This window comes from Patiria miniata, unplaced genomic scaffold, assembly GCF_015706575.1.
Source record: "Patiria miniata isolate m_02_andy unplaced genomic scaffold, ASM1570657v1 HiC_scaffold_26, whole genome shotgun sequence".
Classification (NCBI taxonomy): Eukaryota; Metazoa; Echinodermata; class Asteroidea; order Valvatida; family Asterinidae; genus Patiria; species Patiria miniata.
The window spans coordinates 5,032,255-5,176,433 of NW_024037065.1; the positions used below are offsets into that span (position 1 = coordinate 5,032,255).

General features: G+C 41.4%; 7 protein-coding genes and 6 long non-coding RNA genes across 14 annotated transcripts; 7 read left to right on the forward strand and 6 right to left on the reverse strand.

Moving 5' to 3' along the window:
- Positions 1-21,443: 21,443 nt before the first annotated feature.
- On the forward strand, positions 21,444-26,671 carry LOC119734054. Its single transcript, XM_038207426.1, has 2 exons — positions 21,444-21,544; positions 24,742-26,671. Exon 2 carries the CDS (start codon positions 24,961-24,963, stop codon positions 25,966-25,968), a length of 1,008 nt encoding a protein of 335 aa, XP_038063354.1. The 5' UTR covers positions 21,444-21,544; positions 24,742-24,960; the 3' UTR covers positions 25,969-26,671.
- A 2,132-nt stretch (positions 26,672-28,803) lies between these two features.
- Positions 28,804-31,972, reverse strand: LOC119733878. The gene is made up of 4 exons (XM_038207242.1): positions 31,863-31,972; positions 30,683-30,806; positions 29,969-30,174; positions 28,804-29,701 (listed from the first exon to the last, which is right to left on the reverse strand). The coding sequence occupies exons 1-4, from the start codon at positions 31,970-31,972 to the stop codon at positions 28,804-28,806; spliced, it is 1,338 nt and encodes a 445-aa protein (XP_038063170.1).
- A 9,200-nt stretch (positions 31,973-41,172) lies between these two features.
- On the forward strand, positions 41,173-42,975 carry LOC119733621. Its single transcript, XR_005271948.1, has 2 exons — positions 41,173-41,842; positions 42,377-42,975. It is a non-coding gene; the product is annotated as an uncharacterized LOC119733621 (long non-coding RNA).
- Positions 42,976-62,971: 19,996 nt separating this feature from the next.
- On the reverse strand, positions 62,972-64,554 carry LOC119734012. Its single transcript, XR_005272007.1, has 3 exons — positions 64,474-64,554; positions 63,983-64,031; positions 62,972-63,057 (listed from the first exon to the last, which is right to left on the reverse strand). It is a non-coding gene; the product is annotated as an uncharacterized LOC119734012 (long non-coding RNA).
- LOC119734011 lies at positions 63,001-68,993 on the forward strand. Its single transcript, XR_005272006.1, has 4 exons — positions 63,001-63,086; positions 68,023-68,101; positions 68,553-68,633; positions 68,776-68,993. It is a non-coding gene; the product is annotated as an uncharacterized LOC119734011 (long non-coding RNA).
- Positions 68,994-69,061: 68 nt separating this feature from the next.
- On the forward strand, positions 69,062-71,823 carry LOC119733879. Its single transcript, XM_038207243.1, has 3 exons — positions 69,062-70,023; positions 70,113-70,315; positions 70,517-71,823. Exons 1-3 carry the CDS (start codon positions 69,062-69,064, stop codon positions 71,572-71,574), a joined length of 2,223 nt encoding a protein of 740 aa, XP_038063171.1. The 3' UTR covers positions 71,575-71,823.
- Positions 71,824-84,863: 13,040 nt separating this feature from the next.
- LOC119733629 lies at positions 84,864-87,757 on the reverse strand. Of its 2 annotated transcripts, none has more exons than XR_005271950.1 (4): positions 87,490-87,757; positions 86,371-86,466; positions 85,805-85,895; positions 84,864-85,526 (listed from the first exon to the last, which is right to left on the reverse strand). It is a non-coding gene; the product is annotated as an uncharacterized LOC119733629 (long non-coding RNA). The 2 variants fall into 2 exon arrangements; XR_005271951.1 differs by having other exon boundaries at positions 86,371-86,461; positions 87,490-87,756.
- Positions 87,758-89,379: 1,622 nt separating this feature from the next.
- LOC119733881 lies at positions 89,380-91,437 on the forward strand (the record flags this gene model as incomplete). The annotated part of the gene is made up of 2 exons (XM_038207244.1): positions 89,380-89,772; positions 90,889-91,437. Coding segments are annotated over exons 1-2 (942 nt in total), but the record flags the coding sequence as incomplete, so codon positions are not given.
- LOC119734132 lies at positions 91,431-93,739 on the forward strand. The gene is made up of 3 exons (XM_038207488.1): positions 91,431-91,470; positions 91,989-92,176; positions 92,549-93,739. The coding sequence occupies exons 1-3, from the start codon at positions 91,450-91,452 to the stop codon at positions 93,294-93,296; spliced, it is 957 nt and encodes a 318-aa protein (XP_038063416.1). The 5' UTR covers positions 91,431-91,449; the 3' UTR covers positions 93,297-93,739.
- An 868-nt stretch (positions 93,740-94,607) lies between these two features.
- Positions 94,608-97,316, reverse strand: LOC119733882 (THAP domain-containing protein 11-like). Its single transcript, XM_038207245.1, has 3 exons — positions 96,914-97,316; positions 95,187-95,635; positions 94,608-94,655 (listed from the first exon to the last, which is right to left on the reverse strand). The coding sequence occupies exons 1-3, from the start codon at positions 97,092-97,094 to the stop codon at positions 94,608-94,610; spliced, it is 678 nt and encodes a 225-aa protein (XP_038063173.1). The 5' UTR covers positions 97,095-97,316.
- Positions 97,317-103,842: 6,526 nt separating this feature from the next.
- Positions 103,843-106,195, forward strand: LOC119733776. Its single transcript, XM_038207140.1, has 3 exons — positions 103,843-104,538; positions 104,627-104,828; positions 104,973-106,195. Exons 1-2 carry the CDS (start codon positions 103,868-103,870, stop codon positions 104,691-104,693), a joined length of 738 nt encoding a protein of 245 aa, XP_038063068.1. The 5' UTR covers positions 103,843-103,867; the 3' UTR covers positions 104,694-104,828; positions 104,973-106,195.
- Positions 106,196-118,227: 12,032 nt separating this feature from the next.
- Positions 118,228-118,944, reverse strand: LOC119733741. The gene is made up of 3 exons (XR_005271959.1): positions 118,888-118,944; positions 118,605-118,668; positions 118,228-118,361 (listed from the first exon to the last, which is right to left on the reverse strand). It is a non-coding gene; the product is annotated as an uncharacterized LOC119733741 (long non-coding RNA).
- A 23,579-nt stretch (positions 118,945-142,523) lies between these two features.
- Positions 142,524-143,912, reverse strand: LOC119733619. Its single transcript, XR_005271947.1, has 2 exons — positions 143,495-143,912; positions 142,524-143,307 (listed from the first exon to the last, which is right to left on the reverse strand). It is a non-coding gene; the product is annotated as an uncharacterized LOC119733619 (long non-coding RNA).
- Between the last annotated feature and the right edge of the window lie 267 nt (positions 143,913-144,179).

The following is a 144,179-nucleotide window of genomic DNA, read 5'->3' on the forward strand; positions in this document are numbered from 1 at the left end:
GTAGCTAAACGACAAGCTACCACCCCAGCGCATGTACTAGACAGTCCGTATCTCACTGGCGAACTCGAGATTACGGTCAACGCGTCTAACACGTTTTTAACCCCGTTTCCCGACTTAATCTCGGACTATAAAATATCTCGCCTCAATACCAACGATGCTGTACTTCGTTGGAAAATAGACCCCATGTCTTTTTATCAAAATCAGTTAAACTTTGCGATCTATTGCGCTACAACGGGCTGTGGTGTTGGAATCGATATTTTAAACTCGAACAACCGTTACGTTAAAGCCTTATTTAATTTTCATCTATACTTTACGGTGAGAAGGATATTAAACGACATGGCCGTAGCAATACCGGGAGAAGACTCGTTTGACGCTCTCAGCAACACCTATGATCGTGGAGCATTTACCAACATCTGTCGGACGTTTGCCATCGATCAAAATAAGTCTTTTAAACAGACGAGAGATCAAAAGACTTATGGCTTAGGTCGGCTTTTTCTTTGGAACGAAAAAACAAAATCATTTTTACTCTTGCCGTTAGACTATGATAAAAACACGACCACACTCGACGATTTTATCAACCCCACGGGTGATAAAAATTGGGGTTTAGACGATCCAAAAAAACACGATGCTTTTTTTAAGCATTGGAAGGGTTATCTCGAACAAGACGACATCGTCAAAATGGCTTGGTTAGATTTTATACCCGCCGAGAGTTCGTTTACCTCCGCGGGAATCATAAAGATCAACGAATCGATCAGATCTTACGTGTACGCTTTACTCGGTGCGCAGGCTCAAACAAAAACGAGCGTATTAGCACCGGGCACCGGATTAGACGCTCAGAGACAATTTAACGTCATCGTTGAAGATATCATCAATGCAGTAGACGACATGGAAACGAGTATCGATCAATTTCAAGACTCTTTACAGTATGCCAGAACGCCTTTAAATTTTGTCGTGAAACCGGGGTTGTATTTAATTCCATCGGATATGAACTTGAGGGTTGGAACGCACGACGGCTATAACAACAATCTTCAAATCGCTACCCAGAGTATGAAAACTGGTTTGGTGTTAGATTTAAACTCACAACCTCAGCCGGACGACTCTTTTGATGACACCGATGATGTCGCGCCACCAACACCCCTAGAGCCTATGACGAACGATGTTGTTGCACCAGCACCAACACCAGCACCTACACCCTCACCAACACCAGCACCTACACCCTCACCAACACCAGCACCTACAGTTTTAACCCAAGAACCCACGAAACTACAAACTCACCAAGACGAAAAATTATCGTTGACGGTAGGAATATTAGCTATCGTTGGCATGGGTATTTTAGCTTACGAGGCAACGCGATAAGTCACACTCTAATCTCACAAAAAAATAAGCCTTACCAACTTTGTGCTGGTAAGGCTTATTTTTTTGTTGTTGTTTTGTTTTTAAACTTGATTACAACTATTACTACCATCGTTTTTGCAGGTACGCAAACACCAAGGCTCCCACACCCAAAAACAAAGCCCACACGTGTTCGGCCAACCACGATACAGACTTACTCAGTGCGTTAAATATCCAACTGAGTACGCTGCCTATGATACCCGGCAAAGCACCCAACGCGCTCACTCCGAGTTTTTGAAGAGCAGATGCAAAATTAGCGAGTTGTTTTGAAATCCACTCTTTGATACCGCCTTTTGGTGCTGGTGTTGGTGCAGGTGGCGCGGTTGGGGCACCCACACCTCTCACGCTAGCGACGATGCTACTCACTATGGTGCTGATGGCTAAACTCAAAGCGGCTAAAATACTCACTATGGTCACACCTTGTTCTCTAAACAGAGTTCTAATCTTTTCCGCCAGAGTCGTGTCGTCGCCTAAAATTTTATTAATCGTTTCTTTGATTCTAGCGATCTGACTTTTGAGCCCTCGTTCGTTGGCTTTTGCGGCTTCTAATCTGGCGGATCTTTCAGCGTCTAAGTCGCTCAATTTATCGTTTAACTCTCGTCGTTCTTCTTCGCTGATCCTATGATCACCTAATTCATGTTCGGCATCAAATATCTCTTGGTCCAGTTCTGTGAGACGCGCTAAATTAAGTTCTAGGTTACCTCTCAACGTCTGAAGACTTTTGTCTAAACCCTGGAGTTCTCTGTAATTTAATCCTTCCGTTTGAGCGCTGGTGTCGCGTTGTAAATCGTCTATAATCTCGGTTACCTCATCGGTGGCTCTGGGTAGTTCTGTCAAGGGGATACTCTCGGGTTGTACTTTTTCGAGTTTATCTTTTAGTTTGGCAAGTAGTGTTGGTTTATAGTCAGCGATTTTGAGGGTGTCGCGAATAAATGCGGTACCATATTTATTTTGTAAGGTACTTAATTTGTAATATATTCTTTGACCACCTCGTCTATAAGATAATGGTTCTCGACCTTTATATGTTTTAACGTATAGATTTCTGTCTTTACCAATTTCAAAATCGTTGGGGTCGATAAACGCGGGGTCTATATTATTTTGTTTGTAAAATGAATCAACATCTTCTTTTATTAGTTCTATAGATAAACTGCTTATTGTACCCGTGCCCAGGACGCTTTCTGTGTCTAGCGGTGGTGTAGTAGTATCAAAGTCGTCATCTACATTGGTCTCTGCTACATCATCATCGTCATAATCATCTGTTCTTTCATAGTCTGGATCATAAAATCCTCCCTCATCCATTTATTTAATAAACCTATTTAAATTATGCCGTTTTCATTATACTACCCGGTAATATACCCTGGGTCACCAACCAATTTTGCGTGGCCAGAGCTCCACTTATAATACCCGTCAATTTAGCCGCATCTTCTACGCTTAGTTTGTTTAAATCCGGCACTTTCATTTTGAGTAGTTTAGTTCCTACCATGGCGTATCCCATCGAAAGACCCGATATGACGGCTCCGTGGTAAATCGTATTAGCTATTCCGTTGGTGTCAAAGTTACTCATCGTTTTTAATATAACAGTTTTTAAATTGCTGGTTTATTCCATATCTAGCGTTTTGGGGGCGCTGGGTGTAGTGGGTTGCGTGACTATCGGCACTGGCTGTACAACCGGCGCAGTTGCCTTACTTTTTAGTACCAGCAACCCCATTCCTATTATGGACGCTATAGCCCCCCACATCGCCCAAGAGTTGTAGTCTGGTGAGCTCGTAGCTTCGTCCGATGTTACGTCCATTTTTGCTAATTTTAATTTCATCTGTCTATTGTGCTCGGCTAACGCTTTACCCTGCTGAATTCGTTTAGGATTTTTAGTCTTGGTCACTCTCGTTACCGTCGGTGACGACGTTGTTTTTATCGGTTGGGGCGTCTCTGTTTCTGCTGGTTGAGCTGTGATCGCTGCTTGTTGATCTTCCATTTATTATATTAGGTTTATTAAATTTCAAATGTTTTGTTGTGATAATCGTAGCAACTAGGGGTGATATAAAAGTTCCGTACTTGTAACAAACGTCGCTCAACATACCAGCCATACTCGCGCTTATAATAGGATCAGAACTCAAGTCGTTGGTGAGTTCTTCTTCAGAATCTATAGTGACGTTATAGCCTAAAACTTGTACGGGTGTAACAACGGCTAACACTCTCGAAAATAGACTTAAAGTGTATTTACCAACGGTTTTAACAATTTCATTTCCAAATTTAGTTTCGTACAGATGATATAATTTGTCGAGTTCTTTACTGTCAAGAGCTTCGATTTGTTTAACGGTGTATTCCTTTCCCAAGTACTTTCTAGAGTTTCCGGCTGCTACGACACCGCACAAACGATCTTTATGTTCTGCGTTGTGATCTTGTTCGTTCGTTAAAGTCAGTTTTAGGTCCTCCATTTAATTAGAAACGAATTTAATTTTGTTGTAGCTTTTGCAACTTTGTTACAAAGGCAAAGGTACTCGTAGGTGTAAAACGATAAATTAATCGATATGACGATAATAGCCAAAAACTGCAAATACTCGAATATTGCTATCATTTACTAACAGCAAAATATAATTTTGTTGACGTTTGTTGATTAACAAATTGTAACGCTTGTGTAGTTTGTTGAATAGGTTGCTACTAAGCTAGGTCATATTTGCTGACGAGCTAGGTCATATCTGTTGACGAGCTAGGTCATATATGTTGACGAGCTAGGTCCTATCTGTTGACAAGCTAGGTCATATCTGTTGACAAGCTAGGTTATTGACCTACTCAAGTAGCTCGTAACTAACTGGAGGTTCGGTGTATACGACCAATTTACTATATTTCACATCTCTCAAACGTCGTTTTATATAATCTCGTTCTTCAATCGGTACGACGTCATTTTCGTCTAACGCTTGATCAAACGATGTTTTATCCTTGCAGTAAAATAACGCCAACCAAGCCGTGTTTTCTCTATAATCTTTTAAAACGCTATTGTACTTTTGGGTCAATAACCAACAGCTGTGATTTACGTGTCTTCCGCTAAACGCCATTTTGCTTAAAGCGCACGTCTTTTTACGATATTTAATCTCTTGATCCGAAGAGCAATCGTCCACGATAAACAGCGTGGCAACACCTTCGAATATTTTCCTGTAAAAATCGATCGCTTCGTTGAGCGTCATCTTGTACAATTCCGGATCGCAGAGGTATACCTCGGGATCTGCTTGAATCCACTTTCTTTCGATGTACGTTTTGTTTTTAAATATGGTAGGGCAAATGATGACTATCGCTTCAAATGTATTTTTATAGTCTGACTCTAACAGATCCAAAATCCATTTGGTTTTGCCCGAATTTGTTTTGCCGACGATTAAAGCGCAATGCGGTTGTGTCATTTTAACTTAACAGAGATTTAAAATTCCCGTCTTCCAAGTTCAATTGAGCATCCATGACCAAAAATACGTACATCGTGAGGTCACCTTGACTTTCGGCTTCTCTGTTAAATTGAATGTTGATACCTCCTCCGTCTCCGAGTTTCCTACCGGATCCGTGAGCGGAATTGTCGTCGAGCCACAGACCGTACTTGTCTTTTAGGTAGTCTCCGAGGTCAAAACCCGTCAAATTTAAGTCTTTAGCTACTCCGCGCCCGCTTTCGGTATCGCTGTCTCCAAAGAACTTGTTGATTTCATTCCAGTGTTGATACTGAAACATGCCTTGACTGTAGAGTTGATTGGGTTTACCTTCTACAGTCACCGATGTTTTGGTTATTTTTGGATTGTAAAATCGCTGCGGATTTTTGACCGCGGGATCTTTAAACAAAAACAAAATACCCTTGAGACTCCTGATGGGTTGATTGACGCTGACGTTCCAAAGCGTGTCCGATTTGTTGACGGATCTAACTTCTAGCGAGTGGATTTTATCAAACAGATATTGCATTAACCCCTTGTGTTTATTCCTGATGGTGATAGCTAGGTCTCTGTTGGTCACCACTTCGTATTCGAGAGACAAGTCTGAGATAGAATACATCGCCGCCGTATCTGAACTGTTGACTACTTTTTCGTGATCGTTAAACTTTATCTCGTACGTCAGAGGTTGGTTTAAACCACTGGGGTAAAAAGGGTGATGCGAAGTCAGTATGTCAATGTCTAGGGGAATACAATATCTGTTACCATAGGCATCCGCGATAGCCTGATCTTTACCGCTGTTGGCGCCTGCGTTAGCATCTCCAGCCCCCATTCTTATTTTAGACACGTTTTCTTTTTCTATGCCCGAGTACGCCATGTTTCGAGTTGCCGAGCTGTTGATCCAATTGTCTTTAAAGTTGTGATACACGTCGGCGTGACGATAACTTATAATTTCGTGACCTTGAAGTCTGACGCTGATTTCGCTGACTAAATTTCTGGCTAAATTGCCAAAAATGGTTCTATTGTCGTCGCTTCCACCGTCGAGTTCTAAACTAAAAGCTAATTTACAAGTGCCGGGTACGATCACGTCGTCTACGCCCAATTGAGGAAACTTAACTCTCAGCGTTTGCCCCGCCGATATACTACTAGGATTGTGGGTAATGACCACCTCTTTTCTCTCACCCTTGATAGATCTGGGTATTTTTAATAGCCTGCTGGGATTGAGCTTTTTTCCATACGCATTCATTTTATTTATACGAGTTTTAAATTTAAAGATATCTGTAAGCCAAGAAGCCCACCAATAGCGTTCCTCCCGCGATAAACGCCAGTTCTTTTTCTATTTGTTGGTCGCTAGGCTCGTAAAAATCTTCGAGTTTGGGTTCGCGGGGTAACTCGACGTTTTCTCCGGTCATTTCGTTGTAGTAACGCAACGCTTGGTCTACGTTGGAAAATGTTTGTTTAGAAACATTTTGTTTTCTGATACGTTCGTTGAGAAAATCGAGTCGTTTTGTTCGTTCTCGTTGCCACTGATCTCTGGCGGCTGAGAGTTGTTCTGTCGCTAAATCGTGTCTCTTACGCTCTTCGCTGCCATCATCCCTTAGACTTGAAAATAAAAAGTTTGAACCCGAAAAAGCTAAGGCGTTTATGATCGCACCTCCAACCATCATTACAACAGCTGACGCCATCTATTTAATGTATAAAGCCTTTTAAATTATTATTATAGTAAATGATGGATAAACTTCAAAAACTGTATTATAGCCCGAGTGGTTATTGGAGAGGTGAAAGCGCCGTCGACCATTTACACGATAAAACCAAATTCGATAAAAAGGTAATCAGAGATTGGCTTAAAAAACAAGCGATCTGGCAAATTTATCTACCGGGTCCCGCGTATGTACCCAGGCCTACGAGTACTTCGCAAGAGTTTGAAACACCAAACGACTTTCACCAAATGGATGTGCTATACCTACCCTGGGATAAAGTAAAACGCAAGACTTATAAATACGCTTTGACGGTTGTCGACGTTGCGAGTCGATACCACGAAGCAGAACCTTTGGTTTCTAAAACGGCGGATTCCACGCGGGATGCTATCGTCAAGATTTACACAAGATCGCCTTTGAGTTACCCTAAAACGTTGAGAGTAGATGCCGGTACCGAATTTAAAGGTGCATTTAAAAAATGGATGGCCTCAAAAAACGTCGAGATTATCGTAGGTGAACCAGTAAACCACCGATCGCAGGGTATCGTAGAAAGATTTAACCGAACGCTAGCCGAGAGACTGTTTGGTCATCAGTACGCTCAAGAAATGTTAAATCCCGAGAGTAGAAACACGCAATGGGTCGAGCGATTACCCAGCGTGGTCAAGGCAATAAATGACGAAACGACGAGATTAATAGCTAAAGCACCGTCAGAGGCGGTTAAACTTGAACAGGTCCGGCAATCGCCGGCTAACCCCGTTAAAACAAAAGAGCAACAATTACCGCAAGATGCCATGGTTAGATATTTATATTACCCGGGCGAGCAAGAGGGTGGAACCTCGAAAAGAGCCACGGATCCCATTTGGAGCGTAGACATCTTCAACGTGGAAAAAAGAACGAGTCAATTTAAAATGATTAACGGTAAAAAAGTCACGACGGGTCCTACTCTTTATTACCTTCAAAACGGCCCAAAAAGGAGTTTTGTGAGACAAGAGCTTCAAGTCGTACCCGAGGACACGCAATTACCGCCGTAGTGACCAAAAGCCAGCGTGTTTATACCGTCCGGTAAAATGTACCTCTTTGTGTCCAACGGACTCAACGATAGTTTATTTTGAGATACGGTGTAAAGGATGTGATTTTCCGACCTAATGTGAGTCATGGTTTCATAATGAGATTTCTTGTTTAAGATGCAGTCGTAATAGTGTCGGTGTTTTAATTTCTTAGAGGTGACCGATTTTGTGACACCCTTGGCTTTTTTCAGGTTGATGTCAGCGGTTAAAATGGAGTACATTTTAGGTCTTATACAAACAACTTCTTTGACTATTTTACCTCCAAACTCGTCTTTAAATTTACCGATCACTTTCTTATTGGTTGGGTCGTACAAAGGATGATCCGTCGGATAATTCGAAAGGTCGTATTGTTGCCCGTTTTGCTGCATATATTTGTATACGTCGTCAGTGTGCACTACGAGTACCAAACTGTCTGTATCTGTGTACATCAACCTGATTTTCTCTTTGTACTTGTCTTTCAAATGGTTGTAATAAAAATCGTACATCAGCGTCTTAGATAGATCCAAGATACTCACTCCGCAATAGATTGGTTTGTTTAACACGGTTTTAGTCTTGTACTTTTCGACAAATGACAATTTGCATTCTGAAAATGACGTCGTCGTTTTGTAGCTCGGTTTCTGTATAATTTTTTGGTATTTATCTCGATCGTCATCGTTATTGTCTCTGAGCAGGTAACCGTTAATCCTGTTTCTGACGTTTTCCATCGTCTTACCAAACACGCTGTTATTCATCAGTTTAAAAAAGTCTTTCTCAAAATCAGAGGTCGCTTTTGTTCGGAGTTGCGTGTTTTTGTCTATGTAAGATGCCATCCAAGGAGCTTGTTTAAATTGCAGCACTCGATGTACCTTTTTAAGTTTCAAGCCGAGTTTGAGATACAACTGCAACGTGACGTAGTGCAAAACATATTTTTGTTTAGGATTAAGGGTACACGTTAATTTTTGCACGTTGCTACTAGGCTCGGTAACCAATAACTCGTTTTGATAATCAGACATCCATTCTTTTGGTATGACGATATTTTCTGGCGCTAGGGGGTAATCGTTGTGCAGGTCGTGGAGATTGTCCGGGTAATCGAGGTCTACTTCAAAGCAGTAACCGGTGTTTGATGTTTTCCTGAGAGATAATATCTTGGACTCGGTAAACGTTTTTGTAGACGCCCATTTAAAGTCTTTGTACGGCAGGTATTGACTCATGGCCCAGCCGTACAGATTGTTTGCATCGAGGTAGGTGATGTAACTCGACGGCTCGTTTGGATTATGGTCGGGTAGGTATTTGTTGTTGGCTTTGTGGTATCTCATACCACCCACGCTTGAGATACCACCTCTTTTTGCTTTTTCAAAAAATAAATGTTTGTCTACGTCTTGCAATAGTTCGAGTTTAATTTCCGAGTGTTTTAACAAGGCATCCCACGACAATCCTGGTGCTGTATAGTAATTAGCCGGATCTAACGCGTAGTTTGTAATGCACGTTTTCCTAAAGTTTTCAAATACGCATGCCAGTAATAACGTATCGGTAGTGACGTACAAATCGTGATATTCCCCCATGTTTTTAACTTTAAACTCGTTCCACGTCAGTTTAGCTCTGTCGTAGTCCTCTCGTGTTATATTTTCGTCTTTTAGGCTGCTGTAAAATTGTTCGATGGGGGGTAGGCTGGTCTCTTGAAATCTGTCAAACGAGTCCATGTATTCGTACGGATAAACTCCTTTTTGTAACAACGAGTCGATATTTTGACGATTAAAATGTTCTCTGAGTAGTTTAAACGACTCTCTCGGACAAGCTTTAGATAATCTATCCAACGAAGACGCCATAAAATTAAACGAGTCTATAAATCGCATATTTCCGATCGAAAACGAAATATACTTTTCTGAATTTCTAGCGATAACTTGTATTTCCTTTTCATCGTACTCTGAAATACTCTGCATGATCAAGTGAGCGTCGTAATTTTGCAGATTGTGAAAGACGACCGGTATGGGGGTAAAACCTGGTTTAACTTGTAATTTTAGATTGCAGTAGGCGTGCGCGGCACCTCTATATCTACCCGTGACGTGGCAGTGATCTCTCACCTTTCTAAATTTGTTGATTTTCTTTTTGCAGTTGAGGCATTTAGACTCTGTAAATCCATTTTTGTTTTCGTACTGATGTTCTTTTATTTGTTTTTCTGTTTTTGGTTTTTTAGGTTTCTGGCACTGACAGTTGCTCGAGTAATTGGGATAAATTGGTTTCTCGCAAATCCAACACGTGTTTGTTGTATCATGATGTTCTTTAGCTCGCTCATTAAATTTCATGGGTTGGGGTTTTTTAAATATGCAATTTATGTCGCTTTGTATTTTTAACATTTTATGTACAAACGTTGATGCGGCATCTTTACCTCTATAAGTCTCTTGGTACGCATTGGTGCCGTCGCATCTAACTACTACCAACGAATAACCGCTAGCTTTGTGAATGTTTGTCTTTTGCGTGTTATTCTTTTTATCGTTCGAGTTTCTTTCTAATATCGATTCAAAGTCGGCGTAAACTACAAACGGTGCTTTTTGTTTAAACCTGTAGTTTTTAAATTCTAATATTGGCACATCGTTTTCGTCGACTATCCACTCGTTATTTACATATTTTCGCTTAGCGGTAGGAAATACAATCTTTGACGGATGTGTATCTATACCGTTACAATCGGTCATGTGTCTATCTAATTTTACTTGCGTTCTATAATGACACAGGCACCTTCGACAAAAATATTTCTTACTTTTATGTTTTGTAACGTTGTAAATCAATCTCGAAAAATTATTTATCCAGCAATAGTGATGCTTGTCGCCCTCAGAAAACAAAAACAGATCGATAGGTCGTGACTCTGGTTTATAGTTTTTAGACACGTATAACGGATATATTTCCCCCTCATAACCGTATACGTTTATCGTTAAATTATTTTGTCTTTCTATCTTTGGTATCTGGTCGATCGGTGTTGGAAAGTCTACGCCTTTAAATTTGAGTCCGTCGTCTTTGGTGTATACAACAGGTTCTTCTTTATGAATTTTATATTTAGGATCGTTTTTTATGTTATTTTTTACTTTATCCGTATACAAGCCAAGAGCAGCTCTCAAACACCATCTCAAACACTCGTCGTCTTTGTTTTTAATGTTTATCATCGCTGTTTTCTGTTTGATACATTTTGGTAGGTCAATATAAGAACTACCTCTCACGGGGTTAAACCTGTTGATGTTGATATACAACGCCATTATCTTTTTTAAAACCCAACCCGATCCTTGATTCGTATACCTTTCATCCTTTTTAAATATCTGGTCGATGTCTTCTTTTAAAACCTGTTTTATTTGACTTTGATTTAAAACGACTCTCTGATCGGTAAAATGTGTAGCTTCGATCGTTTCGATCGTACCATCCGGTTTGGTTTTTTCGTATTTTATTTTGATTGTGAGCTCCATTTTTAAACCTCTCAGCTCTCTCAATTCTGACTTGATTTTATTTACAATTTGATCTTTGTGCGTATCAAAAAACTTGACTAAATCGTCGTTAAAAAGTCTAGGAATCAGTTCCCAGTTTCTAAAGTTGTTTCTAAATCTCCTCGTCGCTCTAAACTCAGCCTCTTGAAAATACTCGGGTTGCCTAGAGTTTTGAATCGCCGAGAGTAAATCTTTTTTCAAAAATCGACCCTTATAACCCGACGGGTTATATTCTAGATCATAATCGTCTACAATCTGTTTGAGCTCATGTAGCTTCTTTTTCCTCAAGTTTCTAAATTGAGCTTCGTATTTTTTTATCCCGTTGATGTAGACTTTACGCGTAAGAGCAACATTTTGATCGTACGGTACATTATATCGCTGGACGTAATCGCGCAGCGTGGCTTTATTCCATCTAGAAAATCCCTTAACGATTGGCCTAATCATATCCATCATTTATATATATCAATATAATTTTTTTTAAATTTTTTTAAGAGGTCAGACTTTTAGATTTATAAGCAATCAGACTCACCAGCTGGACAGAGAGAGATCTTCAAGACGAGAGATATTAGTCCCCGGTTTTGGCGTGGGGCTGAGACTGAGATATTGGGAGGGAGATCATTGGGAGGGGGTGGGGGCGTGGCCAGAGGGTGGGAGAAAGGGGGAGGGATAAAGTCTGGTACCTGCCCCTCTCCCCATTGGCCCTGTACTACCCCCAGACCTATGGCAAAGTCTGGTATCCGCCCTTCTCCCCTACTCATTAGCATTTCCAATGCTTGGATGGTCATCGCATGGGTCTTCTGTCTCTTCAAACAACATTGCGTACAGAGGATCTTTATAGATCTCCACATCCTCAAACATGACATCACCCTCAAGCACACAACTGGCATCTTGGCACCATTTTTCCAGTGTTAGCTTCATGTCGGGCAAGTAGGGATTTAAGTCCAGAATACTGTCAACCTTTTCTACAGTTCTCCATTAGGGACCAATGACAACCTTGTCAATAATTATACCGAGAGCCCACAGCTCAGGTTTATAGACTTTGACTTGCAAGTCTTCAGCAACAGCAGAGAGCAACCTGGTTTGGCCATTTCGACAGAAATTACAGAATGTCGTCTGCATGGTAGTACACAGCAGCAGCATCATAGTACAAAATGTTGAATCTGTTCCCTTTAGACTGAAGTTTTATTTTCTCATTTTTGGCACTCAAAAAGGCTTGGAAGTTAGATGCTACACCTGATTCTTCACATCCTCTGGGATGAAATGCCTTAACTGCAGCGCGTACAAGCCGAGCTGCTTCTGACTCGCTCGTTTCAAAAGCATATTTTGGCTTATAATTGTCCAATGAGACGTCTTCAAAGATCGTGTGGACGTGTGCTTTGCAGTAGAAGTTAAACATCTTCACAAGACTGGTCTTGTTTGATGCTGAAAAATATCCCAGTTTTCATTTACTTTTGGGAGCAACTTTTCTCGTAGGATTTCAACTTTTTCATTGAAGGTTGCTGATGTAGGTCCTTGGTCTGACAACCTGCTGTTTAGAGAGGTGATCAGCTCCGCCACTTTCAGATCTTTTTCAGTATCGTCACTGGAAACGACGTCAGCAATATCATCTATGAGTATGACGGATTCAAAAGAACCTAAGACATCACTGGTTGTGCCTCCTGAAAGTTCTTGCATGCCGAGCGTCAATGTCCTACCACTACACAGAAAATAAATGCTGAGTCATAAGACTCATTTAGGTGAGTCATGATTTTGTCCGTGTAGTGAGACACTTTTGGACTTAAGTGAGTCATTGACTCACATGAAATGAGTCAAGTTACTCGGGCTGGAATAATATTTGGGTCTTTTGACTCATTTTGTGGTATTTAAATGAGTCACCATTTTGTCCGTGTAGTGACACACTCCCATGTGATAAACGAGTCCAATTAATCAGAATGGGATACATGTGAGTCATGTGACTTTTTTTTTTTTTTTAGCTGCGTCCTGTGCTGAAACACTGCGATGTGCATAAATCATCAAATTCGAAGACAGTTTACGCACAAGAGCATTAGTAACACAAGTAAAAAAAAAATTAGAGGGCATATATACCTTGTTGATCACAAAATGCCTTTGCTCACTGCGCCTAACACTAGGCCTAACACAATGTAGGCCTAGTACTAACGTTAAACCTAGTGTTAGTTTTAAAAATGTGGCACTCTCCTTTTAACCGAGGGGTTCCACTAAAAAATGATTTGGGTAGAGCGAATGTTTTCTGTTGTCTCACAAATATGAAATGTTTTATTTACAGTACAAATAGAGACAATATATATACAAATGATCAGGTACAGTATTTACAAAAAGAATTATATTAGGAACTTTGGTGAGTATATAAAAACAGAACTTTGTTGGGTATATAAAAACGACAGTCAAATAGGGAAAATAGTGTGGTGAACTGTCACTCCAAGGATGGTATCTGAAATGTATAAAATCGATAAATGACTAATGAATTATGGGAATAACTGGTTTCCTTATTTGTAAATCAAAGAAAACTTTTTTTTATAAATACATCAGTCAGTGAACAGAATGTTGCATAAAAAATGACTGTTGCATAAAAAGATTCAGGCATAAACAGCTTCAGGCATAAAAGAGTTAAATACGACGGCCGCAAGCCACTTTCGTAGTTTAGGCTTGGCTACACAGAGCAAACAGTGCTTGATAACAAGGAATTAAAAAACTACCGTGAATCGGGAAGATTGCATTCAATTATTAACAACACGATAGCAGCGTTTAGAACATGAAAATACCTTAAATAAGAAAGAAAATGACAAAAGCTCTGGCTCCCACTACTACGCGACAAAAACAATGGCGGATTGATGCAAACAACGGGTTTCCTGTGCTTGCCCGCACGGGCTCGGGGATGACTCGGTGCCAGCTTGGTACTGAGTCATATGTCAAACCAGACTCATTTTCAAGGGACAAGTGAGTCAACAATAAACATGCTAAGTGGATCAATGCCCTTTTGACTCGCTACGTAAATTTGAATGATTCTGATGCGATGCATATGGTGTTAAATACGAGTCAAATTTACTATGACTCACTAAAATCGTCCAAAAGTGAGTCAAGAGACACAACAATTTGTTTGTGTGTAGAGAGCGTTACCTGAAAGCCCTTGTAATGTTGTGGAACGTACTTGTTTTATCTTGGTGAAGACAATTTCTGGGACTACTTTATTGCTTCTGCAACTTGTACTGCTGCAAGGTGTTTGGCTCCACCAGCATCGTACTTTTCAAGGCATTGCTTGGTAGTCTTTCAACATCTCTATTGCAAGTTTTTTCAGAACAGTAGAAATTACAGGGTTGATGGCATTCATGCTCACATTAACAGAAAGCAAATCCATAATTACCTCGCGAACTTCATTACTATACTTCCCTTAATAGAATGTTTCAATGTTTTCGTTTTCAAAAACGTCTGACAGCTGTTGAAGCTCTGTGGTTTTTTTTCTAATTCTTTGATCCGAAGCTGAAGTTCAGTTACAACTGGAATATTATCACGGCACCTGCTTGTCTTGTAAAAACTGAGCTTGTGTTGCAGCTGCACGTTATCACGTTTCAATTGATTAATTATGGCTTTTGCGTTGGTCAGTTCATTCATTTTGCCTCCAAATTTCTTTGTGTTGCTTCTACTCCCATTTTCAAATGTTCAGCATCTTGTCTGCTGGTGTCATTTTCTTTTTGCAATATTGAAATGCAGGCACTTTTTCGCTAGAGACGTTTATTCACATTCTTTGAGTTCATTTTGCTTTGTTTAGATTTCAAGTTGATCAGTCTTGTTTGAGTTTCAGTGAGCAACTGTGATTTTACAATATACTCTTTTTGAAGACTTAACAACTTTTTCTTTAATCTTCTTCATTAAGCGATTCAATTTGAATATTTATTTTGTCCATATCATCCAACAATTTTCATTTTTAGCTTCCAGGCATCGAAGATCATTTGACAAGATGCTGTTGTCTTGAACCGCATCCTGAGGTTTACGCTTCATGCATCGATTTTCGGCTTTGGCTGCAACAAGTTTTTGAGCGTATGTCTTTTCTTTCACAGTTGTTGCGCTCTCTAGCAGTCTCTCGTGGTTTGAGGATTTGTTTTGGAATTGCAAATGTGTTTTGCATGAAGATCTCTTTTGCATCCCTTTTCCTGTTGCTATTTAGGTCCCTAATCTTATTGTACACAAAAGTACATTTATTTTATATTGTTCTTTCATCAGCGCCTTCATCTCGGATTTCAGGGTATTGTTCTCGTAGAGTCTCTGCGATACATTTTACTGTCCACTGGTTTCTTTGTTTCAACTCGACAGTGATGGAATAAATGTCGCCATTGGTGATACATGTCCATTGATCAGCCATTTCAGTGTTGGATGAATCTGAAATAAATTTAAAAGAAAAAGGCCAATTAAAATTGTAAAGTAATCTCTATGTACATAATTATGTTAATTAATATTCAAGTAATATTAAATAGGACATAATGTACAATTTTGTTGTTTTGCAGAACTTGACCAAAATGTATTGACATGGTGGGGGGGGGGGGGGTCAATATTGGCCTAAATATTGTTAATTGGGAACTTTTTATTTTTTTGTAGAATAAATTTGTACATTATTGAAAGGCCTGAAATGAAATACATTTTCTAAAAATCCATAAGAAAGTCAATACAAAAGATTAAACTCAAATAATCTTACCTGCTTAATTAGTGGAACTTCCAAAACAAACAAGGATCCAACATTACCCAAAGCTGCCTGTTTGTTTGCTTAAAATACGATATATGAACTTTTCGACAGCAAGTGAAGAATGTTGTTTACCACAAAGGGGAAACAATCAAACAATTAGGCCCAATCTTTACAAAATAATGAGCATCAAAACAAAACAAAAATATTAAAAATGTCAGAAATCACAGGTGAAAACAACACTCGTCTCAACAATAACAATTACCTGCAACAATAACAAAACCATAAAACAAACATTATGCCCTATTGAATTATTGAGAAAAAAAATATGTGTTTAAACTGTTGTTTATTTGAAAACGGAACTGGAAGACATTTTTGAATTTTTTATTTGAGAATCTGCGATTAACATCGACATACCGGCACGGCAGATCATTATCAATCAACTGATCACTTCATTGACAATTAGCAACAAATCTCGAAAATATTATTCCAAACCACATTGTCATAACTCTTCAAATAAACTGCAAAGTATTGGACAGAAAAGTTACTAAATCCTCTTCTAACCTGTCAAATCTGACTACGATTGATGACAAAGTAGCCCGGCTCCGTTTTCGACTTTGCGATCAACACATTTTTGTGTGTGCAGATCGCGATCACATCCAGTGCCCAGCGTACAGTCAGTTCCCTAATACAACGTGTATTCCTTCAGCGCGCATTGGTACTGGGAACTTGACCAAGAATTGACGAAAAGTTCCCGGATGGCAGAATTTGATGATGTCGCTTGGAACAAACTATTTTAAAAAGGGTGTACGCACGACTTTCGTTTAAAAATTCGCCTAGAATCAAAAATAAAATGGAAGAATAAATATCACTTTTCAATATCAAAACCCAAACGAGTATAAAATACAAGACAGATGTGATCAAATATGTCACTTAAATGTACTTTTTGTCGCCATTTTCGAAATCCTTGGCCGATTTTTTCGTTTGACCCTCAAAATGTAGCCCATTAACCCCCCTTTCATACCCTGTATTTTTCGAAATGGTACGACCTTCGCAACCCGTGCGCCCGCTCCGGCAAAGGCGGGCCATGCGGAACTCGCCTCGGTAAAAACCGGGGCCGTTCACCCGCGTGCGTGGAGACCCAGAATTTCGTGACTTTTTCGCTCTTTCTTACTCCGTAACTTTGTTAATATTGATTGTATTGAATTGAAAATTTCAAAAAACAAGAGATGAGATATTCAGTAAAAATATGTGAGGTATATATCGTATGTTGGTGATCAAGTTTTGTAAATAATTGTTTTTGTATATTGTTGAGAAGTGCCGAACGCGAGTCGTCCGAACAAATTTGTGACGTCACTGAACAGCCTACTCTTATACAAACATAGATATAGAATAAAAAAGACTATATCGGCAGCTCGTGCATACTCGCGGCCTTGCATAGAGGGTCACGTGCTGGAGGAAAGATACAAATTGCGCGCTAGACGTGACAAACGCAACGCTGTTGACACGCACTACGCGAGTTTATTTCTGTTACTGTACTTGAGACCTTCAAATAAAAACAAAAGAGCATAGATAAGATTACACAGTTCACATAAATTTGAAACACCAGTCTACTCTTGTTTATTTCAATCAGTATCTCTTGAACATGAATGCTTATGATTATGAGCAGGGCCTACTTAGCTTTGGTTGTCTTAAAACAGGTTTATTTTGCAGAAAATAAACTGGTTATCCAAAATGAAAAGAAACCAACGTGTAATCGTGCGTGTACGCATCGCGTAAATACTTGGTACGCATTTCTAGCTTTGCACGCGTTGAGCTTGGTCACGTGCTGGAGGAAAAATACATTTTAGCTCCATTACTTTACGTTGATTTGTTGCGCGTCCACGAGAGACAACAAAATGTCGGAGATTTATCGCACAGTGAATGGTCGCGTGTGGAAGTGTTGCCGATCTAGTCTTTTTATTCTATATCTATAAGTGCCGTATAACAATGCACACACACTGCATGTACATTGTACAACACGCGTATTACACATGTGTGTGCATGTATTGTAGAGCATGGGCATACATGTGGTGCAAAAGTTAGCAGTTCCGACTCAGATTCGACTCCAGGGGCGCGTGCGCATTCCTTACACTAACCCCTGGTCGTGATGATGACGTAAATGACGCTGATTGACTATTCACAGCGTACCGATGGAATCCTTGATTCTAGTTCTAGTGACCGGGAAAGTAAATGTTCTTGGAATAAACACAACGGTATGTACGCGACAGGAAGGATAGATGGAATTGCAATCAGCTTCATAGTCGACACCGATTCTTTATTGACGATGATCTCAACGAAAACATACAACCGGATTAACGATCGGTCGGCTGCTATAGACTTGAGCCCTTAGACTTCCCACTACACTAGCAGGTGTTGATGGGTTTGACCTTGAAGCATTAGGAAAAAACTACCAAGTCTATCAAGTTAGGAAGTATCGGAAGAAGACAGCAAATAGTTGTAGCAAACATTTTGACAGACGGTATCATTGGCATAGACTTTCTTCGACAAAATAGTTGTCAAGTATGTCTGGTACGACAAGTTTTGAAAATGGATGGCGACGAAATACTCTGTTGGTTGGGAGATGAGAGTCAGAATGTGTGCAGGGTGGAGATACAAAACAGAACCCTAGTGCCACCACATGCAAAGACACTAGTTCACTTTAAGATTACAAATCTGGACAGCTCACGGATATGGGTTTGATAGAGCAACGTGGAGACTTGATAAGATAAAGAATATAATGGCCGCTAGATGCACCACAGACACTTAAGTCCCGAATGAATGTGGTTAGCCGTTGGATGAAACTGTTGAGTTACCTCCATGATTCACAATCGGATGCTGTGAATCAGTGGATACAATCGACGACAACTACTGTGCTACCGTTAACACACAACAAGCTGCTGAAAAAAACATAGTTCGATAAGGAACTTTGTTGAGTAATGATGGTAGCCATGAATTGGCTAAGACGACTACGACGATGAGGCCAAAAAAACAAAGTCTCCGGTTTCTGGTATGCGCGCGCGTCGCCGTAGCCATGCGCGTCGGCAAAATGAAAAAGTTTTTCTTTCAATACAAGATGATGTCTCAAAACCGCCAAACTCACTGGTTTGACTGGAATCCTGCTGCTGCACAATTTTAACGTGTTTTAAGATGGGGTTATCATCGAGAATAAGCTTTATGTGGCCTCCCATATATTTGCACTAAGTTTAGTCGGGCACCATTTGCAGTCATCAGCCGACATTTGAAGCAAAAAAAAAAAAAAAAACAGGTAAAAAAAAAAAAAAAGCCGCGTCGCCGCAGCACTTTTGGGGTAAGCTCCATACCAGAACCGGAGACTTTTTTTTGGCCTTATGTAAATAACTTGAGACAGAGGTTGATAGCAGCACATGATTTTGCTAGGATAAACCTGCGCAAGAGTGCTCAGTGTCAGGAGTATCAACAACCTATTAAAGGCTGTCAAGAGGAAATTAAGTTAGGGGCAGACTGTATGGTTGTATGATCCGTCAAGGAAACGAGGTGTTAGTCCAAAACTCTTTGCTAAGTGGACAGGACCTTTTGTGAAAACGCAGAGCATAGATGATTTTGTGTAAAGTGTGCAGAATCACCCTCGGAAAACCCAACAGTGGTGCATCTGAAGAGGCTCAAGCCCTATGAACGGAAAAATTCGCCACAATGGTATAAACTACGCCATTAAATTATTTACCAGGCTGGTAAGAAACTCAGGGCATCCTGAATCGTTCTCAATTATTTGACATGAGAATAACCCCATCCATGTCACCATGCAGAGCTATGTATCACTTTAAGGACTGATCACCCCGCATGAGTGTAACATGGTTACTTTTTCATTGCGTTGAACAAGTACGAATTACTCATGATAATTACAAGCCGAAATTATGTTGGCGAAATGAGTACTTCAAAAGCCTGTCATCAGGACAGGATGAAGGTTGCCACCCAGATTTGGATTATTTTGGCGTACGTTGACGTGCTGCGGTACGCCACCAGATTGTAGTGAGGAGAGAAGGACCAGCTGCCATGAGGTTGTGCCGGAACAGTAGGGATGCAAAGTGCGTCAGACATGATGAGCATGGGAAATGCTTAAGTTCTGTAAAGTTTAAGCAGCAGCATCAGCGGTGTTGCAACAAGGGGTAACTTGCAGAGAATTCTGTGTTGGGATTGAGTGGCCTTCACGTTGGGACGGTGCCCGTTGCAGAAACGGCATATGATGAGGATGAAGAAGACAGCCCGTAATGGGCTCTGGACAGATTAATAATTGTATCGTGATACATTTATTCTTTGAAATAGTATAAATTGTTTGTTGCGGACAACATGTCAAAATGACAACAGTAGAGTGCTTTTCACATTACATGATGTGTAGGTATGGATGTGTTATTCAAAGATAATTTGAAGAAACTTGATTATCTTGATTGATTCATTCATAAATTCCTTAAAGTATGCATTAAAGTTTTTGAACCAACTCGTTGATTGATTGTATCGTAATTATTCTTTGAAATGATACACTTTGCTTGTTGCGGACAAAAGGGCAAAATGTTAATAGTTAATTGCTCTTCACATTACGTGTTGTGTATGAAATGTTGTTCAGAGATAATTTGATTCTTTGATTCATTACTTTACTTAGAGTGGAGTGACAACGTGTTTAGATGTTCAACACTAAGAAAGTAAGCTTGGTCAGAATGTACATTGTCCGTAGGATAAACATGTGTATAGCTGTGAAGTTGTAAAACTTAAACCATGTAATAATTTGTCTGGACCACGAATTGTTTGTGTTCATTTCTAGTTGTGGTGTTTAAATTAAAAGTTGAGAGTTTACATGTTACTCATATTTTCATGTTGCTTTTTTCGTTTTCATCTCTCTTTAATGAACTGAATGTTAAAGTTTCAGAAACGTGTACTTCTTTCGAACCCAGGAGGGTTTGTTTTTGTTCAGCAGGGGTAATGTGACGACTTGAATCGTCCCTGTTTATGATGTCAATATTTATAAATAGTCTTGGCATAAAGTGCCGTGAAGAGCTCCTACTGCGCATGTATTTGCCCATTTTCCACAGGTGGAAAATGAGTGCGCCCTCTAGTGACTCGACCGTGCAGTGACCACGCTATGCGGCGCTATACAATCCTATAACCTTGATTCAAGTCGCCTGAAAAATGGGTACCCTGTACTATTGTGTTAATAAAATATTCGCAGCCCCCCGTGAAGGTCAGCTAGCTCTTTACACGCGTACACGCGTGCAGTGCTACTTACTTGTGACATCACACAACTCAGTGGTGTCGTACGAGCGCGTGGTGTTGTGCCATATTGAGCACTCAAACTTTAGCTTTACATGACGTAAACAATTGAAAAGAACGGCAGTGCATAGTGTTAAATCTTAGCTATATCCGCTCCGTTCACAAGTACCCCCTCACCGGCAAAGGAAGTACAGTTTGGGGTGACCAACCGACGCCATCTTGCCTGACTGCAATGGGAGACTTTTGACTAGTTCTAATTTATCGCAAGAGGGCGTGCTTCAACGGTCCCGGAAGTAAAGAGTTCGTATTTTGTTGTCCTTGATTCGTGCACAAGCAGTGCACCTCATTCAATGAAACCTTGCACCAAATACCTGGATCTTGCTGTGCCGTGTTCGGATGTTGCCACCGCGGAGGGCAGACATTTCCCAAAGACAAAAAAATACGAAACCAGTGGAGACGGTCATCAAAAGGGATAGTTTCAAACCCATACGACCGTGGTGGCCAACGGCTAGCAGTCTTGTGTGCAAGGCGCACTTTTTGGACTCCGATTACGAAGAGAAGTCAGTGCTGGGTAAGTTTAAAACAAAAACTATTCATAATTTCCCCCGATTTTTCAGCAATATTCAATGATGATCATGGCATGGTATGAACAGGACGACAGTGTAGTACTAGTAGCAAAGACGATATTTCTCTAATGTCCGCGTCTGCAATTGTAAAGTTGCACTGTGTTTCTTTGCTGGACATGATGGATATCCATGCATAAATTTGTACTGGCAAAGACAAAGTGGCATAAATGTTGCAAATACTGCCTGGTTGATTTTCCACTAATGGTCGAAATGAATTGTGGGAAGGAAAAAGGAACACTGTCTTTTTGTTCCTGTTTCCTTCCCATGGTGCCTTTTGTCCATTGTGCAAAATCAACCAACCAGGCAGAATTTGCGATAAGTGTTAGGGAATGTTCATATTAAAAACAATAACAAAGAAACACAGAGTCTCATTGCTTGCTCAGATCTCTCTTTTGCAACATCAACAACATCTCATTCAATGGGAGACTTTGAGACGCTTGGTGGTAGCAAACATACAACATGGTCCAACACGACTGGTCCGCTATTGTTAGCATTGTTTTGAGTACCCGTACCTTTACACTGCACATGTAGTACTGTAGCGGTCGGCCCCCCTACTTGGTGTTGTTTTTATTTACTCAGGTTTCTGTATAATTCACTTAATTATCTCTTTATCAGAAATCGCTAGTTTCTTTAGTAAGATATAAATGTTGATTCTTTTGCCCATACAGATAACTTACTTGTACTTACATTGCATTACGAGCCGCGCGCCCAGTGTGTGTATAATTCAGCGATGTACATGTACTTTGTTATTGTTTTGTATAGCCTCGTCCAAACTCTTGCCAAATTAGTTATGTAGAATTCCCCTAAGAGAATGTGTTTTTGGCTGTAAAATAACTGAATTTATTTGATATGTTTCAAACAATTATTTGATATCCTTTAGTAGGGAATTATGGAAATTGTAACTTATGTAAAACTTGGTCGAGTTTTAACGTCTTTTGTACGAGACTTACTGTGCGTAGCGCGGGCCATATAAAAGTTAAAGTGTGTTACTAGGCTGGCCAGTCGCCGTCTAACAAGCCACTGTTTATATACAGGTTAGTGCCTCCGTTATTTATAAATCTAAACTCAGACTCTCTCAAGTGTTGTGAAATTCTCATGATTGTCAAAGATGCATATTTAAGAAACCTCAAGTATAGATCCACACATAATTGCTTATTTTATAATTGGACGGATTTTATTAGTTCTTCTGAATTATTTATGTCACTAAATGATTTTAGTACTCAGTTTACTCCGGCTCGGTTATACGTAATCGACTCCGGTAACACTATCTATTTTAAATAGCTGTATATAATTATTGGCGCATTGCCTTGGAGTTGAATAATAATTGACAAGATGTTATAGAAGGTCTAGTGTGCATTTATTTAAACAGAGAGTTCTAGGAAATATGTAATTTATATTTATTAGTTGTTAAAAGGCAGTCGCCGTCTAACAAGCCACTGTTTATATACAGGTCCTAGGCATAGTGCCGGCCGACGGCGACTCAGTTTACTCCGGCCACATCGGCGGAATACCCAATCCGAGTAGGCTATATGGATTAGGGAAATCTTGGGCCGACTCCGGGTTAGTTTATCGGAGCTGACTCCTGGAAGTTTCAGCGACTTATCTAGTAAATGACTAGTTAATACAGCGGAGCTAGCAGATAGCAGAGCTGACGAGTTATTAAGCAGCCAGGGGCTGACGAGATTAATAAGCTGAGGAGTCCATCCAGCAGCGCGGAGGGCTAATACCAGCGACTTATCCAGTAGATGACCAGATAAGTCAGCGGAGCTAGCAGATAGCAGAGCTGACGAGTTATTAAGCAGCCAGCGAGTTTATCCAGTAGATGACCAGTTAAGTCAGCGGAGCTAGCAGATAGCAGAGCTGACGAGTTATTAAGTAGCCAGGGGCTGACGAGATTAATAAGCTGAGGAGTCCATCCAGCAGCGCGGAGGGCTAATACCAGCGACTTATCCAGTAGATGACCAGATAAGTCAGCGGAGCTAGCAGATAGCAGAGCTGACGAGTTATTAAGCAGCCAGCGAGTTTATCCTGTAGATGACCAGATAATTCAGCGGAGCTAACAGATAGCAGAGCTGACGAGTTATTAAGCAGCCAGCGAGTTTATCCTGTAGATGACCAGTTAATTCAGCGGAGTTAGCAGATAGCAGAGCTGACGAGTTATTAAGCAGCCAGGGGCTGACGAGATTAATAAGCTGAGGAGTCCATCCAGCAGCGCGGAGGGCTAATACCAGCACAGGGTTGAAGCAGTAATGCAACTGACGAAACCTTAATGGGTCTGCAGTATAATTAAGGGGTTTTTAATCTATCAATTCATAGAGAATGATAATTCGAGGCTTCTTTAAAATATTAAGCACTGCGTAATTGCTAAGCAAGCACATTAGAGTTGATATATATTGTACATGCTTTTGAAGGAGTGTTGGTGTTTTATTAAAGAGTTTAGAAGTTAAATTGTCTTCCTCCGTTCCTCTTTTTCTGTGTAAAAACACCCCTCCCCAGTAAGAGCAATTATTACTGCCTGGTTGTACATTTCAACCAAACGAAACTAGCGATTCAACTAAAATGATTTGTAGTGCGTCCAGCTACAGGTGAACAGCTCAACCCATAGTCACCCAGAAGCGGCCGGCACGCGACAGTACGACAATACTCGGAATTGAACTTCTAAGAGGGATTGTACTTTCTGGAAGAAGAAGCGCACATTAACTCAAACATGATAAAAACAATAGTGGACAATTGACATGTACGTGGAACCATTACATGTATGTTTGCTGCCACCAAGCATCTCAAAAGTCTACCATTGAATTTGCACAGATTATTTTTAAAACTTTGCAATGTTATTACACATGTTAAGAGTCCTTAATTAATCAACACAGAATACAATAGGGCCTAATTAAACAGAGATACCTTTACACCCACTTGAAACGCTGAAAACATAAATGTACAGGGATGAGATTACCAAGCCAATTAGAACAAGAGGGCTGAAACTTAGATGAAAGATAAATTGTATTTCAGACAAAAGTCTGTAAAATCTCTTCTATGAATGTTCATGATTAGTTTGAGAGGAAGCTCTTGCCAACCAACCACTTTTGCATTAATGCAACTTATCTAAGTACTTTTATCATGATGTTTCAATTGTTAATTGCAGGTTTCAAAGTGAACAAGAAAAAAACTAAAGAAAACAGCTGTCCCAAGCCAGTTTGCATGGAGTAAAGTAGAACCCTCTTCACCAGCACTGTCAAGAGAAAAACGACTGAAGGAACGGAATGAAAAGAGAAGGCTTGAGAAAGAAGAAGTGAAACAGGATGAATGCAGAAAAGGGGAATCAGCTGAGAATGATGCCGTCGTGCAAGATCTTAATCTTGCCATGCAGGTTGACATCGAGAGTGTTCCAGTCATTCAGGAGGTACACATTCAAACTGATCCCCTGCCCAACTATTCTACGTGCACTTCCGAAACACAGACAGAGTCTAATCGTGGGTTTACGATAGAGGATTTCAAGACTGATTCAGCAGGAGTGCATTATTACACAGGTCTTCAAGATTACCTCACATTTTCTGATGTTTTAGCTTCATTGGGGCCGAGTGCATTTAAGTTGACATACTTACACGGTGTACGACCCAGCATCTGTGTACCAGATCAGTTTTTTCTAACTGTTATAAAATGCAGAAGATACACGCCAAACTTTGAACTAAGTCGTATGTTCAAAATAAGTGAGTCAGAAGTTTACTGTATCTTTGTAACCTGGATGAGATTTATGAGTCTTCAGTGGAGAGAGGTGGATATATGGCCCAGCAGAGACTGTGTTAGTTTTTATGCTCCATCAGATTTTAAGAGGAACTTCCCCACTACACGGACTATCCTTGATGGGTTTGAATTTCCTGTAAAGAAACCCAAAGCTCCCACTGCTCAGCAAGTCACCTTTTCTACATACAAAAATCGCAATACAGCAAAGTCAGTTGTTGGAGTGACCCCAGGGGGTCTTGTCAGTTATATGTCTTGTGCTTATGGAGGTTCAACTAGCGACCGACAAATAGCAGAACGCAGTGGACTGACTAGGAGAACAGATCCAGGAGACGCCATCATGGTAGACAAGGGATTTGATATCCAGGACATTTTTGCACCAGTAGATGTCACCATAAACATCCCAACATTCTTCAGGAAGAAGAATAGAATGTCAGGAAAGAGTGTTTTAAGGGATAGGAAAATTTCCAGTAAGCGAGTCCATGTTGAGAGAATTATTGGTCTTGGCAAAACGTACAAAATTCTCACACAGCCACTCAATCAGACAGAGATGACTCTAGCATCTAACATCGCATTCGTTTGTTTCATGCTGCTTAACTTCAGAAAATGCATCATTCCAAGCAGTGCCTAAGGAGGTTTTCCTCAGTAGATTTTGGTAGTCGTACCACCATGGCATCCGCATTTCTCTAATTGGGCGATTCCATGAAAAAGGGGACATGGTTGTAAAATGGAAATTTACTTATATCTTCAGAACTACAAACATCACAACAACAAGTGTGGTATTAAATTAATGGGGACAACAAGATCTTTCATTTGAGTGGCATGCCAGTGGGATGGAATGTAGTTCAGTGTGATTTTTGTCCAAACAATTGTTTTGGGGCTAAAATGGTGGATTTTTGTGGTCATTTTTGCACCTTGTTTTAACATATGAAACACGCATGTTTAATATTGTGATTTTTTTATTTTAAGTCAGAGAGAAAGCTAGTAGGTGAGTTTTACCAAGACAAATCGCAATTATTCCAACCTAATTTTCCATTGGCAGTGTAGCAAACATTGATGTTTCACAGAGTGTAACGTTTGTCACGGAAATTGTAACGTCCGTCACAGGCTTAAATGGCGGATTTCTTCTAAAACCATGTGATTTTAAAAATTTAATATTTTGTGCAGGCTACCTCAGACCAGCACACACTGATGGAAATACTAGGATTTTTCGCAAGTGTGTAAAATTCACAGGGATTTGAACTGAGTGTCAAGAGTCAAAGGTGCTTGTCTTTTAAATGTAACATCCGTCACAAAAATGTTTTGAAGTTTAATGAAGGTTGACAGAAACTCAATATCTTGCGTTCCATGTAGTTAGTGACTTGTTGTGCTATCATACTGTAACTATTAACTATGGTTAAAAATATGCAAGACAAACTGTTGGCTATTTTCAGTGCGAATGTAACATTCGTCACAATTTGAAAATGAATGTAAATTTTGAAGTGGTTTTTAAATGCTGGCTGGGAACTCATTAATTTTGTCTTGTGCAGATTTAAGCTAGACTTTGCCCAAGTCTTTGTTTTGATGCCTTCAAGTAGAAAAAAGTCAAAATTTTACATTTTTCCCAACAATTGTGTTCATCATATTCACCTTGTGATATGTGATATGTGAAACACCCCTCTAGCCTTATTATTAATGGTATGAGTCTCATGTGTACAATACTAAAATCCTCAAATGTATGGAAATTGGCATGTGTGAAATGAAATGTTGATTCTATGGAATACGGACTCATTGATTGTATTGCGCATGTCTATGTCATGTGACGATGAATACTGCCTTGTATGATTGTTAGAGTTGATAAAACAGGAGTCAAAATTTCTTATAAAATTATGAAGGTGTTTAAAACAAGTTGGTACCTTTATCATCTTTTGACCAATAGAATTGGTAAACTGTCTGAGGTATTTATGACTAGACTTTATACAAATCTGACATGCTGACAAAAAAACAAGGAGTTTCTGACTTTGAAATACATTAAAATTTATTATAATTTACTATGCACACGTTAGAAGAACATAAGTTATTGACATACCTATTTTTTCATTAAATAAAAATACTAACTTTGTATCCCAGAGCATCTAATGTACATACATGTATGTATGTATTGAACTATAATTTATTGTGCACACATGGCAGAAGAAAAAAGTTAGTGACATAGAGATATTTTTTCACCAAATAGAAACACTGTAAGTCTGTATTCCAGAGCATACATATGTATGTATTGCATTATAATTTATTTTGCACAGGTTCGAAGAAAATAAGTTATTGACATACACAATTTTTTATTAAATAAAAACACTAAGTTTGTATCTCAGAGCATCTAATGTACATATGTATACATGTATTGAATTATAGTTTATTGAGCACACGTGGCAGAAGAAAAAAGTTATTGACATACATATTTTTAAATTAAATATAAACACTGTAGGTTTGTATTCCAGAGCATACATATGTATGTATTGCATTATAATTTATTGTGCACAGGTTCGAAGAAAAAAAGGTATTGACATACATAATATTATTTTAAATAAAAACACTAAGTTTGTACCCCAGAGCATCTAATGTACATATGTATGTATTGAATTATAATTTATTGTGCACACATGGCAGGAGAAAAAGTTATCAACATAAGATATAGTTTTTCACCAAATAGAAACACTGTAAGTTTGTACCCAGAGCATCTAATGTACATGTACATGTATTGCAACAGTTTTGTGAGCTAAAACATGTCACTAGTCAAGTTGACATACATTTCGTAAATAATTTTCAATATATTTATCTTCTATTAATTTCTAGTTAATAGGGCCCTTTGCAGACGATTCATGTACATGTATCTACAGGGTTCCTGGCCATGCTGGAAATCAGGGAAAACCTGGAAAATGAGTTTCCCTTTTTCCAGATAGGGAATTTGAGAAAAAATGCCTAAAATCAGGGAAAGGTCAGGGAATTTGATTGGCCCAAAATAGAAAGTGGTCAGTTTGTTATATTATGTCTCATGTCCAAACAGCCAATCCACTGAATGATTGGCTATGGTGGCTTTTTGGTGTGGAAATAGGTCAAAATAAGTATTCTAGAATTGTGAAAATTCATCAGATAAAACACAGGGGAAAATCAGGGAATTTTGTTTTCATGAAATGCTAGGAACCCTGACTTATAACAGGCCATCAAAGGCATTTACATATATAGAATGTTTGATGCCATGCACTTTAGATAAAATATAATACTGTTACATGTACATGACAGTTATATATCAAACACTAAAAAAGGGATGGTCTCAAAAGCTTTCCATTGAATCCAAGTAAAAGAAAAACAGTTCTTGCGTTTGGTCTGGTTAACGAATTTTGTTTGTCATTAGCAGAGAATAAATGAAAGTGTGACAACTACAGTACATGTACATGTATGTCCACTCCATGACTAAAACATTTGAAGCTCAAGAAACCAGGACTTCTTTTCTGTGATGTTTTCTTTTGCCTTTGTCTTGGGAAAAGTCATACTTGTCAGTAACTCTGTACAGAAAAGTTTCAAGCAATGCTGCCTTGAAAAACTGTTCGAAGAAATCCCGGAGTCTGATTTTGAGTTCGTTTATAAACTCATCATCTCGGGGGATGTGCATGATCTTCATATCTTTCGTTGTCCACACAACAAAATCACACCATTTCCTTTTTGTACACAACAAATTCCCCTGTACCTGGTAATAATAGTTGTGACTGTGTTTTAATGCCATTTTTCCAGAGCTGTCCATAAATAAATAGGGCACACTTGTTGGAGTTACTGCACTGTCTTTACATGTGTAAGGACACTTCACTTCAATAATCCTATCATCATCAACAAGGCCATCTGGTGAACATGCCAAATATGGGATTTCCATGCACACATGGATTCCACAACTTTTCACCAAATTACCTGTCTTACTGCTGTAAGCCTCCACAGCTACAGATTCATACTTCAGCCCATGATCTGTGGGTTTACTGGAAAACTCTGAGATAGTTGTCAATGACCTAGCCATTTTTTCAAAGTCTGTTCTAACCCCTGACTTACATATTCGGCCAAAGTTGGAGGCATGAAGTCGTTTTCTTCTTTCTTCCTTCCAAAACTTGTTTGTGCTTTGTCCCCTTGTAGCTTCTTCAACCTGTTCTAGATCGTTCTCTGTGATGTTGGTAACATTAAGACTCTTAAGAAAGTATTCTTCATGAGTTAGTTCCAGGTAATCATGATCATGAGTCACTGCAAAGATATTTGCAGGTGCATATAACTGCCGAATTGGCAGATCTTTTGCTTGTGAATTTATCCACACATTTCTGAAGTGATCATGATACTCTCGTGTATTTCTATATTGAGCAGGTCTTGGGTCAAAATTATTAAGTCGTTGAAGCCCCTCAGATTTACGAAGTTTAATTTGAGACATCTGCAAAGGGGAGCCATCATATTTCTTGCTCTGATGATGGGTTTGCAGGACTTCTGTACAAGTTTGCATTGTCAAAACCCCTTCTTTTTGTTTAGTAAGGGCAAACAGAGCCAGACCGACATGCTTACAGTGAGCATTAGGGCCAATACCAACAGAACACTCACACTGAGTTTCCTGCACTACCCCATACTTGTCTAACTTTACATCTACTTTGTATACCAACTTCTTCTTCATTTCTGCTGCAACTCTAGCTGCTATGTATATATGGTCACCCTCGCTGCTGTGACGCAATGAGAGAAGAAGCCTGTCCCGATACATCGCCTCTGGCTTGCCATCTTCAGACTTCCCAAACTGTTGTATGAAGGCCTTCAGGGTGTCATTTGTTACATGTGGAATCTAAATAAAAGAAGAAAATCCTTAGTAACTTGTGAAAATGTCATCCAAACATATCCAAATTCACTGACACAGTGCTTTTGGGGGTGGGTATAATAATAGCGAGAGTCCTGTAGCCTGTTGAACAGGTACATGTATGCAAGAAAGAAAGAAAAACAAACCCTTGCAAACTCTTTTGAGCTATTCATTTATGTACATAATGATGAATGGGACCAACAATGTCTGAAAGACTCCCAGAAATGTCTCTTGCTAAAATAGTATCTTGGCTGAGTTTGAATTACCTAGACTCAATTGTATGCAAGACTCTGTGGAGACATCAGCAGACCTGAGAAAGTAATTTGATTTCATAGTGGATAGATCACTATGATAATTTCCGAAATTCAAGTGACCTACACACAAGAGCACACATACATGTACATGCACAGCAGGCAAAAACTCTGACACATGGCTACCCAGCACATTTCCTGCTGTGATTTTCATTTTTATCTGTTGATTAAATAAGTCTACTAACCTGGCTGTCTCTATTTACGTCCTTGTATGTTGACAAGTTGGGCATAGAAAAAGTATACACCTCCTCGGACTCCTCCAAATCACATCCTTGGCCGAAATTAAAATTTCTGTCGTAGCACTCAAGTCTGAAAATAAGAACAAATTTAAGAACATTTTAGAGACTCTAAATATTACTAGGCTCTAGCCTATCTAGGTCTGTGTTATAAAAAAACGCAGTGGCTATAGTTACGGTACCCATAACGCAACCCTCAACGGCTATCATTACGGAAGCTGTCTAGTTTCCCAACGTACTGGTATTCAACATCACAATGTTTGCTTTTGGGAACCAGACTATCAACCAAATGGTTCTCGGACTTTATTCCCCTTAAAAAACAAAACCGAAACCACAGAAGTTAGGGAAGAAAATTGAATCTACTTAAATAAAAATCATCATTTGATCAACAACTTACACTTATGAAATCTTTTTGAAAAAAAAAGAGGGAAAAAATTGTCAAAGGCACACCTTGGTCTTCTACCAACCGAGCTATCGACACACTCGAGCAAAATGGGGAGTTGTAGGCTAGGCCTAATTTATACGTTCGCCTTGTTTTTTTACAATGCTGTACCGATAGCATTTTTGAAGGCTGCGTTATGTTTACCGTTTACCGTAACTATAGCCACTAGGCCTACGTATAAAAAAAAATAATGGAATTGATTTTTTAAAAAAATCCAAGAGCGCTTTAACATAAAAATATTGGCAAAGTAAATACATGCATTATAAATTGCAATTGACAGGGGAACATGTAGACCGGCCGTTTATGCCATGGGCGGAGAAAATCGTACCGCTGTACTTCACACAAAGTTGCAGTGCATGGAGCGACCGACCGCCATGTTTACCGGCCACCACGCAAGCCTGAGCCTGCCGCGCCGGCGGTGGCCATTTCGGACAATCACGCTCACAAAATTGACCTTCGACTTTGACGGTCTACTCAGGACCTTCTGATGGGCCATTATTTCTTCAAAATAACTAGGGCCTAATTTTCTTTGTACGTGCGCTCGAAAGACTTTAAATGTCAAAAGAAATGGTAGGCCTAGCTGACAATAACTGTTGACAAAATAGGAAGCGCTATCTGCACTAGTAAGTAGTATAAAGCCAAGGTTAACAAAGGCTAAGCCTGGCCTAACGTTAGTCCTCGACTTACCTCTCGACGAGTTCCTTTTTTCTGCCAGATGTTTTGGCGTTTCGCCTCCTTAGTTCCTCCTTCAAGAGAGCTATTGTCATAGATCCATAGGCACGGGCTGCACCCTGCATATTTATATATTGGTACGAACCTCGTTAATAAGAGGCTAAATAAAATACTCGAGCAAGATTAGCGCAGCTGCGCCAGCGGCTGATTATTGCAATGAAACTGCAACATTTTCTTCCTCGCGCCAAAAATTGCCTGGGACCGCTATGTTTGCTGCCCTCTACGACACTGTCCGTCAAAAGTCTCCCATTCATTTGCTGCAAAGCGCGGCCACTGCGTGTACATAGAACAAACCCAGCCTCGACTCCAGGGGCGCGTGCTCGTTCCTTACACTAACCCCTGGCTGTGATGATGACGTAAATGACGCTGAATGGCTATTCACAGCGTACTGCGCGGGCATTTCGAAGATTGCACACCGGGTGCGCCCAAAATGCGCTCGCGTGCTTAGCTTTGCACGTAACGTCACGTACGAACAAAAAGTATGATTCAAAAGTCGCGATGCCTGTACGATATGGATTATGTCAGCCGCGTTTTTCGCTAAAAAAACCCCTGTATCTGTGGTTGTGAAAGGCACGAAAGGGGTACGTACATGAAATACAACGGTTAACAATTAACACAACGGCCAAACGTTGTGTTTGCAAGGATTGATTCTCCCAAATCACAACTTTTAACAATTTAAAGATGGCGTCGGCACGTAAAACGATAAACTGCAGCCCTAATTATAATATACTGTATTTTGGTATATTTAAATTACACAATTCCAGTGGTATGATCGCGCAAGGCATGATGGGAAACAACATGGCGCTGCAAGATCGTACCCACGGGGCACGAGGTTGGAACAAACCCCTGGTGTACGCGCGTCAAAAACAAGGAACGGTGCGCGTCAATAAGCGAAATGTCCCGTCCATTGGACGTCGTTGCTAGGTAAAAGGGCACGGAGCTCATACTGCCTCAGAATATACTGCTTTTTTGCAGCTTTTTCGAGAACCGCTCTTCCAAACCACTTCAAACTTGACACTGCACATTCTGTTGTCCTGAGCAACCCACCCACCGATTTTCAACTTCATATGGTGTCCGGTTCTTGAGATAATCGACGTACAGACAGACAGACGGACAGACACACACACAAAGATATATTCCTGGAATTTTAGTAAAGACTAGTGCAGTGCCTGTCTAAAATGAGCATGTTCGGGAAGCGCAAATTGCTTAGCCGCTGGTATTGGTTGCATGCTTGCGATTCAATGTTGTCGTTTTCACTGGTTGAACGCACACTAACGTCAAAGTTTGTACTAAGTTTAAAGTTGTTTGGGCGAGTGGTTCTCAAAAAAGCTGCAAAAAATGGCGAAGATATTCACCCGTACTGAACAATGGTATCACATTGCAGCTCCATCGACCGGCTACAGTGGTGAACGTGGTTGCTCAGGCGACTGCAAAATGAAAATGCCTGTGCAGTCACTGCAGTCACGTATGCTGTTTTTTTCCGGAAATCACAACAAAACATTTTTTTGGGTAAGATTCAATTATAACTTGACTGTAACTCCTTGTGGTTTGTGTTTCAGTTTAATTATTTATTGGTATCCATATATATAAATAAAAAAAAAAATGCGGGCCCCTCCCCCTCTCCGAATTGTCCCCCTGGGATGCCCCCCAGTTGCCCTGTCTGCTTCAATGCTCATATCCCTCCCTCCCTTCCCCCTCCTCGTCTGTATCTATTATCATTTCTTCACCATTCTATACACACACACAAAACATTAAATTGTTGGTTTTTGTTTTTCTGTGTGCGGCAGCAACCGTGTATGTTGGCTCAGTTTTTAGTTACAATTCGTCACCGACACCACGTAACACTCTACCGTGTTAAACGAATTTTTTTTCGATTTTCAGTTGTTCGAATTTTTAAACATTATTCATCAAGGCCTACCATTGCACGAAGTTTCAAAGCGTCAAGAACTTTACTTTAATAATTACGCTAAGTATCCAAGGCAACTTTTGCGCAAAAGTGACAATTTTCGTTTTCACGAAGAAACACTCAAGTTCCATTTACCATTGCAATGCAAGGCGCACACTCTGCTCATATTTGAGCAAAAACGTTTTCATGAAGTAACACTCTTCTTGTAATAAGTTGTATGAGCGCGCGCGCGCTGACCTGAAGTTGCACTTTCCTCGTGCTGTATACATTGAAGATTGTTACTTTGTGAAAACGAAAATTTACAGTTTAGCAGCTTTTTCGGTTCCACGAACTAACACTCATAATTTTTCTCTTATTTCTTGTTTATTTTATACACAAACGGGTGAAAAACAGCAGATTTAATAAATTCAATTCATCAAGTGTCCACAACGAGAAACCCAACTAGAAATACTCTGTCATTTTGACGCAAAGTGTTGTTTTAGAAGGCGTTCAACTTTAGACGCCGTTTTCTCCGATTGCTAGTTTTTACCGGTATGTACATGAGTGTTACTTCGTGGTGTCGGTGACGAATTGTTCATTTTTTTTTAAACTTCATAGAGACTTAATGTAAGCATAATAAACCAATGTACATGTATGTTTATTTCTAAGAGCCTTTCCATTTATCCTAATAGTGAAAAAGAAATTTGATATTAATATACGTTTCGTCATTGAAATCATTTTGTTTTACCGTGTTAAGCCATAATATATCAGTAATCACTATTCTTTACAGATAGGCTGATGTTTATTCGTACAAAGTTAATTCGATATTAAGTTTAATCCCATTGCTTAGAAAGCGTTGAAGGTTCATAAAACAAACTTAAGAAAATTAAGTCATACTTATGACTTGTATCTCATAAGTGTGACATATTATTAAGTTATTACTTATATGTTATAATAATAACTTAGTTTTAAGTCATTATTATAATGTATCCTAAGTCATAATTAGGACTTCACACTAAGTTGTAATTAAAAGATATGTCATAACCATGACTTAATAATAAGTCATAATCATGAATTTTTCTTAGTTTGTCTTATGTTTCTTTAACGCTTCCTTACATTGCTGTGTTGACTGCCAGATAAAAAAAAACACACAAACAACTTTGGAAAAGTGGGAACGTATACCTGATCTATGCAAGAAAAGTCCTTCAGGCTAGGGTAGCAATGATAACAAAATTGTACCAATTATACGTTGCAGAGCTGACATACCGACGAATCCATCATTTGGGCGATTTTTAGGGTGTATAAAGGTTGCTCTTTAAAGTATTTATGCCAAAATTCTTAATTCTTGTCTGAATTTTGAGATTTGAAGCCCCCCACCTTGTGGCGAGTCAGTCACAAAAAAATCCATAATTAGTGACATAGTGAAAAAGGCGGAATTTCGCTGTTAATCAGCTTATGAAAGGTGTGCGTCCAAAATACCAACGAATATTATTCGTCAGTTTCTCAGATTGTGCACGCGTGCACAGGCAATCCGACTGACTGACGAATAACATACAACTATTTCGCTGGTAACCACCTTATGTAAGGTGCACATCTTACATAAGCTGGTTACCAGCGAAATATTCTGTGCGTTCAGAGTACTAACGAATGTGTTTCGTCAGTTTGTCTGATCTAGGTCAAACAGGGCTCTGTGCATTACACGGCCACTGACTCATGAGAGAAGTTTGTATATCACCAACTTTGTAAAGAGAATATTAAGTGGTTTTTAAAGCTACAGTCCTTCATTTGCAGCTATCCAAAAAGTAACTGACGTAGGTATCGTTGGAAAAACATATTTTGATGAAAGATAGTAAGGGAACTAAATTCCCTATGAAATTATTATTTCTGGCGAGCTGTCATTTTGAAGAAATCAACAAACAGAAGGCCTTTTTGTAAGTAATTCGGGTTTTTTTCCCCGGCGAGAATTAGAAACACGCGCAAGCACGACACATACGACACACATTCGCGCGCGGCTGCTGCGTGGCCACTTATCAAAATTGAAAATCCCAAGATTCATCCAGTAAAAATCCAAGAAATTCCAAGGTAATGGAAAACAGTGTACAAAATTCAAAATGTATTTCAACAGAGCAAGCAATAGCCTAAAATTATATAGAAATTTGATATTTTTACCACCAAAAATTCGAAGTTCTTGGGTGAAATCCCAAGGAGTGGCAAAAAAAAATTATTATTACAAAAAAAAAAAAAAATACTGTGCCCGTAATGACGTTTACAAAGGAAATGCAGTCATGGCATGCATGCATCGTAGCGCAGAATCCGCAGATTCCAACGCCAGATTGTTTGCGGTTTACATTATTATGCCAACATTATAAATGTTACTCGCGAATTACAAAAAAAAAAATTAAATCTGGAGATATGGTGACATCTTTATAAAAATTCCCAAGTTCCCAAGGTTTTGTCCAAATCTCAAGGAGTGGTGGCCACGTCGTCGGATCGCGCGACATCGACATCGCGCAGCTGCAAGCTGAATTTAGACCCAATTGAAAACACAATTCAGCCACTTTTGATTTGAAATCGAAATCCTAGAATGTTGTTTTTCTCGGAATATACCGCTTGAAGCTGAGCTGAAACTTCATTAGGTTAGTTGTTCAGCACCCTTCTTTAGATTATGAGAACGTTTGCTTTCAACGAATAAAATGCACAACTTACAAATGTCGGACTATATCTTTGAATTGCTAAATGGTATGAATATCATCGCTCTGCAAAACCTGGATACTTCCAATTGGAAAAGTCGAGCTTTTGCCTTGCGATAATTAATACTCCACCCATACACCCTTCTTTAGATTATGAGAACGTTTGCTTCAAACGAATAAAATGAACACATTACAAATGATGGACTATATCTTTGATTTTCAAAATGGTAGGAATATCATCACTCGGCAATATCTGGATATTTCCAGTTCGAAAAGTCCAGCTTTTGCCTTGCAATAATTAATATTCCACAAATATTACTCTGATAGTTTTTGTCTACTATTTTCCTCTTCCTCCCTTCCCCGTCCTCGTCTGCTTCTATTTTGATTTGACACTCATCCCCTCATCCTCTTTCTCTTCCTCTTTAACTTCCTCCCCTTCCTCTTCCGCTTTCTCTGTCTGATTTGGCTCAATTGAAGTGTCTTCTAGCAGTTCTGTGTTTATGGAAATAGACAATAAAAAAATAGCTATTCATAAGAGTAGCAAAGGTAATTTTCGAGGCGCCTCATGTGTCGCTTCTTTTGTTTTTGCTAACCTCAATTTGTGCGATACTTTTTTCCGGAACTATCACAGCTCTCACAAAATGCAGTAATGTTGACAACAGGGCAACGCAAACAATCACACCTACACTCTTTGTAATTTAATGCATAAACGAGATTGATAGTTTTTTTTTTAATACCCAGCCTTCCGTCAATTTTGAAAGAAAGGAGGTAATTTACCAAAACATGCCATGAACATTCACATTTAATAATCTGTGAAAACTTACTTAGTTGAAAATGACGGCGTGATTATTGTTGCATCAATTTGTATTCATCATGCGAATTTAGTTGGCTCAAAGATAACACCCTGCAACGCACAAAAGACCTTGATTTACCAATGATTTGACTGACCTGCTAATTCTGCTGGGTTGTAGCCGGCTGCCATGATTAGGTCAATATCCTTTTCTTGTGCTATTAGGAAAGTTTCAGAGTGTGATGTTATTGAACAGATCATGATGAGCATTATTATGGCGTAAATCGAAGACTTTCAATTGTTTCTCTTCCCCTTTCCTATTACTTTACTCTAACATTTTTGCAACAGCTATCATTTCTCTCTTTTCTTTTAGATAAAGACTGAAATGATTGCGATCGTATAACATCATCGGATAGGTATATGTGATATAAAGCAAACAATAATTATACTAAACAACATCAGTTTTAAATGAGTTCAATTAAAATTCTAACCTCTATTATTGATGCCACGAAATAATGAGCACCGGCCCCTGGCACTGGCAACAGCCCCTGGGGAAGATCAGTTAGGGGTGGTGGCAGGATGGAGAACATCATATGGCATGGCCCTCTCTACAACAATGAAATATATTGAACGCACGCGATTATCTTTTTTTTTCATTTTGCTGTAAAAATATCACCTTTTGCTCATCACCATATTAGCGTTTATGAGCGTAAGGAAAATATTGTAATGATACAGTATGTCTTTAATACGACAGGGAAATTCAAAATCAACCAAACACCCAATCGGTAGCAGAAAAATACATGAAATAAATACAACTTAACCCGGAACTAACCTGGGGTGCGCCGGAGGTCAGCTGACATTTTGTTGAGGCCTTTGGGGAGCCCTCCCTTAACATCGTTAGTCTGCGCCGAGACTCGAGGCGGAGCGTTGGGTCTGCGCTTTCCATATGGAGCAGCGCAAACCCAACGGCTTCGCTGATGGTCTCACTGACCTCAGTCATCTATTTAAGAAGAGATGGACATAATTATTTTCCTGTTAACACATAAACAATTCGCATGAAAGAGCTCTTGAATGATTATAGTACACTCTTAAACCGCAGGTAAAAATTTTGTCGGTTAAAAAAAAGTGTTTAAAATTTTATTCACGTTGTGTAAAATAGTCCAATGTTGCCTTGAGTATTTTGTTTTTGTTTTTTTGGTTAGTTTCTATCTCGGGCGAACTGTCCGTGTGTGCTTGTTTGTGTTTCTGTTTTGTGTTTGTCCGTCCAAGGCATCTCGCCTCAAGCCTAGGCTTCAAGGAGATGCCTCCGCACATATCTATATTTTCGCTCTTTTTACCTTTTTGATAAACTCTATTTATTGATTTATGAACTTAGTGGTGCTTTCTAAGCTTTTATTTTTCATTTTGGTGTGGAAATAAATGTGAATTTCGAATTGAATTTTCAGTAGTTCAAGCAGTTGTTGCGGGAACGACAATTGGATCTGGGGGAGGCACCAACCAGGGGATAGGAAATAAAAGAGGATAGGACCTCAATTAGGTGAGGGGAGGTGCAATCGCAAAGTCGTTTAAGTAGTGGTCAGGCGGCGCGGGGTGCCAATAGTTGCCACGATAATTATTTATTATAACAAATTACAAAGTACAATCTGCGGAAACGTTCCTTTTTAGGAAAATATATCCTAATTTATAGGCCGATTGGAAGGACAAAAGTGAATAAACAATTGGATACAAGATGTGAATCAACAAGGAATAAATTCATTCCGGTCCGCAACAATTAATAAAAGGGAAACAATAACAATGAACAAAATGCAGTTAACTTTCTTTTGATCGCTCAGTTTCTGAGTTAATTAACTCAGGTTATATACCAGAGAAATAAGATTACTAGTAAAATACTAGCGCTCTCCCTCCGGAGGTGCAAGTGAATTGACCAATTGGACCTCCAGGAGGTGTCCGATTAGGCCTATCTGCAATTTAAATCAGTCACAAAGCAGGACAAATTATTGCCTAGAATCCTTCTTTCACTGACAGGTAAAAACAAAGTTCGTTTCTAGAAATAAATGTTCTTACTGGTTTAGATGAATTCCTTGTGGTAGACTAAGAAGTGGTAGACTAAAATTATTACACTGGTACTAGACCGTATGGGCTGACAATAGAAAATTCGATGTGGCACTGTCGGCAGCAACCTGGCAAGTGACCCTAAACTATAGACTGTTGGTACTTAGCAACCAAATATAACTTCGCGCCACAGCGCAGCTATAAAAAATCGCCCAAACATGCGCCATGTACACATAAGGAAATACGGACGCGCCGAAACTCCAGATAAGCGGCGCCCAATAATACACGCGCCCAATAGCGCACAATTCCGCGCTGCATGCACCAGTGAAATGGCAATGCGCCCAAAGGCCAACAAGGCGCTTCACGCGCTTGCTTTTACGCGCGGCACTTAAGTGCGAAAATCTTCAACGTGAGTAAACTAATTTTCATAAACAGTAATTAGGTTATGGATAAAAACGGGAAGCAAATGGTCTTGATATGAATGTCAATTCATGTTTATGAACACGTTTTGCCATATTGTTCGCCATACTTCCAAAATACATGTTCCCAAGCACTATCATGACTATCTGAAACTAACAATGGGATAGCATGAATCTAAACACCTGTATCTGAATCCAAATTCCTGTATAGGGCCTATATCAATTTTTTTTCCGCTTGTACATGTACTTCCTAAGTGAACCTGTTGATTTCCCTGAAGTGTTTACCATTCTTTTTATGAGAGTGTATTCTTTAATTGCAATGCGTGGGCAAATTATGTCCCCTGTATCCTACCAAATTGAAAACTGCAGCATTATGTGCGGAATATAGGCCTAAGTTACCCGAACGACACTTTTCATATTGCAATGTCAATGAAAAACGGCAGCCTATGAACGGACTTTAATTGGGAACAGTTTTGTTTATATTCTTTCTAAATAATTGCTTTCAATTTACTTCCAAAATCAGTGTTTAAATGAAATACATTTGAATCGCACAAAATATAGGCCAATATTTTTTTTCATGCTTTATATCTTTACCAATGTAAATCTTTGCTTAAAATAAACATGGCATTGCTAAAGATTAAAAAAATCAGTAACTTACCTTCATTGATGCAAGCTCAAACTGCTTATGGTATGATAGGACTGCTTGGAATGATATGAAAACAAGAATATAAACCAAGAACACAATAACAAAATGCGCATCACATTACAACAAGTACATGTACGCACGGGCGAGGTGACAAACTTAAATGAGCTCTGATATCATCATTTCATGTACTTACAGCCAATAACAGCGCTCACTGATTTGGGAAGTAATGAATACACCTTCAGAGAATACGCGGTGACCAGGGGTGCGTTTTGGCGGTCATAACCAAGAATTGGTTCGGTGGTTTCTTGTCGGTGAATTTCTTCGGCAATTTTAATTGGGTTACACATGATCATGTAGTACTCAAATCCCCAAAACAATTTACCAAAGAGAAACCACCGAACCAATTCTTGGCTATGACCGCCAAACGCACCCCTGATTTAGCCGCGTGCAAACGTTAAACACAGTAAACAAATGATCATTAGCCAATCAGCATGCAGTACCGCGCGCGCATGAAGAACAAGCTGCACGCGCGCGGTGAGTTGCACACGCGCGCGCATCCAGCGCACACACAAGCCAAGATTGGGTTATCAGCCGGTTATCACGTATCGCATTCCGCGCAATTTAGTTTGCGCACGCGCAAAATGGCGGCTGTACGCGCGCGTACACACGTGCCTCATTATCGGATTATGAATATTCATTTATCAAAATGCGAAGTTACTCACCAATTAAACTACCCCATATCAGTGACGACATCGCCCCTGGCGGTTTCTATGCATCCCAGTTGGTAAGGAGGCTTCATCAACATGATAAATATTTTTTTAATTATGAAAATATCAGCTTGCAAAATCGTTTTATGAAAGTTTGAATTTTAGTATGATTTTGCACGAAAATCGAACTTTTTTTCTGATATCTCATCAAATTTGGGTATTTTTTAAAAACCGGATTTTTTAGGGAATTCTCACTTCTTTAATGTAGTGAACGAGGGTGTATACTTCATTGTTTTCCTTACGGGAAAGCAGCTAATATTTTTTTTAATCGTCAAAATTCGTCCTTGAATATCGCATTTTCGGCGACATTTTGACTCAAAAACGCATGTGACTCGCGGTGAACATCAGGAAATGTACACTGGGAAGTGGCTGAATGAGTACGAAATGCTGAATCTTTCAGGAAATAGAGGATTTTGTGCTTCTATTATGTCTTGTGGGAGTCAAGAAACCTCGGATCTGCCATTATAAACCACGTACAACGACATGTCATGGCTTGCTTGCAAACCGATACTCGTGGGAAGAAATTTGACACCGCACGGACCACGCGGTGAAGTCGCCAGGCATCACGGGCACCGTGCAGTCTGCAACAGCGTGCCGGGAGTTGGAGCTCGCGCCCCCACAACACACATCGCTTTTGACTGGTGGTTATACCGTCGCTTTGGAGTCGAGTTTTGAGAGCTATACGGGTAAAAGGGGATTTGGTTCTGTTCAGTAATATACGAAAACTGATTCAATTGCAAGTTGCCTTTGGAAATTGGAGACTAAGAAGTAGAAGTTAACATACAATTCATGCAACACTACTGTTTTTTTTCTTTTTTATAAATTTAAAGGCCAGAAAAAAGGGGGGGGGGGGGCTCAATGAATTAAATTTTTGTTGTAGAAGTCGTGTCTTGGCCTACAATGGGCATACAAGATTTTTACCCACAACTTTACAGACAAAATATACAAATTAATTCGTGTTTTAGACCAAGTCGTTTTTCACTGGGGAAAAAAAGAAGAATAATATTGATTTTTTTAAAGGTTATAAAGAATGGAAAGAGACCAAAGCAAATAATTGTAAGTGGTCATAGTACATGAGGCCCAAAAAATATAGGCTAGGGTTCTTTCTCCATGCCAAACTCAAATCTCTATAATTGTTTCTGATATTTATGTAATATGTTGCATTTTGAAATATTTTAACATTTGCTTATTTTTCCTTATATGTGTACGGTTTTTTTTAGCTGTATGGAGATGCTTTGAGTGTCGTCCGGGGACTGTCGTTCCTTCTGATGATGATCATGCAGACTTCTACAAGGAATCTACAATGCCTGAATCTACAAGATGACATGATGAAGGACACTATGAAGAAAAGAACTATGACCAGCCTTTAACAAAATTAATTCAAGAATAACCCTTTTATATAATTGAAATATATTTTTAACTTGTTCCTATTGTAATCATAATAAAGACCTTTATAAAATAAAATGTAAATTTTAACAAACATCTTGGGTCAAGCCTCTTCAAACGCTGGCATTGGAGTTAATTTAAAGATTGTAGTAAGAGTTTAATATTAAATTCCAGTGATTTACTAATAAACAATTGATTTGTTAATTATTTGCGAATTCTGAGGGTAGGAGATTCATGAACTATGCCCAAAAAGGCAAAATACTCAAACAGGAGAGAGTTTGAAACTAAAAATTGCAATGGTGGACAAGGTTTGGCTTAATGTAAAGAAGGGGAAAATGGCAAATTTTACTTTAAAAATGGTAGCAATTAAAATAAAAAGCTTATAATCTAATAATTACTATTTGTACTTCTCAATTGGAATGGATTATCTTGTGATTTAAAATACCCCCAGCTGCAATAAACAAGATTCTCACGGAACTGGTTAAGCACTCGTCAATCTGCCTATACTTTTGCACGCAGGTAAGTTCCCTATACAATTACACGTAAACATGACATGGAGATGAACCTATCTTTCATTGCAAAAAATATTAGCTCGGTTCTCGCAAAATTGGAAGATTACAATAATTCATGGAGTATTATACTAGCCAAGGGAAAATCGCCAAAAAAATCCGGTTTTTGAGAGAGAAAGCAGAATTCTGGGGCTCGTTTTTGCGCGCGTAAAGTTCATGCGCGTTTTTGCATAGAGACGTCACAAACGCGTGCGTAATGCGTCTTCTCGCGTGGTTTCGGATTACAATTATAATAATTTATGTGCGCATGCTCAGACTAAGTTTCCGCGGGTGTCATATTTCATTAACGTACGTGTTATACAGTTGATCAACTTCAGATTGATTAATGGTTTTATGAATATTGAAAAGTACGTACATATGTTTGTGTGAATTATATTCAAATCTGGTTTGAATATTCACTAGAGTTGACAGCAACTAGCTGTGCAGTTACTTTGTGAATAAAGTTCGCGAGTGACAGGCAAATATACTGCCCCGTATTCCATCTGGCCGAGCGAATCGGCAACCTAAAACGCATGTATTGTTAATGGATGTCTGACATAGTCAGTGTGCCCGAAGTGCAATTGCTGTCGTTTTGAATTCGAAAAGTACGTACATAAAATATTTTCACAAGCAGAAATATATGGTTTCTACAGCCACTTTCATCTCCTCTACAGCCAGCCTCCTCTCTTCCAGTTGCAGTTGCTTTTACTTCAATCTTTCTTCCGCCTGCTGTTTCTTCTTAAGAATCTCTATAATTGAAAGCTGTTTGCTACTAATTGAGATCCTTTGTTCTGAAATGTAATATGAAAACACGCAACAATGTCATTTCTTCTTGATTTGATGGGATATTGTTTCACTCCAAGACACTGTGCTGTTTAAAAAATACCATGTCTGAGTATCTTCCATGTTTGCTCTTATTTCCACTGGACATATTGCTCTCTGCAAAACTGACAACACAGTCTTAAGATCCCTCGTGTTGCTAGTTCATACTAGTCCATGCACCTTCATCAAATATATTAAGCGGCCACTACATATTTTCCTAATAAAGTTGATGTTCATATGGTGGGTTGTGATTGAGGTTAATTGACAACAATTTGAGACCAAGTGTAGCCTACATAAGCCACTAACATTATTTTTGTCCATGCTTTATGTCAAAGATGCATATGAAGTGAAATGTGCCTTCATTGAGATTTGTATTCATATTTACTTAAGTCACTATTTTACACATCTGTGACATTTAACCCTGCTATAATTATCTTAGTAACGATACAAATGTATTGGTCAGTGGTCAGGAGCTAATAATAGTGTTTGACATTTTGTTAAAAAGCTATCAGGTATTCTTCGGCAACAAACCTAAATTAAGGAAATGTTATCAACCTGAGGCCTTCGAGTGTACAAAAACTTACTCTTAATTCCCTCGCTGGTCGTCCCTTCTTGATCGCCAGTGGCTGTTTCAAATAAAGAAAATAGAATTCAAAGATTACAGTATTGCCGCAAAACTTTACAGAATACAAATTGTCTTGCGAAGAAGAAATATAGAATATTATAAGTGGAACCTTAATCTTGGTCTGAACTCCTTATTAAAAAAATTATTTGAATATACACACAAAATGATCTCACCAAAACCTCTTACATGCAGCATTAGGGTTTGGTAGTGGTGGGGTGGTCAGCTATTGATGACCTTGCATTTGGTGGCTCAAACAACACAACTGACAACCTCTTTTTGGGGGAACTCAAAAATGACAAAAGCTGCCAACTCTTGGAGGGAACTCAAAAATAACAAAGCTGACGACTTTTTGGAAGAAACTCAAAAATAACAAAAACTAACAACCTCTTTCGGATGGAACTCAAAAATGACACAACTGACAACCTCTTGGAGGGAACTCAAAAATAACAAAACTGACAACCTCTTCGAGGGAACTCAAAAATAACAAAACTGACAACCTCTTGGAGGGAACTCAAAAATAACAAAACTGACAACCTCTTCGAGGGAACTCAAACCCCTGAGCCACTGACTGCCTCGGGTGCACCACTGATTTCACTACACAAAGATCTTACCATTGAGCCCCCTCATGGCAGCCAACCTGATGTCAGTGCCTCCTGGCGTGGTCAGCAGCTTTCTCTTTTCCACCTTCTTCATCTTGTCCTTCTTTTTATCTTCTCCAGTCTCTTTCAGACTTTTGATCTCTTGCAGCAGTTCTTTCTTCTATCCATATTGTTCTTCAGTGCCTGATCTGAAATTAGTTAAGTTTATAACTACTGCCTGGGTAAGTTACTTTTTATTGAATTTGAAATCTTAACTGTATTTATTATTAATTAAAAAAAAAATAAACTGGACAGTTCAAAAACTTTTTGACACCATTTATTTTGTTTTGTGTGTGGGTATCCTTTCAGTTATTCAGCGAACCAAAGCATTAAAGTATTTCAGTTCAACTACAAAATTCTTTCAAAAATGCCTACAGCCAATAGAATTATTTAACATATCTAAAAGGTCATTTACTCTGATTTGAAATTGAAATTAATTAAAGATTAGAATATTTCATTCCGTTATGCATTCCATCACCCAACTATGCAAACGCAATCTAATCACTCCTTTAAACAGTGTGGTTATTATCAATCTTTACCTTTTCAAGTTTATTTTGTCCTCTTTAATAAAGAACGACAGTTGTCGCAGACAGCGCTCTCTAGCCGAACGTGGCATTACCCTCTTGTTGAATGCTTTTGTGCATTCCTGTGCAATTTCTCCCACGCTTCATTTGGGTCATCTGAAATGAACACCAGAAAACACATATATATTCTTATAGGATACTCTGAAAATTGGAAATGTGTTACCGCTACCATCAATTAAACTTAGTAGAGTATATGCCACTTATTACATACCACAGTTGAAGGGATTTTGTGCAAAACTTCCTGACAGAGAAGTATGTCAAGTGCAGGTGTGAATCGGAGTGCACCGGTGACACTTTCCTTTACCGTTGCCTGCCAGAACAAATAAAAATCATTGATTTGAATGACACAATAGGCCTCCAATCTGAAAACTCCATCTTATCCTCACATTCGCACCTGGCCCTAGACTAAACTAGGCCTGACCCTAGACTAGGCCAGGTCTAGACTGTTTTTAGATCAACATGTGCAATATCAAGCTCAACCTTGACTTAATCGTCACAAGACATTGCCTTTTGTTATTGCCATACATGTATATTTATTGACTCTTGTCCATTTAAACTAAAGGTAGAGAGATTTGTGACTCTCTAATAATGTGAATCATTTCCAAGGATGTAATTTGGTAAAAAGATAATTTTGTTTTATTCCAGTTTCAAAAGAAAAAAATATGACGGAAAAAATAAGAAGTCCCTAATATGTAAGCAGCTGCTGGTTAATCCTATTTTTGTTCTTGGCTTTCTTGGAACGAAATCTGCGAATCATTTTCATGATCTTTGTCTATATTCCTAGTAATAATATTAATATGTTGCTAGACAGAGAGACTTGGGCTAAGGCCTATGCTGAAACAAAATCGACTTGACTCCTTCTGTATCCTCCCCGCGCTATTTTAATTGCAGTAGGCCTATATTGGTCCTCGTATTTTCTATTAGGCTACTACTAGTTTTGGACGTACGTCTCCATCAGAAATAACAAGAGAATAACAGCAACAGCAACAACAAAACAACTGGATATTCTACTCGTGTATAGACGTACACCGGTGCTCATGTAAACACGTTAGCACGACATGGTTAGGCCTGAGCTGCATAGCCTAGGGCATAGGCCTACATGCTATATCATGCTACGTGCTACATACAACGTATAGCATGCACGTGCACAGTGCTTTCCCACATGAAAACTTCACAAGCAAGGGTCTTTTTGCAAATGCATCAAAGTGGACTGAAGTTTGACCAATAAGTACGTCATTAGTGGTCTATAATCAGCGAACTTTCATTCTAAAGAGAACTATTTTCTTTGCACTGTCCAAAAACGTTTCAAAAATGTTGCAATTACTCACGCTTTGACCCAACGAGAACTTACCATTTTACACATATTGGACGTCCGTGCGAATCCCTCGTACGTAAGTAACAATACGCGGGAAGTGATGACGTCAGCAAAAATACACACACTTTTCGCGTTCGTGATGCGTGCACGTAACGTGCATCTAAACCTCCCTAATAAGTTGTATGAGCGGGCGTGCGCTGACCTGAAGTTGCACTTTCCTCGTGTTGAATACATTTAAGATTGTTACTTCGTGAAAACGAAAATTTACAGTTTCTCAGCCTTTTCGGTTTCACGAACTAACACTCATCGTAGATGCGACAGTATGCTTCAGATGCAGTAATGTATCGCCCGAGTTCATATCCTGTGACCTCATCACGTCGCAACGCCTGTAGCGTCTCCTCATCTGGCACGTCTAGTCTGACCAGGCACTGATCTGGTCCCTTTTCAAGGTATTTGTACAGGTACTTCAAACTGGTGATAGCACAAACGATCTCAAGGTTGATGTGAACATTGTAAAGGAGTAGAATATAGGGATTATATGGCACAACCCATGCGTTGTTGACTGATATGTTGACGCCGCCTCTGATTGTCTTAACGATGTGATCACCAGGTGCTGTTTCTGCAGAGAGGATAAGCTTGTCTGTTCTTGCAGGACCTTCGGATAGTGCTTTGTGCACTTCTGGTCTGCCATGCAGGGGCTGGCATTTTTCCATTCCCCGCATGGACCGTGAATCATCATAATACTGCGAACTGGTGTGGTATTGATTAATGTTACATGATTTTATTGTATCAGTTTGTAATGTGTAGTTTGTCATAACATTTCTATTTTACATTTTTAGGTTCTAAATAATTTCGTGCAATTTGCTTGCAGAGCCTGAAATGACAACTGACGTGGAAGCAGAAGATGAACCAACGTCAAAAGACTCTGATTCAGAAGGTAAGTTCTAAAGTCCTTTTGTACTTTCACTTTTGTTTTATTTTTAATATGTTCACACGCGCAAATCGGCACAAGCAATATACAATTTTAACTTTTTAGGCTTACTTTATCTTATTTCCTGTAAAGGTCCAGCTCTAAACACACTCGGAGATGATGCAGCCATTGAGTTAGCTGGTGAATATCTAGAGGGCTTTCTTATTGATGAGCCTGTTGCAGGTGATGCAGTGCCATTGTTTGAACAGTTTAACACCACTCCTCCCCAACCCTAAACCTAAAAGTCAAACAATAAGGTAGTCAAACACAACCGTAACAGAGGTTTGTCTTATTACTCTGAAAAGTCACACAAGTTCATCGAGGGTAGGAAACCCCTATCAACGAATTGATGAACGGGAAACAGGTGCAGTTACAAATTGAATTGCGCAAAGTTTGATGATCAGGCAGTCAAGGCTTGAAGAGACGAGTTCTATGAAAAAGAGAGAAATTTTATTGTCCCTTCAGAAGGAGTACATAGCTCGACACGTCAATTACAATATTATCAGTTAAAAGAGGCGTCACAAAAAAAAGAGTTAAATACAATCGTCCCAAGGGAAGTTGTACAAGTTTGTAGAACGACCTGTCTGAGCGCACTTGCAATATAGCAGACCGCCAAATCCGTACTGTACTACATAAAAAAAATAGACAAACCGGGGTGCTTGAAGGGGGGGGGGGCGGTGTGGTATGAAAAAGAAAGAGAAGTAGTATAAGAGACCCACGATTGATCCAACCAACACCTCAACCGCTTTCCTCTTGTTGAATCACATCATTGTAGATCATTTACAAATTGGAACATGCGGAACATCTCTGCAGAACTAACCAGGGGCAAAAAGTATAGGATGTGAAAAAGAGCATCCCGGCTCTGTATCATTTTCTCTGTTTAAGAATGTGATGAGAGAACGAAGCCTCAAAATTCACAGGCAAAATTTCAAAGGATAAATGCAGAATTTGCGAAATAGTTCGTGAATGTAGCGAATACGAATGTCAAAACATCTAATTGACTATACTAGGAACATGCAGGAAGGAGATTTCTGAAGTAAGAAAACTCAAAGAACAGAGTAAAGTTAAGGACAACTCCGACAATTCCTCTGTTTTTGATTTGTAGCAGAACATCTACCTCCCGGAGTCGAACAGGGCTGAAATATTCTATAAACGCCGACTTTCGTGTTATAATTTTACCATCTATTTACCATTGGTCCGAAGTCACATTGGTCCGACGTCCCATTGGTCAGACGTCCCGGTCTTACGGCCCATTGCTCTATACGTTCCATTGGTATAAAGGTCCCATTGGTCCGACGTCGTCTCATTGGTCCGTCGCCCCATAGGATTAGGGTTAGGCTTAGTCAACATGAACAAGTGGAATTACACAGTATAAAGCCCGGTTCATACTTCACGCGAAAGCATGTGCGAAGCGAAATTCCTGACAACAATGGTGGACGCGCTTTGATTATTGTTGACGTCACAAATTTCGCTTCGCTTTCGCTTTTGCGTGAAGTATGAACCGGGCTTAATGTTTCGTAGGACCAATGGGACGTCGGACCAATGGGACTTCGGACCAATGGGACTTCGGACTATCGAGACGTAACCCTATAACTTAGCCTCCCGTCAGTGAATTTTGGCATAAATACTTGAAAGAACAACCGTTATAAACCCTACAAATAACAAAATGGTAGACTCGCCGGTATGTCAGCTCTGCGACGAAATGTACCAAATGTCAGAGTAGTAGTTGGTCAAGCTTTGCAGATCAGCCCGACTTTTCTTTCCCCGATTCTTTTGTTCCAGTTGATGAACAGATATCTTGAACAGTGAACAGGCGAGCCCGAAACTTAGCAAAGCGTCTGTTGGGCAAAAATTAATCAAGGGGACAGACTGCCTTTTCTGTGTACAGAGCAGACAGTACATGTCAGCTAGCAGCCTGTGTCTGTGAAAGGTGCAAAAACATGTGCTTTATAGTATTGCCCACTCTCCCCTCCCAGAGGATTTTTTAAATGTTTGGTTGTCAGCAATAATTAAATAAATGTTTATATAGTTCTTCTGACATCAATCCCACCAAAGAAAACCCGCTTTACAACCATTCCAATACGCCGTGATAATGTCCGTATAATATTTAGTATGCCTAATAATAGTAAGTTTTGCAGAACGCCCCCATCTGCTGCGGGAGGGTCCATTAGGAAGGCGAAACTCTTCTACAATGCAGTAGATAAGCCCTTCTTTTCAATTCCCATCTCTGAGGTATTTGGAAATTTTAAATTGCTAATGAACACTCCATGTAATGTAATCAATTTGTTATTTAAGTATTCTTTGATGTAGTTCTCTTCATACATAATGCATAACTGTAACACTGTCTAATACATTATTTGCCAGGTATGCCCAGCTACTCTGCACAATCAGTTTGGGCATCTAGTTCAAACCGTATGGTTTGGTTGAGGAGGATTGCAGAAATAAGACAGGAGATAGCAGATCTGGCAATGTCAAATGGAGATGCTGCTAAGTTTGGAGAGGGCCCCTTTGCGTTGCACATCGTTTATGCTGCTAAGGTCAGAGCAAGTGAATCCAAGATGAATTGAAAGACCTTCATAAGCAACCTGCCACAATTCCCATCCTAAATGACAATATCAATGCCCCAGACGTTGTAGATGGCGCAACCGCTCAAATAAACAATCTCACTGAGGAACTTAATATCTTAATATAATAGGGATAGGCCGTAATCTGAGAACCATGTTTAAAGTACCATTTGACACAAGTCACATAGTTATAGATGTTATAGAAGTAAAAGGGCCACGAGCATCAATTAAAATATTGTAAATGGTGCTTACCCAAATGTCACATTTCTCAAGTTTTTATTACTGTAAATCTTACCTATATCCTTCAAGAGACCAGGCATTTTCGTCTTGTAAATTCCTGTTGTCTTTTTGGCATTACTTCCAAGCAGTTTTGAGTATTTTCCTGCCGAAATTGTGTGTGTGCACTCACGTGTTTGTGTACACTTGTCAGCTTTGCTATAAATAGCGTGATTGAAAATCAAACATAACTGCCATTTGAGCGGAGGTTAAAACGTTTGTGATTGGCTGAAAGTTCTGAAATTATTAGTGGAAGACTGAGACTTCTAAAAAGTAATTCATTTTTGTAGAAAGTTGAGATATCTTGCTTTTTAATATGTAAAGTTGTCTAATTTGAAGCAACTGTGGAAGTTACGAGAAATGTTGGAGAAATTTAGGAGAAATTATCGCTATACATGAATTACTTTACTGTGACTGTTTACGAATATGGGCGTGGCCTATTTACTATCGCGTACTTTTGACTTCGCGCTGGGCGCGTAGGCCGTAGGGTATAAATAGGGCTGATTTTTGCTAATTAAGTAATTTGGATTTGGATTTGGTTGATGGTGGTCTTACGAATATATTGTGCTGCTGAATAACGACGCAATTAATTGTGCTTTTGGGAGCTAGCTAGTCTGAGCTATTTAATGAAAGTGAACCAAATACTGGGGGAGCCAAGCCATATTAATTTACTGCATCACTCATGTAGTGCAGAGCCAAGATAAATAATTTACTAGATTTACCTGGACCACTGCATCATTGAATTGTGCAGTGGGGAGCACTGCATTATTTTGCGCATTGGGGAGCCAAGGTTAAGATTTGTTCGGCCATTGCATCATCGTTTGTGCATTGGGGAGCTCTGCATTGTTTTGTGTATTGGGGAGCTGTACTGAGTTAGAAGCAGACAGTAGAGACACAGTGGGTTTTTATTAGAGATTCAGTGGAATTAGGCTGACGAGTCTGTTTTCCCGAGTATTTTTGAGAAAGGCCTGGGGCCTAAGTAGTATTTCTGAGAAAGGCCTGGGGCCTTAGTAAATTCTTCTTGAAGGCAGACAGGTTTATTCGATACCTGGTCTTTGCTTTGCAAGTTGAGTAGACAGGTTTAAACGATACCTGGTCTTTGTTTTGCAAGTTGAGTAGACAGGTTTAAACGATACCTGGTCTTTCCTTTGCAAGTTAGGTGGACAGGTTTAAACGATACCTTGCTCCATAATTTTATATTATACTGTCTGCAACCTACTCTTTCCCCCACTCTCCTGGTCATTAATTCTGGATTGAAACTAAGCGAGGATTCGGCAACGCGATTTACTGGATTATAAAGAGATTTACTGTATTACTGGATTGTAAATCGTCACCGACACCACGAAGTAACACCCATCTACATACCAGTAAAAACTAGCAATCGGAGAAAACGGCAACTAAAATTGAACGCCTTCTAAAACAACACTTTGCGTCAAAACGACAGAGTATTTTCAGTTGGGTTTCTCGTTGTTGACACTTGATGAATTGAATTTATTAAATCTGCTATTTTTCGCTCGTTTGTGTATTAAATAAACAAGAAATAAGAGAAAACAGATGAGTGTTAGTTCGTGAAACCGAAAAAGCTGCGAAACTGTAAATTTTCGTTTTCACGAAGTAACACTCTTCAATGTATTTAACACGAAGAAAGTGCCACTTCAGGTCAGCGCGCGCGCGCTCATACAACTTGTTACAAGAAGAGAGTTACTTCGTGAAAACGTTTTGCTCACTTACGAGCAGAGTGCGCGTCATGCATTGCAATGGAAAATGGAACTTGAGTGTTACTTCGTGAAAACGAAAATTGTCACTTTTGCCCAAAAGTTGCCATGGATACTTAGCGTAATTATTAAAGTAAAGCTCTTGAAACTTTGAAATTTCGTGCAATGGTAGGCCTTGTTGAATAATGTTTATTTTCTCTGTTCGGTTACAGAAGATTTGCTATTGAAATAAAACACTGTGCAGGCACACGGAACATCATGTTTTGAATAAGCTTATTTATATTGTAATGACTATCATTCCAGATGAGAAGCGTGGTCTCAGTCGCTATAGAAGCGGTTTTTGTAGGCCTGATTGTCGACGACAAAAACAGTCTAAAGCAAGACGCGTTAGTATTGCGGAATTCACCGCGGACCGACGTGCATGTACTTAATTCGTACCTTCATGAGTTTTATCGATAGCCCCATTGGATCTGAGCCATAACCTGACGTTTTACAGGTATCTGCATGTGTATCTGCAGTACGTACGCACAAAAAAATATATATGTAAACTGAAGCTCACACAGAACCGGCATTCGCGCGCAAGAAAAGAATCTTCATTTATACATCATGAACACTTTGTCATTTATCGGCACATCATTCCGTGTTCCTCTCTGTCTCTGACATGATATTAAACTCATATTATACCTTTTCATTTAAGAACAAGGCAACTGCTCTCTGCAGCGGACCTCCAGCTCTTGAAGATGACCTGGGAATTTTTTGACTTCATGGAGGAGCTGGGGACCGCTGTTTTGGGGAAGCTACGGGGAAAGGAGGAGAGGAAAAGGAAAACGAACGGCCGATAGACGAGGAGGAATCCATGCCCATAGGTTGTGTGCAAAGCAATTCATTATGTGGCTGGGCATCAATAGGGAGAACCACATAATAACCACTATTGTGGTAATTGTGTGGATTGGGCAACATCTTTCTCTCATTGTGTGGATTTTCTCATTATGTGGTCATGGTTATTATGTGGCTCAAGTCAATCGGGTCAAAAATGTGCAAAGAATTCTTATTTTCGCTTAAACATTGAATATTCTATAACTTCGTTTCTACACAGCCAAAGTCTTCCATTCTTTTTTTTATGGTGCTTAATGATTTTTATTCTAAACGTTTCTGCACATAGATGATGACTATTTGGATTTTTAATTTTCTCGAAAAAAAAAAATAAATTCATTATGTGGCTTGGAAAGAATGTCTTAGAATACAGCCGGTTTTAAGTATTTTCCAAAACCGTCTCCCTTTATCACTTATAAGACATTTGGACTATTTTTGTTGGTTTGCTAAGAAATGTAAACTCATACCCTTGCAATTAATGACAAGTTCTGATAGTTTGACAACAGTTTTCATTCACTAGTGACACTCTGAAAGTCGATCCTTTTACAAAATGTTGCGCTTCAAACCCAAGTCCTATCGCGGGATCTATGCATGCAACACCCCCCATATTGCCAACTTCGGCGACGAAACATTATTAAAATGCTCGAAACATAACGGCAAGGGGAACAAATTGCTACGGCAACACTATATTTTAAATCAGCATTTGTTCCAAGGTCATTTTTTAGGACGTACAGTAGGTGATTATCGTGTAACACAGACCCTTTCACCCCCCCCCCCCGGTGCAAAAAGGCAAAATTTGTCTGTTTGTATTGAGTTGAAAATAATGTATGTTTTGACGGTGATGGTCGCAATTTCAGGACAAAATAAAATGGAATAATTTGCCGCACTGTTTTGCGGTACTTTTATGGAGTATACCGTACTGTGCATGCATTATTATTATTTTTTTTTTTTCAATTCAAGTCAAACCTGTTCTATGTGCTTTTGAAAAATTTCTGTTAAATCGCGGTTTCTTTTTTTGAATTCCGTGGAGGATGAAGGGTATCACAAGGATCTTAGGGGGCAAGGGCGTCAATCGCTTTTAAAAAGTGGGGGCATCAGAAAAAAAGGGGCAAAGCACGAAGCATCTTACCGTACGGCTTCGGGGCCAACTTATAAGGGCCCCTAAAAAGTTTCGATTCTAGACGCTCTGTGGGGCATGGTGCGGGCAATTTTTGACCTGGTATACGATCCGTCAATTGGGCGCTGTTCAAAACTGACAATGCACACTGTATGGTGATTTTCAAGACGAAATGATGCGCGCCATCTAAAACAACTTGGGCACCCGAAACAGCAGATGGCACAAAAAAGGCACGATTTTTAGGGCACTTATTTGCCAATTGTAAACAAAAAGACGGGGCACTCATTACATCATGGGGGATGGGGGGGGGGGGGGTTGGCGAGGAGTGAATCGCTGCTGGAACAGGGGCATCATGAGGGGCGGATCCAGAAATTTGTGCAGGGAAAGGGGTTATCAGCAGGTCATTGCAATGTAGACATGCAGGCTTTTTTTGCACGGACACTTGGCCTCGTAAAATCAATAGGTAGGCTAACCAACCAGTCAGTGAACTGTACAAATTTTGTGCCCAGGCGAACATTACAAAACTGTAAAACGAAAAAACGGTCAACGGTGCATTTAGTGTTTTTGTTTTTGAGGAAATCCAAAACGGTAAAACGAAATAACGGTATGTCCCGGGATTTGAGGCCCCCTCTGGCATTGGAATGGAAAAGGATTGTCTTTACAAAATAAGGGGGGGGGGGGGGGGTAAATGCCCCCTTTACCCCTACCCCTTTAACCATCTTTTCCTTGCTCTATGCTTTAACCACCCCCTCTCCGACCCCCCCCCCCCCCCTCACCCCATCGCTATTATACGCCTGTGATCGTGCACTGTATTTTTACCCCAAATTCAAGCTATATTGCGGAGCGTGTCTTGTTCTGCACCCTTTTACGGAAATACAATGTACAGCCGTATAATGTACATAAAATGGAGATCACGTGTTCAGGATTGACCCACTTCTACATCGTTCTTTAATTTTGTAAACAAAGACCGGAAATACGCCTGCAAACTTGTTACATTGATCATTGTCTGACTCGCCCACGACCGTTCATTTGACGAGCGACGTTGCGTGAGAACAACGCCAACAACATGAGGATAGGAGGCCGTGCGCGCGCGCCCGGCCACAGACCTAACTTAACACCAGCACTCCAGCAGCAGCACAGCAGCAGCGTCATTCGGTATGCATTAACTGCAAGTGTATGTTGATGAAAAGGTCAGCAGAACTCTAGCTGTGTCCGTGCCAAGATTCAAAAGGACAAAATAAATCAACAGTACCATGGAGAAATTTCTCCATGATCATACTATCTGAACATGGGGCTATACGTATGTTTTATAGCTCCGTGGCCTGAAGGAATCGTGTCGGGGTCACTATGCAAATTACCTTCGGATCAACGCATGCGTGTAAAAAGCGTTAGCGGGCCACGTGCGCTTGCTGCAGGCCGCTGGCTGCCGCGTCCCGCCAGAATGTGCAGGTCTGAAGGCCCATCGCCATAGAAGAATGTTGGGTCGCTGACACAAGACGGTGGTAGACTGTTGTTCGACTCTTGGCCGTGTCTTGCGTTACAATTCCCAACATGTGTCATGGCCATTACATACAGGACGGCAGGCAGGTAAGGCAATCATCCCCTTAAATCTGTCATTAATTAACTGTCGTTAGTTTAGAACTAGAAGTAACCAAAAAGGTGATTATATCATGCCCTTTTTCATGGACCTTTGGAGCATGGAAGGAATTGTCCAGCCATCAGTCATGTATACCATGATCAGCAAGGCAGTGTGTGTGATGTGTGTAGGTCGGTATATATACCCAAGATTGTGTACAAAGTCTATCATGTCTATGGAGAGTCAAGAAATTGTTTTAAGTATTTCTTAAAATAGGAACTATTTGTCAGTCCCAGATTTATGTCTTATCATTTTTGTAATGAACTACCTTAATTGAGATGATGTATGAAAAAAGTGGCGTCAGGTTGCAACATTCTTTCCATAATTCTTTCCCCAAAACGTCTCCTTTCCATGTTGTATCCAAGGAAATACTTGGATTGATAGTATTTGCAAACTTATCTTATTTTTTTTCTGGGACTGTCAAGGGCGGATCCGGGGGGGGGGCAAAGGGGGACATGCCCCCCCCCCAAAAAAAACGAAACCAATAAAGTCGCAATAAAGGCAGGCAATGAGTTCACCAGCATCTTTTCCTCCAAAAACATTGTTTAAAGTGGTCAGAAATTGCCTCGGATCGCACCACAGAGCACGAGAATCCACTTTTTGGGGGGTCCAAAAATTTGTTGGCCCCCCCCCCCAAAAAAATTGTGTTCTCGATCCGCCAAAGGGCACTGTATTTAGGCGAAGTAAAAAAAAAGATGTTCAGCGTCCCCACCTGCGCCCCCGCATAAAGACATCATTTCGGGCTCTTTGAAAGTTTGACTGTTACATGTGGCACAGATATAGGCCTGAAGCTGGTATGTAATTTCCCAAGTCCAATAGCGGCCATTTAAAAAAAAAAAAAATGGCAGCCATCTAGAAACATAGCCCGGCCGGCCGGCCATTTTGGAGGGGAAAAAAAATAAGGCCAAATAAAAAAAAGTCTCCGGTTTCTGGTATGTGCGCCCGTTGCCGTAGCCATGCGCGTCAGCAATATGAAACAGTTTTTTTCAATAAAAAATGATGTCTCAAAACCGCCAAACTCACTGGTTTGACTGGAATCCTGCTGCTGCACAATTTTAACGTGTTTTTAGAAGGGGTTATGATCGAGCATAAGCTTTATGTGGCCTCTCTGGACTCCCATATATTTGCACTATGTTTAGTCGGGCACTATTTGCAGTCATCAGCTGACATTTACAGCAAAAAAACAAGTACAAAAAAAAAAAGCCGCGTCGCCGCACCACTTATTGGGCAAGCTCCATACCAGAAACTGGAGACTTTTTTGGCGGGGGGGGGGGCGGGCCTAAGGGCCTCCTGCATGCTTTTTTTCAAAAAGGCAGGACACTAAACATTTAGTTTTTTATTTTGCGTTAGTGTTTGTCCATGAAAAGCAGGAACAGATGTTACAAGACTCGGGACAATCATGTGTAAAACAACACAACAGTGTACATTTGTAAGGCAAAATATTGTCTCGTTCAATGAAATCATTTAATCACATCATAGAACAACATCTTTCAATCTTCATGTACTTCATACGCGTAAAGAGAATGTACATCATTGGTTTTTGCTGTAATTTTTAGAAATGAACTATTTGAGGAGTTAGTATAATAGATTACATATTGTTACACTGACATGTTTGAAATTTTGTGTTCCAAAATGCTGGAAAAACCAAGAAAAACACAAATGTTCAAGTAGTCTAGTGGTTCCCTGACTCCACTTAAGATGAAATGGATCAATTTATAGGTGCCGGTAAATTGTAAAGTAAGGGAACCATTCTAGCTGGCCTGTACCCGTTCAAGAACATACATGTATATAACCAATAGCAAACAAAATTTAGGCTGAAAAGCAAATGGTAAATTTGGAGCAGTTGTTGAAAAATAGTTAGGTTTTTCCAACGATGGTCGGCTGACCACCGTTGGAAATTTATACAAAAATACAAACTTTCTTGAAAATGACTTCACACCAGGTGCCATTATTTTACAGGATGCTTTAGACTGGCATTTACCAACATCCTAGTATAGTAGTTTTGTTTTGCGATGTTTGCAAATGTTGTATATTCCCTTTAATCATGGATGTTAATACAGCAGTTAACTGACCAACATTTTAGGCATTAATTTCCCAATAAATTTTCAAAAATGGAACTTACAACTTTTTCAAAAGTAGAATTAACATTTAAGAATTACTTTATCATGCATGTCTGTCAACATTGTCAGGAAAATGTACAAGGTTGATGTATTACACCTGTAGTGAAAAGTTCATTTACATGTACATGTAGTTAGAACATGAAATTGTGCATGTATCATGAACGACAGCAGAATTTTAACAGTAGAATAGGAATTTGTTTAAAATACTAAATTTTTATTAAATTTCATTATTTATTAGATTGACATAACTGATCAAATCTTAAAAGGGAAAAATAGAAAAAGTGTTAACATTTCAGGTATAAATTTAAGAAACAGCTCACAAACTTATACTAAAAACTGTTAAAAAAAAGAAGTTATGTTCCATTTTAAAAAAAATGGAACATAACTTCTTTTTTTTAACAGTTTTTAGTATTCATCTGCGTAGAACTTCAACATTTTAGAGATGAAATTTCCTTTTTAATAATTTTCCTTGGACCTTTTTGTTGAAGTCAGATTTGCTAATAGGGAAAATCATGCGCTAAATAATTCATTTCATTAAGTAAAATAAAATGACTTGAGGATCATAAGTGAAAAGTCTGTTGTTTAATTAGGGCAGTTACTTAGGGCTTTTCAACAAATTCAGTATTTGATTTAATTGCCTTTGAACGAATCTTCAAATATTTGAAATATTTACAGATTAAGTTTAACACACGGCTACAAATGCTTGCTCTGACAGTTAAAAATTGCAGTCGAAAAAGTGCGTGCAAAGTACAATATTAATAAACCTTGCATTCAGCAATATTATGGTCTGCTAAACACGTTAAAAAGATGGGAACAATGAACCACCATCCAAAGAAAAAAGTATGATGTGGACAAAAAGTGGTATCTGACAAAGCATTGCAGCTTCACAATTAAAAAAATGTATACATGCACATGCTTCTAAGGTTTTTTGTCTTGCTGAAAACTCAATCTGAAAAAAAAACTTTTCAAATATTTTATACTTGTGGGACAACCCTACTTTACTGCTTTGTGACTTATACCACATTTATAAAAAAACAAAGAAATTACATTTGCTTCAGTTTGAAATGGGGCCAGTAAAAGTTAAACTACTTGTATAGCAGACTTTAAACAAGTTTCGCACATAAAACGCATAATTTCATCAGTTGTTTTCGATTTTTTTTTTTACCCGCATTTTTCGAAAAATTGTTGGCGATACTCTCGTTTTTACCCCACAACTTTACTGCTTAATGTCAAGAGTGCAAAACGTTTACCTCTTGTTGCTGCAATATGTATGTAAATCAAAACCAAATCTGCAGGATAAAAAACGCCAAAAATAACTAGCCGCTTGCCGGTGAATTTCTTTCCCAAACTACATCTGCATGCACGGTTGTTGAGCGCCCTCTATGATACTTTCCCCACAATTTGGCGAGCAGTGCAGTAACTCAGTTGATATAAGGTTGGATTTTGCACCGCTAGGTTGCGGGTTCGAATTACGGTTTTGTACGCTTCATTTTTTTTTATTGCCTTTTTTTATCTGAGGCTTCAGAGGATTTTTTATTAAAGGGAAATAAAGTCCCAATTTTATAACGTTGGACGGTTGGAGACCATTTTTTCTTCTGATTTTATGTTTTCTTCTCATGTTTTTAGAAAAGCAAAGTCCAAAAAGCCATAGCGTATACCCGTATGCGGTTGTCATTTGGGAGAAAGAAAATCACAGTCCGCCGAACAGCTCGTTCAGTCAAGAATGGAATAAAAGCTCGCTGGTCCCATTTGCATAGTGTACATCATTTTGATAACGACCACGTAACACCAGGGAATTTCCAGAACGTGCGACGCCGGCAGACTCCAGCACAGCCGTTCATGTGTGAACACGTCTTTTGATCGATGTACATAATACACTAATGTGTTCGTAAACATAAGCACACAATGTTCACCACTCTTTTGCGTCTACAGTACAGGGCGTAAATGATTAATATTCATGTTGTCTCAGCTTTTCACTGGTGATTGTCGATGTCTGTTGTGAATGTTCAATTAACTGAGCTGTCTTTATCTCAATTATCTGTCATTATTTTAATCAGTAAATTTATGTTTTCCATGTTAAACAACCTTATTCTTTTATATAAGTGACTGCTTTTAGGGAGCGTTCCTGACAAGAAGGAATTAAACCGCCAGCTAGTTTGGATTCCAATATATCCCGCACATAGAACATCACGTGATTTAGCCGTGAAAAGGGGAAAATACAACCAACTTGCCAATCAAATGACAGTACGGCCCTTCAGTCAGCGCGTGCTCAGCTACAAGTACAAGGGAATTCCCCAAGATGAGAAATAACTTGCTCAAACCACGTGACGGCTCTAGATTACATGTGCGCCCAATGCTTGTCTGGTGTTTTGTTCACAACTGTTATGTTTTTAGGCATGAAATATTTCTATAGCAATGATTTCTCACCTCGTATGCAAGGGTCAAGGTCACAGTGGTTAGAACAAAAGAAATTTTGTCGGCGCGATAACTTGAGAAATACTTTACATGTGAACTTCACGGTTTGTGAAATTGTTCTTGGTAATCCGAAGCAGCCTATTGCATTGGGGGTCGAAAGGTCAAGGGTCAAGGTGACAGTGGCTAAAACAATAGAAATCTTGTATTTATTCTGAGATCATATGATTAATTCATATAAAACCTAAAGAAAACACTAATGCTGTCAATAGGACTTTTCACACTATGAACGTCTGACCCGTGTCGAAATCTAAAAATTTCAACATGGTTCAATTTTGCTATAGATGTTTTCACACTACTCATCGCAAACCCAGCGTTTTTGCCACACGTGTAATGTTTCGACCCGTGTATTGCGCAATCGTTTCACACTACACACACAGAAGTGAGCCCTAAACGTGTTTTCTCACTGTTTAGGCCTATAGCTCCATGGATGGTCAGCCCAACAACGGACCGGCACTTCATGTCACTGTCAGTCTTTTTTCTCATTTCCGTCGGGCTCTTTAACGTCAAAGGATGCAAAATTATGTGACTTGAACCTTTATTACCATCGAAAGTATATGCAAAGAATGCACTAAAAACCAAATGTGGTTGGCCGCTTCCACTTTCTCCTTACAAAAAAAGCAAGCGCGGTCGTCAGGTGTAGCGTGAATATGGAGTGTTATGAAATACGGACTCATTAAGGTATTTCGCATGCTCACGCATAGATAATTAGGAGAGGGACCGGTCACGTGAAAGGGTTAAACCAATAAAAGGGAAAAGAAGTCTGATTTTCACAGTCGAGTCTGATTTTCATATCACACCGGTGGTGGCGCGACAGGGCAGCAGGTCAGAGGCTATTTGTATGTTTGTTGCATGCTAAAAAGTAACATCTACAGCGTGATGCATGAGCACTGCATGTACGCACTCGTACTCCAGCTGGTCTGCGTCCGATGAATCGATGTGCAGTTGTACAGTGTACACGGGTCGAACGTAACCCAGAAGCGTTCACACTACGGCTTTCAACACGTGTGGGACTTCTCAACACAGATCGAGAATTCTCAACCCACCTTCCGAGTAGGGTTTGTTTCGACACGGGTCGAGCGCTCTACACGGGTCAGTGCCGTGTTCAAATGTTGTGGTGTGAAAGGTTAGTCCATTTTACACGTGTCGGACCCGTGTACAATTAACACAGAGATTTTTTATTGTGTGAAAAGGCCTACTGAACGTTCCATGTGACCAAAGTACATGTAAGTTGATCTTAAAAGAGTATAGTGTTATGTTACGGGAACAGTCACAGTTGCGAGGCATTTGGGTTTGTAAACGCACCTGACTTGTTGGTTTTATTAAGTTCCATTTCTGTATCTTTTACAAAATGTAGAGTAACTTTTCATTACAGTGCTGTGCGGGTTTTGGTTTATTAGGGTCCAGGCCTAACACTTGCAAAGGATGTGCTGTGCTGTGGGACGGTCTACTTGCAGGTGATCTGTTGCAAGAAAAATCATGTCCTCCGGCATTAGGACCTTGGTGATGTAGTCAATCCTCTAAAGAAAACGAGAAAGGATGGGTACATATTGACATTAGTATATTAAAAGCACTAGATTATTCACTAATATGCAAGCAAATGAATCATAGAATTGTATTAAATTACTAGGGCGCTGACTTGATGTACATAATTATACCTGTTGGGCGCATCCATGTTTGTGCACAAATCAACCTATTTTCACAGCTTTTGTACGGCTATTTGCATACCCGCATTTGTATTTTACACAGGTTGCCAGACTTTTCTTAATTGTTGATTGTGTTTGCAAATTTTTGTTCTTGTGAAATGCATTTAGAGTACACTTGCTCTGGCATAATGGACTCCATCTAATTTCATTATGTTCTAAAAATCTCCAATCAAGCACATGAATTAAAAATATCTGTATGTAGGACGGCTTAATTAAAGCATCTCCTCTGTAGCCTAATACAGCTCTATTTAAATAATCCTTTTTTTCCGGCTAAAAAGAGTTGGAGAAAAAAAGGGGGAACAATATTACCATATTATTTTTCCATTGATATAGAAAAATACAATATGTTTTGTCCTGAGCAATTTATTTTAGCATCCAGGAGAAGCTGGAAATATGGTAAGTTCATCCATATTAAATTGATTTTCATAATACTTACAGCTGTGTCTTTATTTCCAAATTCATCGAACAGTTCAGTGAAGACTACCTCGTAGTTGTCTTCGGACAGTTTCCCGAATCTAGGGGGCGGCATTCTTGCTGTAATTTTGATAAAGCATGTTCGCACGGTAAGTCAAAACTCTTTTTATTTTTTTATCTTGAGATTTGATATATGTGATGCGATCAAGCTAAATGAGTTGTTTGTCGACCCTGGTCAAAAAAAAAGTTTATTACAGATTTGAGATGAGCAATCTTAGCATTTCTGCTGTGAAAACCACATGCTGATGCCATTTTTAGGTCAAAAATTATGGAAGTCGGAACACGTACCAAGGGATGCGATAAAGTGATGTGATGAAGTGGCCCTATTTTGGCCTGTATCTCTAAATGAAAATTCCCGACAAACGACTCATTCAGCTTGATCGCATCACACATTGTATATAACAAAGAAAAGCATTTAACTAGAATTGTTTATTGTCTGCAGTGGACAGTACAACTGGCTTTTGTGTGCATTATTTTGTTTGAACATGAATGAATTTGAAACTCAAAAATTGTAGAATGAAAATTGAAAAGTTTTTCGAGAACACGTTGGCTAATATTAAGTCTAGGGTTTGGTTAGTTCAAAGTTGTTTTGAAGATTGTTGTTCTGACTGATGATCTTACTGAAATTCGCAATTTAAAAAAACAATAGTAATTGAAAAATTAATAACAGTTAAATACCAGTAAACAATAACGTCATCTTGACATCAATTTAATTTTATCTAATTTCACACGTGACTGTGTTCACAAAGTTACCTATTTTAACCCTGACCCAAAGACTGATGACTCCACCCGAAACGTGCATATTTTGGGCACAATTCAAAATACGACTTGGCAAGTTTGGAAATTGCGATCAAACACCTAATTGAAATTTTACAAACACCTGAAATCAGGCAATTAAGGATCAGTATCCCTGTAAATTAGGTAAATCAAATACATTGCATGTTGTTGTTTTTAAAATTTCCAACAGAAAAGGCTTATTTCTTACCTTGATGAAAAGGACCCCTTTTGTATACCTCGTGACTTGGGAACGTGATCTGGGGAAAAAAATAGGAATGATGGAATAGGAACTAAATGATGGTGTATCTGTATCATACGTGTCATGATCATTACTCCATGTGTATAACATGTACTTTTGCAGCTTTTTAGTTAAAACAAGCAAACTTTGGAGAACTATTATGCAAGGTGGGGGCAGGGGGCTGGATGCTAGATGGGATTGGGGGGGGGGGGGTACGTCAGTTATGAACGTATTAAACATTTCACCCCCAACAATATTGAAGCAGCTTGAAGTGGGGGGGGGGGTATATGCAGGTTTATGCTTTTTTTACTAGGGGCCATGTGCACTTTCATATTCCACTTTACGATTTGAAGAAGCCTGAATCTGTGATCAGGGAACGGGCCTGAATTAAACATTCATTCAATGCAACAGCAAACCAGTATTTGAGTGGAACAGATCAGGAGTACAGAAATGGGCTTTACCTTCTCATGAACAATGTCCCTGAAAAAAGACATGTGTTTGTGCAGAATGAAACGCACGCTTGACACACTTATTGTGCTGAGGCACCTGAAAGGGTAAAACATTTTGGGTTTTGTCAGGAATAATGTACTTGAATTTTGAGCTATCGGTTGAAGATATCCTTTTAAATATTGGTCTTTCTTGTAAACGATTCCACGATACAGAAGCTGTAATCTTCATTATTTGGGGGGGGGGGGGGCGCTAAATAACAGATAAGGCAAACACAAAATGATTTTGCTTCCAGTTGATTGCCTAGCACTAACCCTTATGTTTTTTATTTTTGCCAATTTTTTTGTGTACAATCATGTGGAGGCGTCTGCATGTAGTCAAGGGCGAAAAGTAGAAATTGATGGTTTGGGGTAATTTTTCCTCATTTTTCCAATAAAAACATTAGGGTAGGGGCTGTCAGAATAGGGTAGGTAGGGAAACCCGAAGCAAAACTATTGGGTTTTTTGGTCTAACCAGGAGAACTGTTCTTTCTTTTTTGGCCTACATGTATATAATTGTATGTTTTTTAACTTAAATATTATTTATTTGCATTTATTTATTTGCATTTATTATGAATTTGTATTTAGTACGAATTGCTGACAGCATGGAAATAAGCATCTTCTACCCAAAAAATCAGAAAAACTAGTAGGGTCAGATGAGGATAATTAAAATAAATTAACTTGCCTTCCGTTATTGGGGGTGGTGTTGTTCCTGCTGAATCCTGTAGTGAATCAAATCATAACAATTTTCAATGATTGAGTAGATTTGACATAATATCAGGCAGTCATGGTAAATGTAGAGCATTGTATCCCAAATGTGTACTTGGACATTTTTGCAAATAGGTTTTGAAAATAATGTTAATTTTTTTGCTATGTTGGTTTAAAAATCATATGAATGTAGGATCCTGTTTTGTAATTCGTGATAATCGGTAGGATACTTCCTTCAAAAGATTCCGTGAAGTGGATTACAACAATAGCCCTTAATTCATAACACCCTGGTTGTGTTGTGGGGGGGGGGTACAAATGAAAGCCTGAACTTTAACTTTTGTGGCTTAAAAATCACAGTGACTCTGCAATAAATTTATTACACCATGTGAATTTCGGAACAGTTTTAGTATTTTTCCGTTTATTTTGAGATTTTTGAAAATGGTGCTACTGACCCAACCCGACCTGACACGGTCAGGTTTGCGAATGATTTATCCCTATTGCTTTTTTAAAGGAGATATAACAAAATTTTCTTTTTGCTGTAATTCTAGATAATGGATGGATTTAGGGATTAGTATTTATAGAAAAAAATAGTGTCAATCTTGGGCCTAATTATTTGAAAACCAAGAAACTATCTGGCCCCAATCAGAGATATATTTGCAGTCTATATATCAGGGAACAGTAAAGTTGATGGCATATAATTAGAGAAGTAAAAACAAAATAGAAATGTCACCTGATTGCGTGGTTTGGGAGTGGCGGAGCTTGTCTGAAATTTGTTTGACGCTGTATATGGCGAGCTGCGGCATCTCCTTCTTTATGTATCTTGCCTGTGTATGCATGGTGGTACAAAAATGGAAGGCATGATTATAGGTAGTTTATCTGGCACCTTTAATGTAAGCAAAGTCTGTCAGGAGTCATGTGGCTCATCAATGTTTCATTAAGGACACGACATATCAGCGGCTTCAGATTCAAACCCCTGACCCTCTGATCGTGAGTCGATGAATCCACACCACCAGACCAAACTCTCCCTACAGCTGTTCACATTGTAGAATCTTTAGTCTCTGGAGAGAAGATTTAGATCTTTGTTTTTGAATTGGCAAATATTCTAGGCTACATAGTTTTATCTACTTACAGCGTGTGAGTACTTGCACCCTGGCGATATTCGCCGATACTCGTCGTAGAGATGTAGCATTTTATCTACAACGTCTACGGTGTACTTGCTTGCATTGGATGATTTATACTTTGGAGCACCGTAGAACTGGCTGGCCTGCACAAAGTAAAAGATTTGGATTAGAAAAGTTACAAAAGCACCCTTATATACATCCCCCCCATAAAAAAGTTAACTGCTGTGTTGCCATGAACAAAACTGACATATTGCTACAGAAAGCGGCAAAGGGAGAAGGTAATTGTTGCAATAGTAGCCATGTTGTATCTTTTTGTAAATGTAGCAGGGTAAAAAATTGCTCATATGAGCAACATTACCCTGCTACATGCATAGTGCCAATTATATAGGCCTTGTGGGATTGAACCGGATCGAATGCCAAGATTTGTTCAAACCTATTCCCACTTCTAAAATTATAACCTGATTAATTCCGTTTAGCTGAGGGACAAGGATTGCAAATCTCAACCCGATTAAAAGGATTGTATGAAAATTTAAGGATTTAGGACTGTTAGGGCTATATCCCTAACAGCAGCCCTGAATCATCCAATTTTCATACAATTTTGCATATCCCCTAGGGAATAAGGGTTAGCTATATTGCTTATAATACATATGTACCCAAAGAGTAGGTGTTAAAATTAGTTTGTAAGCAGCTTGAGAAAATATAAACATCTGAAGTATCAACTTTGATCGAGGCATTGTCAAGAGTGTTGGTGATGGTATATGTGACCACTAACATAACCGAACGCTAGTATATATGCACTGTGCGAAGGGTAAATAAATACGTAGAGCTTCGTTGATTAGTTATTTGTTCCCAATTGAAAGGGGTTCTTTTTTCTCCAAGTGATTTTGGTCTTTTCCAAATTACTAGGCTTGGAAATTTCTAGGTTGGAAATTGTGTTCCTGTGTTGTGAGTTATTTCCAGCTGTAGCAAAGTAATTCTGAAAGAGCCACACATAAGTACAGTGTGTGTATAAATAGTGTGCGAAAAGTGTTGAGCATTATTTGAAGCAGCCGAATACCATCTTTGATACTATCAATAAAGGCATTGACGAAGGTTACATATTGGCTTCCTATCCTTTAGTGGTCAAATGAACAACTTGCATACCTTCAGTTTATGCTGGTTTCGCAGATGGACATCGATTCTTTTCAGGCCACGCCCTGGGCAGCCAGGATAGGGGCAGATGTGAAGTGCCCGCTTCACTGTCTTCACACTCCTTGTTGGGTGTGTAATTGGTTGTCTGAAAAAAAGGTATCATAAGTCATTGTAGGAGCTGCATATTTCCCAGAGTATGAATAAGAGCATTGACATATATTTTAAAGCTTCTTTCTTTGCCTCATTGACATAATACATGTACATCACATGTAATACATGTACATCGCGTGTAATACCTCATGATCACGAATAGCTAATACATGTGCATCATGTGTAATTTATCTTGACTGAGCTGACTGGGGTTTAATCAAAATATCGGGAACAAAACCCCCGATGGTCTTATCATCAACCCTGTTCTCAGAATGGCCATGCAGTCTTAAGTTTCAGACTCATCCCTAACTTATAATCCACTATCTTCAAGCACATGTAGACATTACCTTTCCTTGGCTTTACCCAGTTCCATTAGTCGTTTTTTTCTGTTTTTCACATTATGTGTTCTCTGAAGGTGTTGAGACAGGTACACATATGCACCACTACACAGTGTACACTGTCTCCGAATTCTCTGTCCCTGAAATTAAAACAAGGTGAGAGTCGTCAGTGGCATATCAGGAGGAGGGGTGCGATCAACCTAAATGAGTCGTTTGTCGGGAATATTTATTAGGAGATTGAGACCAAAATAGGGCCACTTCATCACATCACTTCATCACATCACTTCATCACGTCTCTTGGTGTTCCGACTTCCATAATTGTTGAACTAAAGATGGTGTCGGCATGCGGTTTTCACAGCAGTAATGCTGAGATTGTGCTCTTTTCAAATCTGCAATAAAGACAAATTTGACCAGGGTCGACAAATGACTCATTTAGCTTGATCGCATCACATATGTAAAATTTTGTTAAAGTTCTTTATTATGATGACTATGGAGGGGAAAAAGTTTTTTTGATGTTTGTGTTTTCTTATCAATTCATGAGGAAAGAATGCAAAGAATTAATGAATTGAAACGAAATGTTAACTGGCTTATTTTTCTTCCATATAAGCACATTGGAGAAAAAGCTTCTTAAACAGGCCCTTTTTCGATGGATCAATGCTGCGTGTCCCGTCCATGGAGCTCTCAAGAGGTAAAACTTGTGCACCCTCTTTTGTTGGCAACGGAGCCCATAGCTGCCACATTTTAATGGCCAACAACTTATAAACAAATAATAAAATTTAATTAACTAAATTAACTTACTGGCTTGTATTTTTGCTTTCTTTGATTTTCAGGTTTCCGGACAGCGTCTTTCACCTTATTGTTATTTTAGGGCCTGTAGGGTAACTGTTGTAGGTTTTCGCGTGTTTTTTGGTATGTTTGCACGTTATACGTGCATTATGTAGGTTTTTTTGTTTTTTTTGTTTTTTGGTGCAGTTTTACTGTACATACAACAACAACCAAATGTATACAATTACACTGCCTATTAGATCAACGTGTTAGCGGGGGGGGGGGGGGGGGGGGTCTTCACTTTCTGACTCCCGATTACCCCGATAGGACGTGTTTTTATTAGCTCTCGACATGGCACAAGCGATGATTAATGCTAGGCTGTCTACCGTCAAACAGAGCGCGGAGCTCCACGGCACCGGCAAGCACCCGCCCGCTAAGAAGGCCCGGCCGTCCTTGGAGTTTTCCACCGTGCATAAGACCGGTGTGATTGTCCAGAGGATTAATCCTCATGCTGATGTGCCTGTGGCTGCCATATTGGAGTTGTGCAAGGCCGAGTTAGGCGACTTCCAATATGCCATCTACGAGCACGACCCTGCTAAGGGGGGGGGGGGGTTAGCCTGCAAGGTGAGAGGGCTTCATCTTAATATGGTGGTGATGAGTTCCAGTGCCTGGCGTGATTCATGGCGCGTCCGCCAACTGTTGAAGCGAGTCAAGGCCGCCTGTTGCGAGATGCACGGGGTCGCAATCCGCGACCCTAAGGCCATGATTGCGTATCTGTCCATCCCCCCTCGTACTGTCATCTATGAACACTTACCTGAGAAGCGGAGCGAGATCGATCCCATCTTCAGGATCACCCCGACCGAGGATGAAATCGACCAGATGAGGACCGTCAAAATGATGACGCGTGGCACTGCAGACGAACCAAAGGGCAAGTATCCGGATGGAGGGGAGTACGCTACCAAGACGGACCTCCAAGTCCTCATGGATCTGATGAGCAAGTGGTCTCCACGTTCTTCTAATGACTTTGTCACTAGGGTGATGAGATATGAGTCTCCTCAGGTGAAAGCCCGGGTCGAGAAACTCTATTTCCAAGCGAACTGGAGAGACAGGTTCACCAAGGCGCGTCTTCTGACGCAAATGGGCTGCTTGGAGAACGACATGGAGATGTTGGAGAGTACCTGGGAGCAGAACAACCCCCCCCCCCCCAAGTATCACACCGTGGAGGAATCTGTCTACTTGGTAGCGCGCTGGTGCACCCATCAGGGGATTCTTCTGAACTTCCTCGTCAACGACGTGACTGCGGTGATGGACAGGTAAGTAAACCGTTATACCCTAGGACTCAAGACTTCCCGATCCCTTTTTTCTAAACACTCATCTTATACTAAATTTCTTTTCTTTACAGGACTACCCCCAAGAAAAACTGTCTTGCCCTCATTGGAGAATCCAATGCGGGTAAGACGTGGCTCGTCAATTCACTGGTGGATCTTGCGGTCCACGTCGGTGAAATCTCGCAAGGAAGTGGCGGTTACGTGTTCATGTGGCAGGAATGCGTTGATAAGCGCATGATCGTACTTAATGAGCCCTACCTGGATGCATGCGTCATTGGTAAGTGTCCACTTTTACCATCTCGTAACACCAACGCGGTTATCTATTGCATTGTGTATTGGCCGCGTTGGTTTACAACTCGTCCCCAATTGACTTGTGTACAAAACTCGTACCCTATTGACCAACTCGTCCCCCATTGACTTGTGTACAAAACTCGTACTCCATTGAAACGTGTGAGTTTGTACTTATGTTTTTTTTCAGAGAAGGCCAAGATCGTTCTCGAGGGCCAAGAGACGATGGTGCCCGTAAAGCACCAGGCAGAAGCGTTTCTTGCACGTACGCCAGTCTTCGCTACCGCCAATCACCCCCTGTGGCGTTTCGCCGTATCGGAGCAGGAGGCCGTACGCAACAGGTGCTTTGTGTACAAGAACTTGCGAGCGTTCCCCCTCCTCGCCGACTACAGCCGCCGTTGCCACCCCCTGGTGTGGCGTGCCCTGAGAGAGCCTATAGACAATGAAGCAGCCAGCGAGCGGTCATCTTCCCGCGGGTCGCCGACAACTAAAGAGGTATGTTTCAGCGTCTCTCCTCTCGAGTTAGCCAGGCTGCAGAGCCCCCCAAGCGTTCTAAGCCAATCGCCATCAAGCGAGTTGACCGACGCCGTACCGAGAACCCCTACGTCCCGCAAACCTGGCCGAGTACCCCCACTAATCTTGCCGCAGGCGCGGTTCAACATGACGGAGCAGAGGTGGAGCAGCGACGAGTCCGAGCCGGCTTTGTCTCCGACCCCGCAAGACATTAAACCTGTCCTTGTACCCACCACTCTGCCTTGTACTTACACCCCTGGCAGCGTGATCGACTTGTGTTCATCTAGCTCTTCATCTGACATCCCCTGCGGTCAACGATGCGCCTTTCCTCGTGACTTGGCCACCTACAACAACTCCTGTAATGAAGCCATTGAAGACCGCACCCTTGACCGTCCCGTGTCCGACTTCTCTGCCCCGTCTCCCGACTCATCTGATCTGTTCTCCGATGGTTCGTCTGGTGGTGACGGTAGCCGAGTGACCACTCTCTCTGAGCGAGCTGACAAGTTGGAGTTGGACCGGTTGTGTGCCGCCAGCGAAGCCGCCGACTTAGCCTCCAGCCTGACCCCCGACAATCTTCCGTCCACCTCTGCCATGGCTACCCTTCGAGACAACGAGCGCCGTAAGCGTGGGAATGATTCCCGCACGTATGATCTCCTCACCGAAGCGTGCAGAGTGTTGAACAACACCTCACCCGACAGCCTCCACACCGAGTTCCGCGACCACATTGAACTGTAAATTAGTACTGCGGCCCACAGTTAACCTGAGGTTTAAAGTTGTTTTTTAAAGGGAAGTAAAGTAAAACAAACCTGTTTTAGTTAGGGCAGTGACCAATTATAATTGTATAACTGTAAATAAATGAATTGTAAATAAATGAATTGTAAATAAATAAAAGTTGTGTTGTGTTGTGTTAAAAAAAAAAAAAAAAAAAAATCTCTTATGCAAAAGCCAATGAAGAGTCAATGACACTGAGGCTTTACTGCATTTGAGACCATGTTGTCAGAGTGGAAGGACGTGCTGGTCCTTTGCTCTCTTGTGCAATTGAATTACATTCTGTATGAAGCTTGTCGATTTGTATATATTGTGTTTGCGGTCAGCTATAAACTTCGTTCAACTTATCCTGACCGACCTCCGGCGTATGAAAGCTAAATGTCTACCGAGGCGTGGCCGTGCCAAGTGGGTTGGGAGTGCTGGTGAGCGTTCTTCTGGACCATCGTAATTTGCTGTGCTGTGACTATATTAATCATGAGTATTCCGTGCTACGTTCAGTATTCCCGTAGCCGTCGGTGCGACCTGACCTACTGTCGGCTCCTGACGACTGTGTGTGCTATTGGTGATGCCGCCTTCGAGACCGCGGGGCAGACCCGAGAATTATCCGAGCAACTCCGACGACTCGCCTCTCGACCAGCTAGCCCGGTTGAACTTCGAACCAAAAGACTTGAACGAGCAGGATCAAAGCAACCTCGCCGAAGCTCTTCTTGATTCCCCCTGCCCCATTAAGATTGACTATAAGAAAGACTGCAGTGATCAACAACTCTTCCATCGCCTTGAATGGGTACGTCTGTTAACGCGAGAGTGGCAAGATCAGCATCGTGATGCCGAGTGAACGGCGGGGTTTCCTTGGGATAATCCCTACGAACGTCTGGGAGAGGATCCGTGGGGTCTTGCACATGTTGGTCCCGTGTTTTGCGGCACCGGAGAATGTTCCAAACCGTTCGTACCCTTTGCCGCCCACTTGTGGGGATATAACTACTGCGGACCGGGTACCCACGATTATAACCGCAAACCCATCAACCATCTCGACCGACTCTGCCAGATCCACGACCACATGTATGCCGATAACGATATCTCTACCTGTACGTCACCCCCGGAATCTCCGCCTTTGCTATCAAAACTATCTTTCAGTCAAAGATCTGGTTCGATAATGCTTTCCCTGCAGCTTTGAGTGACTACGTGTTCCGCCCCAATGCCGGAGGAAACTACCATTTTGAATCTACCCGTCGTGTGCTTGCGTCTGCTAGCCAGAATGTTACGAAAGATGCCTGGAATATTCCCATTTCTGATTTGTATCAAGAACCGGGCACCGCCAATCCCCGTGTGTTAAATGGACAGGCGATGAACTTGATGAATGTGTTGCTGAAAGAACCCCGTAGTAATCCGTTAGCGGTTGCCTTGGATACCCATTGGTTTGTTAGGGATGTTGGCAAGTCTAGGGAACGTACTGTGGATATCTACGGTACCGAAGTGGTCGACCCTACCCAGCAAGATCAGTGGCACGTGTCTATCAGTGTCAATACCAACCCCCAGGCGAAGTATCTACCTAGCAACGAAGCGTATGATCAACTTCCTCCTTCGTACTGGTTTTACTCTACTTATGGGCGTAAACTGTTCCAGTTGCATTTTGACTATCGGATCCGTGGAGGTGCTCAGCATATTGGTGATGATCGTTTGGATACTGAAGGCCAGGGTCTGGCGTTTGTGTGGATGGAACCAGACGAAGCCATGCGTCGTCTCGGCCGTCCTACTGTCACTGACCATGCTGACCAGATTGATTTTCCCAGTGCGCTTCCTTTCAAAGGATTGGCCGGTGCTCGTATGAGTGAAGCGTTTGCCGGCTTCATCACGGATCCCCATTTTGACGATGTGGATCAAGGCAGTGTGGCTCGACCGTCCGGAAAGCGTGACTGGTACAAGGATTTGACACCCGGGGATCCGGAGACAGAAAAGGTGGAGTTGACCAGTCTGTACTTACCTACCCTAGCTGATCGTAACATTCCCTACCGTTATTTTTTGTGTGGTATGCTGAATGACTACCAGTGCAGTCTCATCCGTCCCTACTACGAATCCACGTATAACTTGTGGCAACCGGGAGCCGAAGTCAAAGCGGTCTACCACTACCGGATACACCTATGCTTATTGGCACGACGATCAGGGGTTGTTGAATTGGCGTGCTAAGCCCGTACCCAGCAGTTGATGACCTTGAGTGACCTGTGGGGCCGTGCTACCGATTCGAATACGCCCGACTTTCAACGCCTCGATACCCGGTTTACCGAAACGCCTGGTGATTACGATCTGTTTGATGAAATCCCCGACGATGCTCCGCCTGCCCTCGATGAAGGTGTGTGTGAAGGCCGCGATTGTCCTGATCCCGATGAAGAACCTGATATATTGCCGGCACCTGAAGACCCTGAGCCAGTACCGCCTCCAGACTCCGAGCCGGAAGGATCGAACCGAACCCTCCTCCTCAGTTACTGGAGACCGATCCCAAGCTTCCTCCCCCAGAGGAAGGACCCGAGGACTTACCTGAACTTCAGTCTGAGGACGAAGAAGAACCCGCACCGGAAGAACCTGCACGAGCACCTAAACGTCCCGGTGTACCCGAGACTCCCCCCGATACCCCCGCTAAACAGCCCAAGTTACCCGGTGGTGGAGTTGGATCGCACGTTTTGCCCGGCCCTATGACGACTACCCCGACCGAAGCGGATAGACAAGGTGGCGTTTCTGAGAACGCTATACATCACGACAAATGTGATAGCTTGGAAGGTGTTCCTGGACGTCATAGCTACTCCAAGACTTTTACGCACTATATTGAAGTATCTCAAAACGAGGGAATCAAACTCGAGGGCTCAAAATGGCTGCTCAACCATGGCATGACGAGTATACCGTACCATTACATCAGGGCCTCTATGACTCCCCACGATTTTGGTCTACTCAACATGATGTATGGGGCGTGGAGGATCCACAAACAAGGTTTTCGCATGGGCGATTTCGTGCCTTTGATAGACGAAGCAGCCACCGTAGGGGGCGTCGTCACTTTAAAGACCAATTTCCTCACCCATCTCAACCACTACGAGGTGTTCAAGGACGGCGAGGATTACTTCGGCGCCAACCACCGCGCCGTGCCGTCCGACGACCAGCAGCCCAACCTGAACTTCCAGGCGAGCGAGCTCCTGCAGAGGCAGTCGATGAAACTACCGATAGTAAAAAAGGACGTTACGAGCTATGTCCAGAATTACATGCACGAGCATACGACCCGGTCTCTGGATGCTACGACTCTGACGGCGATGGAGAGGTGGGCGTTGGTGAATTTGCGCCGTGGGAACCAGAAGTATTGGAACCAGAGCGTTGGCCAGCCCCTCGTCCACACGTGGACCAACACCAACCCTGGGTTCTGGCCGACTCAGATCCCGAAGAGTTTTTTGGACCGCGAGAGAGCCCTTAAAAGCGTGAACATTGACGAGGTGTCTCACAGAACCTTCACGAACCTCGACCCGTACGGTAATCACTCCGAGTTCCTGCCCAACTACAAGCTACATACACGATGGATCCCGGGGCGCGCCCACGCGCCGATGCTGTATGTGAAACCGACGGACTCGGCCAAGGAGACACTGAATCTACAAATCTATGGGGGCAAGAATATGCAGACCTTGACTGGACCCGAGATGAAGGGTTCTCCCGAAGTGTTGGTAAAACTGCCCGTGTACCTGGACGCCAACGACAATCCCATCCCGCTGGTGTGCAAGGTGCAAGTAACGTACTTTTGCGAGATCGATACCGTGCCCCACGGAACGAACATGGGCAACTGGATGGCACCCCAATTTGGGTTCAAGCGAACCGCCGATCCGACCAGCAGAAGCGCACCAAGGCCGATGACGGGTACGGTTCCGACGGCGGAGGAGCAGTTAGGCGGCCAGAACGTATACAGGACAGGGGAGCTGGGAGCTTTCAGTCGGGGGGAGAAGCATCGTTCCCCCCGGATGTCACACCGAACTTCATGTGGTAGAGGATGACGTGGTCCCGGACGGCGGAGCGGGAGAGTTTGACTATTTATCTCGTATGCTAGACAGTTTAATGCTTGATCTCTCGCGTTGCCAAGGCGACGCCGCTGGTTTAAAGTCTAAAGTGTTGCGCCTGTTAGAGAAGCATGGCGGGCAGGAAGAGGTGTTGTCCTCGTAAGGCTATATTTAGAATGGGACCAACACGGCTTAATTTTATCTGTGTATTAGCCGCGTTGGTTTGCCAACTCGTCCCCCATTGCCCGTGTACATATGGTACGACCAACGCGGTTAGTTTTACATTCTCAAGCGCGTTGGCACGTTGGTTTTGTTGTTATATTTATTGGTTCAGTGTTGGTGTTCTTTGACAATGTTGTGGATCGAATAGTTAATAAAAAAAGTTTGGTCTGGTACCCAGACGTCTCTGTGTGTTGTGTCTATGACTTTGTATGAGAGTCTCTTCAGATGCAGTGGGCGTTGGAGCGGTGGACCCCCCGCGTTGGACACAACACGTTGATCTTATTGAAAAAGTTGAATTGTATACATTTGGTGGTTGTTGTATGTACAGTAAAACTGCACCAAAAAAAAAAAAAAAAAACCTACATAATGCACGTATAACATGCAAACATACCAAAAAAAACGCCTTATTGCCATTCCCCACCTCATCCAACTCATCCCCCTTATCAAACTCGCCATCGACCTCATATGCATTCAACTCGCCATCGACCTCGTCCCCATCAGCCATCTCATCCCCCTCCGCATCCACCTCAGATTCCTCCTCCTCGAAATCCATTTCATCCGCCTCGGCTGCCACCTCAAGATCATCCTCAGAATCCATCTCATCTGCCTCGGCTGCCACCTCGTCATCGTCATCACTTGACATCTGTTTATTTGAAATTGAAAAAAGACATTATCAATTGGCACAAGGCAAAGGTATTTTAAGTTCATAAATCAAGTGATTGCATATGGTGGAAAAAAGTATCATGGTTACACACCTAGGTTCCGACACACCTATGTTCCGATTGCTCATATTCCTATCCCTAACCCTAACCCCAACCCTAACCGAGGTTGTCGAACATAGGGGTGTCGGAACATAGTCTAGGGGCTAGACACTGTTCTTGTTTGCTACGCCGATAACTCGCCATGCGATAACCAGCCACCGTGAGAGGGCGCTATCACGACCAACCAATATCACCCACGAACCTGTCAGAACAACGTCTAGGGTACTTGCTTAAATTTCCCCCCGAAAAATGGGGGAAACTATAGTGCGCGTGCGCCAATTGTGTATGTAATTTCCTCTTCACGCACGCGCACACACGAAACAGATCTACCATAAAATAGTCTGGTAGCTCGCTTTACTACTGGCTGGAAGTTTCGGACATATACAGTGGATAATTGTCTGCTGTCGGCCAAGCCGCGGGTTGCCAGCTGGCCGTGTACAGCACCGGGCCCGCCTGGGGTAGCATTGCAGTACGCTCGCGCTGTTTGGTTCGTAAAATACGACGGAGAAATGGCACACACGCACACACGTACACATGCACCATAACATGTATACACATATTGTACATCATGATTCAATCCGCGGGATATATACCGCGCGATATGGTACGTCAGGGGATCAGACTATGAATATGCATATATTTCGGGTAATTATGCAACATATATAATACGCGCTACATACATTAGGCAAAACAGATGCGCGCGCATTACACAACCAATAGCAGGTGCCCTAGAGGTTGTTCTGACATGTTCGTGGGTGATATTGGTTGGTCGTGATAGCGCCCTCTCGCGGTGGCCGGTTATCGCGGTGGCCTGGTTATCGGCGTAGCAAACAAGAACAGCGTCTAGCCCCTAGACTAGTCAGAACATGGAGCAATCGCCAACATAGCAATCGACTCTCATTAATGCAGACTTTGGTCAAAAGACTAAGTTGGATTTCACTCCCTGAATCAGTCTGTGGTATTTATGGACATGCATGTGCAGCTGCAGCAGCATTAAGGCTAACGACAAATACGACAGAGCCCCTAGGGAGAACACTTCTTAGATAACTGATGGGGCTACCGTGGTAAAATAAAACGCCAAATAAATGTAAATAGGTATAAAATCGAAATGAACTTGACTTACTGGCTTGTCCTGAGGAAGCCAGTCCTCATCAGGGTCGACATCACCTGACATCTGCAATATCAATAGTGCCATTTGAATTATATTAAAACATTGCTTGCATATGAAGCGGAATAATAACATTACAATCAACTCTCATGAATGCAACACGTACTGCTGATATAAATTCCTTATATTGCAAATAAAGTCCTGACTGCATTAATGTGCACAGTATTATGAGATTGGCACGTGTCTTAACACAAAATTCTGATTTTGTGTTAGGATGCGTGCCAATTTCATTAGGTCCCCAAGTTTTTATTAATGAAAGTCGACTGAGTCTACAGACATACACAATGAAATGACTCACCTCATCATCGCTCTCGGTTTCATCACACCCTTGTATTTTCTTGAAATACCAAGATGCCTAAGAAAGAAATAAAAGCTCTTAAAGGACGGCTGATGTAAAGCAGCCTGTAAAGTCATAGCTTTTCAAGCAAGGTACGGAACAAAGACCAATCAGTGCGTATGAGTGGAGAGGCCATGAGGCCTTGGACTGCTTGGATTTGCTTTGATTTTCGGGTGGCTGAAATCGAAAAAGAAACAAAAACTAAAAAATCCCTGACAAGTTGGAAGTGGTCTCTGCTCCAGTTGCTTCGCAGCTTTGCCGCTCCGTCTAATATTATGCTGGTTGAAGGCTTGATGGCCTTTGCAAAAGGCTACCACTAGTACTAGTAGGCATACTTGTTACTAGTAAAATCATGGAACCATGTGTGCTGACATTTTCAAGAAAAGTGGAATTTTCGTATCAATTTCAAATGATATAGGATAGTCAGCCGACCAGCGTTGCAGAAGCATTCTCTCAGCTTTGCCTGATCTTTCCTTTTACACTGGCAGTGACAAAGTCTAAGATTTTCTAAGTCCAATTATTAATGAATGTTTCGCAGCCATGCTCTCATAAGTTAGCCTATATAATGTTGATTGTTTATAACATTAAGCAAAGCAACTGTGTAACTAGGCCGCCCTAGGCTATAACTTATTAGACTTACGTTTCGATTCCGTTGAAGGGTTATCATACTGGAGGATTAAGGCCTGGTTTCTTCTAAATCCTGTGAAAGGAAAACACAGTAGGCCTAAAAGTTTTATCTTCAGTAAAGCAGGGCCTATAGGCCTAGGGCCTAATTTGAGGTTACAAAGAACCTATTCCCACTAGGTCCAGGCCTAGGCCTAAAGCTCAAACTTTACATTCACTGCTACATTAAAAAAAAAAACTGTCAATCGTTTATTCATGGATGCTAAATACTGAATGTATTGTGAATGGAACTTGCTTTCTACTAGTAAGCTTAAACATGTTGTTAATGTCATCGTTAAACTGAACTTCATGAACTTTGTGTTTTGTTGTCTGCCTTGGGCTTGGCCATGTTGGCTTTATAATTTACTCTTGCTACGTTATTCCTCTGTTGCATTATTGTGGATTTCAACTGGTTTTTTTTTCTCTATTTTGTTTGAAGTTTTTAGATCTCTACGTTTGACATGAAGGACTACTTGAGGACAGGATTAGGACCTTGGCAAAAATGAGTGAACTTTTGTAGGTATTATTCCAACGTAGCCGTGTAGGCCAAAACTACCGACTGAGAAATCGGCCCAGGCTAGGCCTAGGCCTAAGTCCGACCAAGATACTTATTTTTCGCTCTCAGTCTTGCTTCCCCAAATGAATTTATTAAACACAAATGACCTTGTGTGTGGATGCAGTTATAAACCATACAGTACTTACCAAGAGACGAAGAAAAACCTGCAAAAATCTCCACGGTCGCTTCGATAAATTTGATTTTTAAGGCTAGGACGGCGACGCGGGCGGGAACATTGGTCCGAAGTGCGCAGGCGTAGCGTGGGTCCAGTGCATTTGCATGGTATCTAAAAACAATTGAAACTAATTAACAAGTATACATATGCAAAGTACGTGTGCATGCGGCGTCACGCGTTGGTACGTTGCATTAACGACGCGTAATGTTAAGTGCATTTGCATGGTATCCAAAAACAATGCAGCCTAATCATGAGCCTAATTAACATGAATATCTTGCATGGAAAGTACGCGTGCGCACTGGCGGCGCCTTGCGTTCAAGTTTGTTTTGTGATCATTGCTAACTTAATAACAACGTTTGTCTTACAAAGCTTCAGCTTATTGTACCTTCACATAGTGTAGCCATTCCTGTAAATGCTTTCTTGAATCTTGAATGTATTAATCCCCCAAAAGGCAATAACTGCTGTACGCCGACATTATACTTTTGATGTGAATTAATATGCTTTCATTGTGGTTTTCTTGACTTTGGCCTTATACAAATGTGTTATAAATTGCTCCAATTTCTTTCATTTTCTGTATTAAAACACACTTCCGTAGTTATTTAGGGATTCCTTGCTTGTTCTTCAAGTTGTTGTCCTTGACTTGCTTGAAGGAAATTCGTACGGCCATTATTTTTTAACCGATTCCAAGGAAAATCAAAATGTAAGAACCATAAAATTTAAGTCTTTCGAGGAGGAAAAGGTTGCCATGTTTCTCACGTCCTTCGTTGTGCACGAGTGGGTACAAATCCTTATTTTGAGTCCAGTTTGAAATTCACGTGCAAATATTACCTGTTCAAAAAGTGCGCTCAAATTGATGTACAGCATCATTGTTTTTCCTTGAAATCAGTTAAGTTTGTTTTAAAACATGCCCTTATTTGATCCGAATGATTTTTAAAAGCTTTTAAATGTCAAACCAATCCCCGCCAAGGATAAAGTTGACTAACGGTCAGTGGTCACCTGAAGGGCTTATGCATCTGTGTGGGATTAGGAATGAAACCTCGTGATTGTGCAGAATTTGGCCAGTGTATGGTCACCCTAATGGTAAGTAATTATGAAGCATGCTTCTGAAACATTTTTCACTGGGCAGCGCTGGGGAGGGGGGTGTTATTTAGTTCAAAGATTTTTTTTTAGAAACTCATAATCTCAGTGGGGGGGGGGGGGGGGGGGGGGCGACTGGGGGCGCAAAGTTTCGGGGGGGGTGGCTACGCCAATGTCCCACATGCGACGGTCTTTATCTAACTAATGTCCAGTCATATAGAGGTAGGCAAACTTGGTCGGTTATGTATGTCGGTGGACCATGCAAGCCTCATGAAGTTTACACAGATTTTCGCCAATGGTCACCTAATGGTCAGTAGCGGTCATTTTCTTCAAATTTACAAAAAATGCTTCTCCAACAGTCTTCGTCCAATGAAGGTCAAACCTGGTCAGATTCATCTGTGGACCAAGCCTCATGTAGTATGTGCGCAGAATTTGGCCAGTGGTCACCTAATGGTCAGTAGGGGTCATTTTCTTCAAATTTACAAAATGCCTTTTCTCTCACGATCTTAGTGCAATTAATATCAAAGTTGGTCACCTACATCACTGGACCAAGCCTTATATATAGTAATCACACAATTGGTCAGTGGTCACCTAGTGGTCAGTAGGGGTCATTTAAATGAACCATGTCAATTTCGTTTTTGACAACCTTGTGTAAGTACATCGTTTAATTGTTCAATAACATCGTTTGCCGTCCATTTCATCCTAAGCCCATGGCCTGTCGGGTTCTGGGCAGATTTCAGGCAATGGTCACTCGATGGTCATTCCATGGAAATGACGTTCTTTTGATTTCTCCACGTATTTCTAAAATTCAGGTCCTTTTTTTATTCATTCGAGTCTTTATACCCCAAAAATATTATTATCGAGGTAAAACGTCCAATTGCTTAGTGGTCAGCACCGGTATAATTCCATTTGGCTGTTATGGGGCATTGTGAATTTGGTCCTTTATAAAATTTAATGGGTGAAAATTAAAAACCATGAAGTGTCTATATATTATCTAAAAAATATGTTGTCCCACATTCCACTTTAAAAATCAATATAATACAAACATGAAATGAAATCGATATAATTGTTGCAGCTGCGCTGCATGCCTTGCTTGAGGGCGCGCTTCAGTTTCTTGCATTCGCTTGAGGGCGCACTTTCTGCCGTGACCGCGCGGCTGACTCCACCGCTAAAAGTGATTTTCAGGGTTCAAAACCAGCATTTTCATACACAAATAGGGGTTCAGAGATACTCGGTTGGGTAAGTGATTATTCCGTAAATTGTTATTTGACTGAGGGATATAGATTTGGGGGCATAAATGTACTTATTGGGTAAATATTGGGTCTTTTTGATGGGCTTTCCTGCATGTTTTGATACAATCTGTTATTATACAAGTTATTGTAGGAACATGGACTCATCTGATCGCCGTTATTACCTGGTTCTCATTTGTATATGTGTGTTGTTTCACCTTACTGATAGGCTAATTTAGGGATGATAATTATGGCAATTACTCCTGATTACCTCATTGTTTATTCTCCATTTCCCTTTCTAATTAAAGCTCACATTAAAAGGGAGGGATAATCACCGAAGCTGTTCGAGGTGTTATCGGGAGGGTGTTTTACTGTTTGTACAACTGCTGTTCAACTGTCTTGGCTGTACAACTGTATCCCGATCATCCAGTGTATCCAGTGTAAGCAGATCATCCAGTAAACTATACTGCTAATAACTCATCTCCGTGCCCACTGGTGCCCATATACCTGTACACTGAATTGTTTGTGCAGGAAAATAAAGATTGAAGTGAGCAACCATACAAATTGGATTGAGTCTACAATAATACAAACATGAAAAGTCATCGTTTTCATTAATTAAACGAAATATGCAATCCCTGAAAGAGGATGGATTTTTGTTTCCCTCCCGAGCCACAGAATAACCAAAATAGGGCGCCCTCTTTTGACGCAGGCCATGCAATGGCAAGAAGTCATCAAAAAGAGGAAATGCCCTTGATTTGTTAATCAGGGTTGTTTCGAACATTTGTAGGGGTTGTTTTCACTTACATTTGATGAATTTTAGAATAAAGTCGTCTGCTGTTCATATGAGCCATATTAAAAGCAGTTTTTAGCGACCTCAAGAAAATCTTCCTGGCCACACAATGACACTTTCTTGACACGTTTCAGTTGATAAAAAAAAATGAAAATGACGTCTTAGAAAATACTTCTTTGAGGAAAAAAAATATAGACTTGGCAAGAATCAAACAGAGATAGGACAAGTGCAGTGGGTAGCGCATAAAAACGTAACGGAGCGTTTAATTTGTGAGAGCCACATAATGACCACCAAAAATCGTCAAATTGCCATATCGACATGGTGTCTGGAAAATGCTCATCAATTTTAATTTAATGACCCAAAATTGATTTTGATTAAAACATTTTCATGATTGATAATTGTTTTATCATTTACAGCAAGTTTTTAGCCAGATTTTGCACATCTGACATAATTGCAGTGTCAAGAGTAAAATTGCACTTTGCGTGAAAAAAAAAATACACGATCAGAAGAAAATTTGAGTGGGGTAGTATAGTGCTTGAAAGCGTTTTTTAGAAGAGTATTTTCAAGCAAAATTGTTCAGAAATGCAATTTTATCAACGGGAATTCACTCCTTTGTGACATTCTCGCCTCCTTTCTGTATTTTTAGATTGAACATTTTGATAAAGGCCTTGTTTTCAGCAAGAACCACATAATGAGAAAATTCTTGCCCATTTCTCCTCCCACACAATTGCTTATTGTGAGGTTCGTGCATTTTACATATAAAATCTGTTTAATGCAATCATTTCAAAGAAGATTAAACAAAGGATCTTCAATCATGTTTGGAAAAGCAAATACATGACTGGTCTGGTGTTGTCTTCATTGTGAAAAAACTGGGCTTGAAGTCCTGGTAAAAGCCAAGTCCCCCCCCCCCCCCCACTGAGATTTAGAGTTTCTAAAAAAATTATCATTGATATACATGACGCCCCCATACCCCCCCCCCTGAAAAATGGCTGCACTGTAAAAAATTGCGTTATTTAACGGTTGTTTTTCTGTTGAAATTTCTGTAAATTGACAGTAGATGTTACTGTTTTCAGATTTTTCTGTAAATCTACAAATTTGCTCCTGCCTACGTACAGTTTTCTCCAATTCTCTGTTTGGTTACTGTATATTAGCTGTTAAACTAAAATTCTGTGGACGCACAAGGAACATCATGTTTTGAACAAGCCCCCGTTCTGACTCTGTAAGAACACAGTCACCTCGCTGTCGGTCAACAGAGAATCATCTTTTTTGTACAGGGTTCGGCCGTATCGCGTGATTTTTTTCACTGGTAGGCGGTAGTAGTGCAACGTTACTGTGGCATAAACGCTGAAGGGTACCAGGATGTTGTCAAGGAAGGCGCGCGCGGGAGTCGGACTATACAGTACCATACAACTTACCGTTGCGTCCATGCGTATGCGTACGGTAGCATCTTGGAGCAAATTTACTGATCCGTTTCTGCTTACATGTTTGCATTTGTATTGTAAATGACTATTACTCTCAAGGAGAAGCGCTATATAGAAGCGCTATATAGAAGCGGTTTCAGTTTGTAAGCCTGATTGTCAACGACAACACATTTGAACTTTGCCTGGTTGTCATTGCAGCATGACTCGCCGCCGTAAGCCAACGTGCAAGTATCTACATTCGAACCTTCATGAGTTTTATCGATAGCACCGCCATTACATGACGTGTTACAAGTATCTGCATGTGAAGTACGTTCATTATACGAGAATATATGTGTACTGAGGCTCACACAGGACCTGTCATTCGCAATCCTCGATACAAACATGAACACTTTGTCGTTTATCGGCCCCCATCAAATAATCACCGTTTAAACAAAAACAACCTTTTGTTCAGCAACAGAGAGTTGTTAAGGAAAAAAAAAACAGCAAATGTGCTGTTAGGTTACAAAACGACAGCACTTAATCATCTGTTGCAAAACAGTAGAATCCCCTGTAATTGAACAATATCAAGTAAAGTAGAATCTGCTGTTAATGTACAGAGAAAAAAGAAACAGTAGAATATACTGTGCAAAAACAGTAACTCCTGTAATGCCAATTGACAATAGAATCAACTGTTAATGAACAGACATTTTTTTAACAGTGTGGCTACGCCACTGTAAAAGCCCCAAACGAAGTTTACTGCAGAAAAAGGGTGTTGAGTGCGGGGTAAACTAGCAAAATGTCAAATATTTTTGCCACACTGATCTACTGCTTAAATAAAGAAACCAATGAACAGGTGTAATTTCATTCGTCGTTTATTTGAGAACTATTGCATTGAATCAAAAGTGTACATACATGGTCTTGATAACAATAAATTATTCTAAACATTATTATTATTAATGAACATCACAGTTTGAAACACCATCGAAATGTATAATGTCACGTTAGGATACTTTTTAAAGGTTCATTTTACATACATTTTATTAATATGGGGTAAAATGCCATTATAACAGAGGTTCGTATAGTAATTGTCCATCATGACAGATTCAAGTTTGCTATAAGATATTACAGATTAAGATATTACAGATTAGGGGTTGACTTTTTGTTAAATTCATATGGCAAAACTTGGAGCTGTCACAAAACATCTAAGAATTTAAGGTTAATGGACTTGCAGTGCTGATACCTAGTGTCTAAGTACTGGACCATGTCCTCCAAAATCCATCACTGACCCAACTTCACATAATGCTTTCGGAATAAGACCACCACTACAGTGGATTTTGATGGACTTGGTACTCGCGGCTTGCCTACCAAAATCCCCCAAATAAGGGGATGGATCATGAGTTGGGGAGGTAGGGGTTAATAATCTTGATAGCTCCACAGGATGAGCATTTGTCCAGCATCAAGTAGTTGTCCATCTGCTTCGTCATCTGGTCACCACAGAAAGGGCTCATCACTCAACTAGCTAGTAAAAACACAGACAGATACATAAATATAGGGGAACGGTAATCAGTGGAACACTCCAGGAGCAAGATTTTAATACACTTTGAGTATTTGTTTCTCAGGTATGAAGCTCTGACATTGTCTTAATGTGTTCTGGAAGTCTACATGTGTATGCTTTTCACTTAATGTCAACAGATTAACAAAAGTTGTGTCCAGCTGAATGAAGAGAAAAGACACTAAACTGATGCTTTTCTCTCAAAATTCTAGTGTCTTTTTTTTCAAATATTTGTTATTACTCACCATGTGTGCTTTTGGAATGTGATGCTCCATCTTGCAACCCTGGTTCAGAAATACTGATCTGTACTCTGGTAGATACCAAATCAGCATGATCCTAGATTGTAAAAACATTCAACATCCATAGCATTATCAAGAAAATGGTAATATAACTTGTTACATAACTTTTGCATCAAAAGGCCTACACAATGGAACAGGCTGGTAATTATGTGCACTGCACAACCGAATGCATGAGGCTTGCAATGTGATTTACAATTATAGGTGACTAGTTGATAAAGGAATGAACGTGTGCTTGGCCAGTATTCAACAAAAACAGAAACAAATGATTTTTCTTTGTTTGTTGCATACCCATATAATTATAAAGCTGGTGTGCCATTTTCCGAGTTCAAGTGGTAGCCAATTAAAAAATAAGCTAGCGGCTATCTTGAAAAATACCCTGGTCAGGCGGCCATTTTGGAGGAGAAAAAAAGGGCCTTGTCCTTCTTATTTTTCAAAAAAGCAGGATACCAAACATGTTTTTCTTTTACCTGGCCTTACAAAACGAGGCAAAAAACTGGGTGATGAGTAATTACCCTTGTGCTGAGTAGATACGTAGTTGGTTAGGTGTTGTACAGCCAATCAGAAGATCGCAAAGTTCCAAGACTTGTCAACACAAACTCCCATCTGTCCTATCATATACACACAAAAACACAAAAAAATGAGGTAGAAGATGAAATATCCAAGCAATAATTTTCCTGGAGCTCAATGCAACATCTCATTTAGGTCAAACGCTTGCCGACAACCGTAACTATATCAAAAAGAATTTAAATCTTTAGGTTATTGCATCAGTATTTTAGGAGTCAAAATTGCATTACCCCCGGACCCCAAATGGTGTATTTTTTTATAAATGCTGAGCAAGACGCGTGCATATTTAAAACATTTTGCGCACTACGCACATACATTGTATGTATCTGAAGCCATTGAATACATAGTACAGTAATTGTCCTATTAAGATGGTGGTCTCGTATGAACCTGATGAAGGAGAGCATAGCCTCCTAATCCTATGCTAGGCAGGATGCAACATTCTTTCTGTAAACATATTACTCATGAATATCGCCATCTAACTTTGTGTTCACTGTTGTACTCATGTACACAACGTAGGCCGGTTTTACATGTTCCAACTTCATGCATGAACATGATGAATATTATTATGAACGGAAATTTGTAGTCACGTCAGGTGCACGTTAACGTTTACATGCATGACATGGTCAACGTCAAGGTTTATACAGCCCCGTAAATGGTCCAATTTACTGGACTACCTGTCAAAAAAGGCCACACCTGGAGCATGCACCCAAAAATGTCGAAGTAAACTATTAACTGTATCACATTTGGATTTTCACATTTGGACTTTTTGTAGTTTATTTACGCTTTTTCTCTTTATAATAATTAAAGTAATCCCCCCTTTTTCAAATGTCTATTCTTCGTATAATTACCAGGTGCGTTTGTTGCACATGTTTGCGTATCTAAATTCTAAATTACACGACAAAAACAACCGTCTGAAATGTGCATAACTACTTTGCATGCTCAGTGTGTGGCCTTTATTTACGAAGGTCATGAGGTAGGGCGCGCCTAGTCCACGTCAAACATGTCAAAGTCAACGTAGACACGGTACTTTGGTAGGAATATGTTGAATGGCTGAAACATAGGTTTACCGAAACAAATTTGCCGTTGTTTAGAACAGTGGGTGACTCACTGCTGCGAAGTCAGGACGAGAAAGCTAAAAAAGAACACGTAATTTCCTACTTTTATTCACGAAAAAAAAGGACGGACATGTAGGCTGCCATGTTGATCTGCACTGGTGTTCTGTTAATGTCGCGTACGATCTGTGGACATAACAAAGGTAACCAGCTAGCATTTTATGTTGTGCTAAACTGGCCACAAGTCACCCGTTCTGCAGTTTAACCGGTGCTGCTGTGCTTTGCAAATTCGGTATAAATTGAGCCCCGTCAGCTGATTCGGAATTTTACTTTGAAAGTCAAAATAAGCTTGGAAAAAAAGGAATAAAAAGGCATACCATCGTAGGACTTTTTGTATTGCTTCTTGCAGATATATTATGAATAACATTTCAAGGGTTAAATATAAAATCTCTGACATGTCCAATGATAATCAGCACGAATTTTAATTTAATCGTGGACTGAGGTAGGATTTTCCCTTTATTTGTTAAAATATGGTTGTATTATTAAAAATTAAGTTTACTTCTGTACTGTGTATGCGTATAAATATACTACAAAGTGACCAATATTTTGCGTACTTCTGCCTGCAGTTCAAAGCGAACTCAAAGCGAACTTGGCAAATTTGTTACGCAATGACAAGACCAAGCCACACATTGAACAAAAATATCTTGCCGTTAATACTGACGGATGATCCACATAATGCTGGTTCCAAGAAAGTGGGATCGAGACAAGAACCAGGAGGGAGATGGGGGTCAAAAAGGAGGTAGAGCAAGAGGTGGAACATATGGGGGAAAAGAAGGTGGAACAGATGGGGGAACAGGTGGGGACGAGTTCTATAAGGGGCGAGCCAAGAAACAGGGGGGATGATGGGAGTGCACAGGGTGTCGATGATTGGGATGAAGGGATGTTAGATATTGAACATTGGAGTTGGGATGAAAGGGACAAATGGGAAGATGAAGTACAACCTGGGGCTGAACAGCAGGGGGAGGAATGGCGGGGGATGGAGGTCGGGATCCTGGATTCAATAGCTGCATTCGGGGCTAGGATCGTTACAAACAGTTACCATCTTCCAAAGACAACCACGAGCGTGTACATGTAGTGGCATGTACACAACGCGCTCTACTTCATAGCGATTCTACAAAAAGCAAAGAAAAAGACGGCCTCACGGCTGTTTCCAAGACTTCCAGATTAATGCACACCAAGTTTAAACTACAAGATATATTACTTAAACATTCTGGAGGAAAAGTTTTACAAAATGAACAACCATACATCTGTACCTGGTACATGTTCCTACTTGCGACAACACGCACATTTTGACTAACAGCAGAATGACCTACGGAAATTTGCACGTAATTGACAGCGTGACCGGTGGGCTATCGCAGTGTGCGCACTACGCTGAAAGTTCCCGGATTCATGCACACCTAACACTGCTAAGGGAATTTTGTAAGCTTCATTTTGATCGGTCATTCAATGGAGGTGGTAAAACTAAGACCCCGTTCCAAGGACCAGACAAATTAATCTTCTCATCAGTCCTGTGGCTGCCATAAAATACGGCGAATATCACTTTGCGACGCTCTACCACTGTGTTGTTACAAAAGTATCAACTGACATCAAGTCACCCACGCGCGATCAGGCGATGGTAGACTTGTACTGACACACACGGCGTATTAACCCAATGCACATGACGTCATCATTTTACACAAAATCTTGATGGCGCCATTTTGGGAGTCAAATTATCGTCTGCTAGCATATCGCGCACGCACGATACACATCACGTCCGATGCTTGTTCGTACTCGTAGAAGAATCGTACCGTACGACGTGCCAATTTGTGTCGCGAATCAATCATATTGACCACTTGCACTTGCAGCATGGATGCCGTGGTCGATGGTCAGTTATCCAGTGCCAGTTCAAGTTCTGAGCCACCTAGTTCTTTGTCGGAAAACGTGGAACAACTTCCTTTGCTTGACAAGGAGAGATACGTGAACAAGCTGGGGAACATTGGAACATGCAATCCATACCTCATCCCCGCATCATGCTGCACACCGTTGTTGAAATCCAACTTGCTACCAAAGCTAGAATTTCCAGATATTTATAAGTACCTCATAAACTTCCCTTCGTCTTACACGGGGGAAGCCATGAAGGCTTACAAAAGTCTAGACGGATACAAGTATTTCATTGCTGGTAAAGTAAATCACTTACTTGTGTGGCACCAGCCAATGAAACGTGACCCAACTACCTCTGTTTTTGTGATTTTGTCAAAGGTGAGTCGTGATTTTTAATTTTATCTTCACTAATCTGGGTCAATCTTTAACAATTGACTGTTGTTTTATCGTTGTAGACCTATATAAAATTAGCTTGAGTAACTCAAGCTGACATGCTCATATTCATTCACATGTAGCCTAGGCTAGCTACATGTGAATGAATATGAGCATGTCAGCTGGAGTTAGCTACATGTGAATGAATATGAGCATGTCAGCTGGAGTTAGCTACATGTGAATGAATATGAGCATGTCAGCTGGAGTTAGCTACATGTGAATGAATATGAGCATGTCAGCTGGAGTTACTCAAGCCATATTATAAGTAATATAAAATATGTATCCGAGTGCCAGTGAGTGGACTAGGCCTACTTTTATTTCTACAATGTCACTGAATGTGAATGTAGGCCCTACGCTACAGTGGCTATAGTAAATGACAGCTGTAAACACAATTTTCAAACTATGGCATTGACTGTAAAAACACAATGCGAGTGTATATTAGAATAGATTAATACATGTAACTGCGCAATGAATCAGAATGTTTTAAAAGCTTGATTAGTTGGTTTCACGTTAGATTAATGAGTCGGGAATCCAGGTTCAAAACCCATGCCACGCTTCTGTTTACTATTCTTTTTATAAATTGATTTGGTTTTATAACTTTTTAGGTTTTTAATCAAACTCTTCCTTTATTTAAGTAGACCTCATTTTTTCTTAGAAGTGAGTGGTGTTGGGAAATGAAGTTGGAGAACCATTTGTTTGATCAGTTTGGTTTCAACAGCCGAGATACATAGTTCTGTTACAATAGCGTTGAAAGTCGCGTTACGGCTAACCTACATTTGTAACAATACATGTAGCCACTTCTTTTTTACAAACTTATGATGACATCAACAGTCGGATACTATGGGGACCCGGTTCCACATACGCGCTGCACATGCCCCAGTAGCGTTTGGCTACACATGTACAATGTAAGTCTGCATCTACCCCTGGCTCTAAATTCTTCCAAGGAGCTGAGATGATCAAAATTCAAAATAAGGCATAGGTTTTTTTTTCTAATTCTAGTAGTCAAAAGGAAAACCTAATACATGTATGTCCTAATTTGAATGTTCCTTTTTTTCTGCCCAGGTACACCATTCACAGAGACTCAATGACCCCCCTGTCAAGGTATGGGTGGCTATCCAAGAGGATGGAGTTGTGATCACTGCGCATTGCACATGCATGGCAGGAGTAACGGAGGTATGCTCTCATGTAGCGGCAACTCTGTTTGCTGTGTCAAAAGGTGTGGAAATGAGCACAACTACTTGCACATCCAAACCATGTACGTGGATTAAGCCAGCAAAGAGTAGATCTAGCGGTGACGACATGTATGCGGAAGCAAGCAACATCAACTTCAGCAAACCCAAAAGGAGAATGACTGAAACCCCAACCACTTTGCCAAAGAGCTCCTGCAAATCTAGATCTGTACCCCCGCCATCTAAAGACGAAACAGACAACTTTTTCCAACAGCTTAAAGGGACAGGTGTACCATCTGCAATACTGTCACTTGTGCCTGCATATGCTGCAGATTTCATCCCAAAAGCTCTGCAATTGAAACTTCCTGAGCCACTGACAAAACTCTACTGTGCAGAAAACCTCAAGGTGTCGTATCCCCAACTACTCACCAAATGTGGAGCTGTTTTCAACAACATGACAATGGATGTGGACATGGTAAGTACATGTACATGCACATGTAAACTGCTGTATTGGCTTGTGCAAAGTTTAGTAAACACAACACTGAGCCTTTTGTGGTAGTGTCAGAGACACAATTAAAGCATTAACCCTCATAGTCAAAATTTCCAGACACTTCCGCTGCTATGCCTTTTACACAGGTAAGTCACAGTCAGATCATAATTTTTTAGTAAGCACTTTGACTAATCAAATTCTGTCAACAGACGACAACAGGAAACTGGTGGCACAGCTGTCTTATCAATCACCTTCAGTAAATCACAGCTGTATCATGCTACATAAACAGTCACAGCTAGTCAGTGGGAGCTCTTTTGAAAACAGTCACTTTATTGATTTTGACTGCAAGAACAACTTGGCACAGAATGTATGTTTGCATAGGATGGTTCAATCAATCGACATGATAAACTAATAATGATGACCTTTGGCACATCAAGAGATTTTGGGGGCGACCCCTGATAACAAGAGAAAAAGATCCTTATTTATATATTCATCATTTTCAGTGTAATGCAATTGAGGAGCTAACCCGTCAGCAGGCAAAGAGCAAGATGTGGCATATCTACCGAGCTGGTCGAATAACTGCATCCAAGTTCAAATCAGTAGTGTGTACAGACCCTGCCATGCCATCAGCGTATTTGATCAAATCAATCTGTTATCCAGCTGCATACAGCTTCAGTACTGCTGCAACTCGGTAAGTTTACAACTTTTAAAGTTTGTATGTTATAGTAAGTGTGAGTGGTCATTCTGTGCTCACTATTAAATGATGACTTAACCCTAAAGGGGCCGGGGGGGGGCAGAATCGAGAGAAAAAAATTTCGGGACCGGAGCTTTTGTGACTTTTTAGCCTCAAGCCTTGCGCATCTTTTGACACCAAAAATACATTACTGTACAAGTAGCTGATAATTGTGAAAGTGATTGGGGGCAAATTCAGGTTGGAGGCAAAGAAGGGGGGGGGGGTGTGATCATTGATCATGTCCCAAACGACTACATCAGATCAGTCAGTAAATATTAAACTTTTACAGTTAATTGATGTCAACATAGATTCAAACTCTTTTTTTTTTAGTTGGGGCTGTCAGCACGAGAAAGATGCAGTTGAAAGCTACACCAAGTGTCAGTCATCAAACCATGACAATCTCCATGTCAGAGATGTTGGCTTGTACATTTGCCTTGACCTCCCCTTTCTAGGGGCATCCCCCGATGCACACATCACCTGCACCTGTTGTGGAGATGGACTGCTGGAGGTAAAGTGCCCTTTTTGTGTAAAGGACTGTAACATCAGTGAAGGCTTGACAAGGAAGGACTTCCCTCTTGAGAGTAGCTCAGATGGAAAGCTGTACCTCAAGCATAGTCATCCTTATTATTTTCAGGTTCAAGCCCAGTTGTTTGTTTCCAACAAACCCTATTGCGATTTTGTTCTTTGGTCTCAAACAAAACCTGATGCTCCACATATTGAGAGAATATTCCCCAATGATGTGTTTCTTAAGGAAAATGTTGAAAAAGCAAAACTGTTTTTCAAAGTGGGTATTTTGCCTGAGCTGCTTGGTAAGTGGTACACAACATCTAATGTAGGCGAAGGGAACACCATTGCTGAGTGCAGTTCACAGACACAAGTAAATGTTTGTTGTTTTTGTCGTGAGGCAAACACTGGTCATGGTATGATTGAATGTCAATCTACTGAATGCAGAGTAAAAGTATTTCATTTAAGATGTCTTGGATTAACGGTGCTGCCAAAGACAAAGCGGTATTTATGCCCAAATTGTAAAAAGATTGAGGTTGCACAAAAACGTACAGCAAAGGTTAAAGAACAGTAAGTATATTCATAATGGGCAACCAATAAAATGAAGGGGAGAATTTATATCAAGGGGATGGTGTGGGAATGAGCCTGCATTAAGTTATTTTCCGAAGTAATTTCTGTGGGCATAATTTAGAGCTTCAAATCTGTTAAGATCAGTTTTAAAACTACATAGAGTAGCTTTTGCAGTGCAAACATTAAATACATGTACATGTACACACCCATAGTTGAGCAGTTATGGTAGCGTTTGTTTATGGTGTCAATCGAGGACACACATGTGCAACATCATCTATGAATCAAGGACTCCTCGGTTGGAAAATGTGTACAGAACCAATGAAAGCTGTTGCAAATAAGTTTAGAGTACAAACAAAGGAAAAGGGACGAGGAACAAAAACAATCCTTGATTTGCACCATAAACAAGGGGGTATGTACATGTCTGCATTAAATGGAGAAAGCTTTGTTTAGAAAGAGACATGGTGTTTAACAGGGGTGCAGCTGACCTAAAATGACACTTAACAAAGCATAATGACTCTTAAACAGGTCTGTACATCGTGGTACTTGCTAATACCAAAGAGGAAAATTCTACGTTGGTGTAGGGCAAAACCTAATTTGATTTATATCACCCCGGCGCAAAAAAATCCATCTTATAGGAAAGTTCTAAATATAATGGTGAATTTGGAAGTTTTTTCTCGTGAAATGCTGACCAATTTAGAAAAGTCTCAGCATTTCTAAATTTTGTTTTTGCAACCTGTTTAGGTGCCCTAGGTTATATATAAGTTATTAAACAATCATTAAAAGGAAGCGGGCGGGGACGCTTAACATGTTTTTTTTTATTTCGTCTAATTATGCTTGTAATTTCCCCTAAAAATTATGCACGTACAAGTTCCAATTGTGAACATGCACTTTGAATGATTATGAAGCACACAAGTTGTGTTTCCAATCTTGGACAGCGTTTTTTTAGTTGTGAACAAATTATTTCTGTTATGAACGTTGACGATTTTCTTCAACATCCAGCCTGTGCAGAAGTGTGATCAACAATTTGGCAACATCCTCATTTAATCAAATGGCACAATGGAAGTACATAGGTTAGTCAAGGCACAGGCTACATGCACAACCTTATCAAATGTTGTCATGTTTTCATCTTTCCTCATAAGCTTACAGATCTCTACAGGACCATTCAATACTTCGTACTTCTGCCTGACCAAACCTATTACTCTCTCAACATGTATTCGTACTGAAGCAAGTTTTCTTGTGGTCTCAGCTTCTTCCTTACTTAGTTGGCTCTTGCCCTTAGTAAAGGCAGGTATTTTTAGGGTCGCACCATATACACCTACTGAATCATGAATGTTGAAACCTCGGTCTGCCAGCACTTCATCGCCTGGTTGCAATTTGTACAAGATACCACAATTTTCAGTTATGTGTTTGTCACTTGCTCGACCCCCCCATCCCTTTGAAATGAAAATGATTGCTCCTTGAGGTGCAACACCAATCAAATATTTCAAGGTATTCCTGGCCTTCAAGGCGACTTGGCCCTTTGGTCACTTGATCGCTCCATTGTGACTTCAAAGCAGTCAATGATCACTGTACACTTTGGATATACAGATCTGAACACAATTGGAAGGGTTTTCCTTAATTCTTCTCTTTCAGGCCAAAACACAGCCATGGGAACCAACCTTGCATAAAGCACATCAATCACACTATTAACTGTTCTTGAAACAGTTGAGCAGTTCACATTAAATCTATAGGCTAAATCTTGATTACAGAGGTTAAGACGAAGGTACATAAGTGTCATTAGTAGCTGCTGGAACTTTGAAAGAACTGCTTTAGGATGAGTGTTCAGAAATGGTGAAATCTCCTGAAGAATAGTTTGAAGTAGTGTTAATGATGGAAGACCTGTGCAGAATTTGACCTTGTCATCATCTTTGAAGCTGTTTTCTGACAGTGACAAATGTTCTACAGTTTCTTTGAGATGATGATTTTCCTCCAACAGTCTCCTACACTTTAACTCAATGGAGGCTGCACTTACTGTATCTGAAGGGGAAGAAGTTGAAGTTGAAGCTTGCTGTGCAGATTGACATGACATAGATGGCTGATGCACTTGCAGACTCAGTAAAGTCTCTGCTGCTTCCTCTTGCAAATCTTGTTCCATTTGAACCTTTTCTAAGGCTTCAGTTTGCAAAGTCATTAGAGCCTGTGCAGCTGTTTCTTTAGCGGCATTCTCTCTCCTGCGAAGTTTTAGTGCCTCACGCTTTTCAAACCGTTCCAGAGCAGTCCTCTTCCGCTTCTTGTCAGGAGATGTCGTGTCTGGAAAAACTGAGGGAACATAATCCGGTGACAGAGGATTTCTGCTCTGTTTTCCTGCATAAGTAAGAGAAAAAAAATAAATGCGCATATTTATTTCATGTAGTTAAAACTCTGTTTCTGACTTTTTTTTTTTTTTTACAATAAACTCGGAATGTGCTATCCCTGATCCCTATTATACAGCCAACAATGGGGTTAGTGGGAGGGGACTGGGGTGCACTAGCTCAATTGTTCTCAAGGACACTGTTAGAAACAAATTAAGCTCATTTCCCAATTATTGTAATGGGACTTTGGACAAAGGCTCAACCTATGTACTAGTTGAGATTACAAGGCAAACAAATAAACCAGTAGAAACTGGTTAAATTGTTTTGCTTAGACCTATAATAACCGCAACTGCTTTGTTGGTTTCCTGCCACCTATTTTTTTTCTTTTTTCTTTTTTTCAGTTTTGTCTAGCCATCTGTCCATGTTCTGGCTATGATGATTTGCATTGTATGCTTGTGGTGGAATAGATGTTGCTTGAATTGGATCAATTTGAATAAATTGCCTCTTTTTTAAAAATTTCTTTCCAATAAAACTGTAGGCCTACATGTATCTTTTTTTGTACCTATATCACTTTGGACACCATATGCATTAGCAAAAGAAGCAAGAAAACAGAAAAATCTACATGCCATCTTGGAAAATCTGGCATCTTGGAAAACAAACGCTTGTCTTCTTTTAGGTTTATGAAAGAAAAACCTGCAAGAAACTAAATCATTTTTTACTTGGTCTTTTAGTCCCATATGGGGTGTTTTCCTCGTCATTTTCTAGCTTACATCATTGTTCAGAGTAAGAAAAGTTTACTGCATGCGTTTGAAATTTCTATTCTGTTTTTTTTTGGCTCAAACTTTAGAACTGTAGGCCATATTACTATAAGTTAACTGCAATTCTAATTTAAGAAATAGTCAACCAGATAAATATAAGAAATTGAAAAAGGGCAGTAAAGCCAAGCCCAAGCATGCCAAGCATTGTTGAAGCAGGCTCTGCTCAGATAGTCCTGAGTAACACTCAGCCTAAATAAGATGGCTTACTAAAGTCCTAGCATGCCTAGGCATATGCTAGGCAACGTCTCACCCATCACAATGGTAGTTATTTGAACAGGACGATTCATGGTTTAATGACGAAATGCTAGAATTTATTGAACTGTTATCGGTAGTCCTTCTGCTGAAGTGAAGATCCCACTTTAGCCGCCCTAGCTAAGTTAGATTAAAGCCAAGACGAACTTGCAAATGTCGAATTCACAAAATTTACCCACACAGGCTGCATTTATAGCCAAGGCCTAGGCTACATGACTTACCAGAAATGAAATGTGCACTACAGAGACGGCTCCCGTCATTCGGCATCCAACCCGGTTCACATTTTATTGCATTGATCCATTTTTGCCGACGCTCTTCGTCCGTAGGAAACCGATAGAAAGAAATGCCCGACCCGGCTGTTTTCCTGTGTTTACAACGCACCACAACACAAGTATGTACCATTTTGTACAAACCTTGACCCGAGCCTGGCGACGTACCGTACCCAGATCTCGATAAATTAACCAAAAAAGGAGGGCAAAGGTGACGGGTCAAAGGGGAATTGAGCGGAAGACGTCATGTGGCGGCGCCGTCACGTATATGCGTGTACAAAACTGTGTGTAATTTGACTCCCAAAATGGCGGACGACATCAAAACGTGGTAGCTATGTGACGTCATTGCAAGGGGTTAATACACACATGCAAGAGATAAAGGCAATTGCTGCGACAAAAACCGTTCCACACGCACGTTACCATTAACTAAGTAAAGTTCAATACTGCCGTTCATGTTGCGACTCGCCGTGTTCAAACTGTTTGTAATGAGTCATGTATCCCGGATTAAACAAAAAGAAAGGGTAATTATCCAAAATAAGGGACAGAGCAAGGTGAATGAGGAAAATGATAATGAAGGGGACGCTATAGATGAAGTTGATTGTGATGCCAAAGATGATGATGATGATAATGTATGATGATTGGAACGATGGGGGGGGGGGGGTGATGATGATGATGATGATGATGTAATTGACGGGGTGAGGAGGGATGTTGCGTACACGTACTTCACTGATCATGAAATCAAAACGTTGAGAATAAACAGCCGAAGCAACTTCAAAATTTGTGTTAACCTAGTTCGTAAGCTATTCAATCCTGCAGAATTCCGCCAGGGAAGGATTAAGGGCAGAATCCAAGGATAGGGTGGGCCAGTGCTGCAGGTAGACCCTCAACGCATGGTCGTCTCCAAACACAATTTCTTTCGCAGTGACTGGGCCAACAACAAGAAGGACTTATGGAGAAGATGCTGTGTCTCCGTAGGTGTTGCGGGCAGAGTGCTTAGTAAGCGGCAACATCAGCCGAGACACACCAAAGGCTACTTATTATTTTTTTAAGTTTTTGAGTAAATCATTTCTCATTTGTACATTTTAAAAAACGACTTGGCAATAAAAGTGCTCAGAATCTAAAGAAAACAGTATTCTAGGATCTTAATTCAATTTAAAAGTTGGATATTATTTTGACCTGCGCCTGAAAACAACATCAAGGACACATTCTACAGGGTGGTGCTTTATTGGATCTGATTGAATTAGCAATTGCCCTTTATTTAGAATTAAACTCCACCCGTGACGTCACATTATTGTCTTAGTGCTCCATTATATTGCTCAAATGGAGCATTGGAGGCGATTCCTCTCCATTCTTTTGGAGAGTAATAAAATGCCTCTTTCACTCCATTCCTAAAAAATAATGTAGCGGGATATAAAGAAACACCAAAAATGACACACTATAGTTTTGCACAGTTTCAACTTCACTACACCGTTTCTTAATGACGGTTTCATGCATTTTCTTATACGTTTTGTATCATGCTTATGTAATGGTTGTGTTGATTATATTTCTTGTTCTTCTATAATGACCCCTTTCTCTGGTTGTTTATTCACTACAAACCTTGCATTTACCTTGTTATTTATTCATGTGACTTGAGGGAAGTCTACTCAGTGTGACTCGAGACAAGGCTATACAAAGTATTGATTTTTCTAGTGGAGCCAAAAATAGTATTGATTTATGGAGCTGTGATTTTGAACTTGTATTTTGTGAATATTTCTTAGTCAAGGAAAAGGAACATTATGTTTAGATTTTAAAGAAGAATTATGCTTATCTTGATAAGAAATGTGTATTATCAAATTATTTGTCATCATAGGTTTGGCTTTAGATCACTTTTGTGGATTGTTCACTTGACGTGAACTGCACGTTGTTAATTCACAGCTCCCAAACCATGCATTCGCGGCAAGGCAGTGCCTGCCCGATCTTTACAGGTAAATGTATTGTACTTTTTTAGGTCATTTTTGAATGCAATTATTTCACCAAAAATCCAGATGATTATTACTTATGTGCCCTTTATTTTATCAGCAAATTATTATAGATTAATATGGTGGTAGTTTTGGAGGATGTAATGAAGTTTTTGGAGAGATTTTTGCTGTAAGATTTAGGGAGCACTGTGACCAAATGCACGAGGGTTAGCAACCCATGTTTGCACTGATGGCACACACAGTGTGACCATGTGCAGTGTGCGTGCGTGAGCAGTACATGTATTGTGATATGTAACTTACAGTAGTTTGTGGTTTAAGAGTGATTTTATTTGGACGTAGGCCTATATTGCATTATTGGGCACTTAATTGTCTGGAGACCAGTTTATAGAAATGCTTACAACTGTCACTGTCATATAGTTTTGGAAAGTTCATGTAAGTTGGTGATCATATTGTGCATTTTAGGGACGGATGTGGGTGCTTGCGGTGTGTGATAGTGTGTGCGAGTGTTGGTCAGTCAGTGCGCAGGGCCGGCCTGTCTGTTTGTGATTCCATCCTTGGGTGCTCGATGCGGTCACCATACTTGCATATAGGCTTTTCACTCTTGGTAATTAACTGGGTAATGTGTGTACATCTTTCTAATACATGTACGCTTATTATTTCATGAGTTACACATGTACATTGTTTGTATTTTGAAATGAAACTTATGAGTGCCTGCCTGATCTTTACAGGTGGCCCCAGGGGCCGATTCAGTCTGAATAAACAGTCAGAGCAAGGGAGATTTAGTTTCCGTGTCAGCACTCACTCACAACTAGAACCTGCGTGCCCCCCTCTTCCCTTACTCCAGAACCAGACCAGAGCCCCCCTTCCCTGAAGTCCCCGCTAGAGACCCCTCACACTTACCTAAGTCAAGAACCATATTTTTCTCATGCAGATTTGTGTAATAGGCCCTACATCGATTCTCAAATGGAATGTTATGCATCATTTGTAAGATTCCGTGGAAGTTAAAAATCATTTGTGTTTCTTATACAGCATGCTAAACCGTTTTTCAAATATAATTTTATGCATTTTCTTACACAATTTCTTACAGTGTTTAGTCGAAAGTCAAGAACCTTTTGTTTTCTTGTACAGAATGTTCGCAAAAAGTAATGGAAACGTATGTTACATGTAACAATATAAACGTTTCAACGAAAAATGCTTCGCAATTAAAGCAAATGTTTTGACAAGGTTCGCAATACAATTTATATCGCAATCTTGTTTCTGGCTTTCAATGCCAAGCATGCATACATTTTTGATCTGCAAAAACTGGACAAGAAAAGTTGAAGAAAATCACAAGTCGTGCAATGTAAATCCAGCCTGGAAAACCTGTCGCCGTTTTGCTTCAAAAATGCACCAAAATCTTAATCTTGCAATTTTTAGTGGTTTTCCTTGTCCAATGACGAGTAGTTAAAGTTTCGAGTTGCGTTGGTTATGCCGTCGATGAAGTAGTCCGACTGGAGACTCCCCGCTAGTTTTGACTCTGTTCATGACACTTTGTACTTTGACATATAAAAATCCAAATTCATCCCAAATTTTGATGAATATTGTTATACTCATTCAGTATGGCGACGTGTTTATTTATGTGTATCGCAGGCTATTATGATTATGAAAATTACCGTCTTCGTGTATTTGTCATATTTATTGTTTTTGAGCTCTAGCCCAAGCCAATATCCGACAACATGAACTTACTTATCCGTGTCCATTAAGCGCGGCCTACATGCTAATTGCGATTGTATAGGATGGGATTTTTCTTGTCGTCTCATGTCACTTCAGTCAGTCGGGGAAATCCGTCGATCGGCGTATACGCCTTTTGCAAACTGACCGTTGAGGGCGTTATACTTCGTTTGGCGGATAACGTAGAATTATCTTCTGATTGAGGTATATATTATTCCGCGATTGAAGGATTTCCAAAATATTGGGGTTTAGAACAAACGCTGGCGGGCACATTTAAGCGCCGTTTGGGCATCCATTTCTGTACATATTCGAGAAGAACGCGAAACATTAAGGTAGGTAAATCCAGGATGAAATCAACCGTTGTCCAGCGCGATTTCACGCTGTGACCGGTCAAAGTTCTTGCATGGGCATTGGGATACCTTGAGGCCGTTTCGGGCAGGTTGTTAGCTGTTTTAGCAGTATTTTTCAACCATTATTCATCCGACTGTTGGCTTGGGACCTATGTCACCATGGTACGAGTGTCCGAATTAGTTTGCTACGGCTAGAAATTACACATGTGTCTATGGTGGCGTCAGCAGCCACTTCCCATATACTCGTGTAATTTCAAGCCGTAGATAACCGAATTAAGACAAGACTCACTTTCGACTAACAGCCTCGGTGTGATTGTTCTTGAATGCATGTTGCTCTACTCATCATCAGCATATTATTTTCATGAGCAGCATTAGCATTGTCTTCATGCGCCCACATTGCCATTGCCTGTTGATCGTCAATCGCGTCCTCGATGTGATCATGCAGCAACAGGAGGTCATCTTTCTTCAATCGGGGACCGAGATGGGTGAGAAAAAATGCAGCTGTTTCCTTCCTTGCCAACTGTGTTATCATGCTTGTTATCGCAGCTCGAATTTTGTCACGCAGATTGGCTCTAATTGTGGAACACTACCCTGTGTTGCACCCTCTACAAAAATTGAGTGAAGTTTAGCAGTATTTCTGTAAAATCTACAAGGTCGGGGTTAAGCTTTTGACCCGAAAGCGAAACATGTTCGCAGGAAATTTCAGGCTGGTTTAGATACTCTGCCTTCCTTATTTTTTGTCTCCAAGCCTGAACTTCGTGCATAAAGGAATTTGGATCTCTACAAATGTCGTCTTCGATGTCTTCGGGCTTTCTTTCCATTCGCTCCATTGTTCCATCTTTGATCTATAGACATAAACCATTCTATTTTTAAATATTATATTATCTATCTCATTTACTCGGCAGGCGAACGAGCTAAGTGTAATTAGCCAAAGTAGCGCTGCCGTCAGCATCATAAACCAACGGGGTCGGCAGTATGAGCGCCGTTTTGGCCCAAATGCCGTCACCACCACTGATCACCAATATTTGGCACCCAGCACCTGCACCAAGACGCCAAATCCCGAGCCTGTGACTGATCTCCACACAGCCGAGGTGCAGGTGGCCCCAACAACGGAGTCGGTTGCCACACAAACACTTGACATTGACAAGGCCGAGTCATCTGCAACAAACACACCCACGACCAGCGGAAAAATGTCTTCGGTATATGCCGCGCACAATGTGGTATATCGTACGGTTCAGCTGCAACCAAGAAAATGGGAGCTTGGGTAGGCTGTAGCGTGAGGCAATGCAACTACTGGGTGCACGGCCGATGCCTTGGATATGTAGGCAGTTCTGAGGTACCCTTTGAGAAACTCAGTTTCTATTGCCCGAGGCATCGTCCGAAGCGAGCCCTCCCACCGAAAAACGTGCACAAAACCACAATGAACTTCAATTCAAAAATGGTTTCAATTTGGACACGGTAATGCCTTCCCTAGTTTACAATGATTGCATAACAAATGAATGAATTATCCTGAGGAAACGTAAGCGTTAATTTCTTCTCAATTGTTAAATAAAAATCGAATTTTCAATTGGAACACTTGCCTCATGCAGTTAATCTTGATTGTTACAGGCTCGTCGCCATTGTTTTTCGTCAGGGACTCCGAAGCCCAGCGTTTGATCTTTTTGTTCTTGTTCTCTAAGATGAAGTCTGCCGCTTCCCCTCTAGTTTCACCACCTGAAACAGAAAACGATTGTCTGCCCTGCATATGGAGGAGAACTTCTGCTGGGTAGCTCAGCCGCTGGCATACATCTCTTAATTCTTGTTTTCTGTATTTGGGGTGGTTGCGAACACTCCACACTGGAGCGTAGATTCTCCTGGCTGTTATCACTGCTTCACTGTTGTTTCGCCGCACCCCTCCTCTGAAGAAAAATATAGCCAGCAGATATTGAAAAACCATCTCAAACAGGTACTTGTAGTTCGGGCTCTTCACCTTTGATGTATACATTGTCAGGAAGCCATCGGCCGTTATCTCATCCCCTTCTTTGAGGCAGTTTCTGACGTATCATACGACTAGCTCATCAGCTGAACCTTCCAAAACGATGAATAACATCTGTCATTTTTTTGATGATCTGATGTTTACCTGCAATATTTTTGAGCTTTGTCAGTTCTGAATCCCAGTAGCTCTGCAAGGGGCTGCAAGAATACCTCCCAGTAAAGGCCGAAAAAGACCGACACATGTTGATTTCGAAGTGACCTCCACCAGGGCGAAGTGCTAACCATCCATACTTCTCGTTGTCTGATTCAATTAGCTGGGCGAGAATAAGGTACGGTAGGCCATCACATACAACAGTGACCCACTTTCCTTCCACTTTTATAACGCGCAAACACCCTACATACCCTACAACGGGGAAACCAAATGTTTTTTTGGTATGTTTGCACGTTATACGTGCATTATGTAGGTGTTTTTTTTTTTTTTTTTTTGGTGCAGTGTTTGACTGCATGAACAACAACAACCAAATGTATACAATTGTATATTCAACTTCTAATAGATCAACGTGTTAGCGGGGGGGGGGGGGGGGGGACGTATTCTCTGTTTGCTCTCGTAATGGCACAGGCAATGATCAACGCTAGGCTGTCTACCGTTAAACGGAGCGCTGAGCTCCATGGTACGGGCAAGCATCCACCCGCTAAGAAGGCCCGCCCTTTGTTGGAGTTTTCTACCGTGCACAAGACGGGTGTGATCGTCCAAAGAATCAATCCTCACGCCGATGTCCCCGTGCCGGCTATCCTGGAGTTGTGCAAGGCTGAATTAGGCGATTTTCAGTATTGCATTTACGAGCACGACCCTGCCAAGGGGGGGGGGGGGGGGGGGGGGGTTAGCCTGCAAGGTCAGGGGTCTACATCTTCACATGGTGGTGGTCAGCAGCAGCGCCTGGCGTGATTCATGGCGAGTTCGTCAACTGTCCAAGCGCGTTCGTGCCGCCTGTTGTGAAATGCAGGGGGTGGCGATACGCGACCCCAAGGCCATGATCACTTACCTGTCTATTCCTCCTCGTACTGTCATCTACGAGCATCTACCGGAGAAGCGCAGTGAGATCGACCCCATCTTCCGCATCACTCCCACCGAAGATGAGATTGACAAGATGAGAACCGTCAAGATGATGACCCGGGGCACTGCGGACGAGCCGAAGGGCAAGTACCCCGATGGAGGCGAGTATGCGGCCAAGACGGATCTTCAAGTGCTGATGGATCTCATGTCCAAGTGGTCCCCCCGCTCCTCGAATGATTTTGTCACTCGGGTGATGCGGTATGAGTCTCCCCAGGTGAAAGCCCGGGTTGAGAAACTCTATTTCCAGGCCAATTGGAGGGATCGGTTCACCAAGGCCCGTCTTCTGATGCAGATGGGATGTCTGGAGAATGATATGGAGACGCTGGAGAGCACCTGGGAGCAGAATAATCCCCCCAACCCTCCGAAGTACCACACCGTGGAGGAGAGAGTGTACCTGGTAGCGCGGTGGTGTACCCATCAGGGTATTCTTCTCAACTTTCTGGTGAACGAAGTGACTGCGGTGATGGACAGGTAAGTAAACCGTTATACCCTAGGACTCAAGACTTCCCGATCCCTTTTTTCTAAACACTCATCTTATACTAATTTTCTTTTTTTACAGGACTACCCCCAGAAAAACTGCTTGGCCCTCATTGGTGAATCCAATGCGGGCAAGACCTGGCTTGTGAATTCACTGGTGGATCTTGCAGTACATGTGGGTGAAATCTCCCAAGGCAGCGGAGGTTATGCCTTCATGTGGCAGGAGTGTGTAGACAAGCGTATGATAGTACTTAACGAACCCTATCTGGATGCCTGTGTCATTGGTAAGTGTCCACTTTTTCATACCAACGCGCTTATCTATTGCATTGTGTATTGGCCGCGTTGGTTTACCAACTCGTCCCCCATTGACTTGTGTACAAAACTCGTACCCCATTATAACATGTGTGTTTGTACTTTAAACTTTTCAGAAAAGGCAAAGATTGTTCTAGAAGGCCAGGAGACGATGGTGCCCGTTAAGCACCAGGCGGAGGCTTTCCTTGCACGCACCCCAGTCTTTGCTACTGCCAACCACCCCCTGTGGCGTTTCGCCGTGTCAGAACAAGAGGCCATCCGCAACAGATGTTTTGTGTATGAGAACCTTCGGGCCTTCCCCCTCCTCGCCGACTACAGCCGTCGCTGCCATCCTCTCGTCTGACGTGCCCTGAGAGAACTTATAGAGAACGAAGCGGCCAGTGAGCGGTCATCTTCCCGCGGGTCACCAACGACTGAAGAGGTATGTTTCGCAGTATCTCCGCTCGAGTTAGCCAGGCTGCAGAGCCCCCCGAGCCCCCCAAGCGTTCTAAGCCCATCGCCATCCAGCGAGTTGACCGACGTCGTGCCAACAACCCCTACGTCCTGCAGACCTGGCCGGGTACCCCCACTAACCTTGCCGCGGGCGCGGTTCAACATGATGGACCAGCGGTGGAGCAGCGACGAGTCCGAGCCGGCTTTGTCTCCGACCCCGCCAGACATTAAACCTGTGTTGGTACCTACCGTTCTTCCTTGTACTTACACCCCCGGCAGTGTGATCGACTTGTGTTCGTCAGACAGCTCGTCTTCCATCCCTTGCGGTCAACGCCAACAAGATGCCCCTTTCCCCGACTCCCCCGATTTGTTCTCCGATGAGTCGTCTTCCCTTGGTGGTGACGGTAGCCGCGTGACCACGGCCTCCGAGCGTGCTGACGAGTTGGAGTTGGAGCGGTTGTGTGCTGCCAGCGAAGCAAGCTGCCGACTGTGCGTCTGGCCCCTTCGACCTCACCCCTTCCAATCTTCCCTCTACCTCTGCCATGGCCACTCTTCGTGACAACGAACGTCGTGTGCGTGGGAAGGATTCCCGTACATACGATCTTCTCACCGAAGCGTGCAGAGTGTTGAACAACACCTCCCCGGATAGCCTCCACACCGAATTCCGCGATCACATTGAACTGTAAAGTAGTACTGCGGCCCACAGTTAACCTGAGGTTTAAAGTTGTTTTTTAAAGGGAAATAAAGTACAGTAACCATTTTTAGTTAGGGCAGTGACCATTATAATTGTATAAATGTAAATAAAGTTGTGTTGTGTTTAAAATAAAATAAAAAAAATAAAAAAAATCTCTTATGCAAAAACCAATGAAGAGTCAATGACGCTGAGGTTTTACTACATTTGAGACCATGTTGTCCGAGTGGAAGGATGTGTTGGTCCTTTGCTCTCTTGTGCAATTGAATTACATTCTGTATGAAGCTTGTCGATTTGTATATATTGTGTCTGCGGTCAGCTATAAACTTCGTTCAACTGATCCTGACCGACCTCCGGCGTATGAAAGCTAAATGTCTACCGAGGCGTCGCCGTGCCAAGGGTGTTGGGAGTGCTGGTGGGCGTTCTTCTGGACCGTCGTGATCTGCTGTTCCCTGACTATATTAATCATGAGTATTCCGTGCTACATTCAGTATTCCCGCAGTCGTCGGTGCGAGCTGACCTACTGTCGTGTGCTGACGTCCGTCTGTGCTATCGGTGATGCCACCCGCCAGATATCCGAGCAACTCGGACGATACGCAGAGAGATCAGCTAACCCGTCTGAACTTCGAGCCCAAAGATCTGAACGAGCAGGATCAACTCAATCTCGCCGAAGTTCTCCTCGATTCCCCCTGCCCCATTAAAGTTGACTATAAACAGGATTGTTCTGATCAGCAACTTGTCCATCGTCTTGAATGGGTTCGTCTGTTAACGCGAGAGTGGCAAGACCAGCACATTGATGGCGAACGACAGGTCGGGTACCCTTGGAACAATCCTTACGAACGCCTGGACAACGATCCGTGGGGTGTTGAACATGTTGGTCCCGTGTTTCGCTCCGCCACGGAATGCTCGAAACCCTTCATTCCCTTTGCCGCCCACCTTTGGGGATATAACTACTGCAGACCGGGTACCCACGATTATAACCGCAAACCCATCAACCACCTCGACCGACTCTGCCAGATACACGATCACATGTATGCCGACGACCGGTGGTCTACAGAGCAGGCGGATAAAATCTTTCTCTGGAATCTCAACGTCACCCCCGGGATCTCCGCCCAGGCCATTAAGACTCTCTTTCAATCCAAGATCTGGTTCGACATGCTTTCCCAGCTCTGAGTGACTACGTCTTTCGTCCCAATGCTGGGGGTAACTATCATTTCGAACATACGGAACGTGTTTATGCCGCCTCCACCAAGAATGCCACCAAAGATGCGTGGAACATTCCCATCTCTGCTGCGTATGTTGAACCCGGCACCGCCAACCAGCGGATCCAAGACGGACAGCACGGGAATTTGATGAATGTGTTGCTGAAGGAACCGCGGAGCAATGCTGAAGCCGTCGCCTTGGATACGCGTTGGTTTAATGTTGATGTCGGCCGGTCGCGGGAACGAACCGTAGAGATTATTGGAACTGAAGTGGTCGACCCCACGCAGCAGGATCAGTGGCGTGTCTACATCAGTGTGAATTCCAACCCTCAAGATTTTTACTTACCCACTAATGAAGCCTACGATCAGATTCCGATATTGTACTGGTTCTACTCTACTTCTGGCCGTAAACTGTTCCAGGTCCATTATGATTATCGGATCAGAGGCGGTGCTCAAGGACAGGGCGATGACCGTCTCGATACCGAAGGGCATGGTTTGGCTTATGTGTGGATGGAACCGGACGAAGCCATGCGGCGTCTTGGCCGGCCCACTGTCTCTGACCACGGCCACCCGGTGGATTTTCCCAATGTTCTTCCCTTCAAAGGGTTGGCCGCTGCTAAGATGAGTGAAGCGTTTGCCGGTTTTATTACGGATCCCCACTACGACAACCCGGATCCGGGATCTGTTGCTCGTCCCAGCGGAGCCCGTAATTGGTATACGGGAACTGTTGATGAGGTCGGTCCTAAACTTATTGATCTTTACCTTCCTACTCTGGCCGACCGTAACATCCCCTACAGGTATATGCTTGTGGGAATGAACAACGATTACCAGTGCAGTCTCATCCGTCCGTACTACGAATCCAAGAACAACCTGTTTCAACCCGGAGCCGAACACGACTTGATCTTCCGTACGTCCAAGCGTTCCATTGATCCGGGACACGTCTACGCCTACTGGGGTGACGACCAGGGTTTGCTGACATGGCGTGTCAAACCCGTGGTGCGTGCTTTCCTCGCCCGTACTCAGCAGCTGATGACATTGAGTGATTTGTGGGATCGTGCCACTGACTCCCGTTCTCCCGATTTTGAAACCCTCGCTACCGGGTATGTCTCTCCCCACACCGATCTCGATCTTGGTGGTGAGCCTCCGGAAGACGAGGATGGTGGTGAAGAGTATGATAGTCGCGGAGAAGAACCCTATATAGAGCTCGAACCGCAGCCAGTTCCCCCTCCAGAGCCCGAGCCGGAAGCACCTATCAAGCCTGCTGCTCCCGAACCCCAACCTGAGCCTCCACCCGAACCTGTCGAACCTGAACTTCCGCCCTTGCCGGATCTTCAACCCAGAGAGGATCTTGACGACCTTCCACCCGAAGAGGAGCCTGCACCGGAGCCCGCACAACCGCCGAAGCAACCCGGCGTTCCCGAGACTCCCCCCGATACTCCTGCCAAACAACCCAAGGGTGATATTCCTGCCGGAGCGCATGTTGTACCGGGCCCTATGACTACTACCCCGACCGAAGCAGATCGACAAGGTGGCGTCTCTGAGAACCCTATACATCACGACAAATCTGATAGTTTGGAAGGTGTTCCTGGACGTCATAGCTACTCCAAGACTTTTACGTACTATATCGAAGTTTCTCAAAACGAGGGTATCAAACTCGAAGGATAAAAATGGCTGCTCAACCATGGCATGATGAGTATACCGTACCACTACATCAGGGCCTCCATGACTCCCCACGATTTTGGTCTACTCAACATGATGTACGGGGCGTGGAGGATCCACAAACAAGGTTTTTCGCATGGGCGATTTCGTGCCTTTGATAGACAAAGCAGCCACCGTAGGGGGCGTCGTCACTTTAAAGACGAATTTCCTCACCCATCTCAACCACTACGAGGTGTTCAAGGACGGCGAGGATTATTTTGGCGCCAACCACCGCGCCGTGCCGTCCGACGACCAGCAGCCCAACCTGAACTTCCAAGCGAGCGAGCTGCTGCAGAGGCAGTCGATGAAGTAACCGATTGTAAAAAAGGACGTTACGAGCTATGTCCAGAACTACATGCACGAGCATACAACCCGATCTCTGGATGCTACTACTCTGACAGCGATGGAGAGGTGGGCGGTGGTGAATCTGCGCCGTGGGAACCAGAAGTACTGGAACCAGAGCGTTGGCCAGCCCCTGGTGCACACGTGGACCAACACCAACCCTGTGTTCTGGCCGACTCAGATCCCGAAGAGTTTTTTGGACCGCGAGAGAGCCCTTAAAAGCGTGAACATTGACGAGGTGTCTCACAGAACTTTCACGAACCTCGACCCGTACGGTAATCATTCGGAGTTCCTGCCCAACTACAAGCTTCACACGAGATGGATCCCGGGGCGCGCCCACGCGCCGATGCTGTACGTGAAACCGCAGAGCTCGGACGGGGAGACCCTGAACCTACAAATCTATGGGGGCAAGAATATGCAGACCTTGACTGGACCCCAGATGAAGGGTTCTCCCGAAGTGTTGGTGAAACTGCCCGTGTATCTGGACGCCAACGACAATCCCATCCCGCTGGTGTGCAAGGTGCAAGTAACGTATTTTTGCGAGATCGATACCGTGCCCCACGGAACCAACATGGGCAACTGGATGGCACCGCGGATCCACAGAGCAGAAGCGCACTAAGGCCGATGACGGGTACGGTTCCGACGGCGGAGGAGCAGTTAGCCGGCCAGAACGTATACAGGACCGGGGAGCTGGGAGCTTTCAGTATGGGAGAAGCATCGTTCCCCCCGGATGTCACACCGAACTTCATGTGGTAGAGGATGACGTGGTCCCGGATGGAGGAGCCGGAGAGTTCGACTATTTATCACGCATGATGGACAGTTTAATGCTTGATCTTTTGTGTTGCCAAGGCGACGCCGCTGGTTTAAAGTCTAAAGTGTTGCGCCTGTTAGAGAAGCATGACGGTCAGGAAGAGGTGTTGTCCTCGTTAGGCTATATTTAGAAATGGACCAACGCGGTACAATTTTATCTGTGTATTAACCGCGTTGGTTTGCCAACTCGTCCCCCATTGCCCGTGTACATATGGTACGACCAACGCGATTAGTTTAGCTTTCTCAAGTGCGTTGGTGCGTTGGTTTTGTATTGCGGAGTATTCAATTACATGTGTTTGTACTTAAACATTTATTGGTTCAGTGTTACTGTTGTTAGACAATGTTGTGGATTCAATGGTTAATAAATATGTTGTGGTCTGGTACCCAGACGTCTTTGTGTGTTGTGTCAATGACTTTGTATGAGAGTCTCTTCAGATGCAGTGCGCGTTGGCGCGGTGGACCCCCCGCGTTGGACACAACACGATGATCTATTTGAGAAAGTTGAATTGTATTCAATTGTATACATTTGGTTGTTGTTGTTCATGCAGTCAAACACTGCACCAAAAAAAAAAAAAAAAAAAACCTACATAATGCACGTATAACGTGCAAACATACCAAAAAAAACGCGAAATCCTACAACAGAAACCCTACAGGCCCTAAGGGCCCTTACAAGAAAATAACAAGAAATGCTCACTGCTGACCCCTTGTACTCCAAGTATAAAAGCTATGTACATTTACTGCAAACCTTGTGCCATTGCTTCCATGCCAGTCTCTGCTTCTGTTGCTCATAAAAATGGTTCCTGCTCACCGTAGATGAAGAAATCGTGCTTACTGTATGATTATAATATAGCATAGCAAGGAATTTTGGCTCATGCACTACGCTTAAACATTAAGCACCAAGCCACAGGATGTTAGCATACATGTATATTTAGATATTTATTTATATATTTCTTCTTTATACTGTGTAACCCTTTCAGTCCTTTTATGAGGACTGATCTCCCATGGGTCCCAGTATGATACAATAAAACTTGATTTCAACATAGATAAATTAAAAACCAAATTATATTACAGCATGTGCAAAATGCAAAATATCTTGCTATCCCTTGAAATTCGCTAACAATTAGCACATAATTGTCTGAAGTTAGTATCAATTCTTCACTATGGTAAGCAGAGCCATGGGGCCAGATTGGTACCACCAATAATTGCCTAGGAGGGATGTGGCCACTGTTAATAGGGTGCGCCGAAGGCAGGGTCCCTTAACACTAGTCGCAACACTGCCTGGTCATTGACAAAGATCGGTTCAACACACTTGTAACCCTGTTCATAAACTGTTATAAAATCAGTAAAACTTATTTTAATAAATTGGTTTAAACCGGTATTAAACAAAGATTGAAACATACTCATGCACATATGAAACTGTCCAAGGAATTAATGAATAATTGCGTTTTTTATTTTGTGACCTTGTTATCCTTGTTTTTTTCTAATAGTACATGTATTTTCATAGTCTTCTCATTTTCTTTTTCTTTCTCTTTAATCTCTTACATTTTTGCAGTCGATACTCATGCACATATGAAACTGTCCAAGGAATTAATGAATAATTGCGTTTTTTATTTTGTGACCTTGTTATCCTTGTTTTTTTTCTAAAAGTACATGTATTTTCATAGTCTTCTCATTTTCTTTTTCTTTCTCTTTAATCTCTTACATTTTTGCAGTCGATACTCATGCACATATGAAACTGTCCAAGGAATTAATGAATAATTGCGTTTTTTATTTTGTGACCTTGTTATCCTTGTTTTTTTTCTAATAGTACATGTATTTTTATAGTCTTCTCATTTTCTTTTTCTTTCTCTCCAATCTCTTACATTTTTGCAGTCGATAACAGCACACTGACTGACCATGCGTATTGCACCAGCCCAGTTCCTGAAGAGCATCACAGATCCAGCAGAGTGGCTTTGTTTCCTAAGTCATCATCTGCTGACCTTGACCATAGTGCACCCAAAGGAAAACAAAGCAAACTACTGAAAAAAGAACGCCTTAGAACATTCAGACTAAAAAAGAAGGTGCAAGGGCTGAAAACATTCATGGAAAGGGTAGTGAAGGAATCACAGTCAATTAGTGATTTAATTAAAGGAGCGAGTGAGTTTTTGGGAGAGCCTGCACTAACATTTTTTGCATCTCAGTTGCGGAATTCATCACGGTGTCGCAAGGCAAAGGGCAGAAGATGGAGTTACAATGACAAAATTGTGGCTCTTTCTCTTTATCACCAGAGTCCTCGTGCGTACCAGTTTTGTCAACGCATTTTTACTATTCCATCAGTGTCATCTCTTCGTAGATGGCTGAGCAATGTGGAAGTGAGGCCTGGATTTCCTCCCAAGGTATTTGAACTGTTAAGCGACAAAGTAGCTGCCATGACTGAAAGGAATCAGTTTTGTGTTATCTCATTTGATGAAATGAGTTTGCGTGCAGGCCTCTCCTACAACATTACTGAAGATGCAGTTGAAGGATTTGAAGACTTTGGATCGTTGGGCAAAACATCAAAGCCTGCGAATCATGCGCTTGTGTTCATGGTTAGGGGGTTGGTCGGCAAGTGGAAACAACCAATTGGCTACTTTTTGTCAAGAGACGTCACACAAGCTGATAACTTGGAGATTCTGCTCAAGGAGTGCCTTCAGAAAGTAAAGGACATTGGACTGCGGCCCAAGGCTGTTGTCTGCGACCAAGGGTCTAGCAATGTTAAACTCTATAAGAACCTTTCAGTGACCGAACAACAGCCTTTCTTCTTCCATGGAGAAGACGAAATCTTCTGCTTGCATGACCTGCCACACTTGTTGAAAAACACAAGATCTAATCTTGAGAAATATGTTTTTCAAGTCGATGGAGAAGCTGGTTGTAAACATATCAGATGGACACATATCCGTCTATGATCATGATTCACAGTTACCAATTAGAAAAGCACACAAACTCACAAATGGACACTTCCAGCTTAATAGCTTTTCTAAAATGAGAGTGAATAAAGCGGCCCAGGTCCTCAGCCATTCTGTCGCAGCAGGGTTGTATACATGTGCGGCACTTCGGAAACTGCCTGCAGAAGCTGTACACACGGCTGAGTTTATCGAGATGATTGACAGTTTATTTGATTCCTTTAACAGCAGGTTTTTCAGGGATCCCAAAAAATTGAAAAGGCTTTTGTCCGTAAACTCAGGACACAAATCGTTCTCCGATTCATGTACTCCAGAATTTGAAGGTACTTGCAGCAAAGAATGTGATGTTGATCACCGGATGGCGTCTTGCGATTTCATGTGTCACTCAGCTATGGCAGCATATGAAGGAAACTGCTGATGTCCGATTTCTGCTTACTTCTCGTCTCAACCAGGATATTGTAGAGAATTTGTTTTCCACCATTCGAAGAAAAGGTGGTTTCAGAGATAATCCGTCTGCTAAAGAATTTCGTTGTACCTTAAGGATGGTAATGGTAGCAGAACTGATCAAGCCAGTTGCAGGTTCAAACTGCTCTCCTGACTCGGACAAATTTGTCCTGACACTGCAGTCTCTAACAAGCAAAAGAGGGAGAAAACAACCTGCACGTGCCCCGTACATTTGCAATCACATCACTGTCAATAACATTCCAATTGACCTCCCTGAACAGAACACGCTTGCATACATCGCTGGATATCTCTGTCGCAGAACTTTCATCGGACATGAACTCCAGTCACCATGCCAGACCTGCAGAGACTTTCTCTTGAAAACCAATGCCAATTTAGATGACCCAGTCTTACTTTTCATACATAACAAGGCATATGACACTTCAAAGTCTGATTTTGGATCATTAATGGTCCTTTGGGTCTGATTGTTATGTGGCAAAGCCGACTCACCTCTGGTGACTAATGTCTGCGCCCGTCTGTAGAACCTGGGCCTGCTGCGTGGTGTAGTCCGATGGTGGTGCACCGCGACTATGTCGGAACCGTACGTTCCGTCGTACACAGTTCGGCTTTATTTCCAGTGAATAGGGCAATAATAATGTTCACAAAGACTAACAGTTATGTACATCTGACGAAGACGAAATAGACGATGATATTTACGAATGACGATGATGAAAATGTACACAGAGGAAAACGATGAAAGCGGATGAAAACTTGATGAACGCGAAGTAGTAACTTGACTGAACAGTGATAAAAACAAGATGGCGATATTTACATGTGCGTTTGTTTGTTTGAGTTTTTATGACTCCAAGTGCAACGCACTTTGACCTTTGGCCACAGCAAAGGTATGGGCGGCCAAACGTACAAAATTAGAAAGTGTTTTACGTGTCGCTACAGTAGCTCCCCCGTAGATCGTGAGCTAACAAAACGATCGATGAAAAGGCTGTGTCTCTCCAAGTAGCACAAACTTCAACCATGATCATATCGCAGTAATTTGGTTGGCCAATGAACATGGCGTCCAGATCGCGTTGTTCGTTGCTGTGATTGAGTTCCGTCACTAGGCAATTTGGCAACGCTACTGATGTGTCTGGCACGGGAGGTCGAGTTGGCTTGGCAATAGGCTTGTCAATCACAATAGACCGATTGTGATCCGGTGCTGTTACCATGTCTTTGTCGGAGTATGCTACTTTGAGGCGGTCGATACCTACGGTGTCCCTTCTGCCATTGAGTTCCAGAACAAAGTACTTGTCTGCTCTTTTGAGGACTCGGAAAGGGCCATCGTAAGGGGGTTGCAGTGGTTTTCTGACGGCATCGTGCCTGACAAAAACGTGGGTGCAAGTGGCGAGCTCGGGGTGAATTTGAGAGTTGCTCAGTCGAGTTCTTGTAGGCGACGGTCGCATGTCTTGCATGAGACGTTTCAGGCGGTGGACGTAGTTGCTTGGGTCAAGATCCCTGTCTGGTTTTGCAGTCTCCACGAACTAACCTGGCAATCGGATGGTTGTACCAAGGACCAATTCTACTGCTGAACACCCAAGATCTGCTTTTACTGCTTTGCATATGCCTAGCAGGACGAGGGGAAGCGTCTCCGTCCACTGCTGGTTGGAATTCAACGATGCCTTTAGCTGTCTGTGTAACCGCTCGACCAGTCCGTTAGCAGATGGATGATACGCTGTGGTTCGTATTCGTGTCGTGCCAAGCATGTCGGTGAGTGCCTTGAAGAGGGCAGACTCGAATTGGCGACCTCTGTCGGTAGTTATGGTTGACGGGGCTCCGAATCTTGACACCCAGTGGTTGACGAATGCGCGAGCTACAGTCTCTGTTGTGATGTCCGGAATTGGCACTGCCTCAGGCCATCGTGTGAATCTGTCCACAGCGGTCAACAGGTAGGATTGACCATTCGATGGAGGAAGTGGGCCTACCAGATCGATGTGTACGTGATCAAACCTGGCGTCCGGTGTGGAGAACGTCTGGAAAGACGTCTTGGTGTGCCGGTGAATTTTACAGCGCTGACACTGGTGACAAGTTTTGGCCCATGCACGTACATCCTTGTTTATGCCCGGCCACACAAACCGTGCAGTTAACAACTGCTGTGTTGCTCGGATCCCTGGATGGGACAAACCATGCAGACCGTCGAAAACTGTCCGACGAAAGTGGGTTGGGATGTAGGGTCGTGGAGTTCCTGTGGACATGTCACATGTGATCGTGCCAGTCGACGTGGGTAGGGGTACCTCTGTCAGCTTGAGTGAAGTATCAGACAAATGAAGCAGTTCGTTGTCTGTCTTCTGAGCTTCAGCAATGGCGGGAAAGTCGATGAATGCCGAAACCTCCAAGGCTCCAACTGCTAAGCGAGAAAGTGCGTCAGCCGCCACGTTGTTATTCCCACTGATGTGTCTCAAATCAGATGTGAACTGCGAGACATAATCAAGCTGGCGTATCTCCCTTGGTGAGTGGCGATCAGGCTTGGAGCGCAGGGCATAGGTCAGTGGTTTATGATCGGTGTAGACGCAGAATGTGCGACCCTCAAGCATGTGCCTGAAGTGCTTGATGGAAAGGTAGATCGCCAAGAGTTCTCTCCCGAAGGTGCTATACCGACTTTCAGCTGGTTGCAACCGTTTGGAGTAGAAGGAGAGTGGTTGCCATACCCCTTTTTCATTCATTCATTCATATTGGTTTATTTCATCCATTATCGCAGTTAAAAACTGAATTGCAATGGATTTAACAAAATAATAAATTATTTAACACCAAATCAACAAATTATTTGACAACAATCACCATTACAATTACACACACAAACAAAAAACCATTAAAAAACGAACAATGACTTTTACAGTTCACGTGTACAAAGCATACTGTTAAAAACAAGTCCATTACAATTTACATATCGAAAAATTAAAATTATTATTATTGGTTATGCAATCTGATTAAGGTAGGAAGCGCACTGGTATAATAACGTTTTGTTCGGCAACTTGCACTTGCTGTTGTAGCACGCTACCTATGCCTACATCAGATGCATCAGTAATGAGGCAGACTGGTGTGTCGAGGCTGGGGTGGACTAGCAGTGTGGCATCAGCTAACTGGCGTTTCACTTTGCTGAAAGCAGTACGCTGAGTGTCATCGAAGGCGATTGTCGCATTTTTCCTGGCCTTGGTCTGCAGCATATCCGTAAGTGGTTGTATCACATCGGGGCAGTTAGGCAGAAAACGCCTGTAGAAGTTAACAATTCCCAAGAATTCACGTAACTTGCGGAGTGACGTAGGCTCAGGGAAATCGTTGACGATCTGTATCTTCTCTGGTAAGGGGCATATGCCATGTTCGTCGACAGAATGACCTAAGAAGGTACACTCTTAAAAATACGTGGTTAAAAAGTAACCACGTCGTGGTCATTTTTAACCACGTTCCCGTCGTCAAATATGCACCGAAGACATCCGTGGTCAAAACGACCCCACCTGACGTGGTCAGTATAAATAACCACGTATTTTGGGTGATATTTGACCCCTGTGGTCATATTTTTAACCCAATTCCGTGGTCAATTTAACCCCATTGCCGTGGTCAGCCATTTTGACCAATTCCCGTGGTTAAAATTTCGCAACCCGATTTCGTGTTAAAAAAAAATAAAAAAAAAATTCATGGACTAAAAAATTCTACAAGTAATCCTGAAATGGTGCACTTAAAATGAAACACCTAAAATTCAACGAAGGGAAACTTAGACATAAGAAAGAATGCTTTAAGAGTGCGTTATCTTCAATACACATTTTTCTTTAATAAATTCCGAATATCCTTATACATTTGTTAACTTTTTTTTAAATGAATGCAGTTGACTCTCTTAGTACAAACAATTCTTTCATTTTTTAGAGACATATGAGCACCAAATGTTACAAGTACAATTTAACAGCACACAGATGTTTTTCATCAATAAATTGATGGTGTGAACAGTTTGTTTCACCAGTCTATTAGATAGCTGATTATTTTAACCAACTTGCACAGAATACAGCATTCAGGTACATACATGTATGTATTGTAATCATTGAAAATGAACTGTCGGGTTGTACATGTAGCTGCAATTATTTAATGATTGTGGTACATTTTCAGTACATTTTAAAAATCTCAAGTATGCAAAAGCTAACACTTGTGTCACCTAATCCACATAATCAAAGATAATGTAAGGATTAAACAAAAATGGTTTTCAGTCAATAATTAGAATTTCTTTAAGTATTTTCTGCTAAATTTAAAAAAAAATGAAATAAAATTTGTGAGGTTTATTTGCAGTAGAGAGTTTGGTTTGAACTGACTGAACACTGTAGGACCCGTCTATCTTTGGTTTGCATCTTCGTGTTGAAGGTTGTCGCTGACATTCACTCACTGTTTGGACACCTAAAGTAAAAAAAAAAAAAGGGAACTTAATAAATACTTCTGGAAGTAAATTTAATGTTTTTGTTGCATCAGTTTGAAATTTGAGTTGCATGACTGATAGACAAAATACTTTCACTCAGTAATTCACTTTTTTAATCTAAAAATTACATGTGCATTGTAAACATGTGTGTACATTTAATTTTCATGTTTGTGATACCAAATTACTTCATTGATGTTCAGAATGTATCCACAGTCGTAAGACTAATTTGAAAACCTCATTGTTGTACACATGAAGAATAATTACCTTAAATTTAGTAGCATTAACACAAGCTGAACAGCATGCAATAACCAGCATGACAGCTGGCCCTCTACAGGTTGTCTTCATGATGTTGGACGCATCTATCAGTCAATCATCCAGATCTATACTGGCCTCGAAGCAAAACGAGAAAGCCCCTATCCAGTAGTTTAACCACACGGCACTAAGAAGTAAACTGGAAGACACTTGAGTTGAAATTACTCATCTTTAATCCAGAACTACTCCCTTGCCTAGATACGGTAAAACTGTAAGAAAAATACAAAAAACTTGTATCGGTTATGCATGTCTACATGGTACATGTACATATATGTGAAAAAGTAAAGACCTAACACAGTTTAAGAAAAAGACAGATACATCCTCATGTGATCATACAAAACATTCAAATACATCGGGAATCCAAAATAGTGAGAAATTCCGTGAAACCAAAATAATTACAGGTATGTGTACATGAAATGAAAAGCTACCATGTCCAGTCAACAAAAACTTACAGACTTGTGGATTTCCAATCTTCCTGGAAAATCAGAAGCTCTATGGATGTGTCATGTAATCACGCTGTAAAAACAATCCACAAATGTAGGCCCTTAACAATGTGTGTGCAGTTGAGATGATTATAACAACGCATTATTTTATACAATACACAGTACATTATACAATACACAGTACATTATACAATACACAATATAGAGCATCAAGGGTCGCACAAGAATAGAACCAAAGTTAGGCTTCTAACGATAATTTAAACATTGACCAACTTCAAAGGTCAACACTCACAAGGTTTAGAAAACCTAGCATACTCTTCCACGACGTCTGTCCAAACTGCAGAATAATTATAACTCCTGCAACAAGTAATAAAAGGGGACTCTAAATATTCATAACACGAAGCCTAACTACGATACATGTAGAGAATCTACGAGACATAACATGGCTTATACAAGAAAAGAAGCTTAACTTTATCCCACAAGAATTCCACAATTTAAGCACCCAAATCATCTACTCTAATTATCTGAGAGCAAAACAAATGATGTCAACTTACATAAGGACATGTGGATGCAGAACAAAAGGCAAGAAACTCTAAGAACACTCAAAATTTAGACGTTCTATTTACATAGTTGTCGAGACTGCGCGAACACGAAAAACACAGCCCCACTGCCACAAGGTTCAGCCAGACAGGCGCATGCGCGATGCCCTTCTCAGCATGAGTATGGCACGCCTGTGTATGGAAGGCATACACAACAAAAAGGCGTACAGCACAAGATCATTGCAGGAATGGTCACCAGTCAGCCAGGGCTGAAAATAAAAACAAACACAGTTTGTTTTTGTCAAAAATGTTATTCTTGGGACATTGGAAGACCATTTCACTGACTAAAATTACACATAAGCCTAGCCTGCATGTCCATTACTTGTGCCTGGCTCGCGTACGAGCTGGCTCGCGTACGAGCTGGCTCGCGTACGAGCTGGCTCGCGTACGAGCTGGCTCGCGTACGAGCTGGCTCGCGTACGAGCTGGCTCGCGTACGAGCTGGCTCGCGTACGAGCTGGCTCGCGTACGAGCTGGCTCGCGTACGAGCTGGCTCGCGTACGAGCTGGCTCGCGTACGAGCTGGCTCGCGTACGAGCTGGCTCGCGTACGAGCTGGCTCGCGTACGAGCTGGCTCGCGTACGAGCTGGCTCGCGTACGAGCTGGCTCGCGTACGAGCTGGCTCGCGTACGAGCTGGCTCGCGTACGAGCTGGCTCGCGTACGAGCTGGCTCGCGTACGAGCTGGCTCGCGTACGAGCTGGCTCGCGTACGAGCTGGCTCGCGTACGAGCTGGCTCGCGTACGAGCTGGCTCGCGTACGAGCTGGCTCGCGTACGAGCTGGCTCGCGTACGAGCTGGCTCGCGTACGAGCTGGCTCGCGTACGAGCTGGCTCGCGTACGAGCTGGCTCGCGTACGAGCTGGCTCGCGTACGAGCTGGCTCGCGTACGAGCTGGCTCGCGTACGAGCTGGCTCGCGTACGAGCTGGCTCGCGTACGAGCTGGCTCGCGTACGAGCTGGCTCGCGTACGAGCGTCAGGTACGTCAGGTTTGTGGCCAAGTAGGCTTGTACGTCAGGTCTGTGGCCAAGTAGGCTACGATGACAGTTCTTACACTTGAATTTACAACAAATTTCGGTAAACGAGGCACACAAAATGGAATAATTTGCCCGCTGATAACGTAAGTTCAACTGTCAATGCGGAGGCACATTATGCATGACGGTAACGTATGTAAATCAATGACGAGCTAGGCCTATGTCATGTAGGCCTATGTCATGTATGTTAAATCGCTGTTGACATGGTTGACCATCATGAACATAGGCCTACATAGGCCTGGCCTACCCGCAGCAGCACAGAAGCGGAACTTTGAACGAATATATTTCCCTTTTTTTCGGCGTTACATTAAAGACCTTTACGGCTCAGGCGTTTTTACTCAATGAAAAGTATTGTATTACTTCGAAATAAATATAAAAACTGACTTACATTGTTTGAAAAAGCTGATTCTGATCCACGAAACATCGGCACATCGAGCAACAAAGATGGCGGACAATGAAGTGGAAATTTCCGCGCCGCTTGAGCGCACGGTGCGCATGAGTGAGTGTATGCTTTTTGACCACGGTTATTCGGGGTTACTACATTGACCAAGTGGATGTCAAATTTTTTGCAAATCAACCACGGAAGTGGTCAAATAAATTTGACCACGGAAAAAATAACCACGTATTTTTAAGAGTGTAAGTGACGAAACTCCGAACTGGCACTTCTTACATTGATGACGATACCGTTTTCCGTCAGACGATCGAAAAGGGTCCGGAGATGTATTTCGTGCTCAGCAGCTGACGAACTTGCAACGGGTAGATTGTCAATGTATTCGTAGACGAACGGCAAACCTCTGATGACCTCATCAATAAAGCGTTGAAAAGTTTGTGCCGCGTTCCTCAGGCCAAATGGCATGCGGACAAACTCGTATAGGCCGAATGGTGTTGTGAACGCCGTCTTGTGGATGTCACTGGGTTCTACCGGGATCTGATGATACGCGCGGATGAGATCTATTTCGGAAAAGATGCTTTTCCCGTGTAGTGCGCTTGCGAAATCTTGTAGATGAGGTATCGGGTAGCGCTCAGGTATGGTGTTTCGATTGAGTGAACGGTAGTCACCGCATGGGCGCCAGTCTCCAGGGGATTTCTTCGGCATCATGTGAAGTGGTGAAGACCAGCTGCTGCTTGACTGCCGGACGATACCCAACTCGCGCATGTGGTCGAATTCTGACTTTGCGATGGGTAATCGGTCTGGGGCGAGGCGACGTGGTTGTGCTACTACTGGTGGACCGACTGTATCGATGTGATGAGATACCTTATGTTTTACATCAGTGTTCTGATACGTAGGACGACACAAGGTAGGATAATCAGTCAACAGTGTTTCAAATTGTGAGGACAATGGCTTCACTAACACCGGGCTGAGACTTGGCTGCTTCGAAAGAACTCCATTGACTACCAGGCTGGTTATGGAGTCTACGAGTCTGTGGTTCTTGACGTCCACCAAGAGACCAAAATGTTGCAGAAAATCGGCACCAATAATGGCTACTGGCAAATTTGCCACTACAAATACCCATCGAAAAACACGGCATAATCCAATGTCTAAGGTGAGAGAACGCTCCCCGTAGGTTGAAATTGGTGTGGTATTTACCGCTTGAAGCTTGGTAGATGAAGTTGAGTGATGTGTATTCGTATCCCGACCGGGAAAAACACTCACTTCGGCACCAGTATCGACAAGGAAACGTGTCCCTGAACATTTGTCCTTTACGAAGAAAAGGCGACTGGTTGTGGGTGCGCCAGTAGGACTTGTCGCCCCTAGTTGCCGGCCTCCGCGTTTCCCTGGGGGTTGGGGTTGGTCTTGAAGGAACACGGTTGAACACACTTCCGTGCCTTTGATCCATAGCGCCAATGGTACCAGCAGTCGGTTGGGTCACGTGAAGGGCTGCGACTGCGAGACTGACGGTTGTGACTGAAGGTATCTCGGCTACGTGACCGTTGTCGTGTTTGATGGCTTAGTTGGCCAGTGAGAGCTTGGACTTGCTCAGTAAGCTGGTTGATCCGTGTCTCGAGGGTCTGGAAGTTCGCGACCGTATGGGCAGGTTCAGGGCTGGAAACTGCAGCGGCATGAGAGTTCACTGTAGACACTGCTGGAAACCAGTAAATCGCGCACTTCTTGAGCGATGTCTGGCTGGAGCGAACTGACTACGTAGGCAAATTTTGTGTCCTGCACTGTGATGTGGCTGGTGAGAAACTGTGCCTCAACTTGGGCAAACCAAAGTGTGGGGTCAATCGACCAAAATGGCGGCAGTTTCAGACTCACTGCTGTCACGGGCACGGCGGGCGCTAATTCAACAGGAACGGGCTTGGGTTCCACGGGAGGGTCTGATTTGTGGGTTTGATTGTTATGTGGCAAAGTCGACTCACCTCTGGTGACTAATGTCTGCGCCCGTCTGTAGAACCTGGGCCTGCTGCGTGGTGTAGTCCGATGGTGGTGCACCGCGACTATGTCGGAACCGTACGTTCCGTCGTACACAGTTCGGCTTTATTTCCAGTGAATAGGGCAATAATAACGTTCACAAAGACTAACAGTTATGTACATCTGACAAAGACGAAATAGACGATGATATTTACGAATGATGATGACGAAAATGTACACAGAGGAAAACGATGAAAGCGGATGAAAACTTGATGAACGCGAAGTAGTAACTTGACTGAACGGTGATAAAAACAAGATGGCGATATTTACATGTGCGTTTGTTTGTTGGAGTTTTTATGTCTCCAAGTGCAACGCACTTTGACCTTTGGCCACAGCAAAGGTATGGGCGCCCAAACGGACAAAATTAGAAAGTGTTTTACGTGTCGCTACAGTCCCTTCAGAGAGATTTCTAAGCTTCTGTTTGCAGTGTGAAGTGGTTTTTCGCGCAGAATTCAGTGACCTTAAGATGAAACGGAGCAACATCTCCCAACTGTTAAATCAAGCAATGCGTGCTCTGGATGTGTACAAGGAGATGCCAGTATGTAGCGAGAGAACCAAAGCCAGAATTGTCGCTATATTTGTCAATGTCCGCATACAGTATGCACTTAAATTTAAAAACAGACAACTGCATGCTGTCACTCTTAAAAGGAAATGTAAGAAAGTTCAGAAAGTGGGACATAAGTGAATGGAACTTATGGCCGATCACAACAGCACAATGATTTTGCCTGCATAGCATTGCAAAATGCCATACATAATTCACAGTTTGCTTATGTTCAATAGTCAGTACAAACAAAAAATATATGCGCTCTTAAATTTTGCTATGCACGTTTCAACACAGAACTTTAGTATACACTAGTGTCTTAGTGCAAAGTTTCATGGGCATTCGATTATCTGAAAACAGCTGTTTTGGCAAGCTAATAATTTATCATTTTCATGGAAAAAGAAACAGAGCTAGAGCATCTAATCCCTTATTCTTCAACTTTAGATATTACTTTGTTTGTTGTCTTTTGTAAACTCAACATATATATATTGTAAGTCATGTTTGGCTCAATAGCAGAACAGCTACTACTTTTAATCCCTTTTTCCAGCCACCCATAATTTTCTATACTGTGTCCCCCATTACCCTTAACTCTGCTCCATTGATTGGAGCATGCATGTAAATGTGTGTTTTTGTTATTATGATCATTGAGTGGAAACGAGCTGTACTGATCTGCCCTACAGTGGAAGAGTGCAGTATCTCATAATCTGAAAAAAAGTCTGAAACTGAGATGTACCACCTATTGGTTTCAACACTTGTACACAATATGAGACAGTGAGAACCACATCCCCTATGCTTTTCTACAAAACTTCAGGATATGCTATATGCAGTATCTGCAAACAATGGAGTAAAAAACAGGCAAAAACCAGTTTCACAATCCGGGGGTAGTGGATAACTTCCGTGCCATTTTAATTTGTCTAGAATCAAAATTTATCCAGCACTTTGTGTGATGGAATAAACAGGAAGTAGGGTGTAGTGAAAAAACTTTATTGACATGTTTCTCGTCACACTTTTGCAGATACTGTTGCCTTCCATTGTTTGTGTCTTCCAGGTATAATTTCTTTCCCTTAAAATATATTTCTTTCTCCTCGAAATCTATTTTGTTCCTTTGAAACAAATTTTGTTGGACAGAAATGTGAGGAAACAAAATGCTCATTTGAGACAACGTTTTGAAGGAATTGAATAATTATTTGAACGAAATTATTGTTTCGGGCAAACGGAAAAAACTGCTATTTTGTTTGAAGGAAATATATTTCATTCAAACGAAGCAAAATTTTGAGGGAACAAAGTCTTTTTTGTTTTTTTGTTCGAACAAAATAATATTGTGGGTTTTTTGTGCCAATGTAACTGCTCGAAATGTAACTTTTTTTTCATAATTTCTGGTGTAAGCATTGATTTTACATTTTTGCACAGTTTCATTCGAAGGTTTTGATGTCAACATTTTCGTTTCATGGCACGATATTAAAAACGTTTATTGAAAAATACTAAACACATAAACTTGTTTCATTTTGAAATTTTTGTATTTTGTTATTGTTGGAGGAATATTATAATTGTCTGTCACTCTGTGGGGGAGGGGGGATTGTTTGGGCAAATTTAAGTAAAATTCCATAAGTCAAGTGTTAACAATGGCGACAGGGCATCCAATGGAAGGTATAAAATACACCACAAGGCTCTGGATCCCTCCTGGTTGTACGTCCGTGAACTAAAACCCACAATATAAACCTGAGAACCACAATTTAGTATTAAATAATCATTTGACACCCTACGGTAACCCCAGTACTGCAGTACTGTGTAAAACCATGGTAAAACAATAAATTTTATCGGGAGTCAAAAACTGTTCAAGTGTGGCATTGCACTTTTTGATAATAGGCAATCATAGACCCCCCCCCCATTTTCCAGTCTAGGACTCAGTGCGGCTGTCGATAGGAAATATGATGACACATCCCAGAAAATGCCACTATTCAAGCATACATATAAACAGGCATGTCATTTTACAAAGCCAAAATCACCCTTGCCCCAGTTATACGTCAAATAACGAAGAAAAACCAGACATTTTTAATGTCACCGCAGTGAGTGGGGATAACCCCTCCCCAACCCGCCCGATGTGTATTGTTTACGCGCAGTGTGCCAGCTGGCGCGCCAGATTTTGCTTACTAAAATGGCGGCCGCGGAGCTCCAGCGCGAACTTCACCCAGCTGCGCGTGTTTTCGCCAGAGTAGGCTATCTTGCGCGCTACGCGCGCTCTAGGATCTTTGGTTCATACGTACGCATAATCCGTTGAGCATTATACACAAGATGCCTCGCCATGCATGTACTCTGAGGGATTTTTTGAAAGGTGAGTGTACGGTAATTGAAAAGGGTGGTTTTTTTGGGGGGGGGGGGGGGCAGATTGGGAGGGGAATGTAGTTTATTGTCTAGTACGGCAAGGTGCAAGTATTTTTCTGTTTTGTTTTACTACTGGCTCTTTCTTGTGCAGTAAGGGCACACTACTCTAGCCTAGGACCTATAGCCTACGTTAAGTACTAGTAGTAGGGCTTAGTACTATTGTTTGTGCATGCCTACGCTAGGCTAACTTGCTAGTGGACTGTTTGTTCCTTAATACTTTTTTATAGGCCTACTACTAGCCAGTAATCATAATAACAATACTTCAAAAATAAAGTGCAACTTTTTCAAGTTTATTATGCATAGGCCTAGGCCTACCGGTACATGTACATGAATGACCACAGCTCATTTAGCCTAGTACTAGCCTAAATATATTTTTACAGAAATAAATTGAGAGCATAGCCATAGCCTACTGCATTGACAGGGTTATTATTATTATTAATCTCTGGACTGAATATTCCTTTTCTCCCTAGTCGACTGCATTTTGTTAGTTTCTTAAACAAATCACATGAATTATAAAAACTGGAAAGGCAGTTAGGTCTATACTTACATACAAAAGTAAAAAAGGATTTTTTTTTTTGAGTACAGTTTTCTTTATTTTGTGTTTATTCTATTGTTCTCATTTTTAAAAAAATATTTATTTTTGTTCCCCGACAGTTCCAAAAGAGCCTTGTTGTGTTCGATGTGGACCAAAAAACTGCTGTTGTGAGGACATCAGCCCTCATCGCCAGCTGAATGAAGTTTCAGTTGGCAGCTCTGTAGCTGTGCGATGGGGGCCCGATGTCCTAGCATGCCAAGTCATTGGGATATCCGGTAAGTAACCAAATTCCGTTTTTTATGTAACTAAATATTAAAAAATGAAAAATATAAACACTGACTTTTTGAACTTTTTTAGACCTTACTTTTTCTTAATTGTGTACGGCTTAAACAATTTTAAAGGAATGTGTACAAAATCACGATAATCACTATATTGTACCGAAGTGAATACATCACACAGCGCGTCCATGTAATTCAGCCTGTGAACCAACATGCGTTCATACTCCATTCCTTTTAACTACACTTTCTGGTTGTAAATGACGTCACACTTCGGTACTCCATGCTGCCTTACAAATGTCAGCAAAGCATCCTTCGAAATCCTTTTGTCACTGATTGGGGCGTTGAAACATGCTCCATACTTAATGTTACTTTGACCTGGTTGTCCTTGGGATTTTGAGATGCCTCCGTGGTTTTATGTTGTGTTGTTTTAGACGATCGCACAGTCCTTAACGAACTGGACAGGGCGTATGTGCCGCCAGGTCCCCAAAGGGCTACAGAACGTAAAAAACGTCAATCAAAAAATCAGGAAAAAGATGTCAGTGGAAAAAAAGAAGAAGGTAGGACCAAATATTGTTGAGTTCAAAATTTACTTTTACAAAAACCCACCATTTCCCCCTTTGGGGGGGGGGGTGTTATATTTTGTATGTTGAGTTGATTTTTTTTCGTTGGTTCTTTCCTTCCTGCTACTCATCAGTCACTACATATTTGCCCAACAGTCCTGACAAAACAATTTCACCGAGAATTGCGTCCTAAAGTCGCCTCACTGCTCCCTTCCCGTAAAAAAATTACAGTTCAAAGATGTCAGTCAGAACCAAAATGTGCCAACATATATTTCTGAATTCCAACCTAAATTCTTCACAAAGGATCTCTGGTTTCTTGTTCATTATTCGATTTCTAACAAAGAACAAAAAGTTTAGCTTTCCCAAATGTTTACCAAGTAAATAACACGTAACATACCATTAATAGATAGCTGCTCGTGGGTCGCAATTCTCCAAACACTTCGCTGCTGGTTATCACTCTTTCCAACACAACAGGATAGCTTCCACCTGAAAACACGCTCCAAAGAACTAATAGATTATTTACTACGTTGCTCAACACTTTTGGCTATGATGATCTTTCGAGTAAAGTTAACAAACACCATGCTACTAAATGTGAAAAAGAATTTCGAAAACGTGCACTCAAACTTAACAAATAAATGTGATTATTCAAATCTGATAGAAAAAAAATTGTGGAAACTGATAACATTACTTTAAAATTTAATTATGGATTATGTATTCAAAATATCTAACCAATTAGTATAAACACTCAGCTAAAAACATGAAAATCATAACTTGTGAAAGTGGAATAAACGCTAAATGTTTAGATGAAAATGCTACATGGTGCTTAGAGTATGACAAAAAAATGACAGAAAAAACTTAAAATGTGACAGAAAATGTTTAAACCCGTAAATGTAGGCCTACAATAACGTTGACTGCAAATGCCACACAGTTCAGACATGGAGGTAGAATGGGTTCAGTAAACGTAGGCATGTATGTACGCACGTACGTGTTTCCAAACAGGTGAACTGGCGACAGTGATACTAAAAAACCGACAGATTTTGCACAAATACATTACCCAAAATTTTCACAATTATTAGCGAAAGGTAGTCAAACAATTCTACGAATATATATATATTACATATAATAAAGAAATTGTTAGCGATAATAGTGTTACAACAAGCAAGCTTCGTAAACAAAGTTTCGACTCCAGTTTCCTTCAACATGCATCAATCGCGAAAACTCGTCATATGCAAGTTGCAAATAACCTGGGTGACCGTAAGGTCATGCCCCAATTCTGCTAAACGCGCTTCAAAAATCTGTCAGATTTATCAAAAATCTGCCAAATTCCCTAGAATCACTCGAAATACGATATCAACATTTAAATAAGCATAAACAATTTATAGTCCTATTAAACATGTCATACAATTGCATAAAACGCAGTTGTGTTGTGACGAATTAAGTCCATAATACAAGTGTTTGATTGAAAAGATTGACGCTTTTTTTTAACACATTACTCTTGTTTTCAAATGTGCCATGTAGTCTTGAAAAAATAACAATTTTTTAAGAATTCCGTCAGAAATCTGCCAAAAAATTCATTCTGTCAAACTTTCTGTCAAACCTGTTTTTTACGAAAAATTCTGCCAACTGCCAAATTTAGCCGAAATTCGGCTAAAACGGTCACCCTGCAAATAACACCACCAAGTACATTTAAACCATACATACTATGGAAGGTCCAACACGGCAAAAATTGAGAAGAGTTATTGAAAATTTCAAAATATTGGTCGATCGTTGCAAATACAACATTGTCAAGAAATCCACAACGTATTTCCAACACATGCCTGATTACTTTGTGTTGGGGCGCTATATAAAGACCCTTTTTGGGAAAAAATCGCTATCCGCGACCTCAATTTATGCGCTTGCGGCAGCCCATACAAAATGGCGCCAGGGTTTACAAACGTAAACAATGGAAAGAAAGGTCATGAGAATAGTCTGGTGCCGTCCTGTGCTTTGCATCGGTGTTTTTTTTTGTGTGGTGTGAAATACTCAATCAACTCTGTATCCATAATGGTGTTCGTTTCATTGCGCACGCAATCACAATATTTAAGCAGGAGCGGTACGAAACGAGTTATGGCGTGAAATAATGCAACTGTTCTAATCACGCAGAATCAAATTTCAAAAAAAATCAATTGGATTGAAACTGATTGTTTTGAGCATGTTGAGAAAGTGTTGACGAAATACACTTTGAAAATAAAAATTAGTCATGTTGCCTTGTTTGTGACCGAGTGGCATTATTGAGTCAGTAGGTGCTCCATCTGAATTTTCTTCTTTTTTTGGGGGGGGGGCAATTATTTTTTAGAAATTAACTCCATACGCGGCTACCACTCCGACCTACTGCCATGACTGCGCAAAGTCTATTGGCGCGGCCACGGAAAAAGTGTATGTATATTACATAATTGTTGCACTCCTAGTCCTAAAAGTTGAATAGCATTTCTTCATCAGATTTGCAAATTTTGGTATTTTTCAAGGAAAATGAGTGAAGGTCGTGTATGGACATGATGGAATTCTTTCTGCAAAAGTATTTTTCCAACACAATATTGATTTTATTTATTGTGTTTATTTCAGTAACATTTGGATTTTTTAATACCCCTGTCATCTAATAAGGCGAATTAAAAAAAAAACACCATGTTTCTCGTCCCCAGCCGCTTCCTTTTTGGAGGCTGCCTGGATTTTTTTATTATTTTTTATTTTTGAAAAATGCAGTAAAAAACACCAAAAAAGTCCACAAATTCACAATTACATGTCTAATGACACTGTAAATATGTTCAGTTCTCTTGTCCAACTTATCTTTCATTTTAAAAGTGTCTTTAAACAGTGGAAACACCAACGGTTGCAGGAAATTTTTAAATGGCGGCCATCTTGAAACAAATAAAAAATAAAAAGCCCCGTTTCCTCCTCTTTTTCAAAAACCCGACGAGAAACATGTTATTTTTTATTCGGCCTAAACGTTGCTTTAATTTTAAGACAGTCACCTATTTAGCTTGCTGTTCTTTAACACATTTTTGGTTTAAGTGAAATTTTGACTTGCATAAAGTCTGGTGGCTTTTACTCTTATTGGTTGAACATTTGCAATCTTAGGCACATGTGTAATAGTCTTTTTTTAACATTTGCACATCGCCCGACCATGTCCAGATGTTAAAAGAGACAATTAGTCTAAAGTTTGCAAATTCAAAAATTCATACTACACAAAAATTCATATTACATCATAGTTGATGACTATTGTTTAAAATAACATATGTTAACATAGCAAGAAGGGTATTAAAAAAATGAAATTAATTGTGAATTCATATTTGACTTTTGACGATTTGGGCAAAACGATATTTATAAATGGAATAAATTTTACTTGGCAAGTATTCCTAATGAAACCTTGTCTCCCCACTGAGATCCTGTATCACATGGTCTTATATATCACACCTTGCATATTGTCCTATTCTGATCTGTACACGAGTGACATTCCAGCTGCATGCACAAACTGCGATAAGTTCCTGTAAATGTGTCAAGTTTGCTTGAAGATAAATTCTTCGGCCTCACAGTATGTGGGGCTCATACGCACTACAGCATTCTGTGTTCCACTCTCTCTCTCTCCCTCTTTCTCTCTCACATGATTACTCATATTATACCTTTTCATTTCAGAACAAGAATAAGGCAACAGCGCTGTGCAGCGGACCCCAGCTCCTAAAGATGACCCTGGAGTTTTCAACTTTATGGAGGAGCTGGGAGACAGCTGCTTTGAGGTAGCTGTGGCGACAGGACAAGAAAGTGAAAAGGAACAGAAGACAAACCAGGAGGGAGATGGGGAAGTCGGACAATTGGGGAAACAGGTGGGGGTCAGGAGGAGGAAGAAGTGGGGGAAAAGGTGGAGAAACAGGTGGAGTAACAGGAACAGGCAGTTATCGAGACTAGGGGGCAGGGAAACATGAATGAAGAAAATGAGGAAGGGGACAATGAGGATCAAATTGATGAAGTTAACGATGATGATGTTGATGGTAGAGATAATGATAATGATTACGATGATTGAGATGATGATGATGATGATGATCATGATTATGATGATGAAATTGACGGGGTTGGGAGAGGGGTTGCTTTAATACACATATTTCACTGAGCAGGAACTTAAAACGTTAAAGGCAAACAGCCGAAGTAAAGTGAATTTTTGTGTGAATTTGGTCCGGAAGTTGTTTAATTCTGCAGAATTACGTCAAGGCAGGATTAAGGGAAGAAGCCAAGGACAGTGTGGGCCTGTGTTGCAACTAGATCCGCAACGCATGGCTATCGTGAAGCACAACTTTTTTCGGGTTGTCCGAGCTAAGGACAGAAAGGACCTGTGTCTCCGTAGATGCTGCCGGTAGGGAACTTAAGCGGCAGCATCAGCGGAGACACACTGAAGGCTAGGTATTTTTTTTCTTAAATTTAGATTAGATTATTTGTCATTTGTGCATTAAAAAAAAAATTAAAAAAACAATTCTGCTTCCTATTACATGGCATTCAAAAACAGGGTAGGTAGGTCATATTTTTTGGCCATTTTTTTGGGTATAATCATATGAGGTGTCTGCGTGTAATCTCATTTTTCCAATAAAAAAAACTGGATAGGGCTGTCAGAATGTGAAGTTAGGGAAACCGGAAGAAGAACTTTGTTTTGTTTGGCCTTGATAACTGTTGTTTCCCAATGGAACTTAATTAACCAAAATTTTAGATCAAGTAACCAAGGCATGACATTTTATGGGGTAATTTTCATCACTTTTGTCAAAGAGGCTGAGATTTAATCACCATACGAAAATAAAACGCACTTTCAGAATTTGCCACTTTTGACTTGAAGTCCTTCAATGTCGATGTAACACTGGAGTTGGGGCTGAAGCCACGTGTTGAGGTTTGAAGCTTCTGGATGAATGCAGGATCACCCCTGATGTCCTTGCAAATTATTGAAGCAATCGAAGAGGTGATCCTGTATCCCTTTGGAAGCTTCCAGTCACAGCATATGGTTTCAGCGCCGTCTCCAGTGCTGTAACGACGTAGGAGGGAAAGTGGCTAATTCTGAAAGTGAGAATTTTTTGATTTTTTTTAATCTCGCCCTTTTTCACAAAAGTGATAAAAATTGCTCCATAAAATGTATCATTTGATCTTTAAAATTTTTAAATTTTGGCTTAATTCCAGTGGAAAACCACAGAGTTATTAAGGATCACAAATAGGACATGATTTTTTGACAACTCATATTCAAATCAAGCACTGGAGCTCATTCAAGTGGATGAAATATAACCGTCCATAGACGAACAGGTTTCACACACAAACTTTTTAAAGCACCACTCTCAGAGACAAACTTTGCATTTGAAAACATTTGTTGTCACTTATGTTTGGAGTTAAAAAGGCATTAAATTGAATTTTTGAAATATGCTCAACAAATGGGTGAACATTTTTGTCAAATTAGGTTTCCTTGTTTTTGCACCACCCTGTGTTAAGCTGTTTGCGACTAGCACACTGCATTGACAGATAATAGCAACTTGAACTGGGCCCACTTGCGCATTGTATTAATGTTTGCCAAACCAAAATAATGGAAATTTCCAAAACTGTATCACTTGATGTACTTTATAAATGATATCCTTTTTGTTTTCTTCAAAATAACAGGGTGTCAAAAAAGACAAATTTCACAGGGAGTTTAGTGCAATCACTATAAGCAAAATTAAATTTGTAACAATAATTTGGTCCGACACCTTTTGGAAAGTTGCAAATAGTCTACTCTACCTTTAAAAATCAATAACTTGCCTTCCATTTTGTTATCACCATCACAGTTGCACACTTTTTATAGGAAGTCCTGACACTTTTTTGATTTTTTTTATAAACCGTGGAAAATTTAGTTTCACTTAACAGAAACTGTAGAAACTTAAATTATTTAGAAGACACTCGACAAAATCAAAAACATTTAATCATTATTATAATATTATATGAGCTTGCATGTTGGAGATATAACAATCGAAAATAGCAAGATTCAATAAAAACATTGTCATTCAATGTCAAAATATGACCTATTATTTATATTAAAACACATCTATACACCTCAATTGTTCCAACTTATGAAACTGCTCAATACCATATAATTGTATACATGTACATCATACCATGAATGAAGGAAAAGCAATCTTTTGATTTTCGAATCCGTATAAAAAAACATGTTTTTTCCCCCCAGAACACCACACGATTGTCGGAACCGTGGCTGTGCCCAAATGGCTAGCTAGGTTTCACTTGAATTGGATCAGAATCTTTTCAATTGAATCGCTTTATTTTTTCTGGTGCATGTATTTAAGAAATTTCTTTAAAATGTCCACCACCTTTCGGGATTTCCTTAACATTCCCTTTTTTTTTATTACTTCCTGAGAAATTTCATTAGAACGAAAAAAAATAAAATGTAGACCAGTGATTGGATATATAAACATCACGCATATGCCTTTCTTTTGTTTGTAAACATTGACGCAATTTTATATGGACTGCCGCAAGCGCATAAATGGAAACCGGGGCTGGCCGTTAATTTCCAGAAAAAGGTCCTCATAACACCTTCAATACATAGTAAAAATGCATGTGTACAAATAAAGTTGAATGTTTGATGACAATGTTGTATTTAAAAGTGTCAAACAAATATTTTGGTTAACTGTAATAACTCGTCTTCATTTTGCAGAGTTGGACCCTCAATAGTTTTGGCAACCCTGGCTTGGCAAAAATGTGCCGCTAGTCTGGTTCCCAGACCTGACAATATATTCCCGACGCTCACGTCTAAGATTCATCGGGAATAGTCTGAATCTTTTGGTCTGGGAATCAGACTGCCCGCCCTGCAGGTCAGGCTGGGAAAGCTATAGAAGTTCCAACGCTGAAAGTATGAAGAAGAGTAATTATAGATTACTAAAATATTATTTGGATGTTGGAAATACAAAAATTTTCAACAAACTTGCAGCAAGACTCCTACAAACATCTGTTTAAGTATTTAGGGCGTTGTGAGAATTTGTTTGGGGGAAAAATGCAACCAATTATAGTAAGAATGTGCGGACAGTGCGCGATCGGTCGTTACTGTTTGGTTCTTTCATTAAGCTTTCGTATCGATCGTGTGTTGACTGGACAGCAGGATTGCGATTGGGACTGAGCTTTTAAAGAAGAAAGAACCGACATTTGTGTTGACCAGGTGGGAATTGTCCAAGTGGTTAAGCTACTTGTTTTAAGACGCTAGCTTGGGCGTTCACTTAGCTCAGCTGTCAACTTGTGTGAAACGGACAGCGCCAACACATATTGTTCCGAGCACAAACCCAAGCTGGTGATTCGACTGGATGGATCCAGTTATTTGCATTGTTCTCCTTTTGTCCCTTTTCTAACGAATTCACTTCTGGGGTACCGTTTTACTAAAGGTGAGTGATATTTAGAAGGGGTGACACCTGCAATTCTTTTTGGAAGGGAGCCTTGTTTGCATAATTTGTTAATGCCTGCGTGTAATATATTTATTCTCATATGGGGGTATATGTAATTTTTTTTGTTTTTTGAAAAGTGTATTTTCGGGATTCTACTTGCATATCTTGGGGATTCTACTTACAAGACTCCTACATAATTATGTAAGTATAACATTTTCCAAAACATATAAGCGACTGAATAATTATTAGAACAAAGCAACGGTCCAAAATGGCTACTATTATGCCCTAAAGTTGCGCTTATTCACCTTGTCTCAAGATATCATCAATTAGTCTTGCCTTACATCAGCATTGATGAACTTCAAATTCACCAAGTAGCTTACTGGTACAGTTACCCTATTAAAACCTTATGCAAAAATCATGTGAACAATGAATACATTTTGATATTTATCCCAGAAAACAAAAACTGGGAAAAAACGAGGTGTTCATAAATTGGGCTAACAAGTAAGTGAAGGGTTGCCTAACATGGGAGACTGGAAAAAGTTAAAGGAAATTCCCAAAATTATTGTTGAGAAAACGTTTTGGCGTAGACAAAATTATTGTAAACAACAATAATCTCTTATTTGGGGGGATTTCGTTAAACTTGTTCAAGTCGCCACGTTACCCTTCCCGTAGTAGCCCAATTTACGGACACCACATTTTCTCCCCTTTTTGGTGCTTTGGGCTAAATATCAAGATGTTTTCAATTTTCACATGATTTCCCACTTATTTGTGTTAGGGTAACTATGCCAGTAAGTAGCTTTGTGGATTTGAAGCTCATCATACCCACATTTGGCGCGACTAGTTGATGATATCTGACGAAACGGTAAATGCGCGCAACTTTAGGGGAAAATAGTAGCAATTTTGGTTCTTTACTATGTCCTCCTAATTTTTCAGACACTTATATGCTTTAGAAAATGTTATTGAAGTAAGAATATGCAAGTAGAATCACTAAAATAAACTTTTCAAAAAAATAGAAAAATATAAATATACCAAAATATGGGAATAAATATATTACACGGCAGGGATTAACGATAAATGCAAATTAGGCACCCTTCTCAAAAAAAATTCAGGTGTCACCCCTTCTAAATAACTTCTCTAGGGCTATAAGAATCTATCTGCCAAGTTTGGTGCTTTGGACCAATCGGTTACGATTCCGACCATAATTATGCAACCTGACTATCAGCAATCGTCTTCTCCATGCGCGCGCGGACACGTCTATTCCATGCGCAGTCACGTCTTTTCCGTGCGCGGTCACGTCTTTTTTTCAACGCGCGGTATTTTTTTTTCCAAGCGCGGTCACGTCTTTTTTCCCCACGCGCGGAACCCTTGCAGCACGTTTTGGCGCTGTGACCGTAAACATGTTTCCGGTTCGCGGCCGTTTTGGCGCTTCGGTTACACTGAACGACGTCATTGTTTCGACCAAAGTTGAACCGAGGTATTTGGTCGGTTCACTTATGTTTCAAGATTGCGGAAAGGTAAACAAGCTTAGCAGACGACGTTACTTTGTACCATGAATGGGGTTTAAATAGTGGGTTTTTAGCTTCAATTGGTACGAAAGTTGATACAGAATATCAGGCCTACTCTTTTTAGAACTTTAAGGAAACGCTATAAAAAAACCTCCCACTTTTGCTTTGAATAATCATGTCCGGTCGCTGCGTGAAATGTCTTGGGTTGTGTGCAGTCACGTAGCCTCGTAGGCAGTAATGTTAATTACTCGAGTATGTTGGACATGATAAAATGCTGGATATTTACATGATTAAGAAGGTGATAAGTAGGGCCAAAGTTACTTGTAAGTTGTATCATGGAGCTAACAACATACGTGTATACAGGATATTATTAAAAAATAAAAACCACCAAGGTGTCAGTGGTTTGTTCCCGAACTAAAAAGATCACCCGCATACTTTTCAACATTTTATGTAGGGCCAATTCTTTTATCAGCAGCATAGAGAGAGTTTTCTACTATAATTACACTGATTTGGCGAAAAATAACGCAAATACATTGAGGCTCCGGTAAGCTCTGACTAGCTCCGGGGGCTCACTAACACCCTTTAGAATGTTTTTGACAGAATGTGACTAGGCCTGCCCTAGGCTACTTCTGGAATCAGACAGTTTCTCTCCGAGAGAAGCCTTCTGATTCCAGAAGTAGGTCTAGGCAAAGTCCCACTTACTGGGGCGCGAGAACTCCTTTTTCACATTTGGGATGTTGGTGTGTCGTACTACTACTAGCTAGTGGGACCAGTTAGTGGGACTAGCATGGAGCCCCTAGCCCTGTGCCTAAAGTAGGCCTAGGCCTAAAGAAAATGTTCTTACAAAATAGAAACGTTTCTCAGTTTTGAGCCCCATTCATTCTTTCCCATTATTTTGGATAGAATTTTGATAAGACAGGATGAGGCTGGGACTATAAACACTTACAATTTTTTTAGGAAAAGCTTACATGTACTCTTTTCCAGACTGCATGTACACAGCTATTGAAGTGACATGTTTTTAATGAATTTAAGCAATAGTGCTCTGTAAATTGTTTCCTTTACATGGTTGGATTCCCGATAAGACTTTCCCTGTTACATGTGTGTTCTATTGAACAAGAAATTGTGCATACAATTGGCAGATGGCAGGAGCGAAAATGTGGTCGTGGACCTCCCGACTTACACTGCCGTGATAAATGGTGGCGAGTATACATTTTTAGATGCATTTCAAGCGATGGCTCACCCTAACCATGCAAAAAGAAAACAAGCATTTTTTACACTGAACATCAATTCATCTCAAGTACTCAGCATTATAAATGTGCATGTGTCCATGCTAGTCCAAAATGTGAGCTTCTCAATACTGTGTATCAACCTCCAAAGCCTAAGGTAGTGAAAACAAAATTTCAAGAAAAATACTCTGGCGCATGAAACAACCAGTCAATAACAATTTCAATTAAGTAAAGCATATTTTCCATTGGGGGGGGGGGGGGGGGCTGGTGATCACTGTTACAAGGTACTTTTAAGGTAAAGAAAAGGGAACACAAGGTACTATTATTTCTGTTATGTTTCAGCAGATTGTATTTCTATTAAGTGAATGCTCGACACTCAAAAGTTCTGTTTAATTTTAGATACGTGGGATGCAACAGCAGCAAAACACGGTTGAGGGGCAGCCACCCCGGATGATGTTGACCCATCAAACAAGAAGAACGGTAAATAAAAATAAACTTGAAATAATCCCAAAAGTGTTCTCCAAACAGCCTCTGATCCTGCTAGCTTAAAGAAATCTGACTCTGACCACACAGGTACGGTATATTTTATCAAAAGTCACAAAATGTGCTTGATGTATGCATTTACACTAGCTATCCAGGAAAGCTCACAAATTTCTCCCTTCCGCTTATTGTAGGAAAGAGAGGGGTGGAAATGTATCCATGGACCATTCTATTTTCCCTCGGCTTCGCCTCGGGAAAATAGAATGTGTAAAGACAGACAATAATAAGTTATTGATGTACATTTAAAACATAACTACTGTACATGTATATACACTCAGTCCCCTTTAAAAAATATTTCACATTGTCATTGTCATTAACTGAAATATCTGTAAGTGTATTTGCCAGTTCGAATGGAAGATGCATGGGCATTTATAATTAATAAATATTATACAAATATTGAATGCTTCACCACGTTGAAGACGGCGATTGGTTAATCATGTGTATCCCCTGTTACGTTCAGTATGCCCGGAGTCGTCGTTGCGAGCTGACCTACTGTCGTCTGCTCACCTCCGTTTGTGCAATAAGTGATGCCACCCGTGAAATATCCGAGCAATTACGGCTCCAAGCAGGGCGATCAGCTAGCACGACTGAACTTCGATCCTCAAGATCTGAACGAGCAGGATCAACTCATCCTCGCCGAATGTCTGCTCGATTCCCCGTGCCCGATTAAAGTTGACTACAAGCGCGACTGCAGTGACGAAGTTTTGGTTCACCGTCTGGAATGGTGTCGTCTTCTATCCCGTGAGTGGCAAGATACCCACGCCGAAACCGAAAAAGGTTATGGTTTCCACTGGCAAAACCCCTGGTACAATTTGGATGAGGATACGTACAGCGTTAATCCGGGTCCTCTCCCGCTTTTTCGCTCGGTCGGAGAATGTTCGAAGCCCTTCATTCCCTTTGCCGCCCACCTTTGGGGCTACAACTACTGCGGACCAGGTACGCACGATTTTGCCCGAAAGCCCATCAATCATCTCGACCGTCTCTGCCAGATCCACGACCACATGTACGCCGACGATGCCGTCTCTACAGAAGCGGCGGATAAAATCTTTTTGTGGAACCTCTACGTCACCCCCGGCATCTCCGCCTTCGTTATTAAGACTATCTTTCAATCCAAACTGTGGTTCGATACAGTCTTCCCAGCTCTGACTGACCGCGTCTTCCGTCCCAATGCCGGTGGTAATTACCATTTTGAGAAGAATTCCGACGTTTTTCGTTCTATGACCCGCGGCGCCACCACCGATGGTTTGGGTACCAATATTTCCAATCTTTTCCTGGAACCCGGCACGGCCAATCGCCGTCTTCAACGTGGTGAAGCCGTCAATGTGATGAATGTGCTCTTCAAGGAGCCTCGTTCTAACCCTTTGGCTGTCGCTCTGGATACTCATTGGTTCGACCGCGATTGTGCTCAATCGTTTGAAGGCACCGATCTCGTCACCGGTACCCGTACCAAAATTGCCGGACCCGAATACGAAGGACAGTGGCAGGCCTGGATCAGCAAGAACTCTAATCCTCAGGAACGCTACGTGGAACGGGAAGATGAGTACGATCACGTGCCTATTTCTTATTGGTTCTACCCCGAACAATCTCGTTATCTCTTTGAAGTGCACTGCGATTACCGGGTGCCCGGAGATTCCTCCGTCTACCAGGACAGCCGACTCGATTATGTCGCTCATGGCATCTCTTACGTGTGGATGCATCCTCGCGAATGCTTTCGTCGTCTCGGACGTCCTACCTACTCCCGTGATAATCATGGATCCCAGGTCGATTTTCCCGATAACTTACCTTTTAAAGGATTGGCCGCCGCCAAGATGAGCGAGGCTTTTGCCGGCTTCACTTCCTCCGAAGAGTACGACAATGTCGACCAGGGCTCCCTGCGACACCCTTCCGGGAAAACAGACTGGTTCCCACCTCACGAGGGCAATCGCAATGTTGCTGAACTGTATACTCCCGGTATGCGACAGGTTAATATCCCTTATAAGTTCTGTATCTTGGGGATGCTCAACGATTACCAGTGTTCCATGCTTCGTCCCTACTTTGAAGCCCGTTACGACCTGTTCCAGCCCGGTGCCGAACACCAGAACATTTGGCGTACTTCTAAGCAGTCGACTACCGACGGCTACGTCTACCAATACTGGAACGAGGACCGAGGGTTGCTGACGTGGAACGTGAAACCCGTGGTGAAGGCGTTCCTCGCCCGTTTTCAGTCTCAGACGCAATTGGAGGATGTCTGGGATCGCGCTACCCACGGCCAAGGCCCTGACTTTGACAGGGTGTTGCAAGTGTCCTATACCGAAGAGGGCGCCGGTGCGGATTTGGAAGGCCCCGCCCCCGAAGAAGAGGATACCCCCCCGCAGGAAGAAGAGCCGGATTTACCGCCACCTATAGAAGGACCGTTCCAGGATCCGGACCCCATTCCCCCTCCAGGTTCCGAAGAGGCAGGAGATACCGAGCCCGATCCTCCCGAGCAGCCGCCACCAGATCCGGAGCCGATACCTCCGCCCGAAGTTCCCCCTGAAGATTTGCCCGAATTGCCCTCCGAAGACGAGGAAGAACGTCCTCCTACTTCGCAAAAGCGACCCGGTTTTCCCGAATCTCCCCCCGAAACTCCCGCTGCTAAACGCCCGGCTCTACCCGGTGCCGGATCGCATGTTGTGCCCGGCCCCATGACTTCCGAACCTACCGAAGCTGATAGACAAGGTGGCGTTTCCGAAAATCCTATACACCACGACAATTCTGATAGCACTGAAGGTGTTGCTGGCCGCCACAAGTACTCTAAGACTTTTACCCATTATATCGAAGTATCTCAGAACGAAGGCATCAAACTCGAGGGATCGACATGGGTTCTCAACCATGGCATGACGAGTATACCGTACCATTACATCAGGGCCTCTATGACTCCCCACGATTTTGGTCTACTCAACATGATGTACGGGGCGTGGCGGATCCACAAACAAGGTTTTCGTCTAGGGGATTTCGTGCCTTTGATCGACGAAGCCGCTACCGTCGGGGGAGTCGTCACTTTAAAGACCAATTTCCTAACCCATCTCAACCACTACGAGGTGTTCAAAGACAGGGAAGATTATTTCGGCGCCAACCACCGCCCCGTGCCCGCCGACAACAGCCAGCCAAACCTGAACTTTCAAGCCAGCGAGCTGCTGACGCGCGCGCAGATGAAACTTCCGGTGGTGAAAAAGGACGTTACGAGCTATGTCCAGAATTACATGCACGAGCATACGACCAAGAGCCTGGATTCGACCACCCTTTCTACTATGGAGAGGTGGGCGGTGGTGAACCTGAGACGTGGGAACCAGCTTTATTGGAACCAGAACGTGACCCAGCCCCTCGTTCATACTTGGACCAACACCAACCCTGGCTTCTGGCCGACTCAGATTCCGAAGAGTTTTTTGGACCGCGAGAGAGCCCTTAAAAGCGTGAACGTTGACGAGGTGAGCCACAGAACCTTCAACAACGTCCATCCGTACGGTCAGCACTCCGATTACCTCCCCAATTACAAACTGCACACGAGATGGATACCGGGACGCGCCCACGCACCGATGCTCTACGTGAAACCCTCCTCGGCGGACGGAGAGAACCTGAATCTACAAATCTATGGGGGGAAGAATATGGCGAGCTTGACTGGTCCCGAGATGAAGGGTTCTCCCGAAGTGTTGGTGAAGCTTCCCGTGTACCTGGACGCCAACGACAACCCCATCCCCCTGGTCTGCAAGGTGCAAGTAACGTACTTTTGCGAGATCGATACCGTGCCCCACGGAAGAAACATGGGCAATTGGATGGCGCCCCAGTTTGGGTTCGTTCGCAGCGCGGATCCGCAGAGCAGAACCGCCGCAAGACCGATGACGGGTACGGTTCCGACGGCAACTCAGCAACTGGACGGCCAGAACGTGTACAGGACGGGAGAGCTGGGGGCCTTCCCTATGGGAGAAGCATCGTTCCCCCCGGATGTCACACCGAACTTCATGTGGTAGAGGACGACACCGTTCCAGACGGAGGAGCTGGCGAGTTCGACTATCTGTCCCGGATGATGGACTCTTTGTTACTGGACTTATCGCGTTGCCAAGGCGACGCGGCTGGTTTAAAGTCTAAAGTGTTGCGCTTACTTGAAAAACACGACGGTCAGGAAGAGGTGCTTACCTCGTTGGGTTATATCTAAACAGGACCGACGCGGTGTAAATTTATCTGTGTATTAACCGCGTCGGACTACCAACTCGGCCCTAATTGAAACGTGTACATAACGATAATACCAACGCGGCTGTTGTTTTAATGTTTAATAACCGCGTTGGTTTTAAACCAACGCGCCTATCTTTCACCCTTTCACGAAGTGCGTTGGTGCGTTGTTGTATATCTTTATTGGTTCAGTGTTGGTGTTCTTAGACAGTGTTGTGGATCGATTGTTGAATAAAAGATTTTTGGTCTGGTACCCAGACGTCTTGTGTCATTGTCCATGACTTTGTATGAGAGTCTCTTCTGATGCAGTGCGCGTTGCACGTACGTCAGTGAAATATGACACCAGTGTCAACTTGGTCTGAGCGTGCGCACATAAATTATGATAATGGCCACCCGAAATCCCGCGGGAGAACGCTGTACGCACGCGTTTGTGACGTCACTACGCAGAAACGCGCACGAACTTTCCACGCGTTAAAAACGAACCTCAAAGTTCTGCTTTATCATTCCAAAAATGTTTTTTTCCAGCAAATTTGCCTTGGCTGACCTAGTAGTCCATTAATTATTGCAATTTTTCCATTTTATGAGAACTGAGCTAATATTTTTTGCCCTCCACCAGAAGTTGATCTCGTTCGCGTATTTCACGCTTTTCATGAGAAGCTTGCGTGTAATTGTATAGGGAACTTACCTGCGTGCTAAAGCATAGGCAGATTCACGAGTGTTTAAGCAGTTCCGTGAAATTTTTTATTGTTGCACCTGGTAGACTGTTAAATTACAAGATAATCCATTATTTATGAAAAGTAGCAATGGTATTCAGTAGACCTATTCCTCATTTAAATTATTATAATTATTTCATTGAATTTTCTCTTTCCATCCCTTTTTGAAAGCCCAAGTTTCAATTTCAGTTTGAAACACCGACCAGTTTTAGTGTTTTGCTTTTTGTTCTTTCAACAAAATAATTTGTAAAAAAAAAACACTTTTATTCGAAAATCACTAGAATGAAAAATTAAATCCTTGCTGCAATCCTAATTTCGAATCCAATATAACAGCCGATGTTACTAGACCCAAGCATTTTTGTCTTATAACCATACTGCAATTTTTGTTCACTACATGTATACTGCAATATCAATTTAATCAGGAGATATTTTGTCAAAATAAACAATTAAAGTCTCTAGTTTTGCATTGGCTCGATGATACATATACTTGGTTGTCAGCAGAAGCCATGTAGCTATTCTAAGACTAAGTCGGTAAACTTACTTTTGATTTCTTCTGACTACTTCTGAGTACATTTGTTAATGGTTACATTTCTGTTTAATGCATGTCTAGTCTCCATTATTAAAATAATTAAAATTTTTTAAAGTATATTAAATAAAAGGATTTTTAAAATTCAGTTCAAGTCTGGCCATAGTTTGATTCTTCACAGAGTTCTTCATCATGTCTCGTAATGTAGATTCCAAGGTCTGCATCGTCATCAGAAGGAACAATCAAAACATCTCCATTTACAGCTGGAAAAAAAAATGGAAAAGGAAATAAAGCAAGATTAAAAAATGCAAAACGCAACATTAAAATGTCTAAAAAATATATGACACAAAAAGACATTGGAAGAAGGAATAGCCAAGTCATAATCACAAAATTTAATTTGAAATTGAACCAGTTTTCATATTTACTGCACATAACCAAATCCCTGTTTACCCGCATATTACACCCAAAACTCGACTCCAAAGCGGTGCCTGTCACAAGCGATGTTTGTGGTGGGGTTTCGAGCTCGAACTCCCGGCACGGCTGGCCGGCGACGACCGCGTGATATGCCGCCGAATGGTGTCAGATTTCTTCCCACGAGTATGACGAGTGCGGGCATGCAATGCCTGCCATGTCCTTTATAACGTGGTGTGAATGGAGATCGGAGGTTTCTTGACTTCGACGAGACATAAGCAGTACAGAATCTTCGTTTTTGCTGCAAGATTTAGCATTTTGGAACTCGTTTAGCAGCTTCCCAGTGTGCATTTCTTGATGCTCAACGCGTGTCACATGCGTTTTCAAGCCGAAATGTCGCCAAAAATGTGATATTCAAGGACGAAAATTCACGAAAAAAAAAATATTAGCTCGGTTCCCACATCGAAAACAATGAAGATTACACCCTCGTTCACTACTTTTCAGAAGTTAAAATTCCGTAAAAAAAACACTTTTAGAAATATGCCCTTTTTTGATGAGATATCAAGAAAAAAGTTAAATTTTCATGCAAAATCATCCCAAAATTCAAACTTGGATAATATTAGTTTACAAAATGATATTTTCATAATTTAAAAAGTATTTATCATTTTGATGAAGCCTCCTTACCAACCGGGGTGCTTAGAAACCGTCAGAGGCGATGTCATCG

Coding starts and splice junctions, on each gene's coding strand:
- LOC119734054 (XM_038207426.1), top strand. CDS start 24,961: ATGCAGGTTGACATCGAGAGTGTTCCAGTCATTCAGGAGGTACACATT.
- LOC119733878 (XM_038207242.1), bottom strand. CDS start 31,972: ATGCAGGGTGCAGCCCGTGCCTATGGATCTATGACAATAGCTCTCTTG. Junction 30,807..31,862: donor AAAAAGGAACTCGTCGAGAG/GTAAGTCGAGGA, acceptor TCTTATTTTCAG/ACTTGAGTGCTACGACAGAA. Junction 30,175..30,682: donor ACGTAAATAGAGACAGCCAG/GTTAGTAGACTT, acceptor TCTTTTATTTAG/ATTCCACATGTAACAAATGA.
- LOC119733879 (XM_038207243.1), top strand. CDS start 69,062: ATGGCACAAGCGATGATTAATGCTAGGCTGTCTACCGTCAAACAGAGC. Junction 70,024..70,112: donor GTGACTGCGGTGATGGACAG/GTAAGTAAACCG, acceptor TTTTCTTTACAG/GACTACCCCCAAGAAAAACT. Junction 70,316..70,516: donor CCTGGATGCATGCGTCATTG/GTAAGTGTCCAC, acceptor GTTTTTTTTCAG/AGAAGGCCAAGATCGTTCTC.
- LOC119734132 (XM_038207488.1), top strand. CDS start 91,450: ATGACAATGGATGTGGACATG. Junction 91,471..91,988: donor TGACAATGGATGTGGACATG/GTAAGTACATGT, acceptor CATCATTTTCAG/TGTAATGCAATTGAGGAGCT. Junction 92,177..92,548: donor TTCAGTACTGCTGCAACTCG/GTAAGTTTACAA, acceptor TTTTTTTTTTAG/TTGGGGCTGTCAGCACGAGA.
- LOC119733882 (XM_038207245.1), bottom strand. CDS start 97,094: ATGGTACATACTTGTGTTGTGGTGCGTTGTAAACACAGGAAAACAGCC. Junction 95,636..96,913: donor TAGTGCACATTTCATTTCTG/GTAAGTCATGTA, acceptor TTACTTATGCAG/GAAAACAGAGCAGAAATCCT. Junction 94,656..95,186: donor GCTTCAAAGATGATGACAAG/GTCAAATTCTGC, acceptor AATTGCAACCAG/GCGATGAAGTGCTGGCAGAC.
- LOC119733776 (XM_038207140.1), top strand. CDS start 103,868: ATGGTGGTGGTCAGCAGCAGCGCCTGGCGTGATTCATGGCGAGTTCGT. Junction 104,539..104,626: donor GTGACTGCGGTGATGGACAG/GTAAGTAAACCG, acceptor CTTTTTTTACAG/GACTACCCCCAGAAAAACTG.